The sequence below is a fragment of the Kogia breviceps genome, chromosome 11 (assembly GCF_026419965.1).
Source record: "Kogia breviceps isolate mKogBre1 chromosome 11, mKogBre1 haplotype 1, whole genome shotgun sequence".
NCBI lineage: Eukaryota > Metazoa > Chordata > Mammalia > Artiodactyla > Physeteridae > Kogia > Kogia breviceps.
The window spans coordinates 56,871,926-57,016,104 of NC_081320.1; the positions used below are offsets into that span (position 1 = coordinate 56,871,926).

At 38.2% G+C, this 144,179-nt stretch overlaps 1 protein-coding gene across 2 annotated transcripts; it reads left to right on the forward strand.

Annotated features, from left to right (window-relative positions):
- The first annotated feature begins 43,052 nt into the window (after positions 1-43,052).
- EFEMP1 (EGF containing fibulin extracellular matrix protein 1) lies at positions 43,053-110,480 on the forward strand. Of its 2 annotated transcripts, XM_059080021.2 has the most exons (12): positions 43,053-43,385; positions 44,161-44,201; positions 44,640-44,727; positions 49,204-49,252; positions 49,417-49,818; positions 93,755-93,877; positions 97,739-97,858; positions 98,832-98,951; positions 99,970-100,089; positions 103,785-103,908; positions 103,993-104,188; positions 109,852-110,480. In XM_059080021.2, exons 3-12 carry the CDS (start codon positions 44,647-44,649, stop codon positions 110,011-110,013), a joined length of 1,497 nt encoding a protein of 498 aa, XP_058936004.1. In that variant the 5' UTR covers positions 43,053-43,385; positions 44,161-44,201; positions 44,640-44,646; the 3' UTR covers positions 110,014-110,480. The 2 variants fall into 2 exon arrangements, with proteins under 2 accessions (XP_058936004.1, XP_058936005.1); XM_059080022.2 differs by lacking the exon at positions 44,161-44,201.
- The last annotated feature ends 33,699 nt before the right edge of the window (positions 110,481-144,179 follow it).

A 144,179-nucleotide genomic window follows, 5' to 3' on the forward strand; every position in this document is an offset into this window, starting at 1 on the left:
TTTTCAGTAATTCTTACCAAACACAGAGGGCCTAAAAATCTTTTTACAGTAACATTATAGAGTGATAGCCCTCAAAAATTCACTTGTTTCAACCCCCTTTGCAATCCCAACTTCTGAAGAAAGTTTTACAATCAGAAAAGAATAGGAAAAAAGACAAAACCAACTAAAGCTACTTAAAAGAAATATGTTACCGAAACTAAGTAGATGCTGCCTGATCCCAGTTGTTGGCTTTTTATTTTTTCTCAAAATCACATTTCAGATTTGAAACGTGAAAATAAACTATGCTCAGAGTACCAGGTGCTCTTTAAAAATAAAATATTGCTGGAGTTGGGGGGAAGTAAGGGAGGACTTAATAGTCTGGGAAAAGCCTGTAATAAATAACTAAACCCTTTCCAGGCTTCTAGAAATTCTGAAGACCAGGGACCAGCCTGAAAACACAATTACCACAGGAGGATTCAATTAAACATACTCTAGGTTCTATGGGATAACACGACTCCATTTGGGTAATATAAATGCTTTGACAGCTGGGTTAAAAAAAAAAGGGGGGGGGGATGATCTGTTCTTTAGCTACTCATTGATGGCTTTAGAATAGATGAGATTCCTGACTTTGGTTATGTCTACCACAAGCCCCATGCACGCTGAGTATTTGAATGACAAATAAATCTTAAGCTGTTCATATGACAATAGGTACTTGGATCATATAAGAAACTACACAAGGGGATTTTTATTGAATATTTTTACTTAACATTTCTTTTTCCCCATGGCCATAGTTAATTTAGACCCAACTCTTTCATTTTTTTGTGTGTGTGTGGGAAGACTGTAGATTGACCCTTCCTTTCTTAAACAGTCAGTTTTCTGACAGTCGTTCAAATGTTCTAACAAGATTCTGATTATGGACAACCAGTGGATTTTTGAGTGGTTTAATGCTCTCCTGAGATGGAAAAGCAATAAAATACTTTAGGTAGAACAGCTATCTAAAATACACCAAGGTAATAATCAATTTTTTGTATATGTTAATAATAGCACAGACAGACTCACTCTTGAAGAGACATGTGCTTGGTGTCCCTTTTCCTGGATGTGCCCTGGGCCAGCCATGGCCCCTGATAGTTCCCTTATGACCAAGGGTATTTGCCTTTAGACATATTTTCCTGTGAAGACTTAAGTTTGTTCAGGTACCAAACAGATAAACAGTGAACAGTGTGTGTTGATTAGTTGAACAATGGACAGAAAGCTAAATGCTTCCTTAACAAGCAGGCCCAGATCAGTCGCAGGTCTCTAGGCCTCAGCTTCCTCATCTGTACACTGCAGACAATAATAGGTCCTACCTCATAGCCTTGCTGGGAAGATTAATTCACACCTCACAAACAGCAAGACTCGAAAATCGTGTCCTATTGCTAGATCACAAGGGCACACAAAGAGAAAATAAAATTACTTAGTTGTAGGAACTTTTTGCTTTGTTGGTTTTCAAAAATATTCATGACTCATTAACATTTGTTTAAAATTTAAGTGTGTGTTTCTCCCTTCAATAGTCTACTTCTCCAGTTTTCTTGATAAATTTCAAAGTAGAAGCTTTAAATACTTACATCGAGATTCTTTATCTAGGTTTTATCTATTATGGAGAAATCAGGACAGACCCAGATTTTTGTTGGTTTGAAATGTATACAATTTGGGGACCCTCTTTCTTAAAAAAATGTGAAATTATGAATGCAAAATTAGGTACAGGTCTTAGAAATTTGAGATACAAAATTGGATATGGGGCTGTACAACTGAGGGGGCTCTGAAGTTTCATTAACTTCAAGGTAAACCCACCTCTGATAGCAGTTTTAACATCAGAAGCACCATCTACTAATTTCATTTTTAATGCTTACAGCCTGAAAAAAAATAATTTGTGCTGAAAGAAAGGCAACATGGAACTTAGACTACAGATGGGCTGCTTTGCATAATATTATGAAAGCAGAATTCTTGTTACTCAAATAATTTTACATGTATAAAAGAGCCAAAGAAATTCTAGAGCCAGTGTCTTTTATAATGTCAAGAATTCTTGTGTGAAATGAATAAGCTATTTTCAAAAATTAGATTCTTGTGACTTGCTTTGTTTATAGCAGTAACTATAGCTACTTTTAAGTTCTCTCAATTAGTCACTATGAGACAGAACTTTGTAGGAACTTATCAGATCTCAGATACACCATAATTCTTAAGTAAAAGACATTAGCCTTCATCATTAAAAAAAAAAACAAAAAACCTCTTCTTTTTAGAGGAAACATTTTTATCACCTAACATTATTTTCTTCACAATACTCTTGGAAAATAAAATTAGCAACATCAAGAGAGGTATATGATAGTAAACCTAGCATCTGTTACTGTAGCCAACCTGTAATTCCAGACTAATCCTATACATTTAATGACAGACAAACTTTAAATGTTCCATAAATCGAAATAACTTCTTGACTTGACAGCAGCCACTGTCCCTACTTCATTATATTTTATTCACTCTTCAACCTGCTGTAGTCTGGTGTCTACTCCCACACCTCCCACTAAACTGATCTATTCAAGGTCAAATATGACCTCTGTTTCTAAATCCAACTGACATTTTTCAGTTAGAGACAAATATACTTGAAACCCACCTACATAGCACCATGTAGTCCAGGTTGCTTAGTGTGGCAGACAAGGGCCTCCAGACCCAACCCCAGGTTATCCCTCCAGCTTCAACTCCCTTTCTCACCCCTAATTGATCTCTTGACTCCATTTATACCGCAGTGCTTCCAGCTCCCTTGGAGGCTCTCTAAGCCTTAGTGAAGGGCCATTTCCTCCCTTGTCAGTGACTAACTTGATTTATACACCAGGACTGCCTTAGATGTCCCTCCTTTGGGGAAACAAATCTTCCTTGGCCTCCCAAGTTGGGGTTAATTGCCTCTTCCTTGTACTGTCTGTGTTGCCCCATCACATTGCATTATAAATGCCTGCTTAGATGTTTGACACCCCTGCAGACTATAATATCCTTAGGGGCATGGTGGTAAACCAATGCTTAGTACATAGTATGTGTTCTACAAATATTTGTAGAAAAACTGAGGGACCAATAAAATTTTTAAAAACAAACAATTAGTAAAATAAATAATACACACACACACAAACCATCCAGATGATTTTACATGGATATCTGTCTAGTCATAGGATTCAATTATAACAACCAAATGTATTTAATAGTTTCAAATAAAGTGCAATACCAGTTAATCAGCACATAATCACCTAATTAAATCTAACCACCAAATTAAACACTGGTATCTCTGTATGGCAATAAAATCAATAATTTAGTCTACATTACCACCCATAAATGGTTTGGCTATTAGGTTTATATTTCACAGAATTTACTGATTTAACAGACTACTTGAAGAGCATATAGTCACTGGCTTTACAGCAATTTTATGATTTAGGACAGTCTATTAATAGGTTTCAAATATACGACTAAGAGTTTTCACATGTTAATATCATTTCCACAAATTAGAAGTTAGTCAGACTTAATGCATTACCACTTACAAATAATGGAAATACATGTTCACTTCCATGTGCAAAGAACTTTTGAGTTTGCATGTATCTTAAAATTTCTATGAGTTTTAAAATCTCACTGTTGTCCAAATGAAATAGTGAATCAAAAGAATAAGACATAAGTCCCTGGAGGAGACCTTCAAGATGGCGAAAGAGTAAGATGTGGAGATCACCTCCCCCACAAAGAATACATCAGAAATACATCTACATGTGGAACAATTCCTACAGAACACTACTGAACACTGGTAGAAGACCTCAGACTTCCCAAAAGGCAAGAAATCCATGTACAGGGGTAGGGCAAAAGGAAAAACAGAGACAAAAGAATAGGGATGGGACCTGCACCTCTGGGAGGGAGCTGTGAAGGAGGAAAAGTTTCCACACACTAGGAACCACCTTCACTGGCAGAGATGAGGGGTGGTGGGGGGCAAACTTTGGAGTTACGGAGAAGAGCGCAGCAATAGGGGTGCAGAGGGCAAAGCAGAGAGATTCCTGTAGATGATCGGTGCCAACCAGCACTCACCAGCCCGAGAGGCTTGTCTGTTCACCTGCCGACAGGGGCGGGCAGGGGCTGAGAGCTGAGGCTTGGGCTTCGGTGGTCAGATCCCAGGGAGAGGACCAGGGCTGGCTGCGTGAACACAGCCTGAAGGGGCTAGTGCACCATGGCTAGCTAGGAGGGAGTCCAGGAAAAAGTCTGGAATTGCCTAAGAGAGGAACTATTGTTTCAGGGTGCACGAGGAGCGGGGATTCAGAGCACGGCCTAAACGAGCTCCAGAGACGGGCGCGAGCCCGTCTGGACACCAGAGACGGGCATGAGATGCTAAGGCGGCTGCTGCAGCCACCAAGAAGCTTGTGTGCAAGCACAGGTCACTATCCACACCTCCCCTCTCGGGAGTCTTGTGCAGCCCGCCACTGCCAAGGTCCCGTGATCCAGGGACGACTTCCCCGGGAGAACACACGGCACGCCTCAGGCTGTTTCAACGTCATGGTGGCCTCTGCTGCCGCAGGCTCGCCCCGCATTCCATACCCCTCCCTCCACCCAGCCTGAGTGAGCCAGAGCCCCCTAATTAGCTGCTACTTTAACCGCGTCCTGTCTGAACAAAAAGCAGACACCCTCAGGCGACCTTCATGCAGAGGCAGGGCCAAATCCAAAGCTGAACCCCAGGAGCTGTGTGAAAAAAGAAGAGAAAGGGAAATCTCTCCCAACAGCCTCAGGAGCAGTGGATTGAATCTCCACAATCAGCTTGATGTACCCTGCATCTGTGGAATACCTGAATAGACAACAAATCATCCCAAAATTGAGGCGGTGGATTTTGGGAGCAACTGTAGACTTCTGGTTTGCTTTCTGTATAGAATTTGTTTCTGGTTTTACGTTTATCTTAGTTTAGTATTTAGATTTTACTATTACTGGTAGATTTGTTTATTGATTTGGATGCTCTCTTCGTATATATATATCTGTATGTATCTATCTATCTATCTATATACACACATATGTTTTTTCCTTTTTTTCTTTTTGTGAGTGTGTATGTGTATGCTCCTTTGTGGGATTTTGTCTGTATAGCTTTCCATTTACCATTTGTCTAGGGTTCTGTCTCTCCATTTTTTTTTTTTTGAATAGTTTTTAGCACTTGTTATCATTGGTGGATTTGTTTTCTGGTTTGATTGCTCCTTTCTTTCTTTCTTCTTCTTTTTTTATTACATTTTAATAATTTTTTATTTTAATAACTTTATTTTAAACTTTTATTTATTTTTCTTGCTTGCTTTCTTTTTTCCTCACTTTTCTTCTGAGCCGTGTGGATGACAGGATCTTGGTGCTCCAGCCGGGTGTCAGGCTTGTGCCTTTGAGGTGGGAGAGTTGAGTTCAGGACATTTGTCCACTAGAGACCGCCCAGCTCCACATAATATCAAATGGCGAAAGCTCTCCCAGAAATCTCCATGTGAACACTAAGACCCAGCTCCACTCAATGACCAGCAACCTACAGTGCTGGATACCCTATGCCAAACAACTAGCAAGACAGGAACACAACACCACCCATTAGCAAAGAGGCTGCCTAAAATTAGAATAAAGTCACAGACACCCCAAAACACACCACCGGATGTGGTCCTGCCCACCAAAAGACAAGATACAGCTTTATCCACCAGAACACAGGCACTAGTCCCCTCCACCAGGAAGCCTACACAATCCACTGAACCAAACACAGCCACTCGGGGCAGACACCAGAAACAACAGGAACTATGAACCTGCAGCCTATGAAAAGGAGACCCCAGACACAGTAAGGTAATCAAAATGAGAAGACAGAGAACTACACAGCAGATGAAGGAGCAAGGTAAAAACCCACCAGACTGGGCTTCCCTGGTGGCGCGGTGGTTGAGAATCCGCCTGCCGATGCAGGAGACACGGGTTCGTGCCCTGGTCCGGGAAGATCCCACATGCCACGGAGCGACTGAGCCCGTGAGCCATGGCCGCTGGGCCTGCGCGTCCGGAGCCTGTGCTCCGCAACGGGAGAGGCCACAACAGTGAGAGGCCCGCATACCGAAAAAAAAAAAAAAAAAAAAAAAACCACCAGACTAAACAAATGAAGAGGAAATAGGCAATCTACCTGAAAAAGATTCAGAATAATGATAGTAAAGATGATCCAAAATCTTGGAAATAGAATGGAGAAAATACAAGAAATGTTTAACAAGGACCTAGAAGAACTAAAGAGCAAACAATGATGAACAACACAATAAATGAAATTTAAAATTCTCTAAAAGGAATCAATAGCAGAATAACTGAGGCAGAAGAACAGATAAGTGACCAGGATGAGAAAATAGTGGAAATAACTACCACACAGAAGAATAAAGAAAAAAGAATTAAAAGAATTGAGGACAGTCTCAGAGACCTCTGGGACAACAATAAATGGAACAGTATTCGAATTATAGGGGTCCCAGAAGAAGAAGAGAAAAAGAAAGGGACTGAGATAATTTTACAAGAGTATATAGTTCAGAACTTTGTTAATATGGGAAAGGAAATAGTCAATCAAGTCCAGGAAGCACAGAGTCCCATACAGGATAAATAAAAAGAGAAACATTCCAAGACACATATTAATCAAACTATCAAAAATTAAATACACAGAAAAAAAATATTAAAAGCATCAAGGGAAAAACAACAAATAACAAACAAGGGAATCCCCATCAGCTTAACAGCTGATCTTCCAGCAAAAGCAAACCAGAGGAAGTGGGAGGACATATTAAAAGTGATGAAAGGGAAAAACCTACAACCAAGATTACTCTACCCAGCAAGGATCTCATGCAGATTCGACAGAGAAATTAAAACCTTCAGAAACATGCAAAAGCTAAGAGAATTCAGCACCACCAAACCAGCTTTACAACAAATGCTAAAGGAACTTCTCTAGGCAGGAGACATGAGAGAAGGAAAAGACATACAATAACAAACCCAAAATAATTAAGAAAATGGTAATAGGAACATACATATCAATAACTACCTTAAATGTAAATGGATTAAATGCTCCAACCAAAAGACACGGACTGGCTGAATGGATACAAAAACAAGACCCATATGTATGCTGTCTACAGGAGACCCACTTCAGACCTAGGGACACATACACACGGAAAGTGAGGGGGTGGAAAAAGATATTCCATGCAAATGGAAATCAAAAGAAAGCTGGAGTAGCACTTCTCATATCAGACAAAAATAGACTTTAAAATAAAGACTATTACAAGAGACAAAGAAGGACACTACATAATGATCAAGGGATCAATCCAAGAAGAACATATAACAATTGTAAATATTTATGCACCCAACATAGGAGCACCTCAATACATAAGGCAAACATTAACAGCCATAAAAGGGGAAATTGAGAGTAAGACAATCATCGTAGGGGCCTTTAACACCCCACTTTCACCAATGGACAGATATCCAAAATGAAAATAAATAAGGAAACACAGCTTTAAATGATACATTAAACAAGATGGACTTAATTGATATTTATAGGACATTCCATCCCAAAACAACAGAATACACTTTCTTCTCAAGTGCTCATGGAATTCTCTCCAGGATAGATCATATCTTGGGTCACAAATCAAGCCTTGGTAAATTTAAGAAAATTGGGGGCTTCCCTGGTGGCACAGGGGATGAGAGTCCGCCTGCCGATGCAGGGGACACGGGTCCGTGCCCCAGTCAGGGAAGATCCCACGTACCGCGGAGCGGCTGGGCCCGTGAACCATGGCCACTGGGCCTGCACGTCTGGAGCCTGTGCTCCGCAACGGGAGGGACCACGGCAGTGAGAGGCCCAAGTACCGTAAAAAAAAAAAAGAAAATTGAAATCATATCAAGTATCTTTTCTGACCACAATGCTATGAAACTAGATATCAATTACAGGGAAAAAACTGTAAAAAATACAAACACATGGACGTTAAACAATACACTCCTAACTAACCAAATGATCACTGAAGAAATCAAAGAGAAAATAAAAAAATACCTAGAAACAAATGACAATGAAAACACGATGACCCAAAACCTATGGGATACAGCAAAAGCAGTCCTAAGAGGGAAGTTTATAGCAATACAATCCTAGCTCAAGAAACAACATCTCAAATAAACAGCCTAACCTTACACCTAAAGCAGTTAGAGAAAGAAGAACAAAAAAACCCTAAAGTTTTTTTACAGATAGAGAAAGAAATCATAAAGATCAGATCAGAAATAAATGAAAAAGAAATGAAGGAAACAATAGCAAAGTCAATAAGACTAAAAGTTTTTTTCTTTGAGAAGATAAGGAAGATTGATAAACCATTAGGCAGACTAATTCAGAAAAAAAAGGGAGAAGACTCCAATCAATAGAAATAGAAATGAAAAAGGACAAGTAACAACTGACACTGCAGAAATACAAAGGATCATGAGAGATTACTACAAGCAACTGTATGCCAATAAAATGGACAACCTGGAAGAAATGGACAAATTCTTAGAAAAGCACAACCTTCCAAGACTGAACCAGGAAGAAATAGAAAATATAAACAGACCAATCACAAGCACTAAAATTGAGACTGTGATTAAAAATCTTCCAACAAACAAAAGCCCAGGACCAAATGGCTTCACAGGTGAATTCCATCAAACATTTAGAGAAGAACTAACACCTAACCTTCTCAAACTCTTCCAAAATATAGCAGAGGGAAGAGCACTCCCAAACTCATTCTACAAGGCCATCATCACCCTGATACCAAAACTAGACAAAGATGTCACTAAAAAGAAAACTACAGGCCAATATCACTGATTATCATAGATGCAAAATTCCTCAACAAAATACTAGCAAACAGAATCCAGCAGCACATTAAAAGGATCATACACCATGATCAAGTGGGGTTTATCCCAGGAATGCAAGGATTCTTCAATATATGCAAATCAATGTGATAAACCACATTAATAAATTGAAGGAGAAAAACCATATGATCATCTCAATAGATGCAGAAAAAGCTTTCAACAAAATTCAACACCAATTTATGATAAAAACTTTCCAGAAAGTAGGCATAGAGTGAACTTACCTCAACATAATAAAGGCCATATATGACAAACCCACAGCCAACTTCATCCTCAGTGGTGAAAAACTGAAACCATTTTCTCTAAGATCAGGAACAAGACAAGGTTTTCCACTCTTACCACTATTATTCAACATAGTTTTGGAAGTTTTAGCCACAGCAATCAGAGAAGAAAAAGAAATATAAGGAATCCAAATTGGAAAAGAAGTAAAACTGTCATTCTTTGCAGATGACATGATACTATACATAGAGAATCCTAAAGATGCTACCGGAAAACTACTAGAGCTAAACAATTAATTTGGTAAAGTAGTAGGATACAGTGTTAATGCACAGAAATCTCAATGAAAAATTGAGATGAAAAATGAAAAATCTGAAAGAGAATTAAGGAAATACTCCCATTTACCATTGCAACAAAAAGAATAAAATACCTAGGAATAAACCAACTTAAGGAGATAAAAGACCTGTACTCAGAAAACTATAAGACACTGATGAAAGAAATCAAAGATGACACAAACAGATGGAGAGATATACCATGTTCTTGGATTGCAAGAATCAACATTGTGAAAATGACTCTACTACCCAAAGCAATCTACAGATTCAATACAATTCCTATCAAACTACCACTGGCATTTTTCACAGAACTAGAACAAAAAGTTTCACAGTTTTTTTGGAAACACCAAAGACACCGAATAGCCAAAGCACTCTTGAGAATGAAAAATGGAGCTGGAGGAATCAGGGTCCCAGACTTCAGACTATACTACAAAGCTACAGTAATCAAGACAGTATGGTACTGGCACAAAAACAGAAATATAGGTCAATGGAACAGGATAGAAAGCCCAGAGATAAACCCACGCCCATATGGTCACCTTATCTTTGATAAAGGAGGCAAGAATATACAATGGAGAAAAGACAGCCTCTTCAATAAGTGGTACTGGGAAAACTGGACAGCTACATGTAAAAGAATGAAATTAGAACACTCCCTAACACCATACACAAAAATAAACTCAGAATGGATTAAAGACCTAAATGTAAGGCCAGACACTGTAAAACTCTTAGAGGAAAACATAGGCAGAACACTCTATGACAAATCACAGCAAAATCTTTTTTGACCCACCTCCTAGAGAAATGGAAATAAAAACAAAAATAAACAAATGAGACCTAATGAAACTCAAAAGCTTTCATGCAGCAAAAGGAGGCCATAAACAAGAAGAGAAGACAACCCTTAGAATGGCAGAAAATATTTGCAAATGAAGCAACTGACAAAGGATTAATCTCCAAAATTTACAAGCAGCTCATGCAGCTTAAAATCAAAGAAACAAACAACCCAATCCAAAAATGGGAAAAAGACCTAAATAGACATTTCTCCAAAGAAGATATACAGGTTGCTAACAAACACATTAAAGGATGCTCAACATCACTAATCATTAGAGAAATGCAAGTCAAAACTACAATGAGGTATCACCTCACACCAGTCAGAATGGCCATCATCAAGAAATCTACAAACCATAAATGATGGAGAGGGTTTGGAGAAAAGGGAACACTCTTGCTGTTGGTGGGAATGTAAATTGATACAGCCACTATGGAGAACAGTATGGAGGTTCCTTAAAAAACTATAAATAGAACTACCATACGACCCAGCAATCCCACTACTGGGCATATTCCCCAAGAAAACCATAATTCAGAAACAGTCACATACCACAATGTTCATTGCAGCTCTATTTACAATAGCCAGGACATGGAAGCAACCTAAATGTCCATCGACAGATGAACGGATAAAGAAGATATGGCACATTCATACAATGTATACAACACCATACTTTGTCAGTTACTTCATTTGCAAATATTTCTGCCATTCTAAGGGTTGTCTTCTCTTCTTGTTTATGGCCTCCTTTGCTGCCTGAAAGCTTTTAAGTTTCATTAGGTCCCATTTGTTTATTTTTGTTTTTATTTCCGTTTCTTTTACAGCCATAAAAAGAAACGAAATTGAGTTACTTGTAGTGAGGTGGATGGACATAGAGACTGTCATACAGAGTGAAATATGTCAGGAAGCACAAAACAAATACCGTATGTTAACACATGCATATGAAAACAAACAAAAAATGGTTCCGAAGAACCTAGGGGCAGGACAGGAATAAAGATGCAGACGTAGAGAATGGACTTGAAGACACGGGAGGGGGAAGGGTAAGCTGGGACGAAGTGAAAGAGTGACATGGACATATATACACTAACAAATCTAAAATAGATAGCTAGTTGGAAGCAGCCGCTTAGCACAGGGAGATCAGCTCGGTGCTTTGTGACCACCTAGAGGTGTGGGATAGGGAGTGTGGGAGGCAGACGCAAGAGGGAAGAGATATGGGGATATATGTATACGTATAGCTGATTCACTTTGTTATAAAGCAGAAACTAACACACCATTGTAAAGCAATTATACTCCTATAAAGATGTTTTAAAAAATTAAACAACAACAACAGAAAAAGACATAAGTCCTTACTTTTACAAATTTGCACTTTAAGAAATCTAGTTGGAAAGACTAAAACATACACAAATTAACTCTACCATATTTCCAAAGTCTATTAAGCAAGCAGTCTCTTCAGGTTTTTCAATATTCCAAAGAAAATGGTAGCAAAACAGAGTCACAAAGAGAAGCTGATTAGCATTTGTTGATGCCAATCACTCTTGACCAGAGTGTAGGAAGAAGGGAGCCATATTCTTGATATTATTCTCATATCAAGATTATTGATCTTGACATGAGATTCTTCAACTAAACCAGAGCTTCCAAGAAAAAAAACTATTCATTCAATAATTCATCCACACATTTTGTTTAGAACTTATTTCATGTCAAGCACCAACACAGAGGTGGATAAGCTGAAAACAGCCTCTGCCCTTGCGGAGCTTAGACTCAGATGTAATGAATGTTTGACAGCAGCTTATTACTGGGGAAAAATAATCTGAATCTCTTAACTCTTACCCCAATAATATGCCTTTATAATTTTACTCTGTTATTATAAACCACTTCCCAGACCTGGATAACTATTTTCCAAGCGTGTAGTATGTGTCTCAGAAAATACTTTTGATTCCTCCAGAAAGGATTAAGCTTTATCTTTCTCTCCTCCCAAATTAGGATGGGCCAGAAACTGGGTTTTCTTCTTTGTATCCCCAACCCCCATCCCAGGGCCTGGAACACAGCAGGCATCCAAAAAGAAATGAAGGGATTAATATTGTACAGAATAAGAATCAAGAAAATAGGATAATAGACCCAGCTATGCTATTAAATGTGTGTGTGCCTGTGTCTGCATCTGTGCGTGTGTATCTATGTGTCTGTCTGTTTCCAGGTAATTTCTTCATCTACATAATAGAGGAGTTGTATTAAACCTGTGGAGCTCTGAAGTATACATAATCGTAAAAAGAACATGAATGGCAAAAGATGTCAAAGAATGAAAGATCTAATGCTGGTTTAATGATCTTTGATAAGTATGAGAAAAAGAAGGGCCTGAAAAATGATCCTCAGGCTGAAATATAGAAGACAGGAATCCAGTTCCTTTCACACTACTCTGAAATGTTTTATTTCATTTAAACAAATTCTTAACTTGTTCAACTCCAGTTTCAAGTTTATTTATAGAAAATGGAGTCACAATGAAAGGGAATAGTGTAGCCTTATCTTCTATGGCCCAGTTGTTAACTACCCCATGTAAATGCCATGATGCTTCTTTAAGAAACCTGGCTTTCCTCAGCAGCTGGTAGAAAAATAAATGAGGGGCTACAAGACAGTAGGGAGGAAAGACACACAGCAGATGCTGTGAGGAAGAGGAGAAAGGTAGTAGTAATTACACATACCAATAAGAGCAAGCATGTAGCAAGATTAGCAAAACTTTTCAAGGAAAAACCAAAAGGAAGTCTAAAATTAGCAAATGTTCAAAGGTTCTTCACTCTGTGGTGGAAGTTCAAAATCTTTTCTATGTTCATTACCAACCAACAAATCACCCTTGCAGACTAAAGTATAATTTGATATCGACATACCTATGCCATGTTCTCCGTTGAAATTCAGACATGTGAGTTTGTCTGGTGAACTGGTAGGGTGGGCCTGCTGAAAGGTGATTTGCATTGGGAGACTGAAGAGCCTCCTATGGAAAACCTAAGCTTGATTCAATAACAAGGACACACCTGTTGGGGAGGAAAAGAGGAGGGTAGCAGCATGTCCTGTGGATAGTATCACAACTCAGATTTGTTCCCAAGGCCAAAGCCTTGCACACTGATTCCTAAAAAAGGTGCTGAGCAGAGGACAGACTCAAGAAACTGTTTCTGCTATTGACTGTATAAATATTGAAAGCCAATGCAATGCCACTTTGGTGCTCATGTAACAAAATATAGCTCATGGTGGGACAAGAGACATTTTCCTCACTTTTGCATTGGTCCAGGGCAGTTTCAGAGCCTTGGAGCCTCCAGAAAACAGTTCACTTTGAAACCTCAAGGTCTCTGGGCCAACTATGGGAGTCACAGTGCCCAGTAGACTATCTCTAAGAGATTTATGCCATTTTGCAGGATCAACAGCTCTCAGCTGCCAGCAGAAGTGAGAAGGATGCATTCATGAGCCCATGTAAGAACCCCTCAAGCCTGCCCTGCCCAGAAGGAGAGAATTTGGACTGAAGGCCCTGCAGTAAAAAAAGATTAAAAGGCCAGAAAACAGATTATTATTCTCAGTGTGAGCCTGCTGTGGCCTGAAGTAACTTGAGTAAGAAAGAAACTAAGGAGGCCAGTCCTGCCTGCTAGCAAAGAGGTCTTAGACTAATCCTGCTCTCTGGGACCACTTAATGTCCCTGAGCCTCAGTTTCTTCATATTTCCTTCTTTCTTTTTTTTTTTTTTCTGTTTTAACATCTTTACTGGGGTATAATTGCTTTACAATGTTGTGTTAGTCTCTACTGTATAACAAAGTGAATCAGCTATATGTATACATATATCCCCATATCCCCTCCCTCTTGCGTCTCCCTCCCACGCTCCCTATACCACCCCTCTAGGTGGTCACAAAGCACGGAGCTGATCTACCTGGGCTACACGGCTGCTTCCCACTAGCTATCTATTTTACATTTGGTAGTGTATATATGTCAATGCCACTCTCTTACTTCATCCCAGCTTACTCTTCTCCCTCCCCATGTCCTCAAGTCCATTCTCTACGTCTGCATCTTTATTCCTGTCCTGCCCCTAGGTTCTTCAGAGCCACTTTTCTTTTTCTTTAGATTCCATATATATGTGTTAGCATACATTATTTGTTTTTCTCTTTCTGACTTACTTCACTCTGTATGACAGTCTCTAGGTCCAACCACTTATAACTCAATTTCGTTTCCTTTTATGTCTGAGTAATGTTCCATTGTATACATGTGCCACAACTTCTTTATCCATTCATCTGTTGATGGACACTTAGGTTGATTCCATGTCCTGACTATTGTAAACAGAGCTGAAATGAACATTGTGGTACATGACTTTTTTTGAATTATGGTTTTCTCAGGGTATAGGCCCAGTAGTGGGATTGCTAGTTCACACAGTAGTTCGATTTTTAGTTTTTTAAGGAACCTCCATACTGTTCTCCATAGAGTGCAAGAGGGTTCCCTTTTCTCCACAACCTCTGCAGAGTTTACTGTTTGTAGATTGTTTTAGGATGGCCATTCTGACTGGTATGAGGTGATACCTCATTTCAGTTTTGATTTGCATTTCCCTAATGATTAATGATGTTGAGCATCCTTTCATGTGTTTGTTAGCAATCTGTATATCTTCTTTGGAGAAATGTCTATTTACGTTGTCTGCCCATTTTTGGATTGGGTTGCTTGTTTCTTTGATATTGAGCTGCATGAGCTGCTTGTAAATTTTGGAGATTAATCCTTTGTCAGTTCCTTTGTTTGCAAATATTTTCTACCATTCTGAGGCTTGTCTTTTCTTCTTGTTTATGGTTTCCTTTGCTGTGCAAAAGCTTTTAAGTTTCATTAGGTCCCATTTGTTTATTTTTGTTGTTGTTTCCATTTCTCTAGGAGATGTGTCAAAAAGGTTCTTGCTGTGATTTATGTCAAAGAGTGTTCTGCGGATGTTTTCCTCTAAGAGTTTTACAGTGTCTAGCCTTACATTTAGGTCTTTAATCTATTTTGAGTTTATTTTTGTGTATGGTGTTAGGGAGTGTTCTAATTTCATTCATTTATATGTAGCTGTCCAGTTTTACCAGCACCACTTATTGAAGAGGCTGTCTTTTCCCCATTGTATATTCTTACCTCCTTTATCAAAGATAAGGTGACCATAGGTGCTTGGGTTTATCTCTGGGCTTTCTCTCCTTTCCATTGATCCATATTTCTGTTTTTGTGCCAAAACCATCTTCATCACTGTAGCTTTGTAGTATAGTCTGGAGTCAGGAAGCCTGTTTCCTCCAGCTCCGTTTTTCTTTCTGAAGATTGCTTTGGCTATTTCGGGTCTTTTCTGTTTCCATACAAATTGTGAAATTTTTTGTTCTAGTTCTGTGAAAAATGCCATTGGTAGTTTGATAGGGATTGCATTGAATCTGTAGATTGCTTTGGGTAGTATAGTCATTCTCACAATGTTGATTCTTCCTATCCAAGAACATGGTATATCTCTCCATCTGTTTGTATTATCTTTCATTTCTTTCATCAGTGTCTGATAGTTTTCTGCATACAGCTATTTTGTCTCCTTAAGTAAGTTTATCACTGGGCATTTTATTCTTTTTGTTGCAATGGTAAATGGGAGTGTTTCCTTAACTTCTCTTTCAGATTTTTCATCATTAGTGCATAGGAATGCAAGAGATTTCTGTGCATTAATTTTGTGTCCTGCTACTATAACAAATACATTGATTAGCTCTAGTTGGTAGAGCTAATCAATGGTAGCATCTTTAGGATTTGCTATGTATAGTATCATGTCATCTGCAAACAGTGACAGCTTTACTTCTTTTCCAATTTGGATTCCTTTTATTTCTTTTTCTTCTCTGATTTCTGTGGCTAAAACTTCCAAAACTATGTTGCATAAGAGTGGTGACAGTGGACAACCTTGTCTTGTTCCTGATCTTAGTGGAAATCGTTTCAGTTTTTCACCATTGAGGGTGATGTTGGCTGTGGGTTTGTCACATATGGCCTTTATTATGTTGAGGTAAGTTCCCTCTATGCCTACTTTCTGGAAGGTTTTTACCATAAATGGGTGTTGAATTTTGTTGAAAGCTTTTTCTGCATCTATTGAGATGATCATATGGTTTTTCTCCTTCTATTTGTTAATATGGTTTATCACATTGATTGATTTGCATATATTGAAGAATCCTTGCATTCCTGGGATAAACCCCACTTGATCATGGTGTATGATCCTTTTAATGTGCTGCTGGATTCTGTTTGCTAGTATTTTGTTGAGGATTTTTGCATCTATGATAATCAGTGATATTGGCCTGTAGTTTTCTTTTTTAGTGACATCTTTGTCTGGTTTTGGTATCAGGGTGATGATGGCCTTGTAGAATGAGTTTGGGAGTGCTCTTCCCTCTGCTATATTTTGGAAGAGTTTGAGAAGGTTAGGTGTTAGTTCTTCTCTAAATGTTTGATGGAATTCACCTGTGAAGCCATTTGGTCCTGGGCTTTTGTTTGTTGGAAGATTTTTAATCACAGTCTCAATTTTAGTGCTTGTGATTGGTCTGTTTATATTTTTTATTTCTTCCTGGTTCAGTCTCGGCAGGTTGTGCATTTCTAATAATTTGTCCATTTCTTCCAGGTTGTCTATTTTATTGGCATATAGTTGCTTGTAGTAACCTCTCATGATCCTTTGTATTTCTGCAGTGTCAGTTGTGACTTCTTTTTCATTTCTATTTCTATTGATTTGAGTCTTCTCCCTTTTTTTCTTGATGTGTCTGGTTAATGATTTATCAATTTTGTTATCTTCTCAAAGAACCAGTTTTTAGTTTTATTGATCTTTGCTATTGTTTCCTTCACTTCTTTTTCCTTTATTTCTGGTCTGATCTTTATGATTTCTTTCCTTCTGCTAACTTTGGAGATTTTTTGTTCTTCTTTCTCTAATTGCTTTAGATGTAAGGTTTGGTTGCATATTTGAGATGTTTCTGGTTTCTTGAGGTAGGGTTGTATTGCTATCAACTTCCGTCTTACGACTGCTTTCGCTATATCCCATAGGTTTTGGGTAGTCGTGTTTTCATTGTCATTTGTTTCTAGGTATTTTTTTATTTCCTCTTTGATTTCTTCATTGATCTCTTGTTTATTTAGTAGTGTATTGCTTAGCCTCCACGTGCTTGTATTTTTTGCAGATTGTTTCTTGTGATTGATATCTAGTCTCATAGCATTGTGGTCGAAAAAGATACTTGATATGAGTTCAGATTTTTACATTCACCAAGGCTTGATTTGTGACCCAGGATGTGATCTATCTTGGAGAATGTTCCATGAGCACTTGAGAAGAAAGTGTATTCGGTTGTCTTTGGATATAATGTCCTATAAATATCAATTAAGTCCATCTTCTTTAATGTATCATTTAAAACTTGCATTTCTTCATTTTTCTTTAATAAACATATTTGAAGCACCAACTAGAGCCATACTGCTGAGTGCTGAGGATATCAAGATTAATATGACCCAGCCCTTCAAGGAGATTTTGATCCTGTAGGAGAGACAGACACAGAGACATGGGGAAATCATAAACTGTAGGTCAATTATATTAAAAAAGAAATATATGAAGTGCTGTTGTAGTGTACAAAAGTATTTAACCCAATCTGTAAATGGCATAAAATGAAAGGGATAATTTTCCCATCCAAACCAGATTTTCTTTTTCTTTTCTTATAATTCATATAATATCTCAAAGCATTAATTTCCAAAACTTAAAAATGAGACCACATTTACAGCTGTTATAAGAAACTGAGATTATGTACTTTTTAAAATGTTTAGTATATTGTTTGGAACTTAGCATACATGTAAAACAGATCTCCTTAAAGTCTTTCTTAATTATTTATTTATTTATTGGTAATACATTATTTCTTTATTTGAACTTTGTTTTTTTATATAGCAGTTTCTTATTAGTCATCTATTTTATACATATTACTGTATATATGTCTACCCCAATCTCCCAATTCATCCCACCACAATCCCCCCCCACTCCCTGCTCTCCCCCCTTGGTTTCCATTTGTTTGTTCTCTACATCTCTGTCTCTATTTCTGCCTTGCAAACCGGTTCGCTGTACACTTTTTCTAAATTCCACATATATGCGTTAATATTTGCTCTTCTCTTTCTGACTTACTTCACTCTGTATGAAAATCTCTAGGTCCATCCATGTCTCTACTAATGACCCAATTTTGTTCTTTTCTCTGGTTGAGTAATATTCCATTATATATAACTATCATATCTTCTTTATCCATTCATCTGTTGATGGGCATTTAGGTTGCTTCCATGACCTGGCTATTGTAAATAGTGCTGCAATCAATATTGGGGTGCATGTGTCTTTTTGAATTATGTTTTTTTCTGGGTACATGCCCAGTAGGGGGATTTCTGGGTCATATGGTAATTCTATTTTTAGTTCCTTAAGGAACCTCCATACTGTTCTCCATAGTGGCTGTATCAAGTTATGTTCCTGCCAACAGTGCAAGAGACTTCCCTTTTCTCCACACACTCTTCATCATTTGTTGTTTGTAGATTCTCTGATGATGCCCAGTCTAACCGGTGTGAAGTGATACCTCATTGTAGTTTTGATTTGCATTTCTCTAATAATTAGTGATGTTGAGCAGATTTTCATGTGCCACTTGGCCATCTGTATGTCTTTTATGGAGAAATGTCTATTTAGATCTTCTGCCCATTTTTGGATTGGGTTGTTTGTTTTTTTAATATTGAGCTGCATGAGCTGTTTATATAGTTTGGAGATTGATCCTTTGTCCGTTGGTTCATTTGCAAATATTTTCTCCCATTCTGAGGGTTGTCTTTTCCTCTTGTTTAGAGATTCCTTTGCTGTGCAAAAGTTTTAAAGTTACATTAGGTCCCATTTGTTTATTTTATTTATTTATCTTTTAACATCTTTATTGGAGTATAATTGCTTTACAAGGGTGTGTTAGTTTCTGCTTTATAACAAAGTGAATCAGTTATACATATACAAATGTTCCCATATCTATTCCCTCTTGAGTCTCCATCCCTCCCACCCTCCCTATCCCACCCCTCTAGGTGGTCACAAACCACTTAGCTGATCTACCTGTGCTATGCGGCTGCTTCCCACTAGCTAACTATTTTACATTTGGTAGTGTATATATGTCCATGACACTCTCTCACTTTGTAACAGCTTACCCTTCCCCCTGCCCATATCCTCAAGTCCATGCTCTAGTAGGTCTGTGTCTTTATTCCCGTCTTACCCCTAGGTACTTCATGACCTTTTTGTTTTTTCTTAGATTCCATATATATGTGTTAGCATACGGTATTTGTTTTTCTCTTTCTGAGTTACTTCACTCTGTATGACAGACTCTAAGTCCATCCACTTCACTACAAATAACTCAGTTTTGTTTCTTTTTATGGCTGAGTAATATTCCATTATATATATACGTGCCACATCTTCTTTATCCATTCATCTGTTGATGGACACTTAGGTTGCTTCCATGTCCTGGCTATTGTAAATAGAGCTGCAGTGAACATTTTGGTACATGAGTCTTTTTGAATTATGGTTTCTCAGGGTATATGGCCAGTAGTGGGATTGCTGGGTTGTATGGTAGTTCTATTTGTAGTTTTTAAAGGAACCTCCATACTGTTCTCCATAGTGGCTGTATCAATTTACATTCCCACCAACAGTGCAAGATGGTTCCCTTTTCTCCACACCCTCTCCAGCATTTATGGTTTCTAGATTTTTTGATGATGGGCATTCTGACCAGTGTGAGATGATATCTCATTGTAGTTTTGATTTGCATTTCTCTAATGATTAGTGAGGTTGAGCATTCTATCATGTGTTTGTTGGCAATCTGTATATCTTCTTTGGAGAAATGTCTATTTAGGTCTTCTGCCCATTTTTGGACTGGGTTGTTTGTTTCTTTGATTTTAAGCTGCATGAGCTGCTTGTAAATTTTGGAGACTAATCCTTTGTCAACTGCTTCATTTGCCAATATTTTCTCCCATTCTGAGGGTTGTCTTCTTGTCTTGTTTATGGTTTCCTTTGCTGTGCAAAAGCTCTTAAGTTTCATTAGGTCCCATTTATTTATTTTTGTTTTTATTTCCATTTCTCTAGGAGGTGGGTCACAAAGGATCTTGCTGTGATTTATGTCATAGAGTGTTCTTCCTATGTTTTCCTCTAAGAGTTTTATAGTGTCTGGCCTTACATTTAGGTCTTTAATCCATTTTGAGTTTATTTTTGTGTATGGTGTTAGGGAGTATTCTAATTTCATACTTTCACATGTAGCTGTCCAGTTTTCCCAGTACCACTTATTGAAGAGGCTGTCTTTTCTCCACTGTATATTCTTGCCTCCTTTATCAAAGATAAAGTGACCATATGGGCGTGGGTTTATCTCTGGGCTTTCTATCCTGTTCCATTGATTTATATTTCTGTTTTTGTGCCAGTACCATATTGTCTTGATTACTGTAGCTTTATAGTATAGTCTGAAATCAGAGAGTCTGATTCCTTCAGCTCTGTTTTTTTCCCTCAAGATTGCTTGGGCTATTCGGGGTCTTTTCTGTCTCCATAAGAATTTTAAGATTTTTTTTCTAGTTCTGTAAAAAATGCCATTGGTAATTTGATAGGGATTGCATTGAATCTGTAGATTGCTTTGGGTAGTATAGACATTTTCACAATATTTATTCTTCCAATCCAAGAACATGGTCCATCTCTCCATCTGCTTGTGTCATCTTTGATTTCTTTCATCAGTGTCTTATAGTTTTCTAAGTATACGCCTTTTACCTCCTTAGGTAGTTTTATTCCTAGGTATTTTATTCTTTTTGTTGCAGTGGTGAATGGGATTGTTCCCTTAATTTCTCTTTCTGATTTTTGTTGTTAGTGTATAAGAATGCAAGCGATTTCTGTGCATTAATTTTCTATCCTGCTAATTTACCAAATTCATTGATTAGCTCTAATAGTTTTCTGGTGGCATCTTTAGAATTATCTGTGTATAGTATCATGTCATCTTAAAACAGTGACAGTTTTACTTCTTCCTTTCCAATTTGTATTGCTTTTTCTTCTCTGGTTGCCATGGCTAGGACTTCCAAAACTATGTTGAATAATAGTGGTGAGAGTGGACAACCTTGTCTTGCTCCTGATCTTAGAGGAAATGCTTTCAGTTTTTCACCATTGAGAATGATGTTTGCTGTGGGTTTGCCATACAAGGTTTTTATTATGTTGATGTAGGTTCCAGCCATGCCCACTTTCTGCAGAGTGTTTATCATAAATGGGTGTTTAATTTTGTCAAAAGCTTTTTCTGCATCTATTGAGATGATCACATGGTTTTTATTCTTCAATTTGTTAATATGGTGTATCACTTTGATTGATTTGCATATATTGAAGAATTCTTGCATCCCCTGGATAAGTCCACATGATCATGGTGTATGATCCTTTTAATGTGTTGTTGGATTCTTTTTGGTAGTATTGTGTTGAGGATTTTTGCATCTATATTCATCAGTGATATTGGTCTGTAATTTTGTTTTTTTGTAGTATCTTTGTCTGGTTTTGATATAAGGGTGATGGTTGTCTTGTAGAATGAGTTTGGGAGTGTTCCTTCCTCTGCAATTTTTTTTTAGCGTTTGAGAAGGATGGGTGTTAGCTGTTGTCTGAATGTTTGATAGAATTCACCTGTGAAGCCATCTAGTCCTGTACTTTTGTTTGTTGGAAGATTTTAAAATCATAGTTTCGATTTCTTTATTTGTGATTTATCTGTTCATATTTTCTATTTCTTCCTGGTTCAGTCTTGGAAGGTTATGCCTTTCAAAGAATTTGTTCATTTCTTCTATGTTGTCCATTTTATTGGCATATAGTTGCCTATAGTACTCTCTAATGATTCTTTGTATTTCTGCAGTGTCCATTGTAACTTCTCATTTTTCATTTCTAATTTAATTGATTTGAGTCCTCTTCCTCTTTTTCTTGATGAGTCTGGCTAAAGGTTATCAATTTTGTTTATCTTGTCAAAGAACCAGCTTTTAGTTTTATTGACTTTGCTACTGTTTTCTTTATTTCATTTATATCTGCTCTGACCTTTATGATTTCTTTCCTTCTACTAACTTTGGGTTTTGTTTGTTCTTCTTTCTCCAGTTCCTTTAGGTATAAGGTTAGACATATATTTGAGATTTTACTTGTTTCTTGGCATAGGATGGTATTGCTATAAAATTCCCTCTTAAAACTGCTTTTGCTGTATCCTGTAGGTTTTGGATCGTCATGTTTTCATTGTAGTTTGTCTTTAGGTATTTTTTGATTTCTTCTTTGATTTCTTCAGTGATCTCTTGGTTATTTAGTAATGTATTGTTTAGCCACCCTGAGTTTGTGTTTTTTACGTTTCTTTTCCCTGTAATTGATTTCTAAGCTCATAGCGCTGTGCTTAGAGAAGATGCTTGATACGGAGAGGCCTTCAAGATGGCAGAGGAGTAAGACGTGGAGATCACCTTCCTCCCCACAGATACATCAGAAATACATCTACATGTGGAACAACTCCTACAGAACACCTACTGAATGTTGGCAGAAGTCCTCAGACTTCCCCAAAGGCAAAAAACTCCCCATATACCTGGGTAGGGCAAAAGAAAAAAGAAAAAACAGAGACAAAGCAGAGGGATAGGACCTGCACTTCTGGGAGAAGACTGTGAAGGAGGGAAAGTTTCCACAAACTAGGAAGCCCCTTTACTGGCAGAGACGGGTGTGGTGGGGTGGGAGCTTCGGAGCCACAGAGGAGACCACAGCAACAGGGCTGCAGAGGGCAAAGCAGAGAGATTCCCATGCAGAGGCTCGGTGCTGACCTGAACTCACCAGGCTGAGAGGCTTCTCTGCTCACCCACTGGGGCGGTTGGGGGCTGGGAGCTGAGGTTCTGGCTTTGGAGGTCAGACCCCAGGGAGAGGACTGGGGTTGGCTGCGTGAACACAGCCTGAAGGGGGCTAGTGCACCACAGCTAGCCTGGAGGAAATCCGGGGAAAAGTCTGGAGCTGCCTAAGAGGCAAGAGACCATTGTTTCAGACTGCACGAGGAGAGGGGATTCAGAGCACCACTTAAATGAGCTCCAGGGATGGGAGTGAGCTGTGGCTGTCAGCACAGACACCAGAGACGGGCATGAAATGCTAAGGCTGCTGCTGCAGCCTCCAAGAAGCCTGTGTGCAAGCACAGGTCACAATCCACAACTCCCCTCCCGGGAGCCTGCACAGCCCGCCACTGTCAATGTCCCACGACCCAAGGACAACTTCCCCAGGAAAACACACGGCACGCCTCAGGCTATTGCAACGTCATACTAGCCTTTGCCGCCGCAGGCTCGCCCCACATTCCGTACCCATCCCTCCCCCTGGCCTGAGTGAGCCTGAGCCCCCTAATCAGCTGCTATTTTAATCTCCTCCTGTCTGAGTGAAGAACAGACACCCTCAAGTACCTACACACAGAGGCGGGGCCAAGTCCAAAACTGAATGCCAGGAGCTGTGCGAAGAAAGGAGAGAAAGGGAAATCTCCCCCAGCAGCCTCAGGAGCAGTGGATTAAATCTCCACAGTCAACTTGATGTACCCTGCAATTCTGGAATACCTGAATAGAAAAATAATCATCCCAAAATTGAGGTGGTGGACTTAGGGAGCAACTGTAGACTTCGGGTTTGCTTTCTGCATCTAATATGTTTCCGGTTTTTTGTTCATCTTAGTTTAGTACTTACAGTTTATTATCATTGGTAAATTTGTTTATTGATTTTGTTGCTCTCTTCCTTTTTTTAAATAAATATATATATTTTTTCTTTTTTCTCTTTTTGTGAGTGTGTATGTGCATGCTTCTTAGTGTGATTTTGTCTGTATAGCTTTGCTTTAGAATTTGTCTTAGGGTTCTGTCTTTTTTTTTTTTAGTCTATTTTAGCGCTTGTTATCATTGGTGGATTTGTTTTTTGCTTTGGTTGATCTCTTCTTTCTTTTTATTACTTTTTAATTTTTTATTTTTAATCCTTTTTAAAATTTTAAATTTCAATAACATTATTTTATTTTGTTTTGTTTTGTTTCATTCCTTCTTTCTTTCTTTTTTGCTCCCTTTTCTTTTGACCCATTTGGCTGACCAGGTCCTGGTGCTCTGGCCAGATGTGAGGCCTGTCGCTTTGATGTAAGCTAGCTGAGCTGAATTCAGGGCATTGCTCCACCAGAGACCTCCTGGCTCCACGTAACATCAAACAGTGAAAGCTCTCCCAGAGAACTCCGTCTCAATGCTAAGACCCAGCTCCACTCAATGACCAGCAACATACAGTGCTGGACACTCTATGCCAAAAAAGCAAGACAGGAACACAACCCGCCCCATTAGCAGAGAGGCTTCCTAAAATTATAATAAGATCACAGACACCCCCAAACACACCACTGGACACGTTCCTGCCCACCAGAAAGACAATATCCAGCCTCATCCACCAAGAACACAGACACCAGTCACCTCCACCAGAAAGCCTTCACAACCCATTGAACCAAACTTAGCCACTGGCGGCAGACACCAAAAACAATGGGAAGTACAAACCAGCAGACTGCCAAAAGGAGATGCCAAAAACAGTAAGTTAATCAAAATGACAAGACAGAGAAGCAAACAGAAGATGAAAGAGCAAGGCAAAAACCCACCAGACCAAACAAATGAAGAGGAAATAGGCAGTCTACCTGAAAAAGAATTCAGAGTAATGATAGGAAAGATGATCCAAAATCATGGAAATACAATGGAGAAAATACAAGAAACGTTTAACAAAGACCTTCAAGAACTAAAAAGCAAACAAACAATGATGAACAACACAATAAATGAAATTAATATTTCTCTAGGAGGAAACAATAGCAGAATAACTCAGGCAGAAGAACGGATAAGTGACCTGGAAGATAAAATACTAGAAATAGCTACTGCAGAGCAAAATAAAGAAAAAAGAATGAAAAGAATTGAGGACAGCCTCAGAGACCTCTGGGACAACATTAAGCATACCAACATTCAAATTATAGGGGTCTCAGAAGAAAAGAAAAGAAAGGGACTGAGAAAATATTTGAAGAGATTATAGTTGAAAACTTAAATAATATGGGAAAAGAAATAGTCATTTAAGTCCAGGAAGTTCAGAGAGTCCCATTCAGGATAAATCCAAGGAGAAAGACGCCAAGACACATTTTAATTGAACAATCAAAAACTAAATACAATGAAAAAATCTTAAAGCAGCAAGGGTAAAAGAACAAGTAACATACAAGTGAATCCCCATAAGGTTAACAGCTGATCTTTCAGCAGAAACCCTGCAAGCCAGAAGGGAGTGGCAGGACATATTTAAAGTGATGAAAGGGAAAAACCTACAACCAAGATTACTCTACCCAGCAAGGATCTCACTCAGATTCAATGGATAAATTAAAACCTTTACAGACAAGCAAAAGCTAAGAGATTTCAGCACCACCAAACCAGCTTTACAACAAATGCTAAAGGAACTTCTCTAGGCAGGAAATACAAGAGAAGAAAAAGACTTACAATAACAAACCCAAAACAATTAAGAAAATGGTAATAGGAACATACATATCAATAACTACCTTAAATGTAAATGGATTAAACGCTCCAACCAAAAGACAGAGACTGGATGAATGGATACAAAAACAAGACCCATATGTATGCTGTCTACAAGAGACCCACTTCAGACCTAGGGACACATACACACGGAAAGTGAGGGGGTGGAAAAAGATATTCCATGCAAGTGGAAATCAAAAGAAAGCTGGAGTAGCAATTCTCATATCAGACAAAAATAGACTTTAAAATAAAGACTATTACAAGAGACAAAGAAGGACCCTGCAAAATGATCAAGGAATCAATCCAAGAAGAAGATATAACAATTGTAAATATTTATGCACCCAACATAGGAGCACCTCAATACATGAGGCAAATGATAACAGCCATAAAAGGGGAAATTGAGAGTAAGACAATCTTAGTAGGAGCCTTTAACACCCCACTTTCACCAATGGATAGATCATCCAAAATGAAAGTAAACAAGGAAAAAAAGCCTTAAATGGTACATTAAACAAGATAGACTTAATAGATATATATAAGGCATTCCATCTAAAAACAACAGAGTGCACTTTATTCTCAAGTGCTCATGGGACATTCTCCAGGATAGATCATATCTTGGGTCACAAATCAAGCATTGGTAAATTTAAGAAAACTGAAATCATATCAAGTATATATTCCAACCACAATGCTATGAGACTAGATATCAATTACAGGAAAAAAATCTGTAAAAGATACAAACACATAAGGCTAAATAATACACTACTAAATAACCAAGAGATCACTGAAGAAATCAAAGAGGATATCAAAAAATACCTAGAGACAAATGACAATGAAAACACGAAGACCCAAAATCTATGGGATGAAGCAAAAGCACTTTTAAGATGGAAGTTTACAGCAATCCAAACTTACCTCAAGAAGCAAGAAACATCTCAAGTAAACAACTTAACCTTACACCTAAAACAATTAGGGAAAGAAGAACAAAAAACCCGAAGTTAGCAGAACAAAAGAAATCATAAAGGTCAGATGTGAAATAAATAAAAAAGAAGTGAATGAAACAATAGCAAAGATCAATAAACTAAAAGCTGGTTCTTTGAGAAAATAAACAAAATTGATAAACCAATAGCCAGACTCATCAAGAAAAAAATGGAGAGGACTCCAATCAATAGAATTAGAAATGAAAAAGGAGAAGTAACAACTGACATTGCAGAAATACAAAGGATCATGAGAGATTACTACAAGCAACTATATGCCAATAAAATGGACAACCTGGAAGAAATGGACAAATTCTTAGAAAAGCACAACCTTCCGAGACCAATAGAAAATATAAAGAGACCAATCACAAGCATGGAAGTTGAGACTATGATTTAAAATATTCCAACAAACAAAAGCCCAGGACCAGATGGCTTCACAGGCGAACTCTATCAAACATTTAGAGAAAAGCTAACACCTATCCTTCTCAAACTCTTCCAAAATATAGCAGAGGGAGGAATACTCCCAAACTCATTCTACGAGGCCACCATCACCTTGATACCAAAACCAGACAAGGATGCCACAAACAAAGAAAACTATAGGCCGATATCACTGATGATCATAGATGCAAAATACCTCAACAAAATACTAGCAAACAGAATCCAGCAGCACACTAAAAGGATTATACACCATGATCAAGTGGGGTTTATCCCAGGAATGCAAGGATTCTTTAATATATGCAAATCAATCAATGTGATAGACCATATTAACAAATTGAAGGAGAAAAACCATATGATCATCTCAATAGATGCAGAATAAGCTTTTGACAAATTTCAACACCCATTTATGATTAAAAAAACCCTCAGAAAGTAGGCAGAGAGGGATAGTAAATGCCATATTTGACAAATTCATAGCCAACATTGTTTTCAATGGTAAAAAACTGAAACCATTTCCTCTAAGATCAGGAAGAAGACAAGGTTGTCTACTCGCAACACTATTATTCAGCATAGTTTTGGAAGTTTAGCCATGGCAATCAGAGAAGAAAAAGAAATAAAAGGAATCCAAATCAGAAAAGAATAAGTAAAACTGTCACTGTTTGCAAATGACATGATACTGTACACAGAGAATTCTAAAGATGCTACCAGAAAACTATTAGAGCTAATCAATGAATTTGGTAAAGCAGCAGGATACAAAATTAATGCATAGAAATCTCTTGCATTCCTATACAGTAATGATGAAAAATCTGAAAGAGAAATAAAGGAAACACTCCCATTTACTATTGCAACATAAACAATAAAATACCTAGGAATAAACCTACCTAAGGAGACAAAAGACCTATATGTAGAAAACTATAAGACACTGATGAAAGGAATTAAAGATGATATAAAAGGAGAGATATACCATGTTCTTGTATTGGAAGAATCAACATTGTGGAAATGACTATACTACCCAAAGCAATCTACAGATTCAATGCAATCCCTATCAAACTACCAATAGCATTTTTCACTGAACTAGAACAAAAAATTTCACAATTTGTATGGAAACACAAAAGACCTTGAAAAACCAAAGCAATCTTGAGAAAGAAAAACGGAGCTGGAGGGATCAGGGTCCCAGACCTCAGACTATACTACAAAGCTACAGTAATCACGACAGTATGATACTGGCACCAAAACAGAAATATATATCAATGGAACAGGAGAGAAAGCCCAGAGATAAACCCATGCACATATGGTCACTCTATCTTTGATAAAGGAGGCAAAAATATACAGTGGAGAAAAGATAGCCTCTTCAATAAGTGGTGCTGGGAAAACTGGACAGCTACATGTAGGCGAAATTAGAACACTCCCTAACACCATACACAAAAATAAACTCAGAATGGATTAAAGACCTAAATGTAAGGCCAGACACTATAAAACTCTTAGAGGAAAACATAGGCAGACCACTCTATGACATAAATCACAGCAAGATCCTTTGTGACCCACCTCCTAGCAAAATGGAAATAAAAACAAAATAAACAAATGGGACATAATGAAACTTAAAAGCTTTTGCACAGCAAAGGAAACCATAAACAAGACGAGAAGACAACCCTCAGAATGGGAGAAAATATTTGCAAACGAAGTAACTGACAAAGGATTTATATCCAAAATTTACAAGCAGCTCATGCAGCTCAATATCAAAAAAAAACCCAAACAACCCAATCCAAAAATGGGCAGAAGTCATAAATAGACATTTATCCAAAGAAGATATACAGATTGCTAACAAACATATGAAAGGATGCTAAACATCACTAATCATTAAAGAAACGCAAATCAAAACTACAATGCTGTATAACCTCACACCAGTCAGAATGGCCATCATCAAGAAATCTACAAACAATAAATGCTGGAGAGGGTTTGGAGAAAAGGGAACCCTCTTACACTGTTGGTGAGAATGTAAATTGATACAGACACTATGGAGAACAGCATGGAGGTTCCTTAAAAAATTAAAAATAGATCTACCATATGACCCAGCAATCCCACTAGTGGGCATATACCCTGAGTAAACCATAATTCAAAAAGAGTCATTGGGGCTTCCCTGGTGGCAAAGTGGTTGAGAGTCCGCCTGCCAATGCAGGGGATGCACGTTCGTGACCCAGTCCGGGAAGATCCCACATGCCACAGAGTGGCTAGGCCAGTGAGCCATGGCCACTAAGCCTGTGCGCCCGGAGCCTGTGCTCCACAATGGGAGAGGCCACAACAGTGAGAGGCCCGCGTACCACACACACACAAAAAAAGAGTTATGTACCACAGTGTTCATTTCAGCTCTAGTTACAATAGCCAAGACATGGAAGCAACCTAAGTGTCCATCGACAGATGGATGGATAAAGAAGATGTGGCACCTATATGCAATGGAACATTACTCATCCATAAAAAGAAACGAAATTGAGTTATTTGTAGTGAGGTGGATGGACCTAGAGTCTGTCATACAGCATTAAGTAAGTCAGAAAGAGAAAAACAAATACCATATGCTGACACATATATATGGAATCTTAAAAAAAAAAGTGCTTCTGTAGAACCTAGGGGCAGGACAGGAATAAAGACACAGACGTAGAGAATGGACTTGAGACACAGAAAGGGGGAAGGTTAAGCTGGGACAAAGTGAGAGAGTGGCATGGATATATATACACTACCAAATGTAAAATAGATTGCTAGTGGGAAGCAGCTGCATAGCTCAGTGAGATCAGCTACGTGCTTTGTGACCACCTAGAGGGGTGGGATAGGGAGTGTGGGAGGGAGATGCAAGAGGGAGGAGATATGGGAATATATGTATATGTAGAGCTGATTCTCTTTTTTATAAAGCCAAAACTAACACACCATTGTAAAGCAATTATACTCCATTAAAGGTGTTAAAAAAATCTATCTGGTCTATTGTGTCATTTAAAGCTTTTGTTTCCTTATTAATTTTCTGCCTGGGTGATCTGTCCATTGGTGTTAGTGAGGTGTTCAACTCCCCCACTGTTATTGTGTTACTGTTGATTTCCTCTTATATAGCTGTTAGCATTTGCCTTATGTATTGAGGTGCCCTTATGTTGGGTGCATATATATTTATAATTGTTATATCTTCTTCATGGATTGATCCCTTGATCATTATGTAGTGTCCTTCCTTGTTTCTTATAACATTCTTTATTTTAAAGTCTATTTTATCTGACATGAGTATTGCTACTCCAGCTTTCTTTTGATTTCCATTTGCATGGAATATCTTTTTTCATCCCCTCACTTTCAGTCTGTATGTGTCGCAAGGTCTGAAGTGGGTCTCTTGTAGACAGCATAGATCTGGGTCCTTTTTTGTATCCATTCAGCGAGCGTGTGTCTTTTGGTTGGAGCATTTAATCCATTCATATGTGATGTAATTATCGATATTTATGTTCCTTTTACCATTTTCTTTATTGTTTTGAGTTTGTTTTAGTAGGTCCTTTTCTTCTCTTGTGTTTCCCACTTAGAGAAGTTCCTTTAGCATCTGTTTTCTAGCTGGTTTGGTGGTGCTGAATTCTGTTAGCTTTTGCTTGTCTGTAAAGCTTTTGATTTCTCCAGAGAAATCTGAATGAGATCCTTGATGGGTAAAGTAATCTTGGTTCTAGTTTCTTCTCTTTCATCACTTTAAATATATCATGCCACTCCCTTCTGGCTTGTAGCGTTTCTGCTGAGAAATCAGCTGTTAACCTTATGGGAGTTCCCTTGTATGTTATTTGTCGTATTTCCCTTGTTGCTTTTAATAATTTTTCTTTGCCTTTAATTTTTGTGAATTTGATTACTATATGTCTTGGCATGTTTCTCCTTGGGTTTATCCTGCCTGGGACTCTCTGCACTTCCAGACTTGGGTGGATATTTCCTTTCCCATGTTAGGGAAGTTTTTGACTATAATCTCTTCAAATATTTTCTCGGGCCCTTTCTATCTCTCTTCTCCTTTTGGGACCCCTATAATGCGAATGTTGCTGCATTTAATGTTGTCCCAGTGGTCTCTTAGGCTCTCTTCATTTCTTTTCCCTCTTTTTTCTTTATTCTGTTCCTCAGCAGTGATTTCCACCCTTCTGTCTTCCAGGCTACCTATCTGTTATTCTGCTATTGATTCCTTCTAGTGTATTTTTCATTTCAGTTATTGTATTGTTCATCTCTGGTTTTTTTGTTCTTTAATTCTTCTAGGTCTCTGTTAAACATTTCTTGCATCTTCTCGATCTTTGCCTCCATTTTTCTTCCAAGGTCCTGGATCATCTTCGCTATCATTATTCTGAATTCTTTTTCTGGGAGATTGTCTATCTCCACTTCATTTAGTTGTTTTTCTGAGGTTTTTTCTTATTCCTTCATTTGGCACATAGACCTCTGCCTTTCATTTTGTCTATTTTTCTGTTAATGTGGTTTTTGTTCCACAGGCTGCAGGACTGTAGTTCTTCTTGCTTCTTCTGTTTCCCCTCTGGTCTCCTTAAGGTCTTTCTGATCCATCAGGTTTTTTAAAAAAGTAATATATCTCAACAAAGTCTATATATGATATTATCATAATTGAGGGTTTAAGAAAGCCAGATTTTCAATTAACCAAAATACAGCATGATTATCATCCAGGAAATTATGGTAGTTCAATTCAATAATGACTAGAACCTAGGGCTAGAGATTTTTCATAGAGAAAATCAAAGCTTTCATAGAGAAAATCAAAAGCTTTAAGAAACATTATAAAATATGAAGAAATGTTTAAAATATAAATGTTACGAAAGATAATAAAACAATATACAAAATCTTGTACATATATAATGTACATGTTCCAAAATAACAATGTTGTCTACATTTGCATATATACTGAGAATAAATATTGGAGAAAGAGAGAAATCAAGACAGAGCGAGGGAGCATATAGAAAAGTCTGGAAAGAAATACAACCAAATGTTAACAGTAGTTGTCTCTTAGGGTGATAATATTTAAGTTATTTTTGTTATGGGTGATTTTAATTTACATCTTTATATTTTCCTATTTTTATAAAAATGTCTTCATTGAGCAAATATTACTTCTAAAATCAGAAAAAAATACTGTTGTCAAAAGGAGTCATTAGGAAGAAGGAAGCTACAGAATGTTTAGAAACATAATGAATTCATTTTTAAATGTTAGCAAACTGCTGAAAATAAGCTTCCAATTAAGGATGTAATTTTAAAACCTATTGTCATACTCCTTTAATATACTTTAATATACTTCAGAAGAAAAATAAATGCTATTTTGTCTAAAATATAGGTGATTCGTGCATTATTTTTAAATTGCTAGTTATTAGTTGACTCCACCCAATAATTTCTGAAAGTTTGAAAGAAGACAAAGTGATAGAAACTCAGTGTGTGTACACAGCAGAACCTCATTTCCTTCACTGATTGGATAGTTCCTCAGAGAAAAGAGAAAATAACTCCTCAATATAGCAAAACTTATATCCAAACTAAGTCTTCACACACAGAGAAGGAAAATAATAACCAGATATACATAGAATTTGCTAGGTATTTAAACCAGCCATCTGGAGATTCAAGACTAAGGGTAGGCTTTATTTTCATGTATGTGAATGTGATCAATTGAATCATGATCCATTTTGCATCACACCTTCTCTCCAAGCCAACCATTCAATAAAAAGATGAGGATGACAGCAAAGATGACACTAGTGTCTTTACTGTTCATTCCACAAATGTCTGATGAGTATCTACCAAGTGCAAGGCTATCTTCATTTCTTCAGCAGTATGAAGATAAGACTATCAATTTCAGCTCCCAGGTAGATGGGAGCTGGGCTTTAGCAGGGACTAGGGGCAGTGTCCTGGGAGCTTACAGTAGGGACAGATATGAGGGTCACTTGACCAAGGTTTGCAGAGCATAGTGTTAAGCAGAAATAATACAAAAGCCAAAATCAAAGTCAGGCTGACCAAGTGAATTGTCAGTCCAACGGAGGGTGTAGGCTGAGAGGAGGACTCCTACTAGGAGTCAATAGGTAGAAACCAAAACAGAGAAGAGGACTCATAGGCTAGGGACAGGTGGAGAAATTTCTGGAGGCAGAGTGCATTCTGCATATAGCTTCATAGAGCATGTTCTGCAATGTGGCCTGGAAGAGAGGTGGACAAACACAATCCCTGCTTTCAAGAAAATCACAGCCTGGCCGAAGATATAAGATTCATTTCATTCTGCTCACTTACATGTCAGCTCCACCCAACGCTCCCTAAGCCTTGAAACATGCCTCAGTGAAATGCTCACTTTGTGTTGTTTGAATGGATGATGATAATGAAGATTATGTCAAAGAGACAAAGGATGCTGTAGATACAGAGACAGGGCAGCGAAGTGGAATGCTCCAAAGACAAGGTGTCAAGACACCTGGTTCTAGTCCTTAGCTCTACTACTAACAAGGGTTAAGTTGGACAAGTCATCTAAGCTCCAAGTTTCAAGAAGGAATTGGAGTAGATAAGATCCCTTTTTTCTTCTTTTTCCTTTTCTCCATAAAATGAATTCATCTTTCTTAAATCAGATTGGAAAGTTCTTTCTGATCCTGCCATTCTTCCAAATGTATTGAATAAATTCAAATATTTTATAACTCTTGGCCCTTTTAAAAATTAACTGCAATTGAAGCATCTGCTTGAACAGAGTTATTTAGGAAAAAAAAAACAAAACACTTAACTCTAAGCAGTATCTTTGCAATATCTCCCTTGTGGATATGTAAACTTTTAACCTCTTACCTTGAATAGAGTTTCCACATTTGCCCAATTTAATCAACGATAAAAGTCAGATATGTTACTCCATATACTTTATCGTTAGCAGCATACTGTAAATTCCAAACAGAAAGACTGTTTTTCCCTTTCCACATTCTATAGTGATAAAGAAGTTACTGCTAGTTTATCAAAATAATTTATGCCTTAAAATTCCTCTAAGGGCAGAGAGAAAATAATAATGTCCATTCCATTTTAGGCTTTGGTCTCAGCAGTTCCATTGGTATAGGATATGACATACTAAGGAGAAAAAAATCATAAATCAGTTTTAGTAATGCTATTACATATTTTTAAAAAATTCTAAATGTCTGATTTTGCTTGAACCACTGCTCCCTAAAAAATTAATTTAAATTTTTTCAAAGAGACTTTAAAACCCATTTTGTTATCTATAATCGGTATCAAGATACAAGATTAAGTATTGACAAAAGGACAGATAAGGAGGATTTTCTATTTTAATAAAAAATCCACAACGGGAAGGAAAAAATAATTCAAATAAGGTAAAACAAAATTGGAAAGTAGAACACAGAAAATTCTAAAAGTCAACAAAATATTATGGAAAGATTCCAAACTGGCAAAAGTGGGAGAGTGATGATCCATTTTGTTAAATTACATATTGAAATAAAATTACTAATTTTCAGGGGATATTATTTCTAGTTTCATGCTCCACAATGCAATCATCTTGAAACCCCATCGGCCTTGATTAGCCAAATGAAGTTTCCAGAAAAGCTAATTTTGAAAAAAGGGAGGAAGGAACTTGTTGCTGAAAACAAAATAAAGCTTCACATCTGTGTCCGCATCTGAAGTTGTTCTGTAAGATCTGATAACTTGTTAGAAAGCAACTTTTTTTTTTCAAGACAGTGGATTTACATCATACATTTTATCTCTCCAAGGAAATTCTAATTACTGTTTCCAATCATTTCTGATTGATTTGCTTTTTATTCATCCAAGGTATTCTCTGCTCTATGATGAAATCAAGCCTTCAATAAAATTCCAAAAATTTGAGAACAATTTACAAGCTCCAGATGACTGAAAGTTTTCTCATGTCCGTTTGGCATTCAGAAGGAGAGTTTCACCAAATATATTCTGAAGAAGAATACATCTGGCACTCACTAAAACAAAGAACTCACCAGTGACATACTTGAGGCAAATTAATATCACATAAATGCAAAGTTGCCAATATTCTTTGAAGCCAAAGCTGCAATCCAACCTCCATGTATTTCAATGAGTCTTCTAGCACAGGTCACCAGCCACATAGGTTAATGTATGGAGGTGTTTTAGCAATCAATTTAATAAACACATTATCTTCTGTGTAGAAGTTTATAATGGTGTGTGTGTGTGTGTGTGTGTGTGTGTGTGTGTGTATTAGAAAAGACTCTCAGCATGTGCTGAAAGCCCACTTAAATTCATTTTTTCTCTTGGCCTGATGCTGACTCCAATTCAGTAACAAAAGATAAGATAAAAATCAAAGAATTTTAGCACTAAAAAGACTATTAGAAACTATCTCTTCCAAGGACTTGTTTTAATAATGGCAAGTATATCAGAAATCCTTATGTTATTTACCACAAGAATATTTTCTTGGATAATAATGGTAAACTCAGCTATTCAGAACTATTGAATTTTTAAGCATCAGTATGAAAGCAGACCAAGAAAATAAATAATTTAATCAACATTATTCTTGCAAGACTATGCTACAGGGGTTATCAGTAGTCAGTGATCAAATTTTAACATGTCACTAAGAAATCTATTATTTAACAAATGAACTCTTTTTATGAAAGGCAAAGACTTATACAGCCAAATATGGCTCAAGCATTGGCTTCTCTTTCAACAGATTCATAAGGGCATATACTTTCACAAACCGACTGGGCCCAAATATTGCCTGATTTGACTACATGGCCAAAAACTGTAGGCTATTTCTGCTATTCATGTCTTGGTCTCTAGGACACCAGGGTTACCCAAGGTTGGGCATAGTTAGCCAACACCTTAATCAGCTGCTCTTAGAGCTGAGCCACACTGATAGGACATCTTTGATTTGGATGTACAGTCGAAAGCAGACGGAGACTTAAAGCACGTACAGGCACTTCCCTGGTGGCGCAGTGGTTAATCGCCTGCCAATGTAGGGGACGTGGGTTTGAGCTCTGGTCCGGGAAGATCCCACATGCCACGGAGCAAATAAGTCCATGCACCACAACTACTGAGCCTGCACTCTAGAGCCGGTGAGCCACAACTACTGAGCCCACATGCCACAACTACTGAAGCCTGCACACCTAGAGCCCATGCTCTGCAACAAGAGAAGCCACCGCACCAAGAAGCCCATGCACCACAACAAAGAGTCGCCCCTGCTCGATGCAACTAGAGAAAGCCCGCGCACAGCAACCAAAACCAAACACAGCCAAAAATAAATAAATAAAAAGGAATTAAAAAAAAAATAAATCACTATGAGTAGTCATCGACATCTGTGAATCTCTTCTGAAATTGACATCCCCCCCCCACCAAACAGATCTTTAAATCTTTAAAATCTCAGATTCCCGTGGGTTCACAGCAATTTAGCAATGTGAATTTATTGCAATCTCCAGTTGCAGTTCCCTCAATCTACACGTCCAGTTTGAATCTCTGTAGTTGTACCACAATGAAGAATCATCCATGCTTCTGTTCTATCCCAGCAATCCTAGATATTCAGTTGGTGGTGGGGAGGGAGTAACATAGAGGAAACTTTAGAGCAGGGGTTCTTGCTACCAGACAGCTTGCTTTAGAACTCCTAGTTTGCTGCTCACTACCTATATAACCAGGGCAAGGTACTAAACGGCTCTGTCTCAATTTCCTTTTTAGTAAAATAGGCATAATAATAGTGCTGTTGAATTAACACATGTAGCACTTGCTTCAGTTCCTGACATAGTGTAAGTACTACATACATGTTAGCTATTACTATTTATTACCAGTAAGGAAGTATAACTTTATAAGCCACTTGAAATTCAAAAAATTAGGTATCTCAGAGCCATTTATTTAAAAAATACCATTGTCTTAGGATGCTGCTCAGGGTGGGGTCACAGATTTCCATGACCCAGTCATCAAACTGCAGTAAACTATGTGTCCAGACCCTGATTCCTCTAAATAGCCCATAAACTAGAGAGAGTTACACATAAAAATATGAAGCAATTTTTAGCCTTAATAACCTCTTTTATTCTCTCATGCAATTAATCTGACTACCTGATTTAAGATTAGTCACTGTGATCAATAATAACAACAGCAGCAATAGCTATGTGCCAAGAACTGTACTAAGGGTTTTATGTGCATTTTCTTATTTACTACTCATAAAAATTCTATGAGATAGGAATTATCATTATCCCCATTTCACATGTGAGGAAACTGAAGCCCAAAAAAGGTTAAGTAACTTTCCCAAGTTCACACAGTCAGTGAGTGGCACAGCAGGAGTTCAACCCAGGCTCTCTGGATCCAAGCCCTACACTACACTAACCCCTCATTGGGGGTTATCTTAGGGTGTGTCCATCATTCCTGAACCAATCACTGTGTCTATAGGTTTGATGTTGATTGGCAGAGACTGAGCCACATGCTCACCAAAAAGTCACAGAAAAAATAAGCTCCATACAAATTGTATGAAGTAGACGTATTCAAGGCCAAACCGTGGTGTCTGGATTCAAAGATAGTAAGAATAAGCAGGCAAAGGATACAGCAGTCCCCAATTATCCATGGTTTTGCTTCCCACAGTTTCAGTCACCCAAGGTCAACCACGGTCTGAACATATACGGAAAATTCCAGAAATAAACAACTCATAAGCGTTAAATTGCTGTGCCATTCTGAGTATCATGATAAAATCTTGAGTTATCCTGCTCCATCCCACCAGGGGTCCCCAACCATTGACATCATCTGCCTACATCCAATCATAGACATCATCATGGTTCAATGATCTAGGATCACCAGAAGCAGATGATTCTCCTTCTGACTTATTGTTAGAATGTCAATAGTAGCCTAACACTAAGTCACAATGCCTATTGTCATTCACGTCACTTCATCTCATCATGTGAGCATTTTATCACCTTACATCAACACAAGAAGAAAGGTGAATACAGTACAATAAGATATTTTGAGAAAGAGACTACATTCACATAACTTTTATTATAGTATATTGTTATAATTGTTCTATTTTATTATTAGTTATTGTTGTTAATCTCTTACTGTGCCTAATTTATAAATTAAAACTTATCATAGGTATGTATGTATAAGAAAAAACATAGTATATATAGGGTTCAGTACTATCCATAGTTTCAGCATCCACGGGGGGCCTTGGAACATACACCCCGTGAATAAGAGGGAACGACTATATAAATGAAATAAAAGCTCAGGGTGGATGTCCCAGCTCCTGGCCTGCCGTGTAGCTCACAGAGACAGACCTAAATCTAGAAGTCCTTACAGCCCGTGTAGAATGGGCTGTCTTCCAGTCAGAGAAACCTGGAATCGCAGGCTCAGTGCTCTTTGTATCCTCAGGCTCATCGGCACACAGAAACAACTTAAACCACCACAGAAGACAATAATTCTGCCACATCACCAGACCTAATAGCCAGGTTCTGGACTTTGACATTCTTGTTTTACTGACACTGGACCATTTCTCCTTATTTTTTGGACTTAGGACTTTTTCCTTTGTGTACACTTAGGGGCATTCTATGGGCAAAACTGGTCATGGCCTACCACTATAAGGGAATAGATGATGAACAGGCAAAAGCAATGTGATAAATACAGGAAAGTAGAATGTGATAACAACAGGCAAGTATCAATACAATATAATAACTACAAATAAATGTTGTTACCCAGGTCAATGTGTGTGCAGAACTGACTCAGGGAAGTTGAGCAACTGCCATGGTTCCCCAGCTAGAGCATGGCAAAAGTCCAGGCAAGAACTCCTGAGTCCTGTCCTATTTTCTTTCTATCTACCACACCTTAAATGTACTTTGTTTTTTTTTTGGCTGCACCGCACAGCTTTAGGGGATCTTAGTTCCCCTACCATGGATCAAACCTGGGCCCTGGCAATGCAATGAAAGCAGCAAGTCCTAACCACTGGACCTCCAAGGAATTCCCTTCTCTATACCTTTAAGTTTGCCTAGGACTGAAGGCTTTCCCAGGACACACAACTTTCAGTGCAAAAACTGGAAAAGTCCTGGGCAAACTGGGATGAGTTGATCACCCCGCCATTAATCCCTACGTAATTGTTCCATCTTCACTGCTTTCTTACTGAATTCATTTTTTCACAGATTTCACTTTCCAGTTGCCCACACCCAATAAAATATTATTAACCAGGTTTTAACTGCAAGACTTGTGGCTCCATGACTCAGTTAATTAAAGACACTTGTGGGTCCTTGAGACTTCTAATTATTTTCAGGGATTTTTTTTAAAAAGGGAAATAGTAAAGAAAACATAATAATATAACTTTTTCTTTGTGATACATATAGTATAATAGCTGGCAAACTGGGAAATAGAGGGCTCCCTTATAAAAGTTGATCACTGGTTATTTGACAAATGCTATGAAGAGAAGCCAGAGTTGCCTTCCTGAGGCAGTGACTATTAAAGGAAGATCTCAAGTCTTAAATCTTTGAAAATCACAAACACACACACAAAGGCAAGGGGATGGAGGGGGACCCAGAAGCTGATCCAAGCAGAAGTGGTTGGAATGCTCAGCTTGCCCCAGTTCAGAAAGCCTGGGAATCTCTTCCAACAGCCTCTCCCAAGAATCAGCCAAGGCCTGCCACTCTGGGGTGCAGGACACAGGTACAACACATCACAAGAGCCAGAGCTCCCGGAGTAGGCGGCTTCCTCCCGTTAGCAGCAAGACATTTTCTGCTCCAAGTAACTGAACACCTGACTCAAACGGGCTTGTGCCATAAGGAAATATATTACACCTCACAAAACTGGGGTGCAGAGGCCTGACAGAGTTCGCTTTTGGCTGATTTGGAAGCTCAACAGTCAGGGCCACATTATGACTTCCATTGTCCCTGGGCACTTTTGCCTTCACGGGCCCCTTTCTCCATACAAGAATTATATTTTACAACTGCAGTGGTATAAGGACAAATATAATCCAGACTGGATGATATTTATTTTTTCCTTCTGACTTTAAAAATGAAAACTTTGTGGAGAACCCCTAAAAGTATCATGAGTTTTAGGGTCAGTCGGCCCTCTGAACAATCCCTCAAGATCCAGGTTCTCTCCATGTGATTGGCCATGTGTAATGTATCACCTTTATGCTCAGGCTGGCTTCCCTCCAGGCTGTAATATGGCTGCCAGTGGCAACTGAGGCAAAGGGCTCCACTGTTCTCCTCCACTGTAAGCTCGGAAAGCTTTTTACCTAGGAGAGAAATCCTTCCTTTCAGTTCTGATTGGTCAAAGTGAGACAATGGGCTACCCTGAAACAATAGCCAGAAAATGCCATTGCTGATTTCATTACCTTAGACTAGTCAGGAGATACCCTATTGTAAGGAATACCTAAATAATTCTGGGTTATGTTAGGATGGAGGAACGGTCTACTATAGCCCATCATATTATATATTGTAATACCTAAGAACAATCATTCACATGTATTTGATATTTGATTGATGAGTTTCTTTCTCAATCCCCACAACCTTAAGTAGAGTGTGTTATCCTACCCATTTTACAGAAGCAGAAACTGAGGTTTATAGAGCTTACAAGATTTGCCCAAGGTAAGGTTTTGTAGATAGTACATAAAGAGGACAAAACATAAAACAGCAACAAAAAAAGTTAGACTTCATCAAAATTTAAAATGTTTGCTCTCAGAAGACAGCATTAAGAAAATGAAGAGGCAAAGCAAAGACTGGGAGAAAATATTCAAAAAACATATATCTGACAAAGAAATCACAGGGAGACTATATTTAAAAAAAAAAAAACTCTTACCACTAATAAGACAGAAAAACAAAAATAAAGAAATGGATGAAAGATTTGAATGGGCTCTTCACAAGAGAAGACATAATGATGGATAATAAGCACATAAAAATGTTCAATATCATTAGATATCAGAGAAACGTAAAATAAAACCACAATGAGATGCCACTTACACACCTGCCATAATGGCTAACTTATAAATTACTGACAATATCACATAGAATTTCACATATTGCTGGAAAGAATGTAAAATGGTACAGTCACTTTGGGAAACATTTTGGCACCTTCTTATAAAGTTAAACATACCCATACCATATGACCCAGAGGTCCCACTCCTAAGTATTTACCTAAAAGAAAGGAAAACATATGTCCACACAAAGATTTCTATATTAATGTCCATGACAGCTTTATTCATAAAGAATCCAAACATCCATCCACAGGTGAACAGATAAACAAACCAGGGTATATCCACACAATGGAATACTAGTCATCAATAAAAAAGAATGAACATCTGATACACCTAACAACAAGGATGCATCTCAAAAGCATGGTGAGTGAAGGAAGACAGACACAGAAAAGTCCATACTCTAGGATTCCATTTATATGAACTTCTGCTGAGAAATGGCTGCAGGGGACCGAGGGTATAAGCAAGGAGACCAATTAGGAGGCTGTAGTAATTCGCATGGAAGATGGCGGTGGCTCAGGCCACCGTGGTCATGAACGAAGTGATGAGAAGTGGTTCAGTTCTGGATACAGTTTGAAGATGGAGCCAACAGAGTTTTCTGAAGAATTGAATGCAGGGTGTGTGAGAAAAACAGAAATCAAGGATGACTCTGTGATCTTGGATCTGAGCAGACGAAAAGATGAAATTGCTATTCACTGAGATGATGAAGCAGGTGGGTAGAGCAGGTTGGGAGAGAGGGTGAGAATCAGCTGACCCGTTCAGTGTGAAATATCCATTAGGTGTACAGCTGAAGATAGCAAGTCAGTAGTTGGATGCACAGGAAGAGTTCCAGGCTGAGAATAGAAATTTGGGAGTTTTAACTCACTTTTTCTGGGGAAAGGGCTGAAGATAGGTAAAAAGAATTCAAAAAGTAGAAGAAAATGTCTATACAGATCTTTTACTGTACAAAAACAAAGATACAACTTTTTAAAGTCTGGAGGTCATTAATGATTGGGAAAACAAACATTTGAATTGTGGTACCAAAATCTTCAGTACTTTTAGCAAAACCCCATGTACTAAAGTAAGGTTCAGGCTCGTGAAGCTTCTCTGATCTTGTCCAATATTGTGTGGCTTGCAGCCAAACTGGCAGGGTTGGCGACCCATTGCATACCCCAGAGATATGGAGAGAGGCTTCCACCTCGCAGCCTCTCTCTCTCTCTCTCTCTCTCTCTCTCTCTCTCTCTCTCTGTCTCTCTCTCTCTCTCTGCCCCCCCCCCCCACCATCTCCCTGCCCCTCCTTTGGTCTGCAGGGAAGGGGAAGGAGCTGCTGAGGTCACAGTGAGTACCTTCAGCTTGCATATTGTCTCATTTGTCTCCTTCATGAAACCATATTTGCTTCACAAGGCACGACTGCCTTGAAGGTAAACTCTTAATCTGACTTCAGAGTTAGAGCTTTCAAAGATAACTGCAATCTGTGTGGTAAGATTTAAAGAAGCCAGAAAAATAATTTTTTTTTCTCTCCAGATTCCTGAAATTCCACCATTAGTATGAAAGGTGAGAGTGAAATGCCCAAAGTTGAATGACCAGTACTGGCGACTCCCACAAGGGAACTGTGGGAGAGAAGAAAAGCAGTAGATGAGACAAGGGGCCCATAAAAAGGGGGGGTTTGAGAGACCAGAAAACAACCCAAGCTCACGATCTTGTGAGTGTGAGTTCTACCTGGCCCATCCCCAAGCCCTCGGACATATTAGTCACAGATACTGGGGGAATGAATGAATTCTCTTTTTTCTACCTTTGAGGAAACAGGCACTTCCCCACCCTTCAAAAATTAAAAAAAGTATCTTAAAGAAAAGGCGAAAGAACCAGTTCTACGAATGGAGTTAATTTACTCTCCTAGGATTCACCTATTGGGGAAAATAATAATAATAATAATAAGCAATTTCTCAGGACGCTCACAACAAGCTCTACTAGGAGAGCCTTTTCCCACTCCGCGGCGCACGAGAAATTGCCCGGGAGGCTGGAGCATCACCAAGGCCGATTCAAAACCCAAACGTCACATGCCAAACGTGCCATCTTCTGCCTGGAGTTCCGGCGCGTCTGGGAACGAAGAGTGAGGGGCTGGCAGGGGAGGGCAGGCGGGTGGTAGAGAGGCCCTGTAGGAGGGGGCGCAGACCCAGCTACGCAGCGCGCACTCCCGCCCGGTTTGCAGCCCTCGGCTCAGCCCTTTTGCGCCTCCCTCAGCTCTCTCCTCCGCCCCCCTTCGCCCTCCCCTTTCCCTCCTTTTCTCCTCCTCCTCCTGCCGCCGCCGCGGCCGCTGCCAGACCTCGCCAGTTCAGACCCACGGGGCTGCCCTCCCCTGCTCTCTCCCCTCGCTGCCCGGGCCCGGAGCACAGCGCGGCCGCGCAGGTAGGAGCCCCGAAACGGGGGTCACACCAGCGCGCCCAGTGCCCGCGGGGCCGCGCGCCGAGGAGTAAGTGGGGTGACCTGAGGGGTGCAGTGGACCTGAGAACTGCCCCACACTGTTCAGGATCTCTCAGGCAGAGAGGGAGGTGGAGGTGTGTGGTCTAGGAATGCGATCTGTCAGCATGTGCGAGTACGGGGTGACATCTGTTTGGATGGGCATGTGTGTGCGTGCCGACAATCAGCCGACAGGGCTTTGCCCATAAACAAGGTTTTGAAAGTTTCAGGGGGCCAGAGATTTAAGCCGCACCTGGATTCCACAGGAGCTAGTTAGAAACTGGAGCGCTGAGCAGCTCCCCGGGGACGGCCGCCTGATAACAGACAGTTGAGAAAGGGGACCTTGCCTCCCTGGGGGTGCCTGGCCGGCTGCCCTGAAATTGGTACTTCGGGCCGCTGTGTGGTTGCCCAGTTCCGGCCCTAGGCAGCCCCGATCCTGAAGGTAGCATTTCGGGGGCCGAGGGACTGATAAGGCACGAGGGCATGAGACGCTTTGGGCTGTTCCTCTACACAACCTGGGGGGTTTAAACAAAGCTGCGCAAAGAGAACGCCTGGAAATGCCACTTTAAGAGTTTGCGCTGGGCAATGTAAGGAGCTCTGAAGGGCAGGTATTCTATTCTAGGGGAGGAGATTGCTCCCGAGTTTTGTTCTGGTGTTTTGTTTTAAAAAAAAAAAAAAAAAAAAAAAGAAGTTTGAAGCCAAAGTAATTCATATTTGTTCACAGGTTTTTCTGCTGAGCTGTGCAAGGAACTTAACTAGCTGGAGGTGAGCTTATAGGGAAAGCCTTAACGTTCAAGGGAACATGAGATTTGCTGCCCCACTTCAACCCTCGGAAAAAAATGAACAGTCTCCTTTGAAATTAATGACACTATTCTTTCTCTTTCACTCCCTTTCTCGAGCCTGTTGTGTAGGTGCAGTATAAAATGCACACTGTATATCTTTTGTACATATTTCAGCGAAGCCGGACAGAGTAAAGTGAAATGTAATTCTGCAGCCGTTTTACAGTCTTTGGTGCCTCGTTTGGCCAAGGGAAGTTGAGGAGGGGGAGGGGAGATGAGAAAGTAAATTGGAAGTTGGGTATGATGGAGCCTCAGCCTCCTCCGCCTCCTCCGCCTTCCCTATCTTGCTTGTTACTTTACAGCTAAAGTTTTATTTCCCCCGCAGCAGATACTAAGCATCAGTTTGTGCTGTGTTTTCTTTGAGATTCACGATGGTGAAAGCCCTTTTCCTAATTATGCTGACTCTGGCGTTGGTCAAGTCACAGGACACCGAAGAAACCATCACGTACACGGTAAGGGGTGATGGAATTTGGGAGACTATCCATTCCTGCCTATGTGGGCTGTTCACTGTGGCAGATAATAAACGTTAGCAAGTTTCATGTTTAAGGGTCGTTGTAAATTGCCTGTCCTTTCAAAACTTCACTTACTGTAACGAGGTGGATGGACCTAGAGTCTGTCATACAGAGTGAAGTCAGAAAGAGAAAAACAAACACCGTATGCTAACACACATATATGGGATCTGAAAAACGGTACTGATGAACCTAGTGGCAGGGCAGGAATAAAGACTCAGACAGAGAATGGACTTGGTGGGGGCGGGGGCAGGGGAGGCGGGGGGGGGGGGGAGGAGCTGGGGCGAAGTGAGAGAGTAGCATTGATATATATACACTACGAAATGTAAAATGGATGGCTAGTGGGAAGCTGCTGCATAACACAGGGAGATCAGCTGGATGCTTTGTGACGACCTAGAGGGATAGGGAGATAGGGATAGGGATAGGGAGAGTGGGAGGGAGGTCCAAGAGGGAGGGGATATGGGGATATATGTATACATATAGCTGATTCACTTTGTTGTACAGCAAAAAGCGACACAACATTGTGAAGCAATTATACTCCAATAAAGATATTAAAAATACAACAACAAAAGTTCTCTTAGATCACCATTTGAGACAGGGACCAAAATGCAAGTATTTGTGCAAGGCCAAAAAGGGAAACCCCTTTAAAACAAAACCCAAAGTAAGCTACAAGTTTCTGACACATTAAACAAATTAATGGGTATAAGTAATTGGAAAACCTGAATTCCTGTATACATGCAGATGAAACCAGAACTCAAGGAGTAAGACAAGTCAAATAGGAATGTTAAACATCACAAAAGTCCATCACCTCATTTGTGCATATGACTTATGTTCTCATGTAAGTGGACTTTCTTGACTTCATAAAGGCTATTATTCATTTACAGTATAACTGATAACTCATATAAATGCCATTCAGATAGACTTTACATGTTATCAGGATGTGATATTTGGTAAAATGGTTTTAAAATGCACTGTATGAAATTTGGTTTTGCATTTTCTAATTTCCAAGTAATTCTGATTTATTAGTTAATTGTATGGGTATAACTAACATTTAATAAAATATTGAATATATCATCTAACCCCTCCCACTGCCAGGAATGGATATGGTGAGAACAGAGGGCAGTGCTTACCTCACTTCTGGTGAGTTTGTTTGCACCTCTGTTTTGTGTTTTCTAGTCTTTAATCAGAGTTGTGAGGCAAATGACATTTGTCCTGGATCAGAATATGAAAAACATATTTTTCTGCTTGCTCCCAATTTAAAATTAAGTAATCTTACTCAAAAGAATGTGAAAAATTTTTGAAAATAAAACTCTTAAAAGTGAGCAAATGTCAATTACTGATAATAAACATTATCTCACTTTTTTGATATTATCCCTAGAATGTTAGTATTCATCTGGCAAATACTCCTTGTTGTTTAGATCAACTATAACTCAAATGGGGTTTAATATAAATATTTTGTTAACTTAATGGTAAATGTAGTTGCTTCCTCTGCTGAAGATAAATAAAGCAAGATAAATGAATACATGTGTTGTTTATCTTCAAATGAAATTGTTTTGTTATTCAGGCTAAACTTACTACCTTTTTAGGGAGCTAAAATTATTAGCTACCCACTTTCATATTCATCTAATAAAAGATTTTATTGCTTTTACAATTGCTTATCTTGTACCCCCTACCCATTGCTAATCACCTAAATCTTACTCATCTTTAACAGAGAAAGTTCCCTGTGGATTAAACACTATAGTTTTAAGACCACTAACTAGGGTTCATCATATTATAACAGGTTTCCCAAATATGACACCCTTTTTGTGCTATGATTAGAGCTATTCTCTTTTGAATTGTGTATGCCTATTCATGGCTAAAGGACAAAATGTAGCTATATTTTTAGTAATTCCACTGTGGAGACACTGTCTCCTTTCATCCTCACAGCAAAGTATGAGGTAAGTGACATCCTCTTCCTTCTGCTGATAGTGGAACTGAAGATCAGAGAGGTATCTAACTTGCTTAAGACTACACAGCCAGTAAGTGGTGAAACTAAATTCACTCTAGGCTTGTTTAATAGTAGATCCATATTGAATGTACTGGAACTGAAGACCTAAAACAAACTGCAAGTCTTCTCTATTTAGCATACAGATTTATTAAAGTGCACTGTCATTTTGCCTGGCTTGAAAGATACTTTTCAGAAGGATAGGTTCATATCCACAAGACAACTTCATATTCTTTCATGTTAAAGATAGGGTCCATTCAGTTATTCACTCATCAAGTATCTGTTGTGTGCATAAGCAATGCTCATCACTATCAAAAGAATTTAAGTTTACTTGCTTATTAAAAAAATTCAGACCTTAACCTTAGGGAATTTACCTTGGGAAAATACTTTTGAAAAGTGCAAAGTATTATACAGATTATACATGTTGCTAAAGAAATACAAAAGCAAGGAGGTAATTAATGTTCATACTGGCATATTGAAGGAGGTAGAACTCTGTGCTGGTTCTTGAAGGAAGTGATAACTTTGGATTATTCTAGAAAGGCTGAAGAGGCACCTGAATCAGAAAAAGTGGCATAATCAAAGGCTAGAAGTGAAAACAGCCAAGTCAAGTCCAGGAGGTGACAACAAGCTAGGTAGTGGGGAGAACCTAGAGATGGCAATAGTGAGAGATGAGAGGTCTACAGGCCACTGTGAGCTCTTAGATGGAGGGGCAATGTAACCAAGAGAACAAAGAAAGATTGTCATGGAGGCTTGTGTGCAGCATGTAGCGATATGGAGACCACCTAAGGAGACTTGCCTACTCATGAGGCCAGGAAGTCTTAAACCAACGTGGGAGAGACAGAAGTGGAAACAAAGTCAGCAGAGCTTGAAGGAAAATAATTGGAAAAGTTGAGGTTAAAGTTGTAAATCCTGGGTGCTAAGAAAGGTGGTAGTGCCTTGGACAGTGTTGGGGAAACTAGAAAGAATTAGTCTGGGAGATAAAGTGAGTTTAGTTTTCACCCTGTTAAGTCTCAGAAATCAGTAAAATACCTAAACTCATCTCTCTGTCTCCATTCAGCTATATAAGTAAATTTACTATTTACTTACTTGGCTCTTACAAAAGAATTTAAGTTTATTTGTTTACTCTACTTTTGCTCAATCCTTCCTGAAGCCTCTTTCCTCAAATCTGCATCGGATCAGATGTTTTCTTGAGCTTAAAATTTCTTCAGAGGCCTCATCGCTTATACCAGCATTTCTCAAGAAGTAGCCCATAGATTACTTGTATCAGAATCACCTGAGATGCCTGTTAGGAATTCAGATTTCGGCCCCCAACCAAACCTACAGAATCAGAACCTTTGGCTGGGTCCAGGAATCTGCATTTTAACAAACACTAGAATGATTCTTAAGCATAATGGATCTTGAGATTCACTGACCTTTAAGGTAGAATTCAGTTTCCGTCTATCCCGAAGAAAGGCTTCCCAGGTTTGGCCCTGCCTACCTCTCTAACCTCACTCCACCCACCCAGGAATACTTGTAGCTCCTTCCTTCTTTAACAACTTTGCACCTTTGCTGACGTGGTCCCTCATCCTAGACTCCCCATATCTCCCTGGAAAAGAAGTCCTGTAAGGCCCAATTCACTTGTAACTTCGCCCATAAAGCCTTCCCTTCTAACCTGCCATGTCCACCCACAGCCCTGGGTAGGGTCCATCATTCCTTCCACAGGCAGACTGGTGTCATGACACCTGACATCTTGCTCCAACTTATCTACCCGTCTGTCTCCTCTTCAGGCCTGTGAGCTGCTTGAGAACAGGAACAAGGTATTAATCATTTTTGCTTTCCCAGGGACTAGGGTGGTGCCTGGTGTGAGAAGGTACCTGACAGATGGTTCCTTCAGTGAGTGAACTAGAGAGGACCCATAGGAACTTAAGCTAGAAGGCAGGCCATGGTGTGAAAAGGAGGCTCAGGACTCAACTGAATAGGAATGATAAGGAAAGCCAGGTCTGGAATGCTCTCAGAGGATTTGGAGAGAGAGAGGAAATTGTCAAGGACTGAAAAAAAGATCTCAGCTGAATTTTTATTTATTTATTTTTTGGTAAAATTTACAGTGTGGAGAAGGGGCAAATAAAGCAAAAAAGCAGTCAGAGAGATTGCAGAATATTAGTATTGGGACAGAGAGAAAGGAATTCCAAGAAGATGGTTATGGGCAACTGGACCCAACGCAAATACAGCAAAAGAGTTGAGACAGCTGGTGATTGAGAAGGGATCCCTGAAGCGGTCCAGTGCACAGATGTGTCTTTTTTAAAAAGCTACAGAATGGTAAACTACCCATCTCATCATCTATCTAGGACTCTAGCACAAAGATTGTTGCCATAAGTATGAAGCTTTTAGAGTGACTTCTCAGAGAATGGATACTCAATTAACTGTCTCCTGGCCCCATCTTGATGTTTTCTTCACAGCAATGCACAGATGGATATGAGTGGGATCCTGTAAGACAGCAGTGCAAAGGTGAGCCAACTTTCAAAGACTTCCCATCTGAACATAGCTCTCTGTCTCCATCTCATATGTCCTTCATGTCCTGCCTGTATTATACCCAAAAGGCATAAGCATATATTTACATGTTGAGTTTCCCCTCTAAGAAGATTACTGACTTATTTTATTACTGACCACAGATATTGATGAATGTGACATTGTCCCAGACGCTTGCAAAGGTGGAATGAAATGCGTCAACCACTATGGAGGATACCTCTGCCTTCCTAAAACAGCCCAGATTATTGTCAACAATGAACAACCACAGCAAGAAACACCAGCAGCTGAAGGCGTGGGTGCAGCTACAAATGCAGCTGTGACCTCTAGTACAGGCACTGGGGGTGTAGCAGCCAGTGGCATGGCAGCCAGTGGAGTGGTGCCTGGGGGTGGTTTTGTCGCCAGTGCTGCTGCTGAAGTGCAGACTGGCCGAAATAACTTTGTCATCCGGCGGAACCCAGCTGACCCTCAGCGCATTCCCTCCAACCCTTCTCACCGGATCCAGTGTGCAACAGGCTATGAGCAGAGTGAGCATAACGTGTGCCAAGGTAAGCATGACTTTCTATGCTAATGAGAAAGTTCTTGCCCAGGTGCACCTGTGGTGAGGATGACAACAGCTCATATTTACTGAGAGCTTCCCATTCGACAGACTTTGTGCTAAGTGCTTTGCCTGCATTATCATATTCAATCATCACAATAGTCTTAAAAGGTAGTTGCTGCCAGTACCATCATCATTTTGCAAATGAGGAACTGTGTCTCAGAGAGGTCATCAGTGGTTCTCAACTTTAGCTGCACATATTTAGGGTCACTTGGGAGCCTTTAAAACTTCTCCATGTCCAAGCCACACCCCAGCCCAATTAAATAACAGTCTCTGGGGGGTGGGTTCCAAGAATCAGTATTTTTTTAAAGCTCCCCATGTGGTCCCAGAGTGCAGCCAAGTTTGAGAACTAGGGGTCACACAGGTGGTGAGTACAGAGCCAGCGTTCAAACCCAGACAGATGGGGCCAGAGTCACAGCTGTCAAAAGGAGCAAATTATTCATTTGGAATTTGAAATTGTGCTGTCAAGCTCCTCCACAAATGTCCCCCTTTAAGGCCTCAAACTTTCTTTTTATTGAACTTGCCACTGACTTGTTTTCCTCACAGAGGAATAAAGAAATGGGACTTCTGCTTCTCATTACCTTTGAGCGAGTCTCCCCCACTCACATTTATATCTATTTTTAAGCTCTCGTTTGAGCACATTTTGCTTATATCACTTGCACCATGGCACCATCCGCCTGGGTTTTTCTGTTTATTTTCACAAAGAGTACACATCACTGTGTATTCTAGAAACAGCTGTAGACTCATGCTAGCAAAGTGATAAGAATCTTGGGCTTTGAAGACATGTAGGATATTAACTAACTGGACCGTGCTAAGGGATATTCTTCCTCCTTGCCTACTTAGCAAACCCTTTTAGATCTGCCTAGCGTGGCAATAGAAGCTCCAGACTACTTTTTCTCTACCAGGGGCTGACTGGGTAAACCCCATAAGACACCATAAGTGACTGGTACCCCCTAGCCAATGGAAAGGGCCCAGGAGTTCTTACCTTCTACCTGCTTGAATGAGGAAGAACACCTTCCTCCCTCAACACTGAAGGGTTCAACTGGGGTCACCTAGCTGCTGCATTAAGTGAAAGAAGCAACAGCATTCCTCTAGAATGCTGCCCCTTATTCACCAGTGTTGAGTTTTATCTTCTGTATAAAATATAGTAGATTTTAAATGGTTTATAAATGAAGTAAGGAAACCCATCAGGCTCTGACTTTTATTATTTTATATTTTGTATTCAAATTTTAAGTATCCCACATCAAGAGCTAACCCATGCTGTGATGGTGTCACTTTTCAGAGAACCTATCGTATTAGCATCTGTTTTGTGTTACTGTCATGAGTCAGAATTCCAATATTGATGATGAATGCTTCAGCATCTGCTTGATATTCAGATATTTAATTTAAGGATTATGTCAAAGAGATAACCTCATGAGGTTATTTATATATATAAATAAATAGATATTTACAAATAAATATATATTTATATAAAATATATATGGTGTGTGTATTTGAGTGAATACTGGTTTTTAAATACCTTGAATTTATTTATGATACCAACTTTTAATTGTGTTATTTAAGTATATAATTATATTGGAAGGTTTGGTGGTATTTTTCCTGAAACTGAAAAGTTTTACTGAAATTTTTAAAGTATTGACTTTTACATACTGAATTATTTTTTACACTTCAGATGTATGTTTTAATGGTACTTAGGAGACGGAAACCCAGGTAAATGAATGGATCGTTTATCAGAAACTGTCAGAGTAGTTTATGGTCCACCATTGACAGTTGTGGTTGAAAGCAAGAACAATGCCTAGAATCGAATGAAAAATTTCTAGAATAAAACATATTCAGGATTTACAACATGCATTGGTTACAGTAGAAACTGTATAATAAAAAGTGAATAATAAAAATGAAATCCTATTTAATTTTTCTTAAAGATTTAGACTATCTTACAAAGTAAGTTACTTTTAAAATATTTATAATCCTTAATTCTTTGGGAATTTATTTTTAATTTTAAGCTAAAACTATTAAATGCTTATGGTAGATGCTAAATACATATTCATTGATTGTGTGCACACAGGGCACACAGGGCATTTCCAACCCAAACTGTTTTGCATAATTCAACTAATTTCAAAAATTTGGGATTGGGGGTCTGTATCATTAAAAGTAGGGTTAAAAGTTTTTTGGATGACTTAAGGCTTAAGTTGGATTTCTTCCCACCTCACAATTTTGCAAAGTGCCCATAAATGTGGATTTACTTAATTGTTGATAAAAGGGGGTTATTTCATATGATAACAACAGGATAATCTGTCTAGGGAACCTGACTAACATAAGTCAAGTCACACTTGTGCCCGTTTATTATTGAGCCAATCAAACATGCAGTACAGTTTCTTCTGATTGCCTGCAGATGTATGACATTCTCATTCCAGGCCAGCAGCACAAAATAATATTTTATAACCAATGTGAAAGTGTGGGGACCTCCGCTTGAAACAATAATGTGCTCCAAGGACATACATTACTGACATCACTGTGGAGTTTGAGGAGCCTTCTGGTTTTTTTGTTTGTTTGTTTTGTGGTACGTGGGCCTCTCACTGTTGTGGCCTCTTCCGTTGCGGAGCACAGGCTCTGGAAGCACAGGCTCAGCGGCCAAGGCCCACGGGCCTAGCGGCTCCACGGCATGTGGGATCATCCCGGACCGGGGCACAAACCCGTGTCCCCTGCATCGGCAGGCGGACCCTCAACCACTGCACCACCAGGGAAGCCCAAGCCTTCTGTTTTAATAAAGATCTCCACTCCCTTTTAAATGTTGCATACTTATGACCAGTAATCCAAATACATTTACCATGGTTGCTGGATCAGAATAAATGAATGCCTGTAGATGGGTCGTGTTTGTATTACAATTATTTATTTTTCCCACATATATTTTTCAACAGGTACAGTTTATCATTACATCACTTAAAGCTGAGGACATTTTTAATGTAATGGCTGATCTGAACTGTGTTTCAATGTTAAAGTCAGTCGTGCCTTTGAATGCACTATTACCAATCACAGTTGCCACCTAATTTAAATACCACTAGATATTTTTTAATGTATTCTATTTTAGGGACTCCCCTGGCGGTCCAGTGGTTAAGACTCTCAGCTCCCAATGCAGGGAGCGTGGGTTCAATCCCTGGTCGGGAAACTAAGATCCCACATGCAGTGAGGCACAGCCATAAATAGATAAATAAATAAATGTATTCCATTTTATAAATATATTTTTAAACAGCTTTCCATGCTTTAACATTTAGTGAAAACATGATCCTTTAACTTGTATTCATCTATTTGTCCAGAGTTTTTCAATTTTGTGCAAAACCAAGGGGTTTAAAATATAACATCCAAATATCAATTCACAGTAAGCAGTTTTTCTCAGGTAATTTTTGCCAACTGAGAGTGATACTTGGGAGGCCATTCACACTGAGAATTTCAAAGACAGGTCCCATCTTTGGCAGCTATCGCATTACATGAAGATCATTTCAGTGTTACATACCTGGAGTCATGTAAAAATTAAGTTTTAGATATTATTCATTTCTCCATGAAATATTATCTACCTCAAAGACAACAGATATTCATCTGCTCCAAAAGGAAGTTGGATCTTTAGTGCATAGTCACTATGTTATCTTCTTCAAGGGATATGGAGTTAGAAATCACTAGTTCAACCTGAGACTTTTTTTTATCATATATGTTTCCAACAGCCCCGTTCTTATAGGAAAAAAAAATCATTGGGGAACTGGCAAATAAGAGAAAGCATCAATTGCCCAATTCAAAGGAATTTTGTTCACTTAATTGAACTTTCAAAAAATTAAATTTAGAATATTTTGCATAGCTGGTAATTAAGTCATTACTAACCTCATGCAGGGTTTACAAGTATTGTTAGTAACTTGCTAAAGAAACCATACCATCAAAAAATGAACTTGATACAAACGTCTAATGAAGCTGATTGTGGAGCCAAATCCAGAGTGCAATACCTGGCTTGTGTTATATAAGGTATAACTGAGAGATGTGAAAGCATACCCTAGAGTTTCCAGCCATCCCTGTCTACCCAAGATTTTCCTGGTTTGGAAACTTAATGTCCCACATCACTGGAAATGTCTCAGTCCTGGGGAAATGGCATTGTGGATCACCCTAGCAAACCCCCAATAACCAAATGTCCTGCACATCACAGCCAACAGTGAAAAAGTCGAATGTTAGAGCCACTTTTTCAGGTTAAGGCATTGTTTGTCCAGTAAGACTGTTTTTTCAATTTGTTTTGAACTTTGAAAAACCATATTTCATTGAACTTTATATACCTGGACAGAGCCTTTCTTTGCAGTTGTCAGGATCCCGCCAGTTTGTCAGTTTCCACATTGTTCTAGATTGCATGTGTAGGATACCTATACATTAGCACCTACATACTTAGATACATGTCATACCATAGTTAGCTCATCATTCCTCATTTCCACTGGGAAAAATTTTACCACTCAGCTCAATTAAATACCATACTTCAATTATAAAATTTTACTTGCCAAAAAATTGTTTTTCAATTTTCAATTGTATTTTCAATGATTTTATTTGATTTGTATTATTATTACCTATGACACAGGAGCAACTAAAAAACTAAAAAGAAAAAACTGTTGCCTTTTGGAAAGCCTAAAGGAATGAAAAAATTACACTCAGGGTTAAAAAGCTCTAAGCTCTTGGGGACCATCTATTATCCTCCTCACGTTTCTTTATAAATATAAGGATAACTAAAATCCTATTTTGAAAAGGGAAAATGTTATTATCTATACATCTACTTTAAAAAAGAGAAACTTGAACTAACATGTACATATTCTCAGATACTAGGGATGTCTCTCTTCGGCTTCTTTCATTTGAAACTTAAATGATCACATATCCAAAAGGGGATTTATAAACTATAGTGTAATCAGGTAGCTTAGCATACGTGGCATTGTCATTACCAGACAACCTTCAAACACTACCCCTTTGCTGATCCTCACTAATGTCATTAGGGTCTCTGTTTTCTCCTGTTAGTTTTGTGAGGAAATGCCTAATTTTTGTAATATGTAATTATACAGCCCAGCGAAGAGCTTTGATCTCAGAAAATAGATATTTTGCAAAAGGAAGACTATAATTGAGTAAATTATGATATTAACAGAACAGAAATATTTCAAGCACAAAGTAAAATGGTTATTAACTTACTAACACTTCATTGTGTTAGTTGTTAATTACCTTTGAGCATCTGAAAATTCTCTAAGGCCATATAAATGGATAGGAGTTAAGTTTATAGGGAGAACTTAATTACTTTTAAAATAAGCTGATGCAGTGTAATTGCATTGATTTCCTCCTGAAAAATCTAGCATTGTTTCATAATTTACTTTTCCAAACACTGTAGTCATGAAATTTCAGTTAATTTAAGACTCATTTTAATATACATTTTATAGATAATATGTATATCTAACTGATTCATGCATAGTCAGAAAATTCCTTCATAAAAATTGAGTGACAATTATTTGAGGTGGAAGGATGGAAGAGATCAATATGATCACTCTTCTGCAACAGAAGACTAAGTTGTATAACTGTTTAACTCAATGACTTTCAAAGTGTGTGTGGTCCCCAGATCAGAAACATTAGCATTATCCTGTAACTTATTAGAAATGCAAAATCTTGGGCCCCATCAGACCTACTAAATTGGAAACTCTGGGGATGGGGCTCAGCAATCTGTGTTTTAACAATTCTATAATTTTGATCCCTGCTGAAGTGTGAGAACCAATGGCCTAACTTAATCTTAACTTCAGGAAGCTGCATTCAGTTATAAAAACGAGAGGGCAAGGTCAGAATACTTTACGTGGGATATGGGAAGTAATGAAGAGAAAACATATAAAATATACATTCTACTTATAGGACAGAATAATATTTCTATTTCATTTCTCTCACCTTTCTTGTTGTCATCACCAGTGCTCTGATCCCTAAATATTATTGACCATGAGTCCTGGTTAGGACTATATCCCCAAACCAAGGACATATATGTGCAATCTAGAGGAAAAGGGGACATTTTAACCAGAAAACAAGAGATCTTGTACCTGTCTATAAAACCTGCAAGTGTGAAATACTATAACTGCCCTTAAATTGTCAGTAAGTGAAACTTGCAGTTATGCTTTGGCTATGGTAAGGATTGGTGCTGTGATACCCCTACCTTTCTACAGGCATCCCCCTTATACTCAAGGCACAAACATTGTTGTTTGGAGGTTCAGTTCATGTAGAGTTGTAAAAGAGGAGGTTGACTCTGATTTTGGCCTTAAAGTGTGTTTTGGTTACCAAAGTAATAGGAGATCCTTTCAATATCAGATGCACAGCTGACATCTCCTTTAGATTCTGTGAATATCATCAAATATTAGAAGAGTATTCACATAAGTATCTTCTGTTCAATTTAAACTTTATCAAAGATTTACTTCCCATCGAAGACAAGAAGATTCTTGTTAAAACTAGTTAACACTATCTGTAGAATGAACTTTCCTCTCCCCATAGAAGCAAAAAGAAGCAGATTAGACTAGAATTGCAAGCCTGGGTAACTTCAGGAATGTGCACTGGTACTGGCTCATTATTTCTTTCTCCAGCAGAAAATTTTAAACTATAGTCTCTGAAATCAACAAATTTCCCCATTTGTAAGGATTGCCTTTGCACTTGTTGAATTACTGGCACAATTTTATTCTTTGAAACCAAAGAGTAAACAAAATTTGCCCCAAATGTGTTTGATTTTGCACGAAGGTACAAATAAGTAATTCATGCCACATCTGAAATTCATTACCATGCTTCTTTTTCCAGGAGGTAACTGCAAATTGCACACTCAAAAACAAAACTGATCAAGAAAACTGCATTCAAATATTGGCAGAAGAAAACAGCTGTCATTGCAAGCATTTAGCCACAATTGCAGGCTTGTAGCTTGAACCTAAATGATTTGTATACATTTAATAAAGATGAAATGAAGGAATGACATGAAAGGAAGGCTGAGTGCCAGGATACTGGCAGCAGCATGAACAGCTTATTGCTGTCAATTTCAAATAACCAGAAATTAAAAGGAGGGACAGAGAGTGAATCAATGTCATGTAAATGTGTACAAAATGACTTAAAAACTTGAGATATTCGGCTATCTCAACTCAACTAACTTGAACTGCCTTTGAAATAATTGTGCATCCATACTAGTCAAGGGTAACCCGGCAATATCACAAGCGAAACTGATCAAACAATGCAAAACCATTCAGTTAATGTTCAATAAAATCCAATCAAATTTTAAGAACCACTTTCTGTTGTAAGGCACTTTGATAGAATAAAAGTAGAAGGAAGGAGTGGCCATTGTCCTCAGGGAACTGACCATCATTAACCCATAAATTATAAAATAACAATAAAAGAAGCAAAATATATAACTCAGGAAAGTTAACACATGGGACATCACAGGAAGTACATAATGAATTGCCAAAAGTAGTAGCAAAACCAATATGTGATACAGGTATGCTTACAAATCCACATTTAGACAGAAAAAAGAACATGTCCCCAGAAATGTGGTCAAGAACAAAAGCCTGGTTCCTCCCTGGAATGGAACATTTAGAAGAGAATGATGAGGGGAAGTTGAGAGGTCTAATGAGGAAATTAAGATCCGAATAGCGAGGGAAGTAACCATCTTATAGCCAAGCAGGAAAAGCGAAAAGCAGCTTTGTGTCCATGTTCCTTCTACTCAAGAGTGGTTTCCCAGGAGAGTCCCCCAGAAGCAGGGTGCTGCTGATAGGAATGCTAATGAGGTAAGGGGTAGGGGTACGTGGAGGAAAACAAAATTTGATAGTGCCTGTGATGCTGAAGCACTGCAGAGCAAACATCTATGACTAGTTCCATCCTCAGTAACTCTCCCCAACAAAATACTAATGTGTTCCTCCAGCCCTGTCTCAGTATCTTCCCAAACTGTGTCCCATTTTACTTATTATTGAAAAGGCACAAAGCAAGTGTTTCATGTCTGTGTGTGTGTGTTTGAATAAATGAATTGTTTTTAATCATCAGAGAATTCAGGCTTAAAGTTTACTTGACTTCTAAAACCATCCTTGAAAATGAGCAATTATGTACCATATGTGTATAAGGTGTATTTCCCAACTCTCTATATATCAAACTTCTTATTAATAATGGAGGGTGGGAGGGAGGCTCAAGAGGGCGGGGATTTGGGGATATATGTATACATATAGCTGATTCAACTTATTGTACAGCAGAAACTAACACAACATTGTAAAGCAATTACACTCCAAAAAATATGTGAAAAAAAGTAGATAAAAAACAATAATGGAGGTCTTAAATATCTAGTTCCCATCTTAAGCTTAAGCCACTTGAAAGAAGGAACTATTAAGTCTATTCTTTATATTGTGGATTGTTAGGTTTTTAACAAACATTGGTGAATAAATAAGTTTCTGTTATTCCTAAAGCAAGACTAGTAATTAGAAATACTAGAATTCTTTTAACTTTCTGACAAGACATTTAACCAGTGAATGCATCTCTATATCAAATATATCCTTCCTCAGAAATCTAATGGTGAATAATGAAAATACAGTTGGGTTGGGGAAATGTTAATATTTATGATATTTGAAGTGAAATAACCACAAGGCTGGAAAATATTTATGTAAGCTCTCTAATACTCTGAAGAAAATCAAGACACTGGGTGAAGCTCTATAAAATAAGAGCAAGGAAGGAAGAAGGGATCAGAGCAATCCATCTTGGTTCTTTCCCTTGACTGAAAGCCAGAAACTATCTTTTTCGTAGTTGTTGTTATGTAGTTGTTTTAATTTAAGTAAAATTGACTTATAATATTGTGTTATTTTCAAGAGTACAGCAAAGTGATTCAGTTATATTTTTTCCAGATTAGTTTCCATTATAAGTTATTACAAGTTATTGAATATAGTTCCCTGTGCTATGCAGTAAATCCTTTTTGCTTATCTATTTTATATATAGTAGTTTGTATCTGTTAATCCCATACTCTGAATTTATCCCTTCTCTCCCTCCATTTCTCCTTAGGTAACTATAAGTTTATTTTCTATGTCTATGAGTCTGTTTCTGTTTTGAATATAGATTCATTTGTATTATCTTTTAGATTCCACATGTAGGTGATATCATATAGTATTTGTCTTTCTCTGTCTGACTTATTTCACTTACTATCATATTCTCTAGGTCCATCCATGTTGCTGCAAATGGCATATTTCATTCTATTTTATGACTAAATAATATTCCATTATATATATACCACATCTTCTTAAGTCAATCACCTATTGATGTGCACTTGGATTGTTTCCATGTCTTGGCTATTGTAAATAGTGCTGCTATGAACATTAGGATGCATGTATCTTTTCGAATTAGTTTTTGTCTTTTCTGGATATATGCTCAAGAGTGGGATTGCTCAATCATGTGATAGCTCTATTTTTAGTTTTTTTAAGGAACCTCTATACTGTTTTCCATACTGGCTGCACCAGTTTACATTCCCACCAACAGTGTAGGAGGGTTCCCTTTTCTCCACACCGTCTCCAGCACTTATTATTTGTAGATTTTTTGATAGCCATTCTGACCGGTGTGAGGTAATACCTCATTGTGATTCTGACTTGCATTTCTCTAATAATTAGTGATGTTGAGCACCTTTTCATGTGCCTGTTGGCCATCTGTATGTCTTCTTTGGAGAAATGTCTGTTTAGGTCTTCTGCCCTTTTTTTATTGGGTTTTTTTTTTTTTTTTTTATATTGAGCTGAATGAGTTGTTTATATATTTTGGATACTAACCCCTTGCCTGTCACATTGTTTGCAAATATTTTCTCCCATTCCGTAGCTTGTCTTTTTATTTTGTTGACGGTTTCCTTTGCTTTGCAAAAGGTTTTAAGTTTGATTTGTCCCCATTTGTTTATTTCGCTTTTATTTCTATTGCCTTGGGAGAGTGATCTAAGACAATACTGCTACGATTTATGTCAGAGAATGTTTTGCCTATGTTCTCTTCTAAGAGCTTTATGGTGTCATGTCTTATATTTAGGTCTTTAAACCATTTTGAGTTTATTTTTGTATATAGTGTAAGGGAATGTTCTAATTTCATTGATTTACATGTAGCTGTCCAGCTTTCCCAACACCACTTGTTGAAAAGACTGTCTTTTTCTCCATTGTATATTCTTGCCTCCTTTGTCATAGATTAATTGACTGTAGGTGTGTGGGTTTATTTCTGGGCTCTCTATTCTGTTCCATTGATCCATATGTCTGTTTTTGTGCCAATACCATGCTGTTTTGATTATTGTAGCTTTGTAGTATTGCCTGAAGTCTGGGAGGATTATGCTTCCACCTTTGTTCTTTTTCCTCAGAATTGCTTTGGCAATTCTGGATCTTTTGTGGTTCCATATACATTTGAGGGTTATTTATTCTAGTTCTGTGAAAAGTGTCATGAGTATTTTGATAGGGGTCACATTAAATCTGTAGATTGCTTTGGGTAGTATGGCCACTTTAACAATATTAATTCTTCCAATCCAGGATCATGGGTTATCTTTCCATTTCTTTGAATCATCATCAATTTCCTTTATCAGTGTTTTATATGGTTTTCAGCATTTAGGTCTTTCACCTCCTTGGTTAAGTTTATTCCTAAGTATTTTTTAATGTGATTTTAAACTGGATTTTTTTTTACTTTCTCTTTCTGATATTTCATTGTTAGTGTAAAGAAATGCAACAGATTTATGTATATTAATCTTGTATCCTGTTACCTTGCTGAATTCATATATTAGTTCTAAAAGATTTTGTGTGGAGTCTTCAGTGTTCTCTATATAGAGTATCATGTCATCTGCAAATAGTGACAGTTTTACCTCTTCCCTTCCAATTTGGATATCTTTTATTTCTTTTTCTTGACTGATTGCTGTGGCTAGGAATGACAATATTCTTTTTAAATTTATTCTGTTAAAATGATAAAGGGTAGAATCCAGGAAAGTCACTTAGTTGGTTGTAAGTGACTTAAAGAAGCACAGTTCTGATCTGGTCCCAAGGTAGGAAGAACTGAATTTCTAGAGAAGTGAGAAAGAAATCCATGGATCCGAGGGGCCCAGGAAAGAACACAGATTACTGAGGGCCCCTTGGGAGCTAATAGCTAGCTAGTATTACATACTTAACTGTATGCGAAACATGAGTGTGAAGTAGACAATGGAACCAGAGACAACCATAAAAGCTGTGTGTATTGGTTTATGTGTACCCAGCTAAAGGGAGAATCATGATGGAAATTGCAACTGCCTTTGTGCATATAGTTAAATCTCAAAAAGCTCCAGAGACTGTGGTGAAATAAGTTTTGCACTCTAAGCAGCTGTGTGTCCTGCAGAGAATCTAATCCTACTCCCTTGAGTGGAAATGTGGAACACAATCCAAAACAGGAAACAACTCAGAGGTTCTCATTCAATGTCCACCCTTGAGACCAGGTTTATCACAACCTGGATTAGAGAAGAATTTTTGTTCAGTAGTGATTAGTTAGATCTCACTATTTTGCAGCAAAGCCCTCCTCTCATACATACATTCACAAAATGAGTATGCCATTAAATTTTTGCTGACTTTTTCACTATTCACTAAAAAGCCTAAGTATCTCAATATTTTTAAATATACCAAAATTATGAAGAGCAGTATAAGTCTGTTTTTCAGAGTCTGTTGTTGAATCCCTCGAACTTGTTGTTTATTTGAGGAAGCTTCTTAGAGAATTAGTTCAACTTTAATCATTCTCCTAAAATATATGAGTGATTTAGGTATTTGGCATAATTTGAAACCCACCAGTAAGCTTTTTTCCTAATTGCTGCTTTTCATCAATTGCGGCCTAAAAAGATACTGTTACGTAAGATGGTTTTCTCCCCTTATCCATGTTCTGTCCTGAGCAGTTTGTGATATCAGAAGATATCTCGTCTAAAAAAGGAAAGGACATTCCAAAAGAAGTTGTTAAAAGACACCTTAGAAACCTGCCCACACAGCCTAAACACCCCCTTTCTTGCCTAGATTTAGTTTATTCCAGCTATTTACACTCACACATATGCACACATACACATACCCCCTCAAGTTCATGCCCATATACATGCATGTGCACAAACATGTAACAATGCACCATTTTTTGGTAGGAAAGTAACATGTACAAAAATTAAACTGATCAAAGCTGATAATGCTTCTAAAATGATTTGGAACACAGTTCCCCCTCTCATTATTCTTGTAAAATCAACACTGGGAACTGCTTTCTAAATTCATGTGTTTACCTATCACAAGGGAAAGGGCACCTTGGACAGCTACTACATGATTTAATCAATAAAGACATTATTGGATAGAATATAGAAAGAGTCAACAAAGAAATAAAAGTGTTAAGGTGTAACCTCTAAGACTCTGTTGTCTTACACTTCAGCAACATCCTGACCATGTCTTGACTAATCTTTCTTAGAGATTTACCTGGATTCCATCCTGACCTACTTTTGTGTTCTTGGGCAACTGAATTTTTAACAAAATAAACTTTTTAGATAGACCATCATAGAGTGGATTAGAAAATAACTTATCTGGGACTGACATTGAATCCCCATGCTCTTTTATTCCTCAGACTTTGGCAAATTATATAGTCAGGATATAGCCAAGAATAAAATGTCACTCGACAAACAAGGCAGAAAATTCCAGTTATTCATGATTAATTAAACTTCCCAGTAAAAGCTGTGGGCCCTTTTTGTAAAACTAGTTCACGACTTGGTGCATCAGAACCCTAATCCAGAGAGGAAGGTAGCCAGAGAAAAATGTCCTCCCACACAAGCTGGTAAAGATGCTGGGCTTTGTTCTAAACTTCAATTCCAAGACCTCCCTTCTTTAATAATTGGGGGGAAAAAGCTAATGATAAAAAGAAGCAAAATAAAGAAGGAAATTTAATTGTGGTGCAATTTATACAGCTAGTGATAGTTCTGAAAAAAACAGGAAAGATTATTTGGTGACTAGTTCATTTAAAAAAATGTTTAATAGCAAAGCCATTGTAAATTAGAGTTCAACTGTAAGTAAACTAAAAAGTCTTCTCTGATTTTTCAATTTAAGCTGAAAAGTGGATTGTTTAAGCATGCCAGAGCAATAGTTTCCAATAAATCAAGCTATCACTGATGGTTAATACCCCAAATAGAATATCACTGTATTAGAAAAAGAGCTTGGGCTATTTAGTTGTCATTGTAAAAACCTGGCCACAAACAGTATTAGGGTTCTAACAGAGTTTTAAAGAATTATTAGAAAAGCTGGTTATAATATCAAAGTCAGGAGTAGGCACAATTACACACTCCCAAAAGCATTATGAATCCATAACAAAATGTATGTATTTTTCTTGGTAAAATACACAGTTTCTGGTCTTGTATTAAAGGGAACAGTTTATAATGACAAGGGAGAATAAGGACAACATCAATAAGGAAGACTGCATGAATTATTTGATTAAATATGAATGATGTTTTGAATTTTCTCAAGAGCTTAAAAAATCAAGTAGAGGTCCTGACAAGGGGGTAAAAGTAACTGCAAGCAACTGGCCTGCCTATTCCTCAGTATAAATCTCAAATTAGGAAAAGAAGAATCAGGTGCAGATTCAAAGTCAGACCAAGCCTCTGTAGTTGATTTGGAGAGCTACATCTTAAAATTATTCTAATAGATGACACATCAGTGTTATGTCAACTCTATTACTCAGAAAAAAAGAAAACACCACTTTCCCTTAAAGGAGAAGAAATACTTTCTCTTCTCTGTTACAGTTAGGTGAACCTCTTAACTACAGAGATCATAACTGGGTAACTACTGTAGCTGAAAATTCATGACTTAAGTATTGCTTGCCCATTGATCGATTTTAAATACAGTGTCCCCACTTATCCTTGAGAGGTATGTTCCAAGACCCCCAGTGGATGCCTGAAACCATGGATAGTACCAAACTCTATATATACTATTTTTTTCCCATACATACATACCTATGATAGTTTAATTTATAAATTAGGCACAGTGAGAGATTAACAACAGTATCTAATAATGAAATAGAACAATTATAACAATATACTGTAATAAAAGTTATATGAATGTGGTCTCTCTCTCTCTCTCAAAATATCTTATTGTACAAATTTAATGCCTTTTCCATCTTAACTAAGCACTTATCATGGACTGGCCATAACTTTTACAGTTTGAGTTTGGCAGCAAAACTAGCATGAATTTCTTTTTCCTTTTTTAACAATTTCACATTTAGAAGATTCATTCTTACTGTAGATCTTAGCAGCCTCAGCACAAAAAACTTTTTTCTTTCCTTATTAAGTCGAGAACTTCCACCTTTTCACTTAAAGGAAGCACTTTACGGTTTCTCTGTAGCATACCCTAGTTGCCAGCATCACTACTCTTAAGCTTTGAGGCCAGTATTAAGTGACATAAGGGTTACTTGAACACAAGCACTTCTATACCCAAAACAGTGGATCTGATAAGCAAGATGCTACTAATCGGTTGATGGGCAGGATATGCTAGACAAAGGGATGATTCATGTAATGGGCAGGATGGAGTGGGATGGCAAGGTATTTCACCACACTATTCAGAATAGCAGGCAATCTAAAACATATGAATTATTTCTGGAATTCTTCATATAATAATTTTAGACCATGGTTGACCATGTGGGTAACTGAAACTTCAGAAAGCGAAACCAAAGATAAGGGGGGTATCTATATATATATACCACATATTATTAAGATGAAACAGTGAAGCCAGTTATGAGAATTTCCCTGGCTCTTCTGCTGAGTGACTCAAGTAACAGTGATACTTTCCCCCCAACACCACCTACCATCACCACACACCACTCAGTATGAAAATCAATCATCTAAGGAAAAAGCAAAAATGTAGTAAACACCTGTGAGAGTAGAGGCCAGGAATGTACTTATATATTTAGGGAGAAAAAAAGCAAAACAGAGCAAACAGATGAGCTATATCCTTCTCTTCCAGGGACCTTCTCTTACTCTGGGAGACAAGAGCAGTTGTAAGAGGAATGAGAGGCAGAAAAAGAGATGCAGAATGGAACTGGAAGAGAGAAAGAGAGCAAGATAGGAGAGTAGAGGACATGAGCAAGCATAAGACTATTCTAATCAAAAATAGGTTCTGCTGAAGTATCTTGTAAAATAGTATTACAGTGACCATTTTCTACCTGTGTATATGTGTATACATACATATTTTCGTCAAAGGACTGATGAAGAAAAAAAGAAAAGGTGACACCTGAATAAATCAGTTTTTCTGTTTTTGTAAAATTGTCTGAGGGATTCTTTAAATTTGGGATTCCATTCTCTAATATGTTTTTGAGAATCTTCTATATGCTATGTGTGATAGACCAATGATTCTCAAACTTTACTGAACATGTGAATTCCTTGGGGAATCCTATTAAAATGAAGATTCTGATTCAGTAGGTGTTGGGTGAGACCCAAGATTCACATTTCTAACAAGCTCTCAGATTTTGTTGGTATATTCAGAGCCTATCTTCCAGTGGCTGACAATTTGTGCTGCCCACCAAGAAGCTGATATGTCTAGTGATTCTTCATTCTCTATTTTCTGCAGTTAGCAGAGTGTGGTATACTTTGGATAGAATTAGATCTGCATGTGGTGGGTTTGTTTGTTGGTTTTTTTCAAAAAGATATTCTTCTCCTCTGATTAGATACTCAGTTTCTCCAATATAAATTCCATTGTAACCGTTACAGCTGTAATACACAGATATTTCCCTTATTAATTAATAGAATTTTCTCCTGCAGTGGAATGTTTTTATGCTTGAATGCTCAGGAGGATCCAGAAAGTAGTCTTTGGTAGCAAAAAGTGGCAGAAACTCCATGAAACTCAGCAAGAGAAAAAGGTTCCCATCTGAATCTTCCCCTAAGTGACTCTGGCTATATTAAACCAGTTAACCTCTCTGGGCCTCAGCTTTCTCAGCTGTCAAAATTAAGAGCTGTCCCTTCCAGCTCTCATTCAAAATAATTTTAAAAGAGTGAAAAAGAGAAAAAGAGAGGTAGAGAGAGTGCACTTTGCCTAGGCTACAAGCCTTGGAAGTGTGGTCGCTATATGGTTCTTGACTGATAAGGTGCGTGGCATTTAAACTATTTCTATTGATAGGAACTCTTCTTTGACTTTCAAATGGCATTTTTATCAGGAAAACATACCACAGCAAGTTAAAATCTGCCCTGAGAAGAATGCAGGTGTATTCTGTGATTATAATAGCATTAATGGCTCAGAAACAAAAAACCAGACAGTTCTAATGACTTGAAGTTTTATTGACAAAACAGTTCACACCTAGTACTGGTTGTTTGCTAAAAGTCTGGACCAAATCACTGAAGCTTTAAAAACTAGATCACTGCAGTCTTCCCCCAAGGCACGGACATGGGTAATTATTATGGTTCATGCCACAGCCAAGGACTCCATTTCAATCCTAGCTTGGAAAGGAGTTGTTTTTTTGGTTTTGCTTTTTTTGTTTGTTTTTTGGTGCAGAGTAAATATACGTTTTGCATGTATTACTATAAACTCATTTAAAACATAAAGGTGACATTAAATATTACAGGTTCTTTATTATTTTCTCAATTTTGAATTAAGATTTTCTGTCTTCATTGGGGGACATGAATACCTTTCAATAAAGAACAGCCTGTTTAAAGTCTACAGGTTTGTTCATTTCATATTTCAGGATGTTTCTCAGCCTCAGATTCAAACCAGGCTTATAACCAAAGCAATCAGTCTTTCCTGAGCTCATGCATTATTATCCGTTACACAAAAAGCATAAGGAAGCCTATGAGTTATCTGTTGCCACGTGGCAAATTGTCCTAAAACGTAGCAGCCTAAAACAACAAACATTTATTATTTCACAGCTTCTCTGGGTCTGAATCAAAGTGTGGCTTAGTTGGGTCCTCAGTCTTTGGGTCTTTCACAATCTGCAGTTGTCTCAAGGCTTGACTGGGAAGAATCCCCTTCCGAGCTCACACAACTAGTGGTTTGTTGGCAGGATTCACTTCCTGCTTGCATTTCTCATGAGTTCTTCCTCCATGGCTCCTAGCCACATATACCTCTCCCTAGAGCACCTCACAGCACAGCAGCCTTCTTCATCAGAGTCAGCAAGGGAAAGGGCAGGAGAAAGTGCCAGCAAGAAAGTGAGTGCTAATAAGACTGAAGTCACAGTCTTTTGTAACTCAATCACTGAAGTGACAGTCCATCACTTTTGCCATATTTTGTCCATTAGAAACAAGCTACTAAATCCAGCCCACAGTCAAGGGTGTGAATGCCAGGAGTCTGGGATCATTGGGAGCCATGTCAGAAGCTGCCTACCATAATCTGTAATTAAATTCCCCCTGAAATGATTCCATCCAAAACTTTAGAGTTAAATCTAGAATTTTAAATGGTTTCAAAAAGCAAAATATGAGTTAAAAAGCAAAATGCACCCACCTCCCCAGCGGTGCAGGAGCCTGGATGACTCACTCATTCAGATACGCATCCTGATGGGTGTGGTTGAAACAGGCAAAGTACTGTGCAAAAGAAGAACCTCACAGCTTCTAACAGCTCCTTTTGAATGAATGTACCCTTCTCTTCTTCATGGATATGGAACTTCTAAAATGCTATCAATCCTCTCCAAAACCACTCATAAATAATTAGCAATATATCCTCTGATTTTCAGACTTTTAAGTTAAAATCCTGCTTTACTCCACTCTACAAATAAACAATAGCCGTGAAACAAAAACTTTATGAGCAAACACAGATTTGCAGATTAGCATGTATCCACATGCCTGTTATATAAAAGAAATTTAATAAACACTGTTCTTGCCTCAATGTGAACTTTTGTCCTAGACATCTGTAATATTTGTGTGTTTGTTAGGGAATCATGGAAAATGTTCTCCATCTCTCTCATAGAAATCTCTGTACTGTTTCAGTCACATTTTTCTTCCTACAGCCTATTCAAAAGCCTGCTTCCTAGTCATCATTTTTGTGTTTAAATATGTTTACATCTTTTGCCTCAAAATCCTACTGGGAGACGTGCTAAATATAACCGAGGGTTACAATAAATAAGTTGTGTAAGACCTAAAAATTCAGAGGCCATAAAATCCAACATGAATTTTCTTTGGTTCTGAGGAGCAGTTATGATAAGGGGCAGAATAGTGATTTGTTTTTCGACAAGGAGGCGGTAATGAAGTAGAATAGCACTCTAAGGGAAAGGGAAAAGAGAAAGGATATACGAGCAAAAGTAGAAGATCACCATGAGGGTGGAAACCAAGAAATTGAACAACTAATAAAAACAGATGGTGACATGTAGGGAGCACCACCAGCCACATCCAATCTCCCCCAAAAGAATATTCTGATGGCCCGATTGTGACTTAACCAGAGGGAAAGAATAGAGAAAAGGCTAATGCAGCTGTTAAAAGGAATAACCAAAATCCAAAGCAAAGGGTTTTTTTTTTTTTTTCCTTAAAGAGAATGGGAACAGACCAAATGTTCTTAAATTGCTTTTTAAAGTACATAATACAGCTCTGTATAGAGAACAGTACCTTTTCTCCTAGGTTCACTCTCCCCCAAAATTTGCTTCCAGATTTTCTCAGGTGTCTCTGATGCCAATAATAAAAACCTCTGTGGGCCTGTTGAGTGGGTAGTAGGCTAAATGGGTGCCTCAGCAGTCAGGTAGAAGCCAGCCTCTGACCTCGGGCCTGGAGCATCCCCGGGAGGCTGGGCTAATTCAAGAAGCAGGCAGTGAGAGCTGGAGCAGCCCTCAGGATGCTCCCAGTCAGATCTGGTTCCCTTTACCATGATGTACAGAGGAGAAAAAAAAGCATTATGCTCATAAGATTCCCTCATATTCAGCCATCCGTTTACTAATACATTCTCTTGACATAAGTAGCCTCACTAATTCCTCTCTCCTCATCACTGACTCTAAAATAACAGTTTAAGGATTATCTTCTCTGCCACTTACCGTGAAACACAGCTCCAGATCAGTTTGTTGTAGATTTCTGAGCTTAACCACATAGCTCGCAACTGAGTGGATAATCAATCATTCTATGACTAAATCCATCTGGAACAAATTTGAAGCAGTGGCCATGTAGGTTTCTTCTGAAAAAAAAAAAAAAAATTAAACTGAAACCAGAGTTGATCTTTTCAAAGGTTCAGAAAAAAAAATACATATATAACTTAGCAATGACTTTTCCCCCCAGAACTCATGCATGCTCTCTTAGTAAGACTTGTTTTGCCCTGGACCCATTTTGCATTTCATTTAATCTGTGAAAGAAGTGGTCCTCAAATGCTTTGGAGGAGAGTCCACTTCCCTGAGAATGAGGTCATGATCCCTCCTTGGATAGAAGGAAAGGGGGACATTGTGTGGTCAGGTTGTCACCATAACTTCACGCTGATCTTAAATTCCTAAACACACAGGACTCAAGAGAGTCCTGTGGAACTAAAAGAACCCATTTCCGGCTATCCTTGCTGGACCCACTACTTTTTTGCCCTGTAGACATTAAAGGATAATTTAAGTATCAAGAGCCTTGGCTTTTAATAATTCTACCATTCTTTTCCTCAGTAAACTCCAAATTGTTTGTATAAATTTAGGATATATTTTTCCATGTATACCCTGAAATCTGTACCATTCACACATTCATTTGTTCAATTTTCAGTCACTTTTTCATCAATTCATGCATCAATGCATTCAGTTAATATGTGTTCAAACTGTACTAGATGCTTAGACACACCACCTTTTTTCAAAGCATCTTTATTGAAGTATTATTGCTTTACAATGGTGTATTAGTTTCTGCTTTATAACAAAGTGAATCAGCTATACATATACGTATATCCCCATATCTCCTCCCTCTTGCATCTCCCCCCCTCTCTCCCTATCCCACCCCTCTAGGTGGTCACAAAGCACCAAACTGATCTCCCTGTGCTATGCAGCTGCTTCCCACTAGCTATCTATCTTACATTTAGTAGTGTATATATGTCAATGCCACTCTCTCACTTCGTCCCAGCTTACCCTTCCCCCTCCCCATTTCCTCAAGTCCATTCTCTACGTCTGCGTGTTTATTCCTGTCCTGCCCCTAGGTTCTTCAGAACCTTTTTTTTTTTTAGATTCCATATGTATGTATTAGCATATGGTATTCATTTTTCTCTTTCTGACTTACTCCACTCTGTATGACAGACTCTAGGTCCATCCACCTCGCTACAAATAACCCAATTTCATTTCTTTTTATGGCTGAGTAATATTCCATTGTATATATGTGCACATCTTCTTTATCCATTCATCTGTCAATGGACCCTTAGGTTGATTCCATGCCCTGGCTATTGTAAATAGAGCTGCAATGAACATTGTAGTACATGACTCTTTTTGAATTATGGTTTTCTCAGGGTATATGCCCAGTACTGGGATTGCTGGGTCATATGGTAGTTCTATTTTTAATTTTTTAAGGAACCTCCATGCTGTTCTCCATAGTGTCTGTATCAATTTACATTCCCACCAACAGTGCAAGAGGGTTAACTTTTCTCCACACCCTCTCCAGCATTTATTGTTTGTAGATTTTTTGATGATGGCCATTCTAACTGGTGTGAAGTGATACCTCACTGTAGTTTTGATTTGCATTTCTCTAATGATTAGTGATGTTGAGCATCCTTTAATGTGTTTGTTAGCAATCTGTACATCTTATTTGGAGAAATGTCTATTTAAGTCTTCTGCCCATTTTTGGATTGTGTTGCTTGTTTCTTTGATATTGAGCTGCATGAGCTGCTTGTAAATTTTGGAGATTAATCCTTTGTCACTTGCTTTGTTTGCAAATAAGTTCCCTCTCTGTGTACATTCTGGAGAGTTTTTATCAACAATGGGTGTTGAATTTTCTCAAAAGCTTTTTCTGCATCTATTGAGATGATTATATGGTTTTTATCCTTTGATTTGTTAATATGGTTTATCACATTGATTATTTGCATATATTGAAGAATCCTTGCATTCCGGTAATAAACCCCACTTGATCATGGTGTGTGATCCTTTTAATATGCTGCTGGATTCTGTTTGCTAGTATTTTGTTGAGGATTTTTGCATCTATGATCATCAGTGATATTGGCCTGTAGTTTTCTTTCTTTGTGACATCTTTGTCTGGTTTTGGTATCAGGGTGATGGTGGCCTCGTAGAATGAGTTTGGGAGTGTTCCTCCCTCTGCTATATTTTGGAAGAGTTTGAGAGGGATAGGTGTTAGCTCTTCTCTGAATGTTTGATAGAATTCACCTGTGAAGCCATCTGGTCCTGGACTTTTGTTTGTTGGAAGATTTTTAATCACAGTCTCAATTTCAGTGCTTGTGATTGGTCTGTTTATACTTTCTATATCTTCCTGGTTCAGTCTCAGAAGGTTGTGCTTTTCTAAGAATTTGTCCATTTCTCCCAGGTTGTCCATTTTATTGGCATATAGTTGCTTGTAGTAATCTCTCATGATCCTTTGTATTTCTGCAATGTCAGTTGTAACTTCTCCTTTTTCATTTCAAATTCTATCGATTTGACTCTTCTTATTTTCTTGATGAGTCTGGCTAATGGTTCATCAATTTTGTTTATCTTCTCAAAGAACCAGCTTTTAGTTTTATTGATCTTTGCTATTTTTTCCTTCGTTTCTTTTTCATTTATTTCTGATCTGTTCTTTATGATTTCTTTCCTTCTGCTAATTTTGGGGTTTTTTTGTTCTTCTTTCTCTAATTGCTTTAGGTGTAAGGTTAGGTTGTTTATTTGAGATTTTTTTTGTTTCTTGCGGTAGGATTGTATTGCTATAAACTTCTGTCTTAGAACTGCTTTTGCTGCATCCCATAGGTTTTGAGTCATTGTGTTTTCACTGTCATTTGTTTCTAGGTATTTTTTGATTTCCTCTTTGATTTATTCAGTGATCTCTTGGTTATTTAGTAGTGTATTGTTTAGCCTCCATGTGTTTGTATTTTTTACAGATTTTTTCCTGTAATGATATCTAGTCTCATAGTGTTGTAGTCCGAAAATATAACTGATATGATTTCAATTTTCTTAAACTTACCAAGGCTTGATTTGTGACCAAAGATATGATCTATTCTGGAGAATGTTCCATGAACACTTGAGAAGAAAGTGTATTCTGTTGTTTTGGATGGAATGTCCTATAAATGTCAATTAAGTCCATCTTGTTTAATGTATCATTTAAAGCTTGTGTTTCCTTATTTATTTTCATTTTGGATGATCTGTCCATTGGTGAAAGTGGGGTGTTAAAGTCCCCTACTCTGATTGTGTTACTGTCGATTTCCCCTTTTAGGGCTGTTAGCATTTGCCATATGTATTGAGGTGCTCCTATGTTGGGTGCATAAATATTTACAATTATTATATCTTCTTCTTGGATTGACCCCTTGATCATTATGTAGTGTCCTTCTTTGTCCTTGTAATAGTCTTTGTTTCAAAGTCTATTTTGTCTGATATGAGAAGTGCTACTCCATCTTTCTGTTGATTTCCATTTGCATGGAATATCTTTTTCCATCCCCTCACTTTCAGTCTATATGTGTCCCTAGGTCTGAAGTGGGTCTCTGGTAGACAGCATATATATGGGTCTTGTTTTTATATCCATTCAGCCACTCTGTGTCTTTTGGTTGGAGTGTTTAATCCATTTATATTTAAGGTAGTTGTTGATATGTATGTTCCTGTTACCATTTTCTTAATTGTTTTGGGTTTGTTATTGTAAGTCTTTTCCTTCACTTGTATTTCTTGCCTAGAGAAGTTCCTTTAGCATTTGCTGTAAAGCTGGTTTGGTGGTGCTGAATTCTCTTAGCTTTTGCTTGCCTGTAAAGGTTTTAATTTATCCATTGAATCTGCATGAGATCCTTGCTGGGTACAGTAATCTTGGTTGTAGGTTTTTCCCTTTCATCACTTTAAATATGTCCTGCCACTCCTTTCTGGCTTGCAGAGTTTCTTCTGAAAGATCTGCTGTTAACCTTATGGGGATTCACTTGTATGTTATTTGTTCTTTTTCCCTTGCTGCTTTTAATTTTTTTCTTTGTATTTAATTTTTGATAGTTTGATTAATATTTGTCTTGATGTGTTTCTCCTTGGATTTATCCTGAATGAGACTCTCTGTGCTTCTGGGACTTCACTGACTATTTCCTTTCCCATATTAGGGAAGTTTTCAACTATAATCTCTTCAAATATTTGTTCAGTCCCTTTCTTTTTCTCTTCTTATTTGGGACCCCTATAATTCAAATGTTGGTGTGTTTAATGTTGTCTCAGAGCTTTCTAAGACTGTCCTCAATTCTTTTCATTCTTTTTTCTTTATTCTACTCTGCCATAGTTATTTCCACTCTTTTATCTTCCAGGTCACTTCTCCGTTCTTCTGCCTCAGTTATTCTGCTATTGATTCCTTCTAGAGAATTTTAAATTTCATTTATGTGTTGTTCATCATTGTTTGTTTGCTCTTTAGTTCTTCTGGGTCCTTGTTAAATGTTTCTTGTATTTTCTTCATTCTATTTCCAAGATTTTGGATCATCTTTACTATCATTACTCTGAATTCTTTTTCAGGTAGACTGCCTCTTTCCTCTTCATTTGTTAGGTCTGGTGGGTTTTTACCTTGCTCCTTTATCTGCTGTGTGTTTCACTGTCTTTTCATTTTGCTTAACTTACTGTGTTTGGGGTCTCCTTTTTGCAGGCTGCAGGTTCGTAGTTCCCGTTGTTTTTGGTGTCTGCCCCCAGTGTCTAAGTTTGGTTCAGGGATTGTGTAGGCTTCCTGGTGGAGGGGACTGGTGCCTGTGTTCTGTTGGATGAGTCTGGGTCTTGTCTTTCTGGTGGGCAGGACCATATCCAGTGGTGTGTTTTGGGGTGCCTGCGACCTTATTATGATTTTAGGCAGTCTCTCTGCTAATGGGTGGCATTGTGTTCCTGTCTTGCTAGTTGTTTGGCATAGGGTGTCCAGCACTGTAGCTTTGCTGGTCGTTGAGTGGAGCTGGGTCTTAACATTGAGATGGAGATCTCTGGGAGAGCTTTTGCTGTTTGATATTATGTGGAGCCAGGAGGTCTGTGGTGGACCAAGGTCCTGAACTCAGCTCTCCCACCTCAGAGGCACAGGTCTGACACCTGGCCGGAGCTCCAAGACCCTGTCAACCACATGGCTCAGAAGAAAAGGGAGAAGGAAGGAAGGAAGGAAGGAAGGAAGGAAGGAAGGAAGGAAGGAAGGAAGGAAGGAAGGAAGGAAGGAAGGAAGGAAGGAAGGAAGGAAGGAAAGAAGGAAGGAAGGAAGGAAGGAAGGAAAGAAAGAAAGAAAGAAAGAAAGAAAGAAAGAAAGAAAGAAAGAAAGAAAGAGAGAAAGAGAGGAAGGAAGGAAGAAAGAAAGAGAAAGAGAGGAAGGAAGGAAGGAAGGAAGAGAGGAAGAAAGAAAGAAAGAAAGAAAGAAAGAAAGAAAGAAAGAAAGAAAGAAAGAAAGAAAGAAAGAAAGAAAATATAAAATAAAACAAAATAAGTTATTAAAATAAAAAATTTTTTAAATGAATAAAAATTAAAAAGTAATAAAGAAAGAAGAGAGCAACCATACCAAAAAACAAATCCACCAATGATAACAAACAGTAAAAACTATACTAAAAATGAAACAGACCAAAAAAACGGACAGACAGAACCCTAGGACAAATGGTTAAAGCAAAGCTATACAGAGAAAGTCACACAAAGAGGCATGCACATACACACTCACATAAAGAGAAAAAGGAAAAAATATATATGTCTATATATTTTTTAAAAAAAGGAAGAGAGCAACCAAATCAATAAACAAATCTACCAATCATAATAAACTCTAAATACTAAACTAAGATAAACATAAAACCAGAAAAAAATTTTAGATGCAGCAAGCAATCCCCAAGTCTATAGTTTCTCCCAAGTCCACCACCCCAATTTTGGGATGATTCATTGTCTATTCAGGTATTCCACAGTTGCAGGGAACATCACGTTGATTGTGGAGATTTAATCCACTGCTCCTGAGGCTGCTGGGAAAAATTTCCCTTTCTCTTCTTTGTTCGCACAGCTCCTGCGTTTTAGCTTTGGATTTGGCCCTGCCTCTGCGTGTAGGTCGCCTGAGGGTGTCTATTCTTCGCTCAGACAGGACAGGGTTAAAGGAGCAGCTGTTTAGGGAGCTCTGGCTCACTGAGGCTGGTGGAGGGAGGGGTATGGAATGCAGGGCAAGCCTGCAGCGGCAGAGGCTGGTATGACGTTGCAATAGCCTGAGGTGCGCTGTGTGTTGTCCCCGGGAAGCTGGACCCTGGCAGTGGCAGGCTGCACAGGCTCCCGGGAGGGGAGGTGTGGATAGTGACCTGTGCTTGCACACAGGCTTCTTGGTGGCTGCAGCAGCAGCCTTAGCATTTCATGCCCGTCTCTGGGGTCTGCGCTGATAGTCATGGCTCGCGCCCGTCTCTGGAGCTCATTTAGGCGGTGCTCTGAATCCCCTCTCCTCGTGCAACCCAAAACAATGGTCTCTTGCCTCTTAGGCAGGCCCAGACCTTTTCCCGGACCGCCTCCCGGCTAGATGTGGCACATTAGCCCCTTCAGGCTGTGTTCACGCAGCCAACCATAGACCTCTCCCTGGGATCTGACCTCCGAAGCCCGAGCCTCAGCTCTCAGACTCCGCCCGCCCCAGAGCGTGAGCAGACAAACCTCTCAGGCAGGTGAGTGCTGGTCGGCACCGATCCTCTGCGGGAATCTCTCCACTTTGCACTCCGCAACCCTGTGACTGCTCTCTCCTTCGTGGTGCCGAAGCTCCCCACCTCCACAACCCCTGTGTCTGCCCGCGAAGGGGCTTCCTAGTGTGTGGAAACTTTCCCTCCTTCACAGCTCCCTCCCACTGGTGCAGGTCCCATCCCTATTCTTTTGTCTCTGTTTTTCCTTTTTTCTTTTGCCCTACCCAGGTACATGGGGAGTTCCTTGCCTTTTGGGAAGTCTGAGTTCTTCTGCCAGCGTTCAGTAGGTGTTCTGTAGGAGCTGTTCCACATGTAGATGTATTTCTGATGTATCTGTGGGGCGGAAGGTGATCTCCACATCTTACTCCTCCGCCGTCTTGAAGGTCTCCCCATACCACCTTTCTTGCAAGGACTTTTCAGTCTATCTGAAGGGGTTAGATAAGGTCAGATTTTTAAAAATTCAATGATACATAGATAGAGAGAACAGATTGGTGGTTGCCAGAGGTTGGAGGTGGGGGGTGGGCAAAATGAGTGAAGGGAATCAAAGGTACAAACTCTCAGTTATAAAATAAATAAGTGTTGGGGATATAATATACAGCATGACAACTATAGATAATAACACTGTAGTGTATATTTGAAAGTTGCTGAGAGTAGACCTTAAAAGTTCTCATCCCAAGAAAAGAAATTCTGTAACAATGTATGGTGATGGACATTAACTAGATGTATTGTGATCATTTCACAATATCCACAAATATCAAATTGTTAGGTTGTACGCCTCAAACTAATATGATGTTGTATGTCAATTATATGTCAATTTAAAAAAGAAAAGAAAAGTAACCAACACAAATAATTCAGCTCAACAATTCAAGTCAACAAAACCCTCGTTGAGGGCCTCAGTCCCCATGTAGTCAATGGTAGTTATGGTTACCAAGAAGAGCTGGAGGGGTCCAAAGGAGGGATTGGTTGCTGCAACCAAGGGCCAGTTAGGGCTTTGTGGAGGGAGCAGATGTGATATGGGCCATGAAGGATGAACTGGATGTTAAGAAACCTGAGAAGAGAAAGGCAGGTTTTGCTGGGTGGACACCCTGTATACAGAGTAATGGGTTTGGGGTGAAGAAATGAGGGACTACTATTGGGGAAGCAGGAAACAGGATAGGAAAGTCATTGGAGGAAATTTATGTAGATCCCTGAATTCTTGTTAAGCCATTTAGATTTAGTACTGTCAAAATTAGTGAAAGAGTTTGAGCAAGGAGTGACCTAATAAAAATGCTACCTCCAGATAGTTGTAGGATAAGGAGGAAAAATAAGCATACACATATTGTTAAATGTATTAAATCACCCTAATAGGACTTGGGTGGGGGACTGGGACAGAGAGGGCATATGTCAATCTGATTGACTGAAAATTGAGTAAGTTTCTCAAGAAAGAATGGTACCAACTTTCAAGTTAGTACATATAGTAACGATGCTAATACGAGGCATAAAAAGGTAGTTTAATCCATAAGGACTATTTTCAGAATCATAATTTAATAATTTGTTTAAAACTATTTCTAACAGACACATTCATTATTGTTGTATGCAAGTGCTTCTCCTGAGTCAAATGATGATTCTTTTTTTTTTTTTTTTTTTTTTTTTTTTTGTGGTACGCGGGCCTCTCACCACTGTGGCCTCCTCTCCCGTTGCGGAGCACAGGCTCCGGACGAGCAGGTTTAGCGGCCATGGCTCACGGGCCCAGCCGCTCCGCGGCACGAACCCGCGTCCCCTGCATCGGTAGGCGGACTCCCAACCACTGCGCCACCAGGGAAGCCCCAAATGATGATTCTAAACAAGTTCCACTCCAAGTAGGGTCAACAGTTTATGATATTGTTTAGCAATACATTTATTCATAAGTATTACAAAGGTAAACATCAAACTTGTAAATTAATAACATTTTGGTGTAATTTCATCTTCTGCACCCACTGAAATAACCAGTTAGGAGCTAAGCCCTTAAATGATCTTCTGGACAATCATCCTTTCTGCTTCGTGCCCACATCCATTAAACAGTAGAACGTTGGTTAGTCATAATGTATGACCGAAGGAATATGGAGCAAGTCTCTAACCATAAACTGTGTCTAAACATAGACCTTTAACAGTTTCTCTTCTTTTAACATGTTTAAGCCTGTGACACTGCAATATGCAATGAATACAACCTAAGCAGAGTCATGCCTTAGTTAAAATAAGGTTTTGCAATTACAGGAAATTATGGCAAGAGGCAATTATCCATAGGCCCACTCTCCCCTGTGAGTCTCCTACCATCCATTTTGCAAATAAGCATGAACTAAGGGAGTAATCTGGTTATAAATAGAGGAGAGCAACAAGTTCTCCTGATATGTCTAGGGGAAATGCATTTTCCAGTTAAAAATTATCTTTCTTTAAAAAATAAGAATTTGAATGGAATACAAAAAGGGGAACAGCAGTTTTGGAGTGGGGGTGAGGCTAGACTGCTAAGCTAATAAAGCAAGAACTTAAGAACATAAGGATATATAGTTTAGCCTATGGAATAATCTAAAGGAATTTTAACTAGACTTAGAGATCACTTCACTAAGTCTTGATACTGTTTGGTTTGGGAGGGCAGGGGGGACATTGTTTTGTTTTGTCTTTGCTTTTGGTTTTTTGAAGACCTACCCAGAACAAGAATTTTGCAAAGGCAAAACACCTGGTTTGTTCATTTATTGATCTATTTAAGTGCCCATTCTGGAACATTTCATAAACAATAGTCAGGCCTATACTTTTCTTCTCAAGAGTGAGGTCTGCCGGAGATGATGTGTTAGTTGTCTAGATTTGCTTTTTAATTTTATGTTGGATTTGGGAATAATAAGATGGGGGAGAAATATTTTAACAATCGCTCTGTTACTTACAGTTTGGGAGATAGCACAAGACCACAGAGGTATCCTGTAGCTGGATCCCTAAACATAATTTCAAAGTGTGAGATTATTCAACAAGCCTGAGTAGAGTAACTACTGTGTGCAAAGCACAACAGGTGTTGAGAATACAAAGATGAAAGCTTATGGTGCCTGCCCACAAAGAGCTCACAGTCTGAGCAAGTAGACAGTAACAGCAATGTGAAATTTTGCGTCCCATTTCAGAAACTTCCCCGAGAAGGTACTACCTGGTGTCAGTCTTGGGAAGTTGTGGGAATTAGCCCTTAATGAACTGGGGGAAGGAAAGGAGGGAAAGAGAAAGAGTGTTCTAGGCAGAGGGAACAGTATTTGCTAAGGTCGTTAAGTAGAATACAGAAGAAACAAGTGTTCTGTACAATTCAGTGAGCAATACAAGATGACAGGTTAAAGTCAAATCATGAAGGGCCTTGCATGTCATGTTAAAAAGTTTGGATATCATCCTGAAGATAGTGGGAAGTGGCTTAATCAGCTTTGCTTACAGAAGAGGTAAACACATCATTTGCTTTTAAAACTGATTTCTGAGTTCTAAATTTGTTAACCCAATAAGATAATTTTATTGTAGTTAATTAGGACTGGTTTTATTCTTCATTTATACCAGTGCTACAAAGGCAAATTAAGTATGAATTTCATTATAAAAATAGCACAGTTCTGTTTGTAAGTTAAAATCTTTATCAAACATAACACAGTGGGGAAAATACCTTAGCTCAAGGAAAAGCTTACATAAAGTCAAAACCAGCCTTTAAAATTCCACTCGGCATGTAGTCATTGTTCTAGGCCATTACGATTTTATCCACACAGAATATAACTGTATACTCTTAAAGGATTTTTACTACTTGAGATTTGTTCCTTCTTAAAATTTGTACTAAAACTTACTGGAAAACTAGTTTGAAAATAAAATTGTAACTCAGCCTTTGCAGAAGCTATGAGAGGTTCTACACATTTCCCTTATTTGGCATAGCATCCCCTAGTCTTGTAAAAAAATTGTTGTAGTGACAATATAATTTTAGAAATACTATGGAAGCATTGAGTGTTATTTATCTTAAGTGTTTTGCCACTTTATAATATAATAGTGCTAGAATTTACACATCAAATCTAATGGAGAGCTCAACAGGTACCTTTAACAAATTGAGGCTATAAAATTATATAGGCCACTGATGTGTGCCTAGGGATATTCAGCTGCTGGTTTCCTAGTGGAGAATGCCAGAATTCAGTGGTCGGAGAAAAACTTGTTTAGGACCCTATCCCACACAGAGTGCCAGAGGCACCCCTTCATCCTTAAGGTGAGTCTAGTTAAGGAGAAGAGGGGTGGGGGGGATAGCTGTCCAAGATCTCTCCAAGGCAGTTGATTTTCCACAGATAGCAAGTATGCTGCTCTTCCTCTTCCTTAGCAAGGATAATCTGTAGATACAGCAGTCCCAGAGGTCAGTCAAACAAGCTGCTTTCTGCAGTCATCTTACATTGGCCAAAGGAACCCAGGAAAAGAAACTTAAAGAAGGTGGATGTGACCTGGGCCTAGAAGGGGAATCTATCCTGTGAAGGTAGAAGGGCTGGAGAGAGGCTTACGGTCAAAGGCAGACAAGTGGCAACATATATTTGCACATGGCAGTATATTGCCTGGCTGATATGGAGGGCCATACAAGATGGCACTGATGAAAGGACTAGTTTTTAGATGAAACTACATGTTATATTGCAGTGAGGTCCATCCAATTATACAGGACCTTCTGCATTTTACTGACATCTATGTGAGTAGTCACAGGATTAGGTGGCTGGTGTTGGGGTTCTGGGGGCCTGTATAGCAGCCCACCTCCCTGAGGAGATGAAGATGGTGAGGACAGCCTGCTGAGCTCCTGGGGGGTACACTGGAGAGTCACAGAACTGGGCTAGGAAAACAGCACTCACAAACCATTGCTGAAGCAGCAGTGCCCAAGGCCTGCACACCAGTAGGAGATGGTCCTCACACTACCTTGGATGTGGCAGCAGTCAGAATTCTCAAGGTAAAAGAATGGTCTGCCCCACTGAGGTGAAACTGAGAAAGGGCAAATGCAAAAGCAAACACTGAAATATGAAGAAGGAATCAGAAATACAGGATGGAAAAAGGTGGGATAATAAGACAACAGAGAAGGAAGTCAGCCTTGTCACCTGCTAATTTATCACACTGCCACCATAAGCATAGTGTTTTTCCTCAGGCTTTAAATTCTTTAATTTTTCCTATTAATTTTCTCTGTTTTACCTTTAATATGGGAATAAGAATCCATCACATATACATATATACTTTTTGTAAGGCCATAATGAAAGCATTTGGAGGTCATTTGGTTTCCAAAGAAACCAAAATTAATTTTCCAAAGAAAATTTTTCTAATATGCCATGAGTTTTTACTATATTACTAGCATAGCTTTTAACAAACAAAAATTGGCTCCAGATCAAATCCTCCTGTGTGATATGATTGAATGGATGCTTCATCAACTAGAAATGATATAGATCACTCTTATGTTTAGTGGAGACTCCTCAGACCTGCTCATTTGACTCATTTACATGCAGTTTTTCCCACTACGTTTGAAAATATTCCCCATCTGTTCTCTAGTTCTGATTTATAATTTCATCACTGTCTTGAAAGATGATGACCATAATATCCTTGACATAGTCAATTTAATAAATAAAAATTGCTTCTGAAATTTACATTTTCACAGCTTTTTCATAGCTAGAACTTGTTCACACAAAAGTTCTAAGAATTACACATAGGTTCTAATTAGAGCTCTAGTTAAAGCCATGTTTGCTAAGTAGTCTTCATAAGCATTAACATTCCATTTCTGTGGCTGGGTCTTATTGCCACCAACTGTCCTTTCATATCATAAAATATTATAAAATGCAAAAGATTCTAGATTCTTTTTGTTTTGCCAGATCACATTTGTGTGAATGTTTGCAATTTCCCTAATGAGAAATAACTTTAAGAAAGAAAGGCTGATTTTGCCTGTTCTTGCATCCATTCATCTGGAATATGCAAAAGCAAGGGAAGTCATCCGATGCTATGGTTGTTCCTCCTGATTGGATTTCAGTGTCACATTCAAAATACGACACTGAGCAAAGAAACCAAGACAGGATGTGTAATTACATGCAAGGACATAGAAAACTATATTAAAAAGCCCTGCCTTTCTGCAGTTTTCTTGCTTCCTTCCACTTGTCCATACCAGAAGTACCACCCTTACGTATAGCAACTTCACAGTTTTGTTAAATCCAATTTATTGAGCCCTAGTGTGAACCAGGTACCATTTGGGGTGTGTATTACTTCAGTTAGTCCTCACAATAACATTAAGAAATGCATATTATCCCTACTTGATGGACATGGCAGTGAGACTTGGAAAGGTTAAGTGACTTTCTCCCAACACATACCAAAACCATGGCGTTGCTTGGGTTTGAACTGAGATTTATTTGACTCTAAAACTCATGATCTTACCCACTCTACTGTCTCAATCGTATTTCATATCTTTCTGTCAGGGAGTTGTATAAGAAAAAAATTTATTCTGTGGTTCTCAGACTTTCTATAAAGGTCAAGTCTTCCCGTAAACTCTAATTCTTGGTATAATAAACTCTTGGTATAATAAGGCTAGAAAAAAAGCTAGCACAAGCAACTAAAGAAGGAAACAACCTCAAATAAAATAATTTAGAACTTAAAAATACTATGCAGTGAGAAAATAGTATGGTTGTTCTAATTCTGAAAGCCATGGAAAGAGACCTGTAGTTGAAGGTCACTGACAGGACCTCCTTACACCTACCTGGCAGCTTCACAGTCATCCATATTGACCACATATGTGCCTGAAGCCAAAGGTTTTCATTTAAAGGTTTCCACAAATTATTACATTTCTAGGGAGAAATAATTCTAGGCTAATTTTTAAATTAACAATATTAATTGCTCAATTTTTCCATTTTCTTCTAAAATGAAAACTTGGAATATGATGGACTCTACGGATGTGCTCCATGCAGTAACCATTTTAAGTATATAGAACAGATCTAAGAACATAGACTTTTAAAAAATCTGTTTATTCATGCCAAGAAATTCTCTTAAAGACTGCCTTAGTTTGGCATCTACCTTTAACACATCAACTACATAACTGGCACACGTCCATCTCCCTTTCTACTCTACAGACAGAAACCATGTATGGGGCATATTTCCCCACAAGATTTTTTTCAGAGTTTATGCTGCCAAACAAGCATTAAGCTACTCTAAATTCTCAGCAGGTATGTAACTTTACAGGTACATAGTACTGCACTAAAACATTGAACAGAACTTTCTATTCATCCCACTCTGCTAACAGAGCCATTCAATCCTGTCCAGAAAGATGAGTCCATTTTAAACCGTCCTTTGAGTCTACAGATTAGGAGGGAGAAGTTACTGCTGAAAAATGAAAAAGAAGGGAAGAAGAAACGGTCATGGCCCCCAAGAAGCAGAGCATGTTTTTCAGGTTTCCCAGGTTCCCACATTTTGTGTTAGAGAGGGCAGAAGAGATAAGAGCTGGAAAATGAATCCTTTTCACAACAGAGTTCAGGATTTCAGCAAAGTGAGCTTTAATTTCAGACTTTTTAAACTGAAAGAGATTTCAGATAATATACAGTCCAAATGTATTTTTGCTTCTAATAGAACTGTAAGGTAAAAATGCCCCAAACTTATTTAAAAGTCCAAAGACTATTTTATATGCTAGCTTGAGAGTTCTTTAGCATCAAAACTCACCAGGTCATAGTTTTAGGAAACAGTATTTTCTTTTGTCCCCTGTTGCCTTTAGGTGCTCCTCAAACTAATACTCAGGAGTTATTTTAATCCTATTTCTTCACATCACTGAAAGCATTTTAACACAGGGGCTGGGGGATATCCCACAGCCTATGTACGTCAAACACAATTTATCAGCAAATTATATTCAAGTATGCATGATAATTCATGAATAATTTGAGGGAAATGGTAACTATAGTATCAATTTGGAACAAAACCAAAAAGTCAAACCTCACTTGGTTTAATGGCATATGGAACACTTGGGCACAAGCTGATAGTTGCTTGCATTTAACATTTTGAACACCAAATAACCTTATGCCTTAATATGATGAAGACTGCAGAGTCCCCGTTCCTGAAAAATTCTTAATACTTACAAGGAATAATAAGTCTAGGATTTCTTAACTACCTCCTTGCTCAAGGAAGAGAGAGAGAATAAATAACCACTTAGGATGAGATCTTTCCTTGCTATGCTTTATCACAGAGTGAGTTTTTCATATGTTAGAGGAAAAATTTTTAAGTATAAAAGTAAGCATCACAATATATATTGTATATATACAAAGATATATGTACGTATACCATATGTCAAAGAGAGAAAGTATAGATATTTAATCTTGTTGAATCCTCACAACTTTCTATATTGTTATCTTCTTTAAATCATGAGTTCTTTTGAAGTGTATTTCTTCTTTTCCAAAAGAGAGGGATTTTTTAGTTTTGTCATCATTGTTGTTGCTGTTTCTATCTTATTTGCATTGTGGTTAGAGAACAAAATCTGTATATTGCAATTTTTGAAGTTTATTTTGACTTGTCTTAAGACCAGAATATAGTCATTTTATTTTAATATTTCCTCAATACTTGAAAAGGTTATATGTTCTGTACAATGTTCTGTGTATGTAAGTTCAAAGTTTTTAATCATGTTATTCATATTTTCTATTCATTTCTGAAAAATGTATGTTTTATTCTTTTAGTTGCTGGGAGAGATATGTTAAAATCTCTTACTGTGTTTATTCATTTTTCCCTTTAGTTTTATCCATTTTTGCTCTATCTATATTGAGGCTATGTGATTAAATGAAGTTAAATTTAGAATTTCTACATTTTGCTGGTGAACTAACCTTTATCATTACACAGTACTACTTTTTATTCTTTGTAATCTTTTTTCCCTTAAAGTCAACTTTGATATTGCAAAGCCAACTTTCTTTTGATTAGTGTTTGCATAGCGTATTTTCCATCTTTTTTCTTTAATCTATCTGTGTCCTTATATTTAAATCATTTCTCTTGAAGCAACGTATTTGGGTTTTGATTTTGTAATCAACCTGAGAATTTTTAGTTTTTATAAGAGCATTTAATTCACTTAACTTTAATGTAACTATTGATATGTTTAGGTTTAAACTACCATTTTACTATTTGCCTTTTTTTTTTCATTCTGCACATTTTAGATTTTTCTTTCCTTTCTTGCTTTCTGTCTAAAATGATGTACTGTTTTGTATTATTCCATTCTCCCCTGTATTAGATTTGCAGTATTATACTCTTTGCTATTCTTTTAGTGTTTCCCTAGGGAATACTTTAACATGTACCCTTGACTTATCAAAGTCCAAAATAAATTGGTAGTTTTACCTCTTCCCAGACTATAGAAGGACCTTAAAAAACTTAAACTCCATTTACCTTCCTGCCAACCCATGTGCTTTATTCCTATGTATTTTAATTCTAATTTTTAATAAATCACAAAAGACCTTACTATTTTTGTTTTATATAGTTAGTGTTCATTAAGATTTACCCACATATTTATCCTTTCATTGCTTTTCATTTTGCTGGAATTTTGAATCAGAATGAGACAAGAAAAAGGAATTTAGTACAAATTTGATGAGTCACACCCCTCACTCCCTTCATACTACCTATCCATTTGGAATTCAGAAAAATATAAGGGCCCTGAGGCATATGGGGAAACATTGTGCAGAAACCTCATAAGTACAAAGTAATGAAATGGACAGGAAAATACACACAAGAATGTAACATGCTCTGAAGGCAAGAGGCACAAAGATACACTTTATTTTCAAAGTCTTAGGCAGTTAATGACTTGGAGAAGTATTGCCAAGTTGTATTCAGCAAATTTAGTAGTATGCCTCAATTTAATGGGCACAAAAGCTGTTTATTGTTGAATGAACAACAAGTATAATGTTAATTGGTCTCATACAATTAGGAGGTCACCAAGCCATGCTTGTTATAATTGGCATTGCCATAGCCAGGGGCTTATGTGACCTCAGGTGATGATTGGTCTGATGGAGTAAGCCAGGAATGTGTGTGCTTTGGGCTAGAAAGACTGACTAATCTGACTGTAAGGCCTCAAGGAGGGGGACCAGGAATCAAGCCACAGTGCTCACGGAGGGCATGGAGGACTCAGTTGAATGTACTCAGTCTCCATCCAGTTCATCACTCTCCAGGGGTTTGATCTGGAGCTGGGGATAGGAGGGAGGTGGGAGGGGCAAGGTGAAGCAGTGGAGCACCAGGAAAACACAATTGAAATATCAATGCAGAGGCATGCCCTAATAAGATGGGATCATAATTCCTCTGAAGGCCATCCAGTTTGAAGTAGATTCCCAGCTTGTATGGGATGGGCTTGAACTTTCATACAGTCTTTAATTCCTGGTACTCAGACATCCTAGAGCAAAGACTAATGGTGCTGCTTGTTTCAAAACACAGTTTTACCTCCACAAGGTTGTAGATTGATGATTGATTGTAATATCATTCCAAATACTAGGGTCATCTTTTCCCAAACATTTTTAAATAGATAATTAGGTTTAAGAAGAAAAACGGGAGTTTACCTGGGTATGACATATTCTCAGAGGTGCCAGAGAGCACTCCTGACAATTAACAATCATTTATCAGTAGAAAATGTCTTTCGCTTAAGATTCTGAAAGCAAGAAGCTTCACTTTGCCAGTGTGCAAAAAGAGGGGAAGAATGACGATTAAGGTCTTTGTGTCCTTGCTTTTCTCTGTTTTAGCCTATGATTGGTCCCTTTGGTTTGTGTGTAGTACAGAGGAGTCACGAGTTGATCGTTCATGGTCACCAGTTGGTTTTCTCCCCCACATTCATGAATATTTAATATGAATTCACGAGGTTAGACATGAACTGTATGTCTAACCTCATCCAATCATCTTGCAAATGAACACCACTAGCCACAGAGGAGACTAGGTAAGAGAGGGTCGATTTGCAGTGCAAATCCATCATCACTGCTGGTGAAGCAACTCCAAGTACATGTAGCATGATTTTTACATATGGGAAGAGCATATTTCAAGGTTCTGTTAGAACACAGTGCAATGCCAAGGACTTCCAGAACACTTGATTCACCACTCTTTAAAACAAAGAAATTAACTATCAGGGAGGCTGATATTTGTTGATTTGGGTGATATTTTTGTTTATCATTTAAAGCACACCAAACTATTAACAATCTGTTTTGCCAGAACAGATAAGAATTTAGAACTATAAATCTACTGCTGGCCATCAACGAAGTCAGTCCTCTTTTGTTACTTAATATCAGTATTTATTTTCTCCGCTAGAACTGCTTAGCTTGGGTGAATTCTAGCTGATAATTTCAGAAGGGTGAAAAGCTAACTAGAACTGGGCATTTTGCCCAGATAAATCTGATTCCAGTACTATGAAAGAAGCAGCAAGGGAAATAGAAAATCTTTGACAAAAATTGTTGATAATTGGCTAAGGACTGGGGAGGGAAACAGAAGATTTGGAGAGCTATGAAAGTTATTCTAATATAGAAGAAAGATGCCAGGGAGGAACCAACGCCCTAAAGATTAACAACCTTCTCTTTAAATCTAAGAAAAATTATATATTTATCTAATATATATAAGAAATTTATATACATATATGACTACAATGAAACTTCTGCTATCCCGAACTCTTAAGAAATAAGCCTTTCTGGAAACCTAAACTGCAGAAGCAAAATAGAAATCTTAAGTTTGAATCTCTGCTCTGTGTGACCTTGGGCAGGTCACTCATCAACCTTCATTTCAGTGGCCACTCCTGCCTCATCCAAAAATTGTGGATAATGAAACCATTATTCCACAGGGCTGTTACTAGGATTAAATCAGAGGCTTGTAGATCTAATTTCCTAATCAAATAATAGATGTTTAAATACTGTTAAATATTTGCCTATTTTTATGTCAGTTAATTTTAGAATTTTAACAAATTTGTATGTGAAATTATATAAAATATTACACACCTTCTCCTTAATCAGATTTCAATCAACATAATTTAATGTCTTGATTACTCAGGTTATCATTATTAATAGCCATTAATGGATGAGGCAGCAATAAAATAGCAATGCCTCAGCACTTGTTGAAATAGTTGCTATCTTCCAGGATTATACTGAAAAATAAGATTAATATCCAAAATAACTGTAAGATCTTCACCCGATGAGTCCCTTTTATTCAAAAAGTTTCATAGATGAAGTAGAAAGAGTACTTTGCTGGGAACTAATTTATTGTCCTGTCACTAGAGAAAGAAAGAAAGGAAGAGAGAGAGGGAAAGAAGGAAGGAAGGAAGGAAGGAAGGAGGGAGGGAGGGAAGAAAGGAAGGAAGGAAAGGGAAGAAAGGAAGGAAAGAAGAAAGAAAGAGGGAGGGAAGGAGGAAGAAAGGAAGGAAGAGAGAGAGGAAGAAAAAAAAGAAAGAAAGCAGACAGGAGTAAAGTAGCTCATCCTTATAGCAAACATGAATCTTGACCTTTTTTTTCCCTATTTTACTCCATTTATGAGATTAAATTAGTATTGTTGGGGAAGACATAAAATAACGTTTTAGATCCACACAGATCAAGAAATAGCAGCAACTTGAACTTAACCATTACCTTTTCTTTACCATCAAATAATATTTACAAAACATGCACAGTGTCCCACTCAGAACTAGTCAAGATATGGTTATTTTACTCTAAGTATTTACAGTCTGGAAACAAAAAATTTATTTTGAAAATTCTGAACTTTTTAAAATCTGTGCATTAATCATTAAGGATAGACAGTCTATTTTACAGATGGAGAAACAGAGAGAAAAAGAATTGATGCCATGGCCCTAGATCACAGAGGCAGTGACAGAATAAAAATAATTATTTTTATTTGTATTATTCCTATTTCAGGAATAATATTCCTATTTCAGTGCATTATCATCAAACACACCATCTGGTCAATGGTGGCTTATTCCAAAGTAGTTCTGTGTTATTCCCTAAATGTAAAGCAGCACAAATTAGAAAAGTTTAAGTGATAATCTAAAGCATTTAAGGTACACAAAGTCTTTGCCCAGGAAAACACAGTGAAGTGACTCCATGTCGTGGTAAGTTATCAAATTATGGAAAGAACATTGCAGAGATTAAAATGTTGCATAAGAGAGAGAAAGCAGCATGAGTCAGGGGTTTGGGAAATATGAGTCAGACTGAAGGGCAGGAGCCAAAATCATAGAGAATGTGGGCCTAAGCAGGGACTTAATGGACACGACAGAGATGTGGACACAGTTGCCTCCATTAACTTTGAGAGAAAACCAAACATGCAGTTCCATAGACTGGGGATCATTGTGATAAAGAGGCTAGCAGTGAGAGCTGAGCGAAGATCAGCTGGATTATTTAACGCAACGAGGATGCCAAAGTCAGCAAGAGAGGGACCTACAATAGTATAAATCACTAGAAGGGAGAGTGTGGGCACATTTTTGAAAAATGAGGAAATCACCAAATATTGCCATTAGTTATTCCTAATGCATTAGAATGATGAAATGTGAGTTGATTTACGTGTTGTGATATTTTAGGAAGCACATTCTATTATTTTGTACTTTGGTAATGTTTCCATTCGGCTATGTCTACATAGTTCAGAGCTGCTTCCTGTGGTGTGCAATCCAAACTCTAATCGCACCTTTAAGGCCTTGAATTTTGCTCATGACTTGAGCTACCATTTTATGAGCACCTTCAACCAGGCACTGCACCAGACTCCTCATACACAGCACCTCCAGCCGTGCTGACTCCAGCTATCTGCCATTCTTCTCATGCAAACTGCTTTTGTCTTATCAGCATCTTCTAATGTGATCTCCCTTCTGCCTAGAAATAGCCTCCTATTTCTGCCAATCCATGTACCTTACCTTCTTCAAAATGCAGCTCAAAATTCACCTCCTCAGGCCAGCCTTCCACCTCTGATGCTGCCATCTTCCTAGCTTTGCACTTCTCCACTCCATTGCTTTACAGCCATTTCCATTTACTGACATCTTGCTGTGTTTCTTATGTCTTGCCTGTTACTCTGCCTTGTAAATGTTTAGTTCCATGAGATAAAACACTGATCCTACTTTCTTTAAACTCTAGGCATCAGCTCTTAGCAAACAATCTTGATTCATTCATCCATTTATTGAACAAACATATTTTGAAAACCCACCCTGTTTCTTGTACTCTGCAAGGTGCTAGGAGTACAGAAAAAAGTAATACATAGACCCTGTCCTCAAAGAGCTTGGGTTCAGGGCCCAGGGAATTTGTTAACTGTCTGCCTAAAGAACCTGGAGTCTGTCATACAGAGTGAAGTAAGTCAGAAGGAGAAAAACAAATACCATATGCTAACACATATATATGGTTAGTCTGTCATACAGAGTGAAGTAAGTCAGAAGGAGAAAAACAAATACCATATGCTAACACATATATATGGAATCTAAGAGAAAAAAAAAAGTCATGAAGAGACTAGGGGTAGGATGGGAGTAAAACACAGACCTACTAGAGTATGGACTTGAGGATATAGGGAGGGGGAGGGGTAAGCTGTGTCAAAGTGAGAGAGTGGCATGGACATATATACACTACCAAACTAGGGTGGATAGCTAGTGGGAAGCAGCCGCATGGCACAGGGAGATCAGCTCGGTGCTTTGTAACCACCTAGAGGGGTGGGATAAGGAGGGTGGGAGGGAGGGAGACGCAAGAGGGAAGAGATATGGGAACATATGTATATGTATAACTGATTCATTTTGTTGTAAAGCAGAAACAAACACACCATTGTAAAGCAATTATACCCCAATAAAGATGTTAAAAAAAAAAAAAAAAAGAACCTAGTGAGCTTAACTGTCAAGGATAACTTACAGATAGTTTAAAAACAAAACAAAAACTCCTCTCTCCAGAGTACTGTTTCCTAGATTATCAGGAAAACCATAGCTGATGTGAGTAGTTTCCATTATGAATAAATAATTGCTTTTGCTAATACAGGTATTCCCCCCACCGAGGACTTTCATAAACATACCTGGGAGAGCCAGGTCTTCTGGTGCATCTGCACAGAGATAGATATTCTGCTTTGAGTTTCTAACATAGTAGTATATTTTAGTGATTTTCTTATCACATGATATTTAAGACATAGAAATGCATACAAGTAGAAAGATAAGCATAAAAGAGTTTAACAGTGTAAATCAGTTCTTACATGATTTTGTATAGATGTGTGAATAAACAATAACAGGATCTCAAAGTACAACTTTCAAATTAATAAAACCGTGTTATTTAAATAAACCAATAAATTGATGGTATAATTGAAGATAGTTCAAAGAAATCCAGTCTATCTACACATCCTTCAGCATTAGATAACCTGCTAAGAGCAAAGAGGATAAATATTCTAAACTCAAATCGGAAAAGCCGTAAATGAAAATGTAGTCTGTTCGTTTACTAGCAGATCCAGCTCAAGGTATAAGATGAAGCATCCATTCAACTCCTTTGGAATAATTTCTTGAAGGGGATTTCATGCAACTGTGTTTTATTGAATTTCAGGGAGGTTTCCCATCTGAAAGAATTAAAGCTAAAAGTGAATCCAAGTAAGTAGAAAGTGTATTTAAAATACTACCAGTCAGGGACTTCCCTGGTGTTCCAGGGGTAAAGAATCCACCTTCCAATGCAGGGTACACGGGTTCGATCCCTGGTCGGCAAGCTAAGATTTCACATGCCGCAGGGCAACTAAGCCCGCGTGCCACAACTATTGAGCTCAACTAGAGAGGCCGCGTGCCGCAAACTGCAGAGCCCATGCACCCTGGAGCCTGCGTGCCACAGCTAGAGAAGAGAAAACCCATACACCGCAACTAGAGAGAAACCCGAGCACCACAACAAAAGATCCTGTGTGCCTCAACTAAGACCCAATGCAGCCAATAAATAAAATATTTTTTTTTGTAAAAAAGGCTTATTCTATAAAATAAATAAATAAAATAAAATACCACCAGTCAATCCTAGGTGAGGTGAGTCCTGTTGCAGTTTTGTTTGTTATTGATAGAGAAAGGAAAAGAATATAGTGGCAGTAGAGACAGTGGTATTTTATTTGGTTTTTTGTTTTTTTATTAAATTACTTTAACTCACCTAATAGTTTTATTAAATAATCCTTCTTAGAAGGTAAACAGACTTGGTTCTTAAAAAATAATAGTTCCAGGGAGCATGGCTTTTATGTTTGAAATCTATTTAATGATATATTAATTCCACTGGAAATGTTAGCCTATTAATCAAAGAGAGAAATAAATGACAAAAAAAAAAAATAGGAAGGAAATCACATCAGGAATGCAATGGGGTGGAGGCAGTTTGCAGAGGGATATCTCAGAAAGAAAAGCCACAGTCACCGGTGAAGCCTCCTTTAGAAAATGTAGCAGCCAGCCTGAGCCCTTGATCTTCTGCCAGCAAGTACTGAGGAAACTTGCCACATCTGAATCTCACATTGCTGTATCTCTCAGGGCTATTATCACTGCAAATGCTGGCAAATGTTCTTGACATAAAACAATATGAAGTCTGCTGTCATTTCTGCATTAGCGGGTCATAAAGCTCTGAAGAAACCCCAGTAGACATGTTTTCATCAAGTGCATACGAGAAAATAATAAAAGACACAAAAAGAGCAGATAATTTCAAAGCAAGATTGCTGTACCTCTGCATAGTACCTGAAAAGGACAGAGTTGTAATCACCGATTTGAAAATAATAGTAATAATAATAAAAAATTTCAAAACAAAAATAAAAAACAATAACAAAAAATTCACCAAAACTTTAAAACCAGATAATAAGAATTATGTAAGTAGATGCTTTTATAGGTTATTATCCAATAAACATCCATACATCCCTCAAATATTCTTTATCTCCCCTCCCTCCTTCTTTTGGAGAGAATCTCTCTTATCATTTCCACACCTAGCTAACTAAAGCCGATATCTGAGGACAACTCTCTTATAACCTGAGCTTCCTACATTATTACACTGTGTGTAATATTACTGGGTGTAATAATGTGCACTTATGTGCACAGTGCAGCAGTTATGTTTGAAAATAAAGAAAGATGAAAGGCAACACACCAGGGGCTACTCTCTGATCTTCTTAAAGGGAAGGCAGGATTTAAGGAGTAAATTCTAATTACCGATGATTCATTTTTGGTACTGATTTTTGCCCCACTATTTCTTCCAAAGCACCACCGTGGGTCTGCCACGGTGATGATCTAAACACCCCTAAACCTTTCTCAGTTTTTATGCCAAATTTGTCATCTAGGAATTACAAATTTTAGATATTTTTTAATGAAGCTTAGAGTCTTCAATTGTTGAAGAATGCCAAAATTTTATAATCCTTTCATCTGTGCTATTTAATCTCATAATATGAGAGATTTGAATGAATGAAAAGGTGATGTGGATAAGGTAAAATTATATTTCACTTATAAATTACTGTAATATGAGAGACACACACAAGTGCCCATCATGTTTTGATCTCAAAGAAATTTGTTATAACAAGTTCATATTATTACTGAATATTTTTTACTTTTCTGGAAATATAATCTACCTACTCCTTAAGGTACATTTAGTAAACTATTCCAAGAAGTGAAATGCTTTGGGAAATATGTTTTTTAAACTACACCAACCTATCTCTCCTAGAGGAATGTGATTAAATTGAATCCTTTTTATTTTGAAATTTGCAATGAAAAGTTTATACATTTATGTTGTGCTAAAGTTTACCAAAAAAAAAAAAAAAAAAACAGCAACAGGGAATGCATAATATTAAAGTTTGATTTTTACCTAGTTATTGGGCAGATTTTTAGAGATTAGTTACTAGAAATTATTTCAAATGTCATATATTGGGTGGAAAAGCAAGTATCATACAATTTATTTACATTTTAAAACACACAAAACAATACTGTATACTCTAATGGGTGCATAACTGTATAATAAAAGTATAAAAAATATCTCAGGGAAGGATTCACACCTACCAGGATGGTAATAGGTATGTGGGTAAAGGGATGAGGATGGAGTAAGGCTTTAGGTACATCTCCAGTGTTTCATTTTTTAACAAAACAAAGTGAGCTGAGGCATGCAGGGCAGAATGTTAGCATTTGTTAAATCTAAGTGGTACACACTGACATCTATGAAATTACTTTCTGAACACTTGAATTAATGTATCATTTTAAGCATTTCCAATACAACAGTACTACAAAGTAAAAACTTGGTTTCTTTAAGAAAAGTATGATGACAAAATGGAGGAACTATCAACAACTTCACAACCGACTCAAACTATTTTTGTGCTGCGTGTCTTTAACAGACATAGATGAGTGCACTGCAGGGACGCACAACTGTAGAGCCGACCAAGTGTGCATCAATTTACGAGGTTCCTTCACCTGTCAGTGCCCTCCTGGGTATCAGAAGCGAGGAGAGCAGTGTGTAGGTAAGTACGACAGTGCACTAAGCCAAGTCCTGTCTGGAGCATCTTAACTGTTTAAACCTCAGTCCTTTAAAACAAAGCACTCATCTTTATTTGGAGAATGATAGTGCTTATTTTTTCAGTGACTACCAATCCATTTTCCACATTAACAAGAAAAAAACTAGCCTTAAAGGTTGAGCATATTCTGGGTATCAAAGTGTTAGTTACATGTTAGACTAAGCAAAAGCAGAAATTTGGGCTGTGAATGAGAGCACAAAAGCAACCGGGAAAATCATTTTTAATTAGTTATTTGGTACCCCAGCACTAAAACACTGGTGCTATGGGCTTCATTCACTGATTGTAGCATAGCATAGCTTATAGGGCAAATGGTGAGGTTCAAATCCCAGCTCTACCCCTAACTCACTTTGAGACCTTGGGCAAGTTACTTAAATACTCTGTGTCTCACTCTTTTCCTTTGTACTATGGAGATAATACCAGCCCCTATCTCAGGAGCTCATGCAGGAGTGCTTAGAATGGCTCCTGGTCCTGGGTTGTATCGCTGTGTGCCATCATTACGTAATGAGTTAACAGACTCTTACTAAACATTATGTGGCAAGCGGGTGCAGTGCTAGGGATGCAACACATGCGCCCTCCTTGAGAGCTCTACTTGAGCTCTCTAAGGACAGGGGCCAGGCCTGGTTTGTGTCATTGTTGTCTCCCCAGTCCCTGAAGAATGCCCGCCAAGTAGGTGCTCAATGCATGCTTTTTGAATGACAGGAAGAACACGATATGGGGAGGCCAACTGGCAAATGAGAAGTAAACTAAAGTGTTCTGGTCTCAATCTTGAGGCCCAGCACTAGGATGAAACTCTGTAATTGACTGTCCACTGATTTACATACCACCTCTTACCATAAGATCAGTGAAGAGTCCTTATTTTCTCTTAGGAACAGAGGATAATGATGTGGAGACAGGCAAACCAGCATCAATTTTCACCTGAGAATGTGAGCTCTTGGTGTCAGGATGTCAACACAGAGCTCCTCATGGCCCCTGGCCCTGTTCTTCCTGCCATGGGATTGTGCATAGGTGCTGGGGCTAGTGCCCAGCCTCTGAGGAAGGACCAGGGCTTGCGCTGACTGAAGCTGTGACTTAAGAGAAAATTGTGTGGAAAACTCCACAGGCACCAAAGCTTTGCCCACTGTATTAGTCAGGAAAATAAACAATTAAGGGTATAAAAAGTATGGAAAAAGAAAAAATCCAGCCTATTATGGGAAGAATCAAAGCAAATGGAACTTATGGTTAGAGCCCTTTATGGTATGGCAGGAGATGTCCTTAAATTCAGATCTAGGAATTCCCTGGTGGTCCAGTGGTTAAGACTCCATGCTTCCACTGCAGGGGGTGCAGGTTCGATCCCTGGTCATCCCTGGTAGGGGAAATAAGATCCCACATGCCACGTGGTGCCACCAAGAATTTAAAAAAAAAATTCAGATCTAATTATGTGGCTTCCTCACTGTTCCCCTCACCCATAGAACCAACACTACATTCCTCAACAGAGCATACAAGGTCTTCCTCTATCTAGCCCTTGCCCAGCTCTATTGTATCAACACCCCTCTCCTGCCAAAATGATTACACTCCAGCTTTGTCCCACTAGTGATAGTTCCCCAATACATCACATAGTGATGTGATGGCACACTTCGGTGCCACTACCAGAGACATGCAGTCCTAACAAACTCCTGTTCAACTCTCAAATTCTAGCTCAAGGTAACTTCCTCTGGGAAGTCTTCCATGATATACCCAAATACAATTAGTCACTCCCTCCTCTATGCCAGTAATTCTCAAACTCTGATGGATCCTTTGTAAATTTCCAACCTGTTATAGATCAATACTTATGTAGAGTACAGTAAGAATGTTGCAGTAATACCAAATTGTTATTCCTAAACACTTGCTCCCAATTTCTGTACTTTTTCATTGCGGACTGGTCCAAATGGTCCGTGGACCAGTAGTGGTCAGCAGTTCACACTTTGAGTAGAATGGTGCTCCCTCTCTCCCTTGTACACTTCTCTATTTTGATCTTATAATTCCATGCATTAATTTGTTTTCATGCCTGTTTTCCATACAAGACAGGATAGAATATATGATTATCATCATTATAAACCTACATTACCAAATACAATGATAGCAAATAACAATGGTTCAATGAATGTTTACTGTTTGAGAAGACATGCATTATTTATTCATCAAATATTTAGTGAGCGCTGACTGTATGCCAAGTTCTAGGCATTGGGCCATTGTAGTAAACAAACAGATTTTACAGAATCGCAGCCCACGGAACTATTAGAAAGTACCACTTACATAATTTAGCAATTGATATTGGCACCTGGCTGTAACACTAGGTACTAGGAAGAACCGTGCTAAAATTACTCTTAATTAGTATGAAATTTCCATTCATTCAGCTAATGTTTATTGAGCACCTACTATGCCAGACCCTGTTCCAGGTATTAAGCACACAACAGTGAACAGACAAAAAATACTTTACCTCTACCTCAAGAGGAGGAAATTTGCCTTGCATTATAGGGAGGGACACAGACAAGAAGCAAATAAACACATAATACAATGTCAAGGAGTGTCACTGGCTACAAAGAAATATAAAGCAGGATAAGGGGGTAGATGGGGAAGAAGAAGTTATTTTATATGGATGGACAGAGATGGCCTCCCTGAGGTGACAATTTGATCAGACACCTAAATAAATTAGGAGGGAAGCCATGTGAACATCATTACTATTTATTTCAATATTCAAGTTAAATCAAATATATTTTGCAGCTTATTCATAATAGCTCCCTTTTTTTTTTTTTGCCTGTTTTGTGCAAGGAAGTTCACCTAAACCATCTCATGTAAGCCTCCCAGCAATCCAGCCACATTGCTGATTATTACTCACAGGAGAGGAAATGGAAGCTCTGAGAGGTTAAGACCAAGCTAGTAAATGCCAGAACGAAGATTCAAACTCAGATTACCTTGCAGCCACTTAAGCACACTGCCTTCCACACTTTTAGTTATTAAAGTACTGGAAGGGTTCAGCATAAAGTTTTGTTTTGTTTCATTTTTTCCATGAGGTAGTCACTCCATAGTATTACAGTGATTGTGCATAATTGTTATTTCAAATTACACATGCCATATTGGAGTTGTCACAAAGTGTAGAATCATCAGTTAATGGAATTCTATTATGCTTCTAAAATATTAATCCTACTTTGCAAGTTCTCAGTTGAGCATTTTATAGTTGGAAATATTTATACGAGAAGGACACAGGCTGGAACACATGATCAATGTGTCAGAAGGGCACTCTCAAGAAGTAACTTGTTTAGCGTCCCATTCCTTCCATAGCGTTCTTTCAGTTGATTCTCACAGAAACTTCATAAGATACACACGCAGCATTACTATCCACATTTTACAGAAGAAGTGACTTCGCCAAGGTCACCAGCTGAGCAACAGCACGTACCTCCTTTTATTAGTTTTACGCTACATCACTCAATTCTTCCATAGTTCTTTTCTACTTCTATCATTATAAATAAGCTTTTAGATTCCCAGCCTGACATTCTCACTTATATGTGAAATAGTTTTAATTACTTTTCCCTCTTTAAATCTCAACCAACCCAACCAGGTTTATGAAGTCTTTGTTCTTAACATCTCATTTAACTGCAGAGGGCCGACCAAAGTGTATTTAAAGCATAGACACCCAAATTTTTTAAAAAGAAAACTAATTACTTTTAAAAGGATGTCTCTAGATAGGTTTTCTAGATAATGCTCTGCTGAGAACTTGAGATTAAACAGCTCAATAATAGTAATTTGGATAGTCAATAATTTGGTTCTCTTTGTGTATGCTTGATAACCTAGATATAGACGAATGTACCATCCCTCCATATTGCCACCAAAGATGCGTGAACACGCCAGGATCATTCTATTGCCAGTGCAGTCCTGGGTTTCAATTGGCAGCAAACAACTATACCTGTGTAGGTAAGACTTCTGGAAAGAGTCGTCCTGACTGATTTCTGTCTTCCCAAGCCACACTGCAGTATTTCCAGTTTTCTATGTTCTTGAGTGAACTGGTTTCCATCAACTTCCCTCCATAAAGCTGAAAAGACAGTAACCAATCTGGTTTTTTAAAACACATCAAGATGTGAATGGAAAAAAATGTTAACCTTGGTTTTAGTTCTCTTCTGTGAGTGTATCAAAAAACAATTTTTAACTACAGATCAATTGATATACACACACCAATTAGTCAAGAGTGTGTGATATAAACGCTGAAGGTGCCAAAGGGGTTACTGCAAGTTCAAATACATAAACTTTCCACTGAAAGTGCATCTGATTTTTACATGCTTCTTCTGCCCTTTCAGAATGCAATGTCACGGCACACAATTCTAAGATTGGCATGACATGGAAAGAATCTAGTGCAGGAAAAATGCCTTTTCACAATATTTTCAGTGCCTTAGAGCATTGCAAAACTCTGTATGGGTCTCAAAGGCTTATGTTATAATTGTAATGGAATTTAACAGGACCCATTTAAAAAGTACTAAATAGCACAGATAAATCTTCACTACAGCATGCTGAGAGACCGTATTAGTATGTGTCTTATATCAATTATTTATAGACTTGGCATTTTGCATCTGAACAACAATACAAGAAAACAGATACTGGAATGTATATTTATTAGAATCATTAAACTCTTTTGGAAAGATTCATCAAACACCAAACTAACTGTCATTCCCAGAAAAAAAAATATTCTGGTATTTTTAAAAGAATTATATGACAGATGTTTGAAGTTGTTCCAACAAATATAAAACCTGAATGGCTGTTCTCCAGTTAGCTTCTGCAGAGCAAAGAATCCAGCTAGGGAATTACTCACTTATCATTGGATGACATAGGTACAAAAGAGCAAGGCTATGTTTAAAGACATAGATATATAAATGTGTATAACCTTGCCTTTCAGACATAAATGAATGTGATGCCAGCAATCAATGTGCTCAGCAATGCTACAACATTCTTGGTTCATTCATCTGTCAGTGCAATCAAGGATATGAGCTAAGCAGTGACAGGCTCAATTGTGAAGGTAAAATATTGTCCAAATAATTAGTAATCATGGTCCACTTCCTGCGATTCCTGTTGCTTTAATCCAAGTATGTACCTGTTTATGAAAGCAAATTTTTATCCATGGAAATTCTGTTCTAAAATCCAGTTAATTTAGTTCAATTATAACATTGACTTTTTAGTATGTTTTCAAAAGAAAGGAGAAGAAACAAAATAATTGAAATATTAGATGTAGGCTGGGTCTGATAATTAGCAAGGGTGCTCTAGTGTCTTGTTTCTCAAGTGTGATGCAACGGCTAGCAGCAGTGGCACCTCCTGGGAGCCTGTGAGAATTGTAGAATCTCAGGCCCCAGCCCAGACCTACCTTGTCAGATTCTGCATCTAATGAGAACTCCAGGTGACTGGCATGCATGTTTAAGTTCAAAAATGGCTGATTGCAAGTCAAGAACATTAGAAGAGAAACCAAGAGACCTGGCCCCTAGTCATGCCTGCCACTGTGTAATTCAAAAGGCATAAGACATCCTGAGGGGGATGCCATTGACACGTCATGCTCCCGACTTCCTCACAAATGCTCCCACCTTTACTTGGGACAGCACCACTGAGAAATGCAAAGCATTCTGCCAGGGCATCACCTCTAGAAGCTAGCACAGGGATGGAACTTGGAGTTCAAAACTCAGATGAACTTGGGAGCAGAGCCACCCAATTTCTGAGAAGGCAAATATGAATCTGCATCACTGGGTGGGTCTGCCAAGCACAACATGAAGATCATCAACCACAAGCCAATTCATTCAGTCTGCTCAGCTAGTATGGTTAGTTCCAGGATTCGCCAAACTGTCAGCAATAAGTGAGTAAAACTGATGTAAGGAAAACTGTGCTGTGAAGTGCTATGGGAAATGAGCTGATATTGTTAGAATTTGCACTTCAGCTTCTTACAATGTATTGTATTTCTGTTTCAGAGTATGCAGTGTTAAAAAAAAATTACCAAAATAGTGACATGTAAGTTTTCAACTCTGTCTTATTGCTCTTGTCTGGTTCAACAGACATTGATGAATGCAGAACTTCGAGCTACCTGTGTCAATATCAATGTGTCAATGAGCCTGGGAAATTCTCTTGTATGTGCCCCCAGGGATACCAAGTGGTGAGAAGTAGAACATGTCAGGGTAAGTTTATTGTTTTCATATCTGTTAAGTTTTAACCAGGAAAAGCAGGGAGGAAGTTGTAGGATTCTCTATCACAGACTTTCACTTTTTACAATTTGAGCTCTTTTTTTCCCCCTGTTGATCATGAGACATGCACATCTCATAAAGAGGATATTCAGTGTTAACTCTCTTTGAAATTTAAAGTAATCATTTTTCTTTCTTAAAATAAATAATTTTAATAAAATATTGGTATGCCTTCTATATAGCCTACAAAATCCCTATGATATATATCCTCTAATCATCCACCAGAAAAGATTCAATTATTAAAATATTTCACCATGAGTTTCAGTGTACAGCATAAGCTTAATGTGTGGTTAGGTGCACCTCAAACTCATCTGAATTCTCTAAAACACCAGGATTATAAATTGGATAGTAATTTAAGTGTTGAGAAAATCAGCTTCATGTGTATTAAAAAGTGCTTGAATACTTCAGTAAAAAAAAACTATTAATCCAAAAATAGCTAATGTCTTCGGGTCCAGTTTTAAAATAAATGTTCAGGTGATTTTCACAGCTACATGTAGGTGGAAGAAGTGGCTCTCCACATGGTATGATTTCAGAGTCTCTTTGAAAGATTTGAAAATGTGCACCCTCTCCTCCCTACCTCCTGCATGTAGTTTAAAATTTCTTTAACAGGCAAAAGACGATTCAGGTAAATCTAAAACTAGATAATCCTGGAAAAATTGGTACAAACACAGGTTTACATAAAGCAGTGAGAGAGTGAAAAAAAAATGACTGAACTTGAAGACACAAAATCTGTTTGAGACCTAGCTGTATGGCATTCTATCTATACAATTTGAACAAATTATCAAACTTCTCTGAGCCTCAACTTTCTCATTTGGAAAAGGTAGTTGAGGGAATGAAATGGAATAACATACAGAAAAATTATTTATAAACTATAAAGCCTGTAAAGTTCAAGATGTTTTTATGAAATTTACCCAGCAATATAAATGACTAGTAGCAAATCTTCTCTAGAGGAAGGGCAGTAAAATATTAAGAAAGGAAAAGATCAAGGAAAGGAGACACTCAGGATTCTCAGTCTATATCATGATTTTACAGGGAAATATTAATTCACAGGAACATCCGTGACCTGAGATTTTATAGCGTGCATGTGATCATTCAACTAGAATCCAACCACTAAATATGAGCATAATCAGAATGTAGTTCGTTGCACAATAAACATCTTTCTACGCCTTTCCACGTTACTAGAGACTCTGTAATGTTAATTGTGGAGAAACACTGCATTCCAATGGTTTTACTTTCTGAACCCTAATTGAGACTTTTAACATGAATATTACATGCAGGAAAATGTTAGCCAGTGGGATTCCTTAACCAATTTCCCTGGAGTCCTGAAACAAATGTCTGTGTGTTTCTGGTCATAAATGGATTTGACACCCAGCAAAAGAGAGAAACAAGTTAACATTCGGTGGAATCTTACCAGTCTACTCTATTTATATCTGTTATAGCGAAAGGTGAAAATGCAAAGGAATTGCAAATAGGAGATTCATTAGTGTTATACCTTGAAGAATGTTTGGTTAAACCAAAACATTTTTTGTGAAAGAGACTTACCATTCTTTTAGGGTACAAAACAATTGTTTTCCCCCACTGAAACCATTCCTTCCCAACCCTATCCACAGGTTAAAGTAAAGCCAAAAGAGTCTGGATTCTTACCTTCCCCCAAAAGGTTTATTTTGGGGATGAAATAACTGTTCTCATTTCCACAGTCTTGCAAAAATTAAAACTCTGTGTGTGTGTGAGTGGTGGCAGGTTGTGGGGAGGGGAGAGGGACAGCGGGGAAGGAGAGAAACAGAGAGAATACACAGATACACAGACACACATTCATCAAATATTTCAATACTATTAATCATTTCTGAAAAACCTTCCAAAATGATTAAGGAGTTGATTAAGCTAGGCTCTAAATTACTGGAAGTAATAAATAAAATTATCACATAAAGTTTCCTTTTGCTGCTGTTGAACTCCATATAACAAACCAGTCTTCACTTTCCCTGTAGCTAACCAGCATTTTATTTTTCAAAAAAGTGAAAAATATTGAAAGGACAAGTCAGTTGTGATTTCTTCTGAGGAATCTAAGTTCTTTCTTTAGCCATAGCCAGTCCAAAAGAAGATACTTTTTGTAACTGACTCTTGGAAACTGCATAGCTTTTCCAGTCTCCTCTTGGGTTCCAGATAGCTTTTGCCAGTTTGGAAGCTAAAAGAAAATTTTTTCTCCAAAGACAAGGAATGGAATTATTCTCATTTAGAGGATGCAATACCTTGCAGTGGAGAGATGCCTGTCACTAACTCTATGAACTTGGGTCAGCCACTTAACCCTTATTTGTTTTCCCTTCATGCCAAATAGAGATAATATATTTCTCACCATCTCCATATGGTTTGTGTGAAGAGCAACTCGGTTCAATTTAATATTTCTTAAAATCCAGGTGCCCCCAGTGCACTCATGTTAGATGATAAAGGGACAGAAAGATGTGCACAATAGCATTTGCCCTCCAGGAGCTACAAGCTAATAGAAGGATTAGACAAACATGCAGATTTCAATAATGCAAAGCAAAAAGCAATAAAGGCCCCCAAAGAGGAACATGAGATATAAGAATTCAGAGAGAAGAAAGAGATCATATCCCAGCCACTAGGCCATGACTACCTGTAAATTAATGAATGAAAATATCTGATTGTGGGGAAGGAATGATTCAGAAAAGGCTTATATTGGATAAAATCTAATCACTATTCAAATGTAAAGGGAGACATACATAGGGATGTGGATATTAATATAATTTTCATTGTCGTAAATGTAATGGTTCTCTAGCATTGTAAACTCCTCTCTCAGATATCATTTGGGAACTCCTAATTCCCAAATCTAAATTCAGTCTTTATCCATCCTGGCCTTCCCACAACCCTCCTTCCTGGGACCCTCTCTAGCTCTGACCTCCTTGCACTGCCTTTTCCTGGGTTGCCTCTCACCGCTGACACTGACAGACCCTTCCTTAATTCCCCTTCTTCCCCATGGTCTTTAAATAGTCATGCTCTACATGGTAGGATACTTCATAGCTTCACTCCTTTTGCTGTGAACAGCTTCCTATGGACAGTGTAATCCAATCCCAGAACATTAACTATCCAGCAGCATGCTACAGCTTACTGCAACCATATTCCAGCCTTTCCCCCTCTCCCAAGCTCCTGAGCCTGACATAAACTTCCATCTCCATAGTTTTTGTCTGCTGCTTTTGCAGCCTGTAAGGCCCTCCCCACTGCAATCTGAAAATCCCATCTAACCACCACCCTTTTCAAGGCCAAGGTGAGAGGCCTCCTCCTTCTTTCAGCTTTCCTTAATTCCCCAGAGGTCAAGCAATAGTGTCTTTCATTTTTATTTAAGTGAAGTCAATGGCAAGCATTTGGCTTTGAATTCAACAAATGAACAATAGGTGCTTGATAAAATACCATGAAATGACACATATTAATCTGTAGAGAATGGCTCCACTACATCTGTCATGAATTAATGCAATGAACCCAGGTCCCACCAAGTCTTGTGTCCAAAAGCAAATTAAATACAGTCCAGATTCTTATACACCTCCTTCCAGTGGCAAACTGGAATCTGCCACTTACCGCAATTTACTTATATCAGTAAACTCTTCGACTCTACATCTCTACAGATATAAATGAGTGTGAGACCACAAATGAATGTCGGGAAGATGAAATGTGTTGGAATTATCATGGCGGCTTCCGGTGTTACCCACGAAATCCTTGTCAAGATCCTTACGTTCTAACATCAGAGAAGTAAGAAAAATCAGAACTTTTGAAACTGAGAATCTTCTGGTTTTACCAAGCCTAACTGGTGAATACTTTTGTTTGTCTCCGCAGCCGATGTGTTTGCCCAGTCTCAAATGCGCTGTGCCGAGAACTTCCCCAATCCATAGTCTACAAATACATGAGCATCCGATCTGATAGGTCTGTGCCATCTGACATCTTCCAGATACAGGCCACAACCATTTATCCCAACACTATCAATACTTTTCGGATTAAATCTGGAAATGAAAACAGAGAGTTCTACCTAAGAGTAAGTATCCTGAGGGCAGCCTTAGCTGTTGAGAAAGTTCCAAGTTTGTTGTTGTTGTTTGGTAGTAAGTCACATAGAAAGAAAGCTAATATTTAAAGAGTTTTTATTTGCAGGCATTGTGTAAGTCCTTCCAGCGTGCATTATCTCATTTAATCCCCTTGGTAATGCTTGGTCAGATTAATATTTATCTCCATATCTTACAGAAAAGAAAAGTAAGACTCAGGGAGATGAAGTAGCTTCTCTAAAGTCACTCAGATAAAAGTTGCACACTCTAACAGAGTTGTGTGTGACCACCAAAACACAAGCCTACACACACACACCTCAAGTAGATACCACAAATCAGTGATAGCTATTTAATTGTACATAGAAAAAAGAATTCCTGGAGAGCCTTTCAAAAACGCTGAATTCCTTATTGTTACATTCGCGATTATTTACATCTGCACCAAAACTAAGACCCAGAAATATCTGAGAAGTGACCCCAACTCCCCACCCCCCGCACCATGTATACAACTGATAGTTGTACTATTCTTGCAAATTTCCAGGCAGACAATGCGAGGTCACGGTTATGTACTCCCTTTCTTTCACTGCCTATATGAAATCTTTCTCTGAATTCTGCCATTTCTCTCTCCCTGGTGTCCCCTGGATTATCTTTGTTTCCTTGTGTCTCTGCTTCTCTTCCTTTAAACCGGCTCTTAGCACCTCTCTAATCCCTCCAAGGGCTTCCCAGCAGATCTCTCTGACTCCAGTGCCTCAGCCTTCCCGTCGTCCCTGCAAAATCTTAGCAAGTTCATTTTAGGTTAAAATTCCGACATATTTCAAATACGGCTCACCACTTCATGTGAAAATGATGGCACCCCACCAAGCAGTTTGCAGGGTTACGGTAAGTCTTTCACGCTAAGGATGTTATTCATCCAGTTCCAATTTTCTCAAAACTCCTTTGGGCACTCTTCATTTTTAATCAGATTTTAAGGTCAATATTTCATTTTGAGAATATGAAAAGTAAATTGGGAAATTCATCCTCGTGGTAAAGTTTACAGATTTTTAATGTTTACTCGTTTATCCTGTTCTTTGATATATTAAGTTCCCTTCCAGCTCCAGAATTATGTGACTCTGTTTCTCTGCCAGTAAATTAGAAATGATTAATCTCTCATGACCAACTTCTGAAGAGAAAAACCCAACCCAAAATACAATCTATTACTATTCTTTTTTCTAATAACTAAAAATAAACTTCTTTAACATTTGATGCTTTAAATTTGAGATATACTAGATATTTGTAAGAAGTTTACTCTAAATGAATTTCACACAGTTCAGATAATGACAATTTAATAGTTTTAACCCAAAGAAATAACATTATTTGTAACCCATGGCAGTAAAATAGGTTCATCTCAAAATCATCTTTAAAAATAATTTTCCATTTTGAGCTCTTAGCCATAATTTAAGAAAATAAAATTTCCTAGCAGAATCAACAAAGAGTTAAGCAAAGTACCTGCATGGTTTTTATTTTTTTGCAATAAACATGGCACTTTTAAAGTTTTATGATTCATATCAGTGAACTTATTGACTTGATATTTTCAGATATAAATAGTGTTTTTCCTCAAGTAAAATCCTTTTTTATGAATGACATAAAACATTGCCAATTTTGATAATCCCAGAATTAAATACTACTATTTGAAACCAAAAAAAGCATTTAAAATAGGAAGATATTTCAAGAATATTTATTATCACATAATTCAAAAAATAGTTGGATCAAATCGTACAAGAGTTCTCCACTGAAATTCCACTTGCACAGAGGGCATTTAATCATAGGACTCCAAAAGCAGGCCTTAATTAAGCACCTGTTATATACTCAACTTCATGCTAGGTGCATGTAATACACAGTTCCTTACTTCAAAGAGCTTTAAATATTACTTTGTGGCATAGTTAACATCTATGAAAAAAGAAGAGGACAAATAAGTGTTTAACTCCATGCTCCAAGACATCAAAGAATTAATATGGGCTGCAATAGTCAAAGAATGTTTCTTGAGAAACATGAGGCTGGACCTTATCCTTGAAAGGATCTGTGGGATATAGGATTTTATTTATATTCCTTGTGGGACAATACTGAGAAAATCTTCTTCCCTAGAAAAGGGAACATATTAGAAAGAAGTAATACATGAAATTAAAGGTAGAATACCATCCTCCACCCACACCGACCAATATCTATCCTTCCTTACTGAGACTTATTTTTCTTCATAGCCCTTATCACCACCTTGAATAGTATTTATTTGTCTGTGTCACCTACTACCTACTAGAGTGTGAGTGCAATAAACGAGACCTTACCTGTCTGTTCACTCTTGTATGCACAGCACATAGAATGAATGGTACCTGGCACATTGCAGGTGCTCAAAAATATTTTTAAATGAATAAATTAATTCAATCAACATCTTCAAGGCATCACTGTTACCTATAAGAGGCAAGCACCATGCTAGGTTCTAGAGACATAGCAGTGAATAAAACCAAGCCAATTCCTGCCCCAGTGGGGCTTATAGTTGAGACATCGAACAAGTGTTCACAAGTATGCTGAACGTTACAACTGAGCACTGCAGATTGTTCATGAGTACACCACAAGTTAACCCCTAACCAAACAGCAGCTGTCTGGGAGCTTCCTGGAAGAAGCAGATTTAAGCTGAAGACTAGCAACGAAAGACTAGCAAATGGAAGGAATAAAAAGCAAACAAATTGATCTGGAACTCCAGTTGCTACAGGCAGAGTGGCTTGAGAGGGACCTGGAGAGATGAGCAGGGCCTAGATCACACAATGCCTGACAGACCATACTAAGGGTTTCAAGTAGAGGAGTTTGTATCAGATTTTCATGTTAAAAAAAGATACCTGGCTGCACTATAGAGCCTGGATTGGAGTGGAGCAAGAATGGAAATGGAGAAACCAGTAAGTAGTTCAAAAGATGGGGGACTAGTGTGGTAGCAGTGAGTCCAAAAGAAGTGGACAGATTTATGAAGATATAGAAAGAAGGACATGGCTTGGTAACCCATTTGCTACGGGGAAGTGAAGGAGAAGGAAGCGTCAAGGATAACCTCCAAGTTTCTGTCTTGAGCAACAAAAAATGGTGGTACCATTTACTGAGATAAGGAAGAAGGAGCCAGTGGAGAGAGGAAGGTGAGGAGTTCAGTTTGGACATACTGAGTCCTGGTCGCCATGAGACATCCAAGTAAAGATGAGTAGAGAATTGGATATGTGGGCTTGGAATTCATAGTATAGACTTAAGTCACTGGCAGATATGTGATAATTGAAGCCATGGCTATGGATGAGATCACTCAGGCAGAGTATGTAGGAAGTAGGTGAGATCACTCAGATCTGGGCACTATTATAATCATCCATTACCTCAGCCTACAGTTCTCTGGCCATCTCATCCCCCATGACCTTCAGCTTCATGTCACTCTGCCACCACCCCATGGCCACATGCTGGACTTTGTTATCATGCATAACAGTTCCACATCATCATCTTAGTCTCAGTTATCATGCAGAACAGTTCCACATCAACATCTTAGTCTCAGGTGACACCCTCAGTGACTGATTCTCTTTCCTCTTTTTCATGCCCTCACTCCGACTCTATCTGCTCTTCACCCTCACAGTGATGCAAGTCCTCGGACCCCTCACCCACCATTTTCTTCCACTCTATCAACTTCTTGGTGGACCCTTGAACTACTCTGTCACCAACACCTCAATTCCCTGTCCAACAACTCTAGATCAATCACATAATCCACGTCTATTTTCACACCCAGCTTGTCAGCACAGATTGGTAATACTATAAATCTCCAACTTCAGATGTGTCCTCAACAATACTATTACTTTCTTTTATTTCTTCTCTTCAGCCACTGATTGCAAATGTCCCCATACTCTTTAAGTTCTTATACCCTTCATTTTCAGTAGGTGACCTCATCTCCTACTCTTCTGAAACCACTGAAACCAACAGGCATAAATTACTTGAACTTCCCATCCCATCCCTTGCAAACTTAAGTCCATGTGTTCTCCTTCTAACCTTCTCCTTTGAATTTTCCAAAGACAAGGTTTCACTTCTATCAATCAAGGCCAACCCACCACCTGTATTCTTCACTCCATTTCCTCTGGAACCTTTTTCTATCAAACTCTAATATACCTCCTACATATTTAACTTGTTTTCCCTCTAGATGTTGCCTCATCTCTCTCTTCTCCCTTCCTAGCCAAGGTTCTTAAAGCACAGTCTGTAATCACAGTCTCTATTTTTCTTATTTCCTAGTTACTCTTCTGTCTTCTATTCCCACTACCCTACTGAAATTGCTCTGGAAAAAAGCTACCAACAGCATCCGTACTGCTATATCCAGAGGCATTTTTCAATTCCAGTCACCTTCATCCTCCCCTGCTGTATTGGACACTGCTTGCCATTCATCTGTTTACCACTTAATTATCTATTTCTTCTCAGCTTCTTTCAATGGCTTCTCTTCTGCCCATTCCTTAAATGTTGGCCTCTCACAGATCCAGTCTTATCATATATGTTCTCTTCCTTGGTTTAATGTCCACCTATTGACGTGACTGCTAAATCCTAATCCACTATTTCTATCCCTGCCCTCCTCTTGGCCTTCAGATTCACACATCTACCTGCCTGCCTGTCCAAACTCATCTCCCTGCACTCTCCAGCACACATCACATTGTTCATCAAAGTGAAACTGCGTCCAGTTCTCCGGAACATCCTTCTTTACAAAACTCCCACTTATTCTGTGTGACTGTCCTCAGGCATTCAAAGGCCTTCCCTCAATGCTTCAGGGTCCTTCTGTTTTTCTCTGTGAGTACACACCTCTGTGTATCTTCACATATACCCTGCATATCCCCATATATCTTAGCATTTGCCATATTCTATTGAAATTAACTACTTACATGCCTCTTCACCTACTAGAATGTAAACAGATCCACAATGTTGAGAAGTGAAAGATGACAACTTTATCAGTTCAAAAAATTATCAGATTCTCACATGAACTCCAGTCTCAATAAAGGCTAGAACTACTCAATAAAAGTGAAGAGAAACATTAACAGAGAGGGATGAGTAGAAAACAAAGAACTATCAAAAGAAAGCAGGTCCCTGTATCTGGAACTAATGACTATGTGTGGATAATGGATAAGATCCAGAAGGATTAGAACCAAGAAGGGACTCAGTAGTGACTTTAATCCTACCTGCAAATTCTTCACTTGGGCTTCCCTGGTGGCGTAGTGGTTAAGAATCCGCCTGCCAATGCAGGGGACATGGGTTGAAGCACTTGTCCGGGAAGATCCCACATTCTGCGGAGCAACTAAGCCTGTGCACCACAACTACTGAGCCTGTGCTCTAGAGGCTGTGAGCCACAACTACTGAGCCCACGTGCCACAACTACTGAAGCCCATGAACCTAGAGCCCATGCTGCGCAACAAGAGAAGCCACCGCAATGAGAAGCCTGCGCACGGCAATGAAAGAGTAGCCCCCACTCGCCACAACTAGAGAAAGCCCACATGCAGCAATGAAGACCCAACGCAGCCAAAAATAAATAAATAAATAAGTCTATTAAAAAAAATTCTTATAGGAAGTGTATTCACAAATAATAGAAACTGCAATACAAGAAAAATTATTCTCTCACTCCTTCTTTTTTCTTTTATTTTAGCAAACAAGTCCTGTAAGTGCAATGCTTGTGCTGGTGAAGTCGCTAACAGGACCAAGAGAATACATAGTGGACCTGGAGATGCTGACAGTCAACAGTATGGGAACCTTCCGCACCAGCTCAGTGTTAAGATTGACAATAATAGTGGGACCATTTTCATTTTAGTCTTTTGAAAGAGTCCACTATAGGCATTTAAATCAGCCAAAGAATATTGTTATCTTAAAGCACTATTTTATTTATAGACATATCTAGTACATCTACAGCTATATACTGTACACTCACCAATAATTCAAACAATTACACCATGGTATAAAGTGGGCATTTAATCTGTAAAGATTCAAAGTTTGTCTTTATTACTATATGTAAATTAGACATTAATCCACTAAACTGGTCTTCTTCAAGAGAGCTAAGCATACTCTTTCCGGTGAAACTTGGATTCTTTTCTGTAAAAGTGAGACCAAGCAATGATTGTCTTCTGTGGTGCTTAAGGAAACTTACTATAGCTCCACTGATAGTCTCATAAGGAGGCAGCCATCATAACATTGAACAGCATGCAAGTTCAAGAATGAGTTTTTTAACTGCTTGTAAGAAAATGGAAAAAGTCAATAAAGATATATTTCTTTAGAAAATGAGGATCTATCATACTTGTGTTAGTTTTTATTTTCATGATCAGTCTAAATGTAGTTGTTTATTACATAGTAGTAAGTCATTATCACATAGTATAGTGGTTTCCATAAGATATTTTAAATTTTGTCAGAAATTTTTGTTATGAATGTAAAAAAGGACAGTAAGCAAAATTCCCCAAATGAATAAGATATCCCCTAGAAAATCATTATATTGAGAAATCTATGGGGAGGAGATGAGAAAACAAATTCTTTCTAAACCACTTTGGAGTTGACCTGAAGAAGCAAACTCAGTGTACCAGTCAGTTTGAGTTGCTATAACAAAATATTATAGACTGGGTGGCTTATAGACAACAGAAATTTATTTCTCACAGTCTGGAGGGTGGAAATCCAAGATCAGGTTGCCAGCATGGTCAGGTTCTGGTGAGAACCCTCTTCTAGATTGCAGACTCATATCCTCACATGGCGGAAAGAGAGCAAGAGAACTAATCCCATTCATGAGGGCTCCACCCTCATGACCTAAGTACCTCCCCAAGGCCTCAGGTTCTAATACCATCACATTGCGAGTTAGGACTTCAACATATGAATTTTGGGGGAACACAAACATTCAGTCCATAACACTCAATAAATGTAAGAACATTCCTGAATTCAGGGCTTCCACAAGATGTGGAGCAAAATGAAGAAAAGTTATTTTTCTGAAAAAGTTTTGATATTTGAATAAAATTAAAACCCTAAAACTTCACTAACTTATAACTAAAATTTCTCATCTTTATATCTGATGCTCACAGAGTAAAGAAAAGTAAAAAAAAAGTAAAGATGGTTCTTATTCTTGGCATCCAGATTGACAATGAACTAAATCAAATTACCCTCCCTCCTAACTCTATGAAAACATTTTATACCTTCTTGTTTGTTTAAAATGTAACTGCTTCACTTTGATGTATTATATTTTTAAACAAAAATAAGTATTCTTTTAGAGGTTTTTTTCTGTGTAGCTAATAACAGCCAATATAATTTTTGTGTCTGGGAAAAAATTATTTGTAACTGCCAGAGCAAAAACAACTATTTGCTTTTTTAAAAAGAAACAATCTACAGTTGAGGAAACAAAAGACTGTTAAAATCATTCCACAAAAATATATGCAGTCAATTTTTCTCTTACATCCAGTTTCAAAGCACATATGAATAACCAGGTAACCTTGCCACAGAAACAAATGTTCCTCAAAGAGTTGACAAAATGTGCAGTAATTGTCAAAAAGAAAGTTCACCAAGAGACCAAGGAACAAAACACAAACTTCTTATGTAAATAGGGCATGGGGTGGGCTTTTAAAGGATACAGGGGCATTGGAACAGTGATGAGAGAACAGGTGTAACCAGGAGTCAGACAAGGAAGCAGAGTAAACAACCAGCCACAACACAGCACGACTGTTGCGTATGTTGTCACCCTGTCCACATGATTACTTATAGTCCACGTAAATTCAGGTTTGATCTAAACTTTTCCATTTTGTGTGTGTGTGTGTGTGTGTGTGTGTGTGTGTGGTACACGGGGCCTCTCACTGTTGTGGCCTCTCCCGTTGCAGGAGCACAGGCTCCGGACGCGCAGGCTCAGCGGCCATGGCTCACGGGCCCAGCCGCTCCGCGGCATGTGGGATCTTCCCAGACCGGGGCACGAACCCGTGTCCCCTACATTGGCAGGCAGACTCTCAACCACTGCGCCACCAGGGAAGCCCAACTTTTCCATTCTTAATCAATATACTGATTTTTCTACATATAGACACAGTTCTCAAGTCTGAGCTGGGAATGATAAGAGTAAAAAAAAAAAAAAAAAGCCTAAGACCTTACAACAGATTTTTGTATTCTTAAGCAAGAAGGCAGAGTCTTATCTGTACCTCCACAGAGGATTGTAGGAGAAACAGGAATCTCTATGAAATATTTATGCATAAGTGCTGACCCTCCACCCCCACCTCTAAACATATATATAATTATAGAAGTATATACAATCTATATATTAAGAAACATAGATTATATATACTTCTATAATAATACATTCTATAAATAATTTATATATTATAATTTATATAATTTAAATATAATCTGTGATAATATAATAATATATTTTATATATATTTTTGGACCCACAGAAGCCATTAACTGCAAACAAGATGGTTTCCCTTTCATCCCAAAGCTTAGTCCTATTCACAAATCATAAAGACATGAAAAGGGTTGATAAACTAAAGTGTTACTGATGCAATCCCTTTTCTTTTTTTAATTGTAAAATACACATAAAATTCACCATTTTAAAGTGTACAATTCAGGGCTTCCCTGGTGGCACAGTTGTTGAGGGTCTGCCTACCAATGCAGGGGACACAGGTTCGTGCCCCGGCCCAGGGGGATCCCACATGCCACGGAGCAGCTAGACCTGTGAGCCATGGCCGCTGAGCCTGCACGTCTGGAGCCTGTGCTCTGAAACGGGAGAGGCCACAACAGTGAGAGGCCCGCATACCACAAAAAAAAAAAAAAGTGTACAATTCAGATTGCAATGTTATGCAAATATCACTACTATCTAGTTCCATAACATTTCGTCACTCAAAAATAAATCCCATACCCATTAGCAGTCACTCCTCATTCCCCCCTCCCACAAGTTCTGGTGTTACCACTAATCTACTTTCTGTCTTTATGAATTTGCCTGTTCTAGACGCTTCATATAACTAGATTCATACAGTAAGTGGCCTTTTGTTTCTGGCTTCTTTCACTTAATATAATGTCTTCAAAGTTCAGCCATGTTGTAGCATGGACCAGACTTCATTCCTTTTTATGACTGAATAATATTCCATTGTATAAATAGACCACATTTGTTTATCCATTCATCAGTGGATAGACTATCGTTGATAGGTTGTTTCCACCTGCAATTTCGTTTTATCTGACTATTCATCTACTAATTCTTAGACTATTCATAGATTAGGAATATAATCCTAGACTATTAGACATTATTAGACTATTAGACTGTTACATATCTATCCTAGATATATAGATTCCTAGACTATTCATCTACTAATTTTACCCCCTAAATCACCCATTTTAAATTTCATTTTTAACTAAAATGAACAGCAAGTGAAAAATCATTTTTCATTCACAGAAGCAAAGTCCTGGAAAGAACTTTGAAAAGCTAACACATGAGTTCCTTTACAGGTACAACTGTCCTCAGTAAACATAAAAACCTCATGTGCTCTTTAAATGTAATTTGAAATTCAAAATAAATATCATCACTGAAAACAAACCAAAGCAGTCAGACAAAGCTGTGCTTTGTTTTCAAACTACACATGACTCCCTCCTCCATGAGAATCACTGATTTAAACCAGCTCCCACAGATGAGAATTATGAAAATAAGTCATCATCAGAGTAATAATTATTCAGCAGCAAACTTCATTGAGCAACTTCTACGGTAATTTCTTCCAACATCTAACAGCCTGATGAAGCATAGAAGAACCAGGGTTCTAGTCTCAGTTCTAACCTTAACTAGCTGTGAGACTTAGCTTTTGGGGACCTTGGTTTCTTTATCCATAAAACTGGGATATTGAAACAAGGTGTTTTTCCAGCTTTAAAAACTGTACCTGGGGCTTCCCTGGTGGCGCAGTGGTTGAGATCCGCCTGCCGATGCAGGGGACACAGGTTCGTGCCCCGGTCTGGGAAGATCCCACATGCCGCGGAGCGGCTGGGCCCGTGAGCCATGGCCGCTGGGCCTGCGCGTCCGGAGCCTGTGCTCCTGCAACGGGAGAGGCCACAACAGTGAGAGGCGCGCGTACCGCAAAAAAAAAAAAAAAACAAACGGAAAAAAACTGTACCTATTCCCTATGTCAGAGCTGCACTGAGAGAAAAGGTGACTCTATTTACCAAACTTTTTAAAGCGTTTGAGTATTCTTTGTATGTAGTGGCTGTTGGGAAGCACTGGACATTGGTGAAAAAGAAAGCTATATAGTTCCTACCCCAAAACAGGTCTTCAAAATGAGGGTTCGTTACTGGGGACAAGGACATGAGAAATAACCCAATTTAGCTATAAATTTTTTGAATTACAATTCAAAATAAATTTTTTTAGTATTCACTATTAAATTGTGCATGTTTTACTCCTTTCCACTGATTCTAACTGAAGTATTATTTCTCATGTTAAAATGAAAGTCATTTTACCTTGTTTCACTAGCAAAAAAAAGTCCAGCCATGGGTTCCCCCACTTCCAAACATGCTTCCAGGAAATTCCCATGTTCTTACTCAGTAAGCCTCAATAATGAGGACTGAACTAGTCATTTCCATCGCTTCACCATTCCAGTGCCCATACCTGGATTCTCAAACTTCATGCTCTCTGACTGGACAGTGTTGTTTTCTGACAGCAGTTAGGAAAGACCTCTTGGTTGTTAAGACTTCTCAAAAAGGAGAATAACTTCACTTCAGCTGCCAAATTTCCCTCTTAAATAGTTTTTTTTTTTTTTTGACAGCTTGCAATCTCCATTCCGTCTAAACTTAAAATCAACCATTACATACACTTCCTTTAAATAATAATAGAATTCTAAACTTAGATGCCACCTGGTCAAACCATGTTATTAAGACTTGCTCAAGGTCACGGTTTGTTGAGCAAGATCACTGTGCCTTGAATGAATGTCTTATGACTTAGATTAGGGCTCTTTTCATTGGCCATGCTCCAAATTTCAGCAACAACAAGCAATCCCCTTCCTTCCAAGGTTTCTTCCTGCAGTGCCCACCCCAAATTGTGGACCAGCTTTGCTCGTTGCCATGACTAGCTGTCACCACTGCTGTTAACTGCAGTCGGATTGAAATAGCACAGATACCAACCTGATTCTGATTTACTCTGTTAAACTTTAGCTCATTTGTTCTCTTTAAAAACTCCAGAGAGGTGGAAGTAATTGTGTTACACAAAATACTCCTGAACTCTAGAAACTGAAATTCAAGGACCAATCATGTAGACGTTACTATACTTGAGAGGATAGCAATTTCTAAAAGAAAAAAAAGCCTATTCCTAAAGATACAGAGGTCTCTCTATGGGGGAGCTTTGAGAGCAACAGTAAAGATGGAATGGGGCTAGCATTCGCTTTGTTCAAAAGTTAGACCAAAAGGCTTAAAGAGTCCTTCCTTCCATAAGATCAGTGAAAGGTAAGGGGTTAATGAAAGATTACTGCCATTCCTGACATTGGTTAATATTCATTAGGTGATTACTGAAGGAGCAAACAATGAACACCATTACCTCATCTCCTAAAGGATTCTTGCTTTAGAGGCTTGAAATAAGAGATACCACATTTTATTAACAACTCAGCCCCCAATGGGGCTTTTGGTTCTTTCAAAATGTTTAAGTTAAAATGACCTCCCCCTGGCAAATTAGGGTTTTTTATTGTGATTAAAAATATATAAATATTGGAGGGTGGAAATCACCTACAAACCAATCCCCATTTTTATCTAAAAAAATGTAGTCACCCCTACCACTCTGTCTCTACAAGGAAGGTGTTTTAGTGAATCTAAATGATGGAAATAGAAAGATTGTTCAATACCCTAAGACCACCTGAACACAACCCAATGGGATTATTATTATTAGGGGGGAAGCTTCACAAATACAAGTTTATTGTTGAACCTTGTTTCCACAACTGCAAGCAGTTGCTTATGTTTTGAATAGCCATGTATGCTTCTAACTTTCTAACTCTTCTTTTAAAATATAGAACAGCTGCTGGTCTGCTCATATGTTACGCATAAGAAGCCCACAAGGGACAAAGGCTTCCATTAATATGTCGAATTATTTTTAACACATTTATATTTCTATCCTGAATCATCATCTCAGAAAGATGGCAAGTTTCCATCTTCCCAGCTGGGGGGGAGCACCTGCAAAATACAAGCACAAACTGTGACACATCTGGTACTAAAAAACCAATCTTGTTTCATCTGGCCAGCAGACTAAAATATCAAGATCGTTGAACAGAAACAAGGCAAAAAGTTAACTGCCATTTATATGTAGTCAACACAGATGTCTAGTTAAGCTGTTTATATTGTAAGCGCATGTGTATGTTAAGAGAGCACAGACCCCTTTAATAAGCCAGAGTTGGAATATAAACGCAAGAGAATTTTAAAGACCTGAATGCAATAATTCAGTTCTTTTTTATCTTCCCATAGAAACTAAATTAGTTTCATCAGAATCTCAGCATTCTTTTTAAACAGATGCATATAACACGAATAAATAATTTTGTTGAGTATCTCCAAATTGTTTATTTATTTCCTTTAAAACTGTATTCTGTGTTTTTGTATCTTAATATTTAGATTGTTTCTTTAAGAGGTAAATTACTTGCACATGACTTAAACCAGGTGTCCTGGTTTGTGTTGCCTCAAAAGAAGACCGTGTTACAGAACTGAGTGTTGGTAGTTTGACAGGTTAACTTAGGAAGCACAGGTGAGAAACTAGGGAAAGTGAATCAGGGAAGGGAGAGATGCTAATCAATGAGTGAGTTAATGAGTGGGTCACTTCTGTGGGCAAACTAGCACTTAGTATCTTTGGGGATCGTCTGAGAAATAGTGTGGAACTCACCTCCAAAGAATCCCACCAGAAGCCACCTAGACTGGGTTGTTTATCTGCAACTCCCATCCCTGTGGTGAGGGTAGCCTCCTGGGGCACTAATTGCCACACCCACTTATAACTACCTGCAGGCGGGTGAGGTTCCTGGCACTGGAGAAAGCCCTCAGGCAGAGGAGAAGAGAAACAGAGGCTTGATATGGGATGTTGTCAGTGAGCTAGAAACTCCTACTGCAACCCCCAGTAAGCTCCTGTTGCTGAGGGGATGTCTGGTGGGCAGCAATATCCATACTGCTTGGAGTCTGACAACAGAAGCACATGTAACTGGCCTGATGGCTTCATACCTCACGAGTCTTTCCTTAACCTTTTTCTGTTGGCTCTCCACCATTTTTTCCCCCTCTTCCTTTCTGTAGAGAAAACTCTAGTCTTCTCCTCTGTGTATCACTCACTTAGCAAATCAGGCACCAAACATGTCTATTCGATGCAAAGACACATAAGACATTACATAATGTGGTATTGTATACTTAACACCATGAGCCTATCTGATTCCAGAGCACATCACAAGTCCAACTACAGAGTATTATATAAAATTGGTTGCCCTTCAAAGATGAATTTTCAGGGAAGCTAGTGAAGCTAACTTCAAGGCCCTTCCCTTGCACCAGTCCTTTCCAAGGCCCTGAAGGGACCCTACAATGTATTCATAGTGTCATATTATTTTTGGAAAATTTGAAAAAGCAATACATTTTAGCTGGATGGGTTAGTATTGATCTTTCCTCTTAGGTTCCACCCTTCACACTTCTCCTTATGTTAGGTAGCACTGGGACCATCACAAGGATTTGGGGGAATCCAGCCCAGGAAATTGAGTTAGGAGGGTACATTTAACTTGGCCTTAGTGGAATATACCTATATAGTTCACAGTCACTTCTATGTATGTTTAATTCCAGTTCCTGTCTGGTGTAGGAATAGCTTCTAAAAATATTCCTACCACCTTCTGTGTTGATTTTACCTGACAGCATGCACAGAGTTTCAAGGCCAGGGGTCCTATCACAATTTAATGTGTCCTACAGTATCCAGCACCAGAGTAGGTAGTAGAAGAAAAACAAGTCTTGAAATATGCAGAGCCAGAAGCTAATCTATGGAAAATTCTCCCAGTCACCAGAGGTGTAAAATGAAAAGCAGAGGATTTGGTTTTTGTTCAATGCCTTTTCAATAATATATTTAATTATATAGCATAGGCAAGTATAAATGCACCATACCATGAAAATATTTTTCATATATTTCTATAAGAACTCACTAGAAATTATTCTGACAACGAGAAGTGAATTATACTCCCCAAAACTCTGTTTCAGATAATACCAAAAACTGTAATTCATTGAGACGAAGAAATAAATTTCAAATAGAAGTAATGAATAGACTCTTGGCATTGATCAAATTAATGAAAAGGAATGAATCATGTGAACACACTGGGAAGGAATTTAAGTGTCCTGCTACTTTGATATGAACACTAACACCAGTAAAGAAAACATAAAATTGTAATTTTACTACCACAACAAGGGCACTGTCAACTCACTAGTTAGTGTCGCCATTTCAAAGGATGTTTAACATTAGTCCCTGCACAAGAAAACTTAGAGTGATTTAGAGTTGTACATATCTTGTGTGATAGAAACTTGATAGAGGTTTCCCAAATTTGACAACAATTCTAAAAATTTGTATGTCATTGCCAAAATGGCTTGTGAAACCCAAGAAACCTTTCTGTAAACTGTCAATTTAACATTTTTTCTCAATCATTCTAGAAGATAGAGTTATCTTTCTATTGTCTCTGTAAGAAAGGACCTACTGCATAGCACAGGGAACTCTGCTCAATACTCTATAATAACCTAAATGGGAAAAGAACTTGAAAAAGAATAAATACATGTATATGTATAACTGAATCACTTTGCCATTCACATGAAACTAACACAACATTGTTAATCAACTATACTCCAATATAAATTAAAAATTAATAAAAAAAGAAATGATGTTACAAAATTACTGCCATAGGCAATCAAACAGCATGCATCCAAAAAATGTAGGGGAAAAATTATTACAAAGGAGTTCCTGGCAGCTAATTAATAAAAAAATATTATTTTCCCAGACTGTGATATTTGCTGTCAGCTTTTAAAATTTGTGATTTATTTGTGATTTCTTTTGCTATCCTAAATAAGAATTCACTTTTGTGTCTAATTTTGCATTTATAATTTTGTATTTTTCCCTTAAAGTGAGCTTCTAAATATGTATAAGTTTTGCTCAAAACCTGGATACATCCCTAATTGCATGAACTAGCCCTGTGCCTAGTATATATGGGGCTTTTGTGAAAATAGACAAGGACATTTAATACGGGCCTTGGAATATTTGAATAGGCAGGGGAAAAAGGTATAGGAGATGACCCTTCATTTCAAACTTACCACCACAATGTACAGGCATCAATTAATCTTGTTAATAGCAATTGTGTATTTAAGAGTTGCTAATTTCTGATTCAAGCTCAAAAGTTGAAAAGTACATTTCAACCTCTGGCCTCTATTAGATGTGTTCTTGTAGTGATTCAACATTCTGTTCCCCCTGTTTGTCTCTTAGCAGCAATTATCTGCCTTTATTTCCTAATCTGGTGATTAGCCATTAAACATTCACTGGGAATCCACTATGCACAGGGCACTGTGCTAAGTACTAAGGGAGCAAAGGTAAATATGACATAGTCCTTGGCCTCAAAGAACTTACAATATGATTAGAAAATTAAACACAATAAATTTGGGTTCAATTTGTTTTAAGTAGTCACTATTTATTGAGCACCTATATTTATTGAGGTGCTCTCAGTCCATTATCTCATTCCTCATATTCATCCAATGAAGAAGGAATTTTTAGCTCCATTTTACCGGTGAAGAAGCAGATTCACTGACTTCTTTAGAGTCAGATGTCAAGCAGGGGCAGGACCAAGATTGGAAACAAGACCCATCTGTCTCTAGAGCCTTAATATGTTCTAAGGGGAGCACAGCTGAGAGCATTTAACTCTGCCTGGGAGAAATCAGAGAAGGCTGGGCTGATCTTAAAGGTGGAATAGGGTTTGTCCCAGTAAAAAAAAGGGTATTCCAGCAGAGGGGAATTTACACACAAAGGTAAGGAAGTAAAACACAACAAGGGACATGTCAAGAAATATCATAAATCTTGTAGTTCCTAACTTAACAGGATCCTGACTCCTAATGCTAAACAATGTGGTAACAAATCACTCTACATGCATCAGTTTTTTCATTTCCCCAACCTTTCTTTCTTTCTTTACTTCTCTCCTTATTTTATTCTTTCCACAAGCATGTATATGATGGCTGTTTTAAACACCCTTCCTGCATTTAATGAACTTAGTTTATTGGGGGAAACAAATTAATTAAATAATCCCACAAACAAATGTAAAATTGCAACTATGACAGAAGCTACCAAAAAGGCAGGTGGTGCTCCAAGAGCCTATAATAGGAGGAAATCAAATGACCTACCATGGCATCCCTTGAAAAATGTCTCTAGAGGTGAGCTCTTTTTTTTTTTTTTCCAGTACGCGGGCCTCTCACTGTTGTGGCCTCTCCTATTGTGGGGCACAGGCTCCAGATGCACAGGCTCAGCAGCCATGGCTCATGGAACCTGCCGCTCCGAGGTGGCATGTGGGATCTTCCCATTCCAGGGCACGAACCTGTGTCCCCTGCATCGGCAGGTGGACTCTCAACCACTGCGCCACCAGGGAAGCGAAGCTCTAGAGATGAGCTCTTGAAGATGAGTAGGAGGTAACTGAATAAAAAGGGACGGAAGAGCATTCAGAAAAGGATCTACATACACAAAGGCCCTTTGGAGGGAAGAACTATTTTGTGGGATGGAGTCCAAGGGACTGGAATGCCAGTGTAGGTGAAGCTGAAAATGTAAGAGGTGGCCTGATAGGAGATAAAGCTAGACAGGGTACCACTGAAGAATGTGTGTCTTTATTCTTAGAGAAATTGAAAACTATGTAAATATTTTAAGCAGGTAAATAATGTCATCATATTTGCACTTTGGAAAAACACCCTTTTACCTTGAGATAGACTTGAAGGGGGTCAGAATGGATGCAGGTTAGAAGACTATGCAAGCAGCCCAGGAAAAGATGATATGCTAACTTGGACAAAAGTATTGATGGAGAGCACGAAGAGCAATGAACACATTCAATATACATAGGAGACAAAGGACTTAATGACAGGTTGCATATGGATAATAAGGGAGAAGGACATGTCAGGAATGAGCCTAAGTTTCCGGTAACCCAATAGGCAGACAATTGTTTCCAAGCAGAGATTCGGGAACCAAGCTTCTTCTATTTGTGACCTCTACTCCCTGCAACTGATGGCTTCCAAGGTCCCTGTGCTCATCTACATCAAGAGGTGGATCAGTGGCGGGTTGAAAGTGAGAACATTTTATGGGGCAGAACTGGAAGTGGCTTACATCACTCTGCTGTATCCCTTTGGCCACACTTGTGAGGAAGGCTGGGAAATAGAGTCTAGCTGTGTATTCAGAAAGAAGAGCAAAGGGATTTGGTTACTAGCTAGCAGTCTCTGCATCAATGGAGAAACCAGAAAATGAGTACAGTTGACCACTGAACAGTGCAGGGATGAGGGGTACCAACCCTCTGCCCACTCAAAAATCCATCCAGCCCACCTTACACTCCATATCTGAGGTTCCACATCTATGGATGCAAGCAACTGAGGATTGTGTAGTACTATTTTATTTACTACTGAAAAAATTTGCATATAAATAGACCCATGCAGTTCAAACCCACGTTGTTCAAAGGTCAACTGTATACTTTTTTTATAAGCAGATATTCATTTTTAAATTATTATTTATTTATTTATTCATTTTTGGCTGTGTTGGGTCTTCGTTTCTGTGCAAGGGCTCTCTCCAGTTGCGGCAAGCGGGGGCCAATCTTCATCGCGGTGCGCAGGCCTCTCACTATTGTGGCCTCTCTTGTTGCAGAGCACAGGCTCCAGACGCACAGGCTCAGTAGTTGTGGCTCACAGGCCTAGTTGCTCCGCGGCATGTGGGATCTTCCCAGACCAGGGCTCGAACCTGCGTCCCCTCCATTGTCAGGCATATTCTCAACCACTGCGCCACCAGGGAAGCCCTCAACTGTATATTCTTTAGTATGGCAATGGAAGTGTTCCACTGGAGCGGAGAACAGTTTTCTAACTCCCAGATTTTTTTTTAGTTTCACTTATTTTTCTCTATATCCCTTCTCTTTAACATACTTCTTGTGTTCAAGGGTAAGTAGAACACTTACTTAGTTCCACACTTGTATGTATTCTTTTTTTTTTTTTTTTTTTTTTAATTTTTTTTGGTGGTACGCGGGCCTCTCACTGCTGTGGCCTCTCCCTTTGCCGAGCACAGGCTCCGAACGCAGCAGCCATGGCTCACGGGCCCAGCTGCTCCGCGGCATGTGGGATCTTCCCGGACCAGGACACGAACCCGTGTCCCCTGCAACCGCAGGCGGATTCTCAACCACTGCGCCACCAGGGAAGCCCTGTATTCATTTTTAATGAAGGCAAATCACCTTTGCAATACCTATTTATTCATTCAATGGATATTTAAGTGTCTACAGTTGTCTCAGTCTAGTTGTTTACTCCTTGTCCAAGGATGGCAGAAAGAAAACTATTCTTTTTTAAAAAAAGCGTATCAGTAATGGGTTTTAAATTTATAAGAAAAATGTTTATGTACAAATATGATTATTTTAGTGTCATTTCTAATAACCAAACAAATGAAAACAGTTTAAATGTATAATAATGGGGGAATGGCTAAGTTTAAACTATGGCACATCTATACGGTGGGGCATTATGCAATGATTAAAGTGTTAATAAAGAGATTTTTAATGGGTTTTTAATGGAATGGGGAATATTTGTGATACAGTATTAAGTGGACAATGTAAGAGGTGCTATCTCAATTACATAAATATATGTATGGAAAGAAGAGGGACACCAAATATTAACTATAGTTATTTCTGGGATAGGATTAAAAGAACACTGTATTCTCCTCTCTGTACCTTCCTATATCTGCAATTTAATTTTTTTACAATGAGTTTCATATCAGGTTAAAAGTTCCTTTTTAAAAAATTAAAAGCAAACTCAAAAAAGCCATAGGAATCTTGGAAATATGATAGGTAATCTTAGCCAAGCCATATTTAAGCTTCCTAAGCAAAAATGGACATTAAAGCTGAAGGTTCAGTCTAAAATTTGGGAGGGGGTTACAAGAATCTTCCATATGAGTGCTTGTTCAATAGTAGTAAGAGCCCACCAGTCCCATTAATTGGGGGCTTCAACATCTTGGTGACCTACATGCAGCCTATGGGACGGGACCATCAGTGCTGACCTGGTAAGGCAAAGCCAAAAAGAAGAACTCAGACCAGAGAATCAGACATCGGTAGATGAGGCGGCATGACAAAGCCAAACCTCCTGGTAAGAGAGAATCAGGGGGAAAGGCCGGCCTTTGACTACACCAGCGGTCCCCAACCTTTTTGGCACCAGGGACCAGTTTTGTGGAAGATAGTTTTGCCACAGGCCGGTGGGGGGCTGAGGATGGCTCAGGCGGTAGCACAAGCAATGGGGAGCGGCTGATGAAGCTACCGGCTCAGCTCCTGCTGTGCGGCCCGTTCCTAACCAGCCGTGGCCCAGTACTGGTCCACAGCCTGGGGACTGTGGACCCCTGGGCTACACAACAGCAGAGAAAGAGGTCCAGATGTCAAACAAGTAGATGCAAAAGGCAAAAGCTGCAGGAGCAGTTTTTATTCAGAAGTGTTAAGTGAGGGTCAGGAGCAAGGATTCAGGTGCTGGGAGTTCACATTAATCTCCTAGGATGGAATCTAGCCCAGGGCCTCAGGTGAAAATCTAAGGCATGCTTACAAACATCTTAACAAACAAACACCATAGCTTAGTGTTACCAAATCTGTGTTACCCTTTTCCAAGAAAGGCATTTTTTAATGCCTAGATATTTAAATAGTAATGACAATAACATTTCCTGAGCACCTATTGTATGCCATAGACTGTGGCCTCACACCATGCTAAATGCTTTAGATGCTTTACAGATACTATCTCATTTTATGACAGGGGCATTTTCAATCCCATTTGAAAGATGAAGAGACTGAGTCTTGGAGAAGAAACTAACTGCCCAAGTCACAAAGGGAGAAAGTGGTGGAGCCAGGTCTATGACCCAAGTCAGTTTGACACCAAAGTTCATAGTCTTAACCACCTCATTACTGGTCAGTGGCTAATTTTATGTGGCCATGGATATTTTCTGTGCTTCTTTTTAAAAACATGTCAGTAAACCAAAAATCCTGTCTACCAGGGATGAGGCTAATAGACACCATGGGTGAGTAAATTACACTAAGGGCTTTGGTGCCTGTTAAAGGAATATTACTAATAAAAAAAAAACCCTAAATTTGGAAAATAAGGAATTCTTCTCAGCATTCCTAACATCACAACATAAGGTCTGAAGATGACACTTCTTTATCTCTAGCTGAGGTAAATAGGGAGGAAATGAAAAGTTAATACTAGGGATAGCTAAGGCAGCCACGAAAATTAGCCTGGATTCAGGAAGGATCTAAATGGAATAAGTAAGGCATTAAGCAATTAAGATTTCTAATTGAAAACACAACATACAGCTCTTATGTGATTCTTTGGATCACTGAAACGTACCCTCTTTAGACCAAACATCTGAAGGACACTGTTAAATATAAAACATAAGTATAAAAAGACTTTTATAGTGCAGTAAACATTTCTGTGGACTGAAGCATAAAATCGATTGGGCAAAGTTGAACAATGAATATAACAGTAAATACTCCTTCGTTTGCTTCTTAGAGATTTATGTAGAGCTGTTTAATATCAGTTGCAACTTAATAACACACTTAGGTTTTTTTTTTTAATTTATCAAGATTTGACATGTTTTCGTCTGTTGAGTGAAAGCTCATGCAATTAGCTGTGCAGAAAGCTACAAACACACTCAGGCCACTTTACCTTAGCAGATGTAACTGCAAATCATCCACTGCATACCCTCCAGCAATGGTCAAATCTAGTAGACCATTCCAAAAGTAACCATGGAGTTTTCAGTACATATCATTTACTTTCTCCTGTTCAAAACAAAAAACAAAGGTTAATCCCTTCAGAAGCAATTCTCATCCTTTTCTCAAGAGATGTTTTAAATATTCTGTGATGAAATTATGCAAAGAAAATAAGTGATGTTGCAAATGTCATTAAATGGCAGTGGGGAAGTCTCATAGCAGCCCATGATCACCTTGGAGGGGGGTAAAAATCAAACATCTGCTCAACAACACCAAAGAAATTTTGGTTTTGTTTGGTATTTTTTTTTAACGGTCTGAGGGCCAATCTAAAGATTCCATTTTGAAGTCACTGCAGTGATATCAAGATATACTTTGCATTCTATGAGTGTGCTTAAAGGAGGGCAGAGTAAGTTTTGATGTCAAATAAATCAAACTAGAGGATAAATAAAAAACAAGAAATGAAAAATTATGTAACACAAAGCTATTTAGCTCTGTCAGATGCTTCTGTAGCAAAGAAGGAATCCCAGCAAGTTAAATGCATGCCCTGTTATCTTCCCAATAGCTTCAATAATGAGCTATTTGGTGTGGAAGCAAGCTTGGGCCCTAGCTCTTGACAGTTTTATAGCCCTTGGTCAAAGTTTTCAACAGTGTTTGGGCAGGCGTGACTAGGCAGCTAGATTACACATACTGACTTTCCACTTGCAGATACACAATATTTACTTTACAGGGTGAGCCAGTAAACCAGCTGACCAATTAGGCCACAGCTCTTTCATGCCTCATGAAAGCTAAGCAAAGACTGAATATAAAAATCTCAGAAATGCATGCAAACTGGACTTTCCTTTAATGTGTCTTCATATAATCTCCACAAAAAAGAATGTCAATGACCAACAGTCTTCAGAGCCACTTCAGTGTAAAAAACAGTGTCTTTCAAGCGAAGAGTTCTAGTTCTTTGGATTTATGGAGATCCACATTCATATGAGAGATAGGATCAAACTTCAGAAAACAAGGCAATTTTGTAAGAAATCTCCTGAACTCCTCTAACCCCTCTGTTATTTGGCCTGTTATTCAAGTCCCTCCACAAAAAATTTTCCTTTTCCAACTTTTTAAGCCAATATTTCCTTCAATGAATTCTCTCTTCTAGCCAAATTGATCTTCTCATGGTCCCCTGGACATGTGATGTGTATTCCTACCTCGCTGCTCCATCTCAAACCATCAACCCCTACTTAGAATGTCATCATCTCCTCCCTATATCTCCTTGCCCAGCCACCTATAGGCCACTTCTCCTTGAGTGGCTGCCTTACTGCAAATTCAACAAATTCAACCAACACTATATTTTTCTTAAATTTCCATTACCAGCACCATCATTTTTACATCTCAGCCAGGCTCAAAACCTTGAACTGACTTTTGAGTCTCCTTCTTCTTCCATACATCCTATATTTAATCAGTCACCAGGGCCTGTGGATTCCAGCATTGTTACATCTCTTGCAAATAACCACCTGCCTTTTCCATTTCCACTGCCAACACCCTTGCTCAGGCCTTTATTTCTTCACCTGGACCATTTAAAAAGTTTCCCACTGTCCTCTCTGTCTCCAATTTCTCCACCTTTAATCCAATCTAGACACCTCAGCCAGATTAATCTTCCTAAGTACAGCTCCAAGTCACATGACTTCTCTGTGTAAATATCTTCAATGGAATCCCATGGCCTAGTAAAGTTTTATTTAGGAGTTGACCCCAAGAGCATTCCCCAATAAACTTTCTGCACTGAAATCTTTATCTCAGAATTTGTGTTCAGGGAACCCAACCTAAGACACCCAAACACCTTTCATATCTTTCACTCCTGTCCTCCATACAGCCAACGTTCCAGTCAGACTGGGGGAATCTTCCATCCTTAAAGACAGTCCATGTATTATCACTAACTCATTCATCCACAAAGTATCTACTGAATATCTGAAATGTTCCAGGATCTATGAGGTATTGACCAACCTAAAGGGATATAGACAAGTAAACAGGCCATTAGAATACAGTATGAACAGTGATTTCCCAGCTGAAGCCAGAGGCAGAGCAAGGGAGAAGAGCGTGCTAGTTGGGGAACTGTATGCACAAAGTCCTGGAGATGGGGAAACTCACCTCGGGAGTCTGTAAACTGCAAAAGTACTTCAAAATGGCTGAAGCTCAGGGAGCTTGAGTGGTGGTGGCAAGAGATGAGGCAAGAAAGGCCAGCAGGGCCAGAACAAGAAAAGCAAGCAGCCTTACTTAAGGATGTAGACACTGTCCTTAGGCTAAAGGGGAGCTATTAGGGGGCTTTAAGGTAAGAAAAAGCATGATGGCATTTGTGCTTTAGAAAGACTCCTCTGCCTGCAATGTAGAGAAAGAATTAGCTGGAGGAAAGCTTGAAGGCAGATGGCTACTATAGTCATCCAAGCAAAAGATGATGGAAAGCTGACCCAAGGAGGTAACAATGGAGACAGAGAGACCTGGACAGATTCAGGAGATATTAAGAAACTATAATATAAAGGGCATGATGATTTATCATATGGAGGGTGTTGGGAAGGGAGGAGTCAAAGATTAAGCCATGTTTCCAACTTGAATAACTAGATGTACATTATTCATTGAGATAGGCAACACTGAGGAAGATGCATAACTGGGGAGAAAGATAAGGAGTTCAGTTTTGGACATGCTGGTCTCAAGGTATTTAAGTAAGAGTTGGATATGCGGGTGTCAACAGAAGAGAAATATATAGGTCTGACCTTCAAGAGAGCAGCCTGGCTAGAGGCACAGGTGAGGCATCATCAGCATACATATGGTCATAGAAACCTGGGGGTGAGGTTGAAAAGAGCTGTCAGAAAAGCAGGGAGAAACCCAGTGGAGTGTGGTGTCATGAAGCCAAGAGAACCCTTCAAGATAAAGCAAAGGGTCAACAGTGTCAAATATTGCTTAGGCCAAATAAACTAAGGACCAAAAAGATTGTCCACTGATTATAAACACGTCTGTGGTTTTGCTCAAACTATTACACAACCAGAAACCAAAGAAACATTTCCCATCTTTCTTTCAAGGATCGTCTCAAATTGCCTCACATTTGCATGGTGATTTATTGAACATCATCACATGTTACCTGATTTACTGACTAAAATTTAGAAGGTTAAAACCATCTCTTACGTATCTTGGCATCTCTCTCAGCTCATCTGTAGGTTCAGAAGGGGAGCCAAATTTTCATTGAAAGCTCCATGAAAGAAGAGAATCCATGAATGGGAAGAGCTGGTCCACAGGCCAGAACTATTGCTTGTCCCTGTCAGCAAGATGGCACAACTAAGACAAGTCTGTGTCCTCGTGAGAAGAGTCATGAAGAATTGCCCTTGACTGTTTAAAAAAGGAACACCAGACAGTCAGTCTTTATCCTTATATGCAAACTTACTGAATGAAATGATGGTGACAAGGCCATCCTGCCTTTTCACCAAGACATTAACCTCATGGACCAGTTTAGAATTAGATCTGGAGAAAAATGCCCACATCCCCCAGCCACTGACTGACCACACTCACCCCAAAAGGGAGGCCATGAGCAGCCACTGATATGGAGGCATTCATCTTCTGACTGTTCTTTTTTCTGGAGGGCAAACATCTAAAAAGGAAAACCTGTTTGAATAGGTGCAACTGCCAACTTCACTTACCCCCATAGTTAATGAGCCTATTTTGTTTTATGGGTGCTTCAAAAGAGCTGACAGAGAGGAGAGACAGCTCTGAACAGAAAACAGCTTGCTGAGCCCTCATTGTGAGGTGATGGCTTGCCTTGTCATGCCCTCTCAGACCTATATTTCAACGATTCCCTTTTCAAACACAGATTGAAACCCAAAGGAAAAAATTCTCACTCTCCTCCAAAGTGTCAACATGTTAGAATATTGCAAGGCGGCTTGAGGAAGATGCAGCCGCCAGCACAGTAACAGTTAAAGCAGTAGTGATGTACATTTTTTAAGACACTCAGCCCAGACCTCCAAAACTTGCTGCTCAGCAAGTTGCCCTCCCCCATCCCTGCCTACACAACATTCTTCTTAAGTTCTCAAGAGGCCCTGGCATTTAGAACATTGGCAAGTATTTACTCAATGCCCAGAAGAGTACCTTCAAAATGCTGGGTGCTTGATAGTGGTGACACTTAACAAATAGCCCTTTAAGCATTAGCTTTTTATAAATGGAGTGAAGATGAAAGTTAAAGGTACAAATTCCCAGCAGCTTCTGTCTGCAATATGTTGCCTAAAGAAAGTTCAGTTCAGTAAGACGTTAGTAAATGCCTATTAATATTAAGCACCACAGGAGTTCGGGAGTTCCCCTCTTTTCATCAAGTCATTTTGTCATTCAGCACTTCCTCCATATTAATACTGCACATAATATTGCAAACTTCACTTCCGGATGACTTTACCCTTTATACTGTGGTTTCCACTGACAACCCTGAGTGGCTTAAAAACAGATGATCCATTTTACACTGGTCCATTCTACAGGTGTCCAAGCATGCATGGCATCATTAAAGTGGGACCAGCTATGTAAGGAGAGCATTTCAAACAGGAGAAAAAGTACTATAAATCAGAAGCTTAAGAAGGAAAGTAGGGATTTAATCCAATGCCAGCATTTTACGTGACTAAAAAATCTTTAAACAAGCTGAGACATGAGAGAAAGTGCTTTACCAAGGTCACATAGTTACAAGTATCTTCTCAGAATTAGTTTTATTCTCTTGTGTCCCCACTGTTTTAATACCTGTAATACTAGATTCCTATCCCAATATACTAGTATGCTACATTTTATAATCTTAATAACCACACAGAGCACACAGCTGATTAGTAGGCCTTCAGGAGTAACCTAGATAGAAAGATTAAGAGCAATTTAGGTAGGAAAGAATTTGCTCCAAACACCAACTATCTATTAAGTTGAGAAGAAGGCTATGTGTAAATAGGCCAGACATTTTTTACCTGTAGCTAGTAAAATAATAATAATAATACTAACAACAACAACAAGAGGTAGAATTTTTTAGATATATCAACACATCTAATCCTGACAACCATCCTATGAAGTAGAACTATTATCCCCATTTTAGAAGGGAGGAAACCAGGGCCCAAAGAGGTTAAGTAATTTTCCCAGTTGTTCACAGGTTCTATAGCTAATAAATGAGAAAGTAAGGAGTTAGACCTAAGCTGTCAGGCTCCAGAGGCTGCCTTCTTAACCACCATGCTGTATTGACTAGGCTTAATATACACAAACATAAACAACATGCATGAGACTAATTTGATTTTTAAAGTTTTTCCACATATAAAATTTAAGATTTTTCTTCTTTTATATTAGGTCTTGGAAGTGTTGATCTAAAACAGAATAATTCAACGTCTCACAATTTTCAGGCTGTCCTTTCCACTGATGTGTTGCCTTTCATTTCACTAGCTAATTTTTATAACTAGTATAAGACTGTATCTAGTTTAAGAACTACAGGAATGCACTTATTTTAATATTTTTCAAGAACTTAGACTTTTTCCTCTAGAAGATTGCTTTTTCTAAACTAAAGATTTAGCACCTCTACCTTTTGGTCATCATTCATAGCTTGTTCCAGTTCTCATAATTTATTAGTGGAAATTATGCTTGGTTTTTGGAATAACACATTGCAGATTGTAAATGGGGTTACTTTCCACTAAGTGTAAATAAAAGATTCCAATAGTTACTACATATTTTACCAATGAGAAATTAACTGTAACTTCAAGTGAGCCCTTTGTGAAACAGAATCTGATTTTTTTTAAATGGTCAAAATAAGAGATGGCTTCTCTGTCACATACTTATCTCATACTTTTAAGCTGATCAGAATTCTCCAAAGTGTCAAATTATAAATCACCGTCAAAAATAAATTAAATTAATTATCAACTTACAAAATAATTTGAGTAATTAGAATTCAATAGAATTTTTTAGGTGACTATAATGTGACTAGTCAGTAGCAGTAACAAACAAGTATCCATATTATTTATAGGTAGAAATAAAAGGGTTATTTACTGATTAAATGTGAACAATCAACTTCTTTTTAGCTCTTCTTTTCCAAGTAGCATATGGACCCCAACAGTTAATTTTTCACTCATTTTCCAAATAAGATGAAGTAAAAATCTGACTTGAAGAAAAAAATAAAAAACTAAGCATACCAAGCATGGTATCTTACTTTAGTAAGGTACCTATGATGCATAGGATGCTCATAAGATATACCTAAAAATTCAAAAACAGGTCTAAAATCATTTTACACCACTAGTTTGACTACATTTTTATGGAGAAAGACACACTGAAGTAAATTTCACTAATTCATTATAATTATTTGACCAAGTTTCTATGTACATTTATAGTATTTCTAATTTTTCTATTTTATTTTTACTTTCTATACTATTTTCATTGTGATCAATTCTTTAGGGGGTGAATTTTGCAATGAAGTTTTTATCATTTATGAGGTTTTTATCTATATCAAATGTTACTGATTGTGCCTTCAATCATTTTGAATTTTCTTTTTGTGACCATTTTTTGATACCAAGTAAAAATTTTGTCATCTAAATTTTGTCAACAATATTTTCTTCTGTTAAATTTGGTAAATAACACATTTTATCATGTGAAGTTTTAATAACTGTCACAGTTATTCCTTACTGATTCTTTACACATGTAATATTCATTATGATCTTGATTAAAAATAACTGATTGTTGGTTCATGATAATGAGTAATTTCTCTCAGATAATCCAGGACTGACCTATTATTAAGGGTTGGCCAGTTGTATGGTTTGTATACTTCTAATCACCTTTGTATTCCATGAAGTAACTGTCCACATCATTGACAGAATTATCTTGGTCAAATTCTTAACCTGACTACCTAACTGTTGCTGTTTTCTAATTTATAAAATCAGAATTATAATAGTGCATAACTTATAAATTGCTATATTATAAGAGAAAATACATGTAAACCACGTACAGCAGAGCCCGGCACCCAGGAATCAATAAATACAGCTATCATACTTTTTACTTTTTTTATTAATGGCAGGTAAAAGGGTAGATAGAAGGGTCAAAATGTCCTTGATATCAATATGATGGAGGCAAAATGGCAAGATTGAAATAGCAAAATCAAAAGGTGGGATCAAAATATCCTGTTTTATTTACACATAGTACCTAACTTATTTTCTCTCTGAAAGAGAAAAAGAAGAAACTTTCATTATTACATTCTATATCATAATTTAGCAACCATTTTACTGTCTTAGGAATAACTCTATACTAAGTTCACTTAAGTAAAAATATAATACAACACTATGTAATTCACAGCAAAGACTGCTACCTCCTTGTGACTGTTTGTTTGGTTTTTTTTTCTGTAATGACTGCTCACAGTTCCTAAAAATTACAATATCTACGTTAACTTGCTTAGCAATCTTCCCTTCTCAATATGTTTTCACATCCATTGCTTCAATTGGGCCTCACAACCATCCTGGAAATTTGATTAGGGCATTATATGGATATGATAGCTGGATCACAGAGAAAATGAAATATTTGTCCAAGGTACACAGCAACCTAGGAGGTGAGCCAGAACTATAGGTTAACCCTTTGACAATATATCTCAAGCATTACCCTGATACCAAAGCCAGACAAAGACACCGCAAGAAAATAAAACTACAGGCCAATATCCCTGATGAATATAGATGCAAAAATCTTCAGTGAAATACTAGCAAAACAGAATCCAACAGCACATGAAAAAGATGATACAACATGAAAAGGTAGAATTTATCACTGGGATGCAAGAATGGTTTAATATATGAAAATCAGTTAATGTGATATACCACATCAACAGAATAAAAATTTAAAATTACATGATGATCTCAATAGACACAGAAAAAGTGTTTGACAACATTGAACACTCTTGCATGATAAAAACTCTCAACAAACTAAGAATACATGGAAAATACCTTAACACAATAAAGACAATATATGAAAACCCTGTAGCTAACATCATATTCAATGGTGAAAAAATGACAATTCTTCCTCTAAAATCAAGAATAAGGCAAAGATGCCCACTCTCACTACTTCTACTTAACATGGTACTGGAAGTCACAGAGCAACTAGATAAGAAAAAGAAATAAAAGACATGTAAATTGGAAAGGAAGAATTAAAATTATCCCTGTTTGCAGAGGACATGATCTTATATACAGAAAACCCCAGGCTTCATTAAAAAAAAAACAAAAACTGTTAGAACTAATAAAGGAGTTCAGTAAAATTGCAGTTTACAAAATAAACATACAAAAACCAGTTGCACCACGGCAATCAGAGAAGAAAAAGAAATAAAAGGAATACAAATTAGAAAAGAAGAAGTAAAACTGTCACTGGTTGCAGATGACATGATACTATACATAGAGAACCCTAAAGATGCTACCAGAAAACTACTAGAGCTAATCAATGAATTTGGTAAAGTTGCAGGATACAAAATTAATGCAAAGAAATGTCTTGCATTCCTATACCCTAATGATGAAAAATCTGAAAGAGAAATTAAGGAAACACTCCCATTTACTATTGCAACAAAAAGAATAAAATACCTAGGAATAAACCTACCTAGGGAGACAAAAGACCTGTATGCAGAAAACTATAAGACACTGATGAAAGCAATTAAAGATGATACCAACAGATGGACAGATATACCATGTTCTTGGATTGGAACAATCAATATTGTGAAAATGACTATACTACCCATAGCAATCTACAGATTCAATGCAATCCCTATCAAATTACCAACGGCATTTTTTAAGGAACTAGAACAAAAAATCTTAAAATTTGTATGGAGACACAAAAGACCCTGAAGAGCCAAAGCAGTCTTGAGGGAAAAAAACTGAACTGGAGGAATCAGACGCCCTGACTTCAGACTATACTACAAATCTACAGTAATCAAGACAATATGGTACTAGCACAAAAACAGAAATATAGATAAATGGAACAGGATAGAAAGCCCAGAGATAAACCCACGCATCTATGGTCAACTAATCTATGACAAAGGAGGCAAGGATATACAATGGAGAAAAGAGAGTCTCTTCAATAAGTGGTGCTGGGAAAACTGGACAGCTACATGTAAAAGAATGAAACTAGAACACTCCCTAACACCATACACAAAAATAAACTCAAAATGGATTAGAGACCTAAATGTAAGACTGGGCACTATAAAACTCTTAGAGGAAAACATAGGAAGAACACTCTTTGACATAAATCACAGCAAGATCTTTTTTTTTTTTTTTTTTTTTTTTTTTTTTTTTTTTTGATGTACACGGGCCTCTCACTGTTGTGGCCTCTCCCATTGTGGAGTACAGGATCTGGACATGCAGGCTCAGCGGCCATGGCTCACAGGCCCAGCTGCTCCGTGGCATGTGGGATCTTTCTGGACCGGGGCACAAACCCGTGTCCCTTGCATTGGCAGGCAGACTCTCAACCACTGAGCCACCAGGGAAGCCCACAGCACGATCTTTTTTGATCCACCCCCTAGAGTAATGGAAATAAAAACAAAAATAAATAAATGGGAACTAATTAAATTTAAAAGCTTTTGCACAGCAAAGGAAACCATAAACAAGATGAAAAGACAACCCTCGGAATGGGAGAAAATATTTGCAAATGAATCATCAGACAAAGGATCAATCTCCAAAATATATAAACAGTTCATGCAGCTCAATATTAAAAAAACAAACAACCCAATCCAAAAATGGGCAGAAGACCTAAATAGACATTTCTCCATAGAAGACATACAGATGGCCAAGAAGCACATAAAAATCTGCTCAACATCACTAATTATTAGAGAAATGCAAATCAAAACTACAACGAGGTATCATCTCACACCAGTCAGAATGGGCATCATCAGAAAATCTACAAACAACAAATGCTGGAGAGGGTGTGAAGTAAAGGGAACCCTCTTGCACTGTTGGTGGGGATGTAAATTGATACAGCCACTATGGAGAACAGTATGGAAGTTCCTTAAGTAACTAAAAATAGTATTACCATATGACCCAGCAATCCCACTACTGGGCATATACCCAAAGAAAACCATAATTCAAAAAGACACATGCACCCCAATGTTCACTGCAGCACTATTTACAATAGCCAGGTCATGGAAGCAACCTAAATGCCCATTGACAGACAAATTGATAAAGAAGATATGGTACGTATATACAATGGAATATTACTCAGCCATAAAAAGGAATGAAATTGGGTCATTTGTAGAGATGTGGATGCATCTAGAGACTGTCATACAGAGTGAAGTAAGTCAGAAAGAGAAAACCAAATATCGTATATTAACGCATATATGTGGAACCTAGAAGATGGTACAGATGAACCAGTTTGCGGAGCAGAAATTGAGACACAGAAGTAGAGAACAAACGTATGGACACCAAGAGGGGAAAGCAGCAGGGGATGGAGGTTGTGGTGTGATGAACTGGGAGATTGGGATTGACATGTATACACTGATGTGTATAAAATGGATGACTAATAAGAAAATAAATAAATAAACATTAAAAAAATAAAAGCTCCTGTTGACAGCATATCACTTTCAAGGTAACTAATGCTTCATTTCTCTACTCTCCTTGGAAATTTCCTTGGAAAAAGCTGTCTATACACAAAGTTTCCATTTCCCCTCTTTCCATTCTTTCTCACGTTTACTACAAATGAGCTAACTCCCTACCTCTTCACTGAAATGGATGTTGGCAAGGTCACCAGTGACCTTCATACAGACACATACAATAATCAATTCTCATCTTATTCAAACTATCAGCAGAATTTGATACACTTGATCAGTCCCTCTTCTTGAAAAAAAATTTTTATTTGACTCTAAGATATCATGATCTCTTGATTTTCTTCCTATTGCACTGACTGCTAGTCAGTCTCCTTCTAGTCTCCTTTGGTGAATCCATCTCATCTCCCTAATCCCTAACACTGGAGCCCCCAAGGTTTCATCCCTGAGATCTCTTCTCCATCTAGATCCCTTCTGTAGATCATATCATATACTCTCTGGTCTTTAAGCACCATCTATGTACACTATTTGGACTTGTACCTTGAATTCCTATGTTCTTATACCAAATGCCTATTTGACATTTCAGCTTGAATGTTTAATAGGCATTTCATACCTCACACTTAACATTCACACTTAATTGAACTCATGATAGATTCCTGCCCCAACTACCATGAACGTGCTCCTCTTACAGTCTGCATCATCTCAGTGGCAACTCCATTCTTCCAGTTGCTCAAGCCCAAACCCTAGAGTCACTCTTTGACACCTTTCTTCTTCTCTTATTTCCAATTCTTCAACAAATCTTGTCAGCTCTATCCTCAAAATAGACACTGGATCTTATACTTCTTACTATTTCCAATGCCATTACCATAGTCCAAGCCACCAATTCTCCTATCTGGCCTATTGTTGTAGCCTTCTAAATGGTCTCTCTCTTTTATTTTAATCTCCTATAGTTTATCCTACAAAAAGCAACCAAAGTCAATCTTTTAAAACATAAGTCAGATCATATCATTCCTCTACTCATAACCCTCCAATGATTTCCAATTAAATAATAATAAAGTTGCATTTTTATACACTAACAATGAATTAGCTGGAAGGGAAATTAGGAAAACAATCCTATTTACATTAGCACCAAAAATAATAAAATATTTAGGAATAAACTTGCCTAAGGAGGTCAAAGATTTATATACTGAAAACTACAACACATTGATGAAGAAAATTAAACATGGCACAATGGAAAGACATCCCATGTTCATGGATTGGAAACCTTAATATTGTTAAAATGTCTGTACCCAAAGTGATCTACAGATTCAGTGCAATCCCTATCAAAATCCCAAAGATGTTTTTATAGAAATATTTTTAAAACTCTACAATTTACATGGAACCACAAAAAACCACAAATAGCCAAATCAATTCTGAGAAAGAACAGAGCTGGATGCATCACATTTTCTGATTTCAAAATACATTATGAAGCTACAATAATCAAAACAGTAAGGTATGAATATGAAGACAGACAAATAGACCAATGGAACAGAATAGAGCCCAGAAATAAATCCACACAGATACAGTCAATTGGGGCTCCCCTCGTGGTGCAGTGGTTAAGAATCCACCTGCCAATGCAGGGGACACAGGTTCAAGCCCTGGCCCAGGAAGATCCCACATGCCGTGGAGCAACTAAGCTCATGCACCACAACTACTGTTCCTGCACTCTAGAGCCTGCGTGCCACAACTACTGATGCCCATGCACCTAGAGCCCATGCTCCACAAAAGAGAAGCCACTGCAATGAGAAGCCCATGCACTGCAATGAAGAGTAGCACCTGCTCACTGCAACTAGAGAAAGCCCACGTGCAGCAACAAAGACCCAACACAGCCAAAAATAAATTAAAAAAAAAAAAAGATATAGTCAGTTGATCTTCAACCAGGGTTCCAAGAATACACAATGTGGAAAGGATAGTCTTTTCAACAAATGGTTTTGGAAAACTGGATATCCACAAGCAAAAAAATGAAACTGGACCTTTATCTTAAACCTTACAAAAACCAAAAACAAAAAAACCCACCTCAAACATAAGTCCTGAAACTGTAAAACTCCTAGAAAAAACATAGGAGAAAATCTTCATGACATTGGTTTTGGCAATGATTTCATGGATATGACACCAAAAGCACAGGCAACAAAACCAAAAATTAAAAAGTGGGACTATGTCAAATTAAAAAGCTTCTGCACAGCAAAGGAAACAATCAACAGAGTGAAAGGCAACCTATGGAATGGCAGACAATATTTACAAATCAAATATCTGATAAAGGGTTAATCTCCAAGAGATACAAGAAACTCCTACAATTCAATAACAACAAAAAAGTACACTAATAATCTGATTTCAAAAATGGGCTAAGGAATTGAATAGACATTTCTTGAAAGACATAAAAATGACCGATAGATATATGGAAAAAGTGAGTGCTCACCATCACTGGTCATCAGGGAAATGCAAATCAAAACCACAAGATATCATCTCATACCTGTCAGAATGGCTATTATGAAAAAAGAAAAGACAATAAGCGTTGGCAAGGATATAGAGAAACTGGAACACTTGAACTTATTGTTGGTGGGAATACAAAATGGTGCAGTCACTGTGGAAAATATTATGGAAGTTTCTCAAAAAATTAAAAATAGAACTACTGCATGATTTAGCAATCCCACTTCTGGGTATATATCCAAAAGAATTGAAATTAAGATCTCAAAGAGGCATTAGAACTCCCATATTCATTGCAACACTATTCACAATAGCAGAGGTAGAAATAACCTAAATGTCCATTGACAAAAGAATGGATTTTTTAAATGTGGTATATACATAAAATGGAATACTCAGCCTTAAAAAAAAACAAAATTCTGCAATATTTGACAACATGGTGAAGCTTGAGGACATTATGCTTAAGCCAGACATAGAAGACAAATATTGCAAATATTGATTCTACTTATATGGGATAACTAAAATAGTAAAATTCATAAAACCAAAGACTGGAATGGTGGTTACCAGGGGTTGAGAGGAGGAAATGAGGAATTATTAATCAACACTCATAAAATTTCAGTTAAGTAAGATGAATAAGTTCTAGAGATCTGCTGTACAATATTTGTGTCTGTAGTCAACAATAATGTATTGTAAACAAAATTTGTTAAGAGGGTAGATCTCATGTTAAGTGTTCTTTTACATTAATAAAATAAAAAGGAAATATACCTCAGTTTTAAATGTTTGAGGTCCTCTAATAATTCACAGGATGCTTATTATAATAACAAAATAAGTATTATTGACATGTAAATCTAATCACCTTTCCCACCCTATCCCCAGAGCATTTTGATGGCTCCCCATTGTTCTTAGGATTAAAGAGCATGGCCTTTGAGCCTCTGGATGGTCTGGGCTCTGCTGCCCATCTTCACATTGCCCCTTCCTGATGCCTCATCCTCACTCTATTCCAGCTGCCCTGGCCCTCTCTTTCCCTGTCCCCCTATCACAGAGCTTTGGCGTGTGGCCACAGTCTCTAGGGAACTACTCACCCCACTCTTCAACCAAGTAAATCCTCTTGTTCCTTCAGATCTCCTCCCACTTCACAACTATGTCAAAGCCACGTATTTTATGCTCTAATATCTCCACGACTTCCATGTTTTAACTCTTATTACTGATTATCATTTTAAATGTATTTGTGTGACTGTGTGATTACCGTATGTCTTTCTTACTGGATTCTAAACTCTATACCTGGCTTTAACAGTGTGCCTGGAACAGAGTAGGTGCACTATGAAACAAATAAACAAATGAACGGCCTCAACAAAACAAGCAGATTTGAATTTATACTATCACTTGGGTTATAACTTTGTAGTCTCCCGACATGTAGTTCCCATATTGGGCAAGTTCCATAGAGGAAGCAGCTTTTTCACCCTGAATAAAGCCCTCACCACAGGAATCCAAGGGGAGGGCATGAAGTACTTCAGATATCAATGGCCTCTAGTTCCCCTGGGAGGGATTAAAGTTATCATACAGGTGGGGAAAGCCAGGGTGTGCCAGAGGAAGACCTGTTAACTGCATTAGGAGTTATTCTCGCCACAGCTACTCTCCCTTCTGAGAGTTAATCTCTTCTCAGATATAAGGATTTCTGACCATCTGACAATATTGATCTTTTGGCTTCTCTGAAAAGAGCCAAAATTTTTTAGGGCTTGGAAATTGTTTCATCTGTTTGTTTTTCAGCTCACCATAACTTAACTTCAAGCTATAATAACTGAGGGAGAATCTAATACACACAAAAAAATTACCTGATCCACAAATCCCAAGTGTATTTCTTTGTGGAATCATGGCATCCTAAGGGTGGAATGGACCTAAGAGAGGTCATAACCCATCACCTTTTACACCTGCAACTCCGAGTCATTCCAGGCTTCTTTCTTGAGTGTTCCCTTGAGCTAAGGCAATCTGTCCCACATAGTTTAAGGGGACTTGGCACAGAGCTTCATGAAAGTTCTGTGATAAAAGAGCAAAGAAGGTTGTATCTCTCCACAAAGATGTAGAGAAATAGGAAGAGATGGTGCAGAAAATGGAGGATATGTGGAAACAGGAGTTGGGGAATGAATAACAGGAAAAAGAAGAATTAGGGAAAATACTGAAAATTTTTTTAAAAATTCTGGAAACATGCACAAATTGAGATAGCCCAGGATATGAGTCAGAAGAGACTTAGTTTAAAAAAAGACAATCAAAGAAAAATAAGGAAAATGAAGTTTTTGATGTTGTCGTTCTCCTAACATAAGTTTACAGTTACTAAACCAGGCAGAAATTAGAATTGTTATAATGTACTATATGTGTAGGGAACTAAATTTTTGATGTAAAATATGATCATCCAAGGATATGTGCAAATCAAATGAAAAGATTCAAGATGCAAAATAAAGCATACCGTACTTTTTTTTAAGAAGTCACATTGAACAGCTAAGATCCCTTCCAAAATGTTTAATTTTCCTTCTCTTCACCAGCTTTCTCACAGTGCATTCACCAACATACCCCAATGTTAGTGGCACATAAATCAAACGTTTCATAAAAATCAGAAAAATAAAAATATATGAGCACAGGAGCCTCCTGATATTGGCAAGACTCCAATCCACATATACTCTTGGGCCTGATCCACTAATATTAAGAAGCCAGTTTGTTCTTAGCTCAGCAACGGGGAAGGTTCTACCAACCTTAGTTTCCATGTACTGGAGTACTCTCTATAAGGAGCAAGATGTCTCCAACAAATTACTTCAGAATTGTCATATGAGATATTGCTGCAAGGTGTGTGAACTCTTCCTGACTACCAATTTGCAACAACACAGTGATTAAAGTATCAAAAGATTTTGAAAGTCTGGCTCAATGTATTTTTTACCAACAGCAGAGTAAGAGCTTAAGAAAGGATGTACCTTTCGTGAGTGTGAAATCTATAGCAGGGAAGCCACCTCTTAGGATAAGACACTTGCATGCAATACAGGACACTCTGGACCGAAGGAAGATCTAGTGCTGATCAACAATGAAGCAAACAAGGGTTCTGTCTAAACAAACAAACAAAAGCTCTTTGAAAGGTACAAGCTGCAGATCATATAGAATAATCTTAGCTGAAAAAATGTCAAAAAGGAGGCACAGTAACTCCCTTTCTGCCAAAGGCTGACTCCCTGGGAGGGGCTCCCAGAGCAGTCTTCAAGTCTGTTGACTTGTTTTTTCAAGCTGTTAATGTAACTCGCAGCTACATTGGTTTGTTTTGTTGTTGTGACATGGTCTCCATAGATGTGCATTGAAATTGTGCCCAGCTACACTGAAGCCAAGAACCATGCAATCTGGAGGTTGTGCAAGCAAGATTACAAGGCTCCAAGGTATCCAGTGCCTGCGCTGCTCATCTCTTCCACTTACCTCGAAGCTTGGCTTGTCCAGCCTGGGCAACAGAATGTTGCACTGGGACCAGATCCAAATGCTTTAGAAAAGTGGCTACATTTGCAGGGAAGGAAGGGTGCTTTATCTTCACATCAGGGCTTTATGTGCATGCCTAGGGAATGGTCAGTGATAACCAGGACCAGTTTAGTGCCTATTTGTCTTTAGTTGTCCCTCTTCCTTTTTGTACGAAGCACAACTTGCTCATCTTTTTTCCTCTCAGGAGTCTATCACCCTCATGTTTTCTTCATGCCCTGTGCATCTCAGGAAATGTATTTGCAAGAAATAACTTGATCCCCTCATTCACACCAAACTTAGCAAATAAAAATACAAGACACCCAGTTAAATTTGAATTTCACATAAACAACAAATAATTATTTTTTTATTGTAACTATGTCTCATGCAACATTTGGGACATACATATACTAAGATAATTCATTGTTTATGTGAAATTCAAATTTAACTGGCTGTCCTATATTTTACGTGGCAACCCTACACTAAAGAGTAAATAACTTGTGATGTTTTTACCTCTCCCAAGGATATTGTCTGAATTTTAACTTAGGGTTAAAGTCCCTATAGCTTAAACTAAATTAATAATTAGGAGATTTTAGCAACAAACCAGAAGAAAAACATATCATATGAGGTAAGTAATCACTTCTTATACTCAGCCATAAAGTCACATTTTTTTAAACTGCAAGACTATAACCTAGAGATGGAAAGCATCACTTGATTTTTACCTGCATGGACTTAAGGCTACTTATCAATATTTATTTCAAATCAGACAATGTGATTGTTCACATTAATTGATGCTTTACTCTTCTAGATGGAGAAAATACAATTCAAAGACACAAGCCTCTGCCCCCAAACATCTATTCTCACGGTGTCTTCAGTGAAGTAGAGATACATGTGGTGTTCGTTGAACATCCTAGGCCTCAGCTCACATCTCATCAAAAAAGACTTCACATGCCATGTCTATAGACAAAGCCAAGTATGAAACATATACTCTTCAAGTTCTCAGAAAACCTATAGTTAGGGTCAAAGAAAAGGAAGAGATATGAAAAGAATGGCAATCAAAGAGAAAATAGGAAGGAGAATGGATAAAAGAAAGAAGAAACTTAACTCAATATAGAAAAAAATGTAAAGGGAGTGAAGAAGACACTTGGGCCGACCCCAATTACCTAGAATAGGTGGTTACCTTCTGGTATGAGTTAAGGATCTCTGGGAAGAACCCTGTGGAAGATACTAGAGATTAGCTCATTTAACATCTATTCCAACCTCCTTCTGCAATGTCCTCCTGTGTATTACAGAGGATGATAAACTGAAAACTGCCTTTTTCCACACTTCCTTGTTACTAGGGTTTGGGGTACGATAGGGCTCCATTATTAGATTCACTTTCAGAACATGAATTCAGACTCAGTAAAGCAAGGAGAGAGACTGCACATGAGGCATAGTTCTACTGCTGCACATGGAGTGTTAACTCACCAGTTTAGCAGTAGTTTCTTGCCCACAGCTTCTCCATTTGATAGGCAGCATCCAGATCAAGACAAGTATAGCAGTTTCTTTGATGACTCAGTTGTGGTGTGGCTTCAGGATTTGCTTCTGGAAGCTCACCAGCATAGAGTCTGTTTCTTCTGCCCACAGACCAGTTCTACAGACCATTGAATAACCTGTCATTAATATATTTCAGCTTAAACCAGCTAGAGTGGGTCTGTTCTCTGCAACTGAACACTAACTGATACAAGCTGCTACTCCCAAAATATCTATTTCACTAGCCTAATGGTTCTCAACTTGGCAATATCTGGAGACATTTTTGGGTCACAAATGGAAGGGGGGTTACTCTTGGCATCTCATGAGTAGAGGCCAGAGATGCTACTAAACATTCTACAAGGCACAGAACAGACCCCACAACAAAGAACTGTCCAGTCCAAAATAGTGCCAAAATTGAGAAACCCTTCCCTAGTCCAGAATCCAATTTGAAACTTTATCATTAAAAATATAATATTTGCATTATGTTGGTTTAACAAGAACTCTCTTTCATAATGTAAATAGCCCTCAAAAAATTACAGGTAAAATTTTGTTCTTAGCCAATGTAGTATTAAAAACGACATTCTCTTTATTCTAAGATTTATATGATTTTCACATTGTTATATTTCTGCAGCCAGGTCATGACCTAAAATTAAGGTATGCTTTTAATGTAGTGATATTTTTCTTTTTTTTTTTTTTTGTGGTACGCGGGCCTCTCACTGTTGTGGTCTCTCCCGTTGCGGAGCACAGGCTCCGGATGCGCAGGCTCAACGGCCACGGCTCACGGGCCCAGCCACTGCGCGGCATGTGGGATCTTCCCAAACCGGGGCACGAACCCGTGTCCCCTGCATCGGAAGGTGGACTCTCAACCACTGCGCCACCAGGGAAGCCCTTTTCTTATTATTTTAAATCAAAAAGTTATTATTAAATATACAGTATATCTTAGCACTAGTGGCTTCTTGAATCAAGGAATGAGGGTAAGTTTACCAAATGGCACGTGGAGGAGAATCACTGACAGTGAGCATAGAGCACTGTCGTCTCAACCCTAGCTCCTCAACAGAATCAGTGCTGAGCTTTTCATTGGTTTAAGCGTGAGTCCCAGACATCAATATTTCT

Bases quoted from the DNA above. Each gene is read 5' to 3' on its own strand.
- EFEMP1 (XM_059080021.2), top strand. From the start codon at position 44,647: ATGGTGAAAGCCCTTTTCCTAATTATGCTGACTCTGGCGTTGGTCAAG. The intron at 98,952-99,969 runs GTAAAATATTGT...CTGGTTCAACAG, and splicing joins TGACAGGCTCAATTGTGAAG to ACATTGATGAATGCAGAACT. The intron at 100,090-103,784 runs GTAAGTTTATTG...ACATCTCTACAG, and splicing joins GAGAAGTAGAACATGTCAGG to ATATAAATGAGTGTGAGACC.